General features: G+C 41.0%; 1 protein-coding gene and 1 long non-coding RNA gene across 5 annotated transcripts; one reads left to right on the top strand and one right to left on the bottom strand.

The window, feature by feature from the left end:
- Positions 1 to 41,324: 41,324 nt before the first annotated feature.
- On the bottom strand, positions 41,325 to 88,787 carry BCHE (butyrylcholinesterase). Of its 4 annotated transcripts, XM_021548206.3 has the most exons (5): positions 88,622 to 88,787; positions 81,141 to 81,203; positions 64,446 to 65,967; positions 48,203 to 48,369; positions 41,325 to 41,637 (listed from the first exon to the last, which is right to left on the bottom strand). In XM_021548206.3, the coding sequence occupies exons 3-5, from the start codon at positions 65,960 to 65,962 to the stop codon at positions 41,516 to 41,518; spliced, it is 1,806 nt and encodes a 601-aa protein (XP_021403881.1). In that variant the 5' UTR covers positions 65,963 to 65,967; positions 81,141 to 81,203; positions 88,622 to 88,787; the 3' UTR covers positions 41,325 to 41,515. The 4 variants fall into 4 exon arrangements, with proteins under 4 accessions (XP_021403881.1, XP_085444184.1, XP_021403882.1 ...); XM_085588058.1 differs by lacking the exons at positions 81,141 to 81,203; positions 88,622 to 88,787 and adding an exon at positions 68,731 to 69,112; XM_021548207.3 differs by lacking the exons at positions 81,141 to 81,203; positions 88,622 to 88,787 and adding an exon at positions 68,925 to 69,111.
- A 7,334-nt stretch (positions 88,788 to 96,121) lies between these two features.
- LOC110480359 (uncharacterized) lies at positions 96,122 to 100,322 on the top strand. Its single transcript, XR_002467098.3, has 3 exons — positions 96,122 to 96,404; positions 97,127 to 97,407; positions 99,772 to 100,322. It is a non-coding gene; the product is annotated as an uncharacterized LOC110480359 (long non-coding RNA).
- The last annotated feature ends 43,857 nt before the right edge of the window (positions 100,323 to 144,179 follow it).

Here is a 144,179-nt window from a genome sequence, read left to right as displayed (position 1 = left end):
GCTGTTATTTCCGCAAGGTAGCCCTTTGAGTCAGGTATTTCAGCGCCAGTGATTCGATTCCTTGAGCAATGTTTACATAAATAAAATATGCCAGAGCAATCCAATTTGGGGCTTACGTGATTGCCTTCCCTCCCTTTGATCCCCAAACACTTGAAATGTGATTCCTCTCCTCAGCACTGATCTTGTCAAACAGAAACATCTCCGAGCTGCAGTCAGCCCAGACCCGTCGGTTTTAACAACCTTCACTCCCAAAAATAAAACCAAATGAAATAAAAAAAGAAATTAATAACCTTATTCCTAGAAAAGTGATGAGTGGAACAATTTTTTGCACCTTTAAATTATTGATTGCCCTTAAGCATCTCATTTCAAGCCTTTTCAAAGGGGAAGCAAACAAGAACTTAATTTACAAATATAAAAATCAGTTTAATGAAAAAAGTCCATAAGACAAATTGATTATGATTCTGGTATGGTTTTGATGAAGAATATTTTAAAATTATTTTGGAAAATAATATTTGAGTTACATTCCTGAACTCGTTATTGGCTGAACTTCCCAACGTACACACAGAGATGAAAACTAAGAAAAGAAAGCTGATTAGAGAACGACAGAGATTTTCTAAAAGGGAGATTTACTGAAATGGATCCTGACTTGCTAAGGCTGCAGAATGTATTTATATAAGTGATTCACCATACGGATGTGGGAAAATGTTCAAATATTTGTGTATCAAGTTTCAGATTCCCATAAATGTTTGCTACAGAAAGTAACACTGACTATAAAATCTCACTTTGCTATAGAAAGCAACGCCGCCTATAAAATATCTCTTGGCTTCAAAATGTACATTTAATTCAGGAAACCCAAAATGACAGTGTGAACCCAATACAGCAGCATTTTTTTTTTGCTACCTGGGTAGTAAATATGCATCAAGAATTCCTGACAAAACCCTTCCTGCCCAGCCCATGTTTCCATACCAATTCCTGCATCCAATGTTTTTCACATGTTGTAATTATAGATCCTCTTAGGACCTGGCCCAAAAGGCAGCACCAGCAGGAGAAGTTTGTGAGAGGCTGAGTCTGCCACAAGAAATCCTCATGGTTTTGCTGAAAATTCCCCATCCCAGCCTTCCTGGTTTGCAGGGAAGAGGAATCCTATGGTGGTTGTGGTGCAGGATCAGTTGCTGGTTGGTACAGCTCAGGCTAAGGAAGGTGGAGGAGCTCCTAATTAAAAGATAGATTTTAAAAACTTTGATTTGAATATCTATTAAAAATTGTCTTGCAGCCAAAATCTCTCTGGATAATTGGGATAATGTAGAGCTACCACTCTTCTCCCTCAGGATGAAAAATGAGCTGCCTAACCAGAGCCCAGGTAAAACAGAGCTTGAATGAAGCCAAGACTGGCAGAGCATCACCAAAACTGCACTTACACCCCTGGAATCATGGATTGGTTTGGGTTGGAAAGGAACCTTAAAGATCACCTTGTTCCAACCCCTTTCCGTGGGCAAGGAACCTTCCCCTGTCCCACGTTGCCCCAAGCCCCACCCAGCCAGGCACTGATGATGAGCAGATCTCAGTAACAGCAAAACCCTGTGTATTTAAATAAAGTTATTGTTAGATTTGCTCTTTGTTCTGTTCTTACTCTGCAGTATAACAGATTGTTTTTCTCAGCATCATGGAGTCAAATAATAAGGAAGAAATTTAATGTTTCGATATGTTGTTGCAGTTTGGAAAACAAGAACTTGAGGAGGAAATGCAGTGTGACACAGCCATTGCTGCAAACGTTGTGTGTTAATTTTGATAATTGAAAATTGCGAGACAGCATAATTATCTGACATAGTTCATTAGAAAAAAATACTGATATTGCCGTGTAAACTTAAAAAGCACTTAAATTTGGGAATACCTTCTTTGCTGAGAGGTCAGGGCAGGGTATTACCAGCTGAAAATCGTGTCATTATCCCCAGGGCTGCAGTTCAGCTGGGGTAAAATATGACACACTGCCACTTACCAGGCACCAAAAAAACCATAAAAATCCCTTTGAATCATGTAATCACGGGTACCTCTGGGACAGCTTCTTTGTCCTAAAGAAGAAGTGAGGATATTTTGGAAAACACATCCACTTTATGTCTTCATCCAAGGAAACAACCACAAATCAATTGGATTAGAGCCGTGCCTGGGTGATCCAGGAGTTAAGGTTGTGCATGTCAGCATTTCTATTAGGCTGATAAGTAACCTGCTGTGAAAAACCTCAGCAGCAGCCTGCATGGGCTCTGCAAATAAGTTGTCTTATTATTTCCTCCAAATTTTAAATCATTGGTCGTTTGGAACTCGTGTCAGCTTCATTTTGCCGCTGTGAGCCTGCCAGCTTCAAGAACATCCTTGGTTTCAGATATTTATACCTGAAATAGCAGGTGTGGATTGAATTTATCTGCACAGGCTGGGAAAATGAATGCTCAGCTGGTCCCTGTTGGTGGTGATGGAGGAGCTAAGGCTCCCAGCAATTTTGTGGAATGTAAGCGCTAAAAATTTATTAATAAAAAATAATCCAGCAAGTTTAGTCATCCTGGGTTTCTTTAATGAAAATATCTTTAAATATATAAGCACATGGAGTAAATATTCGACTGAAAATGATTCACAGATGCATTTTTAAAGCTTTTGTGACAGGTTTTAATATAAAGTTTAAACAAAATTACCAGAATAAAGCTTGTGGATATTGAATCCCTGACTTTGTTATTCTTTTTAGAATATATGATCTGTTCAGCAACAGAGATAAAAAAAGTATTGCAAAATAGACAAGATCTTAAATAGGCCAAATTAACCTTGAAGGGAGAAAAAGGCAAAGCTACCCAAGCTACAAGGGGAAGGAGAGGACTCAGTAAGTCACAGGCTGTTGTTTCATTGCAAACACTGAGTGCAAACCCATCAGATATGAGGAAAAAAAGGGGGAACATTCCACACAAAATATTTTTCCAGTCACTCCCATGGAAATGAGGTCACTCTGGGGGTTCATTTTCTTTGATGCATCAGAGTCCCAGAGGGGCTGAGGTCAGAGGCACCTCTAGAGATCATCCAATCCCTGCTGGAGCAAGGGCTGGGCTTTGAAACCTCCAAGGATGGAAATTCCATCACTTTTCTGGGCAAGCTGACCCTGGCCTTTACACCCTTCTCTTGGGCTGAAGCACAGCTTCATGTTTCACCTTGTGCCATTGCTGGGCCAAGAGAACCAAGGTTCTCCTCACCCCTGGGAAGAACCTTTGGACCATCCCATCTCACTCAGCCTGTTGATCCCATCCCTGAGCCATCCTCATGGCTGGAGGATGCTCCCGTGTCTCCTTGCCTTTCTCACACTGGGGAGATCAGCACTGAACCTTTGATGGACTTTGTGAGATTCCACTTGGTTCCTCCAGCATTCCCAGTCCTGCTGGATGGCAGCCACTCCTCCCAGTCCTGTGTCACCTGCAGACCTGCTGAGGTTGCAGTTTGCCCCCTCCAAAATCACTAACGACGAGGTTAAACAATGTCTTCACCAAGGGAAGAACCTGCTGTACCCTCAGATATAATAAATTAGATTTCTACATGAGATAAGTGTTCATTAAATGAAAGTGATGCACCACCTTTCTCCATTTTCCCCCTCACCGGCTCTACAGAATAGGACACAAGTGCACCTTCAGAAACAAAATTAATATATTCAAATAAGGGTTTTGCATTTTGAAAACAAGCTCTAAATATCCTTTCAAACACATTCAATCTCTTTTTAAGCTATTAGGAAGGAACATTGTATTTGTTAGCCAGCTAACCGAGCAAAAGAGAATTTACATACAAATTTTTAACAGTGCTTTTGGAAATTAAATCTGGGTTGTGCTGACCTCTGTGCCTCTGCTAAGCCCAGGGACCTGCTCTACTTTTCACCCTTAGCACCCAGAAAAAAGGTGCTTTTGGCAAAGTGTCTTTGGGAGCACTTCTCAAAACTGTGCGAAGAAGTTGAAAAATCAAATTTTAATTGTTTGGCTTGCGGTTCACCCCGCAGAATATTGATAATAATGTTTTATCTAAGATAGTTATAATTGGTTTCTTTCAGGAAGCCACATTATAATCACATTAAGACACTTCAGGGTGTCTGCCCTAACAATGGCAGGTCCTGCTGGGTCTTATTACTTAAATGTGCTCACAGTGCTCTCCCTGCTGCTGCCTCATTTATCTTTTCTGGGCAGAGATTGATCCCAACTTTGTCCAAGTTGTATTTATTTTGCTAAGCAGAGCATTGATCGATGCCATATGAGCTGAGACAACCAAACTCATTTTTCTAATGAGAGGTTTTCCAGAAAGCCTTGTGAAATTTATTTATTTGGACGATACCTTAGAGTTAATTACTCCATGCAGAGAGCAAGATAATGACCAAAGGATCAAACAAGGATAATTGTTTCTCCCATTTGGCAAGACTCTGCAGGAAAATTTGGATATTCCTGGGAGGTTAATGGGAGTCCAGGCTCATGGACTGCTCATCCCACGAAGCCAGACACGTCCAATTGGGCTGGTCTCACACTGTTGTAAGACACATTGATTAACTGGGAAAAAAAAATATTTGGGAATACAGCACTAAAAGACATGGATAGAGACCAGCTACTTCTTTCTGTGGCAGCCCTATGGTGAGTAGATGGGAATGTGCTGATGTGAAAAGGGGAATGAAACACTTCTCACTGAAATATAGACACACTCCACTGTCAAAGTGCATGGAAAAGCAACCAGCAGCCTCCAAAGTGCTCCAGCCAGGTTTTGGACACCATTTTATTACTGAAATTATATTAATTTCACCAGTTTACTTAAGGTTATTTCGAGGCAGAAAACATCACAAAGTGTGTAGAATTTTAAAGTTGCTTTAAAAGTTGATTTTAAAGGAATTCCTCAGTCAACCAAGGCCACTCTGGGTCCCCTTCTCCATCCCACCATTCCTGAGTGGGAATTCTCCTGGAGCACAGCCCAAGGCCTGCAGCAGTACCCCAGGGGTACTCACCTGAATTCCCAGGTGTCCAATAAAGGGTGAACTTATCTTTATTATCAGTGCCAGCACTAAATATCCAGCTTCTGGCTTTTACAAAAATGGCAGGAATTCAATCTCTCTGTGATCTCCATCTCTTTGTTAAATTTCATTATAAATATTTCATGGCCTAAAAGCCCATTAGTACAGATATCTGGGGAGGTAAACAGACACAAGTGTGCAATCTTTATATACATATTTATAGTTGATATCTGTAGCTCATGCATCTCTAAAAATAAATTTCACCTCGGCCACATTACCAATCTTTTCCTACTTCTTCAGGAACATTAGAAAGTAAAATCCTCACTAGCAGCAAGTGCAATTAAAGCTAATTTTGTCTCAGAGTCATTCTCCAAATGACAAAGCACAAAGCCTGCATTTTGCACAGGTAAAGCACCAGCAGTTTGGAAATGACGTGTTCAGGTAATGGGTGAATTCCCTCCTGGTTTGTTCCCTCAGCATGGCCTAAATGATTTCTGTACCTCCCTTGTACCCCAAGCCAGCAGCATATGCATCAAACACGTAATAGTGTGTAGAAACCTTTAAAAAAATATACAGCAAGGGGTAGAAATTACTTCTCGATGTTCCACCAGGGTGGTACCACCCTTCTGGGGTTGTAATCCAATCCAAACTGCAGGGCTTCCAAAGCTGAAAAGGGGGGAAAACATCCTAGTGGGGGATAAAAATTATTGCAAAACATCCTGATGTGGGATCAACAGAATGGCTCTGAGGATCTTCTACAGAGAAATTAAAATGGAAACCACACATTAATGCTGTTAATGGTGCTTTATCTGAGAGATTTCTTCATATTGCAGGATCCAAGGGCTCGAGTTCCACATTAATATTTGGTTTATGGTTCCCTCTGCCCCAGAACGAGCCCTAATTTCATTATCAATTCCAGACATCCTTGTCTGAAATGTATTTTCGGTGTTTACAATGCTTTTCAAAACAGAACTAATGAACTGTGTGTTTTAAAGGATTCTGGGGGTTTGAGGGCAGGCCTGGTATTAGAGATAGAAAGGAAATGGCAGCAATAAAGTCCAAATGATGCCTGGTGTACAAATAAAAGTTGCAAGCAGCAAGTGCTGTAACTTTGCATAATCGTGACTCATCTGAGTTCTCTTGAGCAGGGAGGGGAAGCCATGAAATGCTGCTTCATGAGGCAAAGGAAGAAGTTCTGTCTGAGAAAGGAAAAAGTTTTCCATGCTGGAATCATGTCTGCCACCAACCCCTCAGATATCTAAACTCATCCAGAAATTATACCCTCAAATTCAACATGCGCATTTAAAAATAAAGAAAAATTACAGATATTCACATTTTCTAATTTTCTTTGCCCTAGGTATTCTATTTTAGCCTGATTTCCTCCATCTCTGATTATTTTCTGTGTTTATTCTCCCTCCTTGTTTGGCTGAGCTGGCTCCTGCAGCCTCAGCTCTTTGCCTGCTGCTCCTTTGCCCAGACACGTTGCTCAGATTTGATCACAGCTAAGAGCAGAGATCCCACTTACATTTCTGCTTCTGATCACTCTCAGGTCTCTCTCCACCTCAGCTTTTCACATCTCCACAGTCTGGATATCTGTGGAGATATTTGTGATAACTCCATGTGTCTCTCTGCTATTTCGTGCTTGGAATTATTTTTGTTTTCTCATAATGCAAGAACCTATTCTTCCCTCATCCTCTCTAAAACACCAAAATATCTTCTTTTATGTTGGATTAAGACTTTCCCTTCTGTGAGGTTTGGAGAATTTTCTACAAATTAATTTCCCACACTTTTACACAATTTATTTAACTGCTAGTTCTTATACCCCTTACATCCTTTCTTACCCCCTGCATCCTTTTTTATAATTATATTTTTTAACTACTGAAATATTCTGCACATCTTCCTCAAAACATTTTTTTTTTTTTTTTTGCATTTAACATAGACAACAATATTTGGGCAGATGAGACTTTTATGGGAGCAGAATGATGTGCAGCACCCAGATGCAGGCTGTAAATGCGCATCAGCGAGGAACACACACATTAAAACCAAGCAAATTAGAGAAATTTACAGATATTCTGGGAAAATCCTGACCTTGAACTGTCTGTGGCTGGTGAGTGTTGTAACAAGGCTGTAAAGCTCCAGCATGTGCTGGATCACAGCATGTTCTGTTATCAGCACCTTTGGAGATGACAGGAAGAAAAATTTTTTTTTTTTTCCGGGATCAGTTCAGTCAGCCTAAACCAGACACTTAAAATAGGTTAAGGAATTGTAAGTTGCAGCACTTAGTAGTCATTAATTTCAGTGATCAGCTCAAATGCAGATGTCTGCACTGTCAGTGGGGGAAGTTTGGTGAGACAGAGCCTTAGTGGGATTTCCCTCCTAGGAGCTTTTCCCTCTTTTTCAGCTCATCCACTAATAAACATTTGTCCTTGGCTTTATGGAAGAAATCCTTACCAAGACACATAAAAATTGCTATTTCTGCACCAAATCAGGTAAGAGATGGCAAGGGCAGGGGGATCCCTCATAGAATTTTCAGGAAAACCCTCAGTGCACAGCCCCCTTTTGATCTCCCAGGTTTTACCCCAGCTCTTACACCTGGACAGAAGGTTATGTAAAACCTTGTCCAACCACCCTGTGCTGCATCTTCAAAGCAGGTTCGTCCTTTTCCTGGTGGAAATCTGTGTCACACTTTGTTTTAGCGTGTGGCAGGCTGACTTTTAGCTTCCCTAGCAACTGTGAACACGCTCAGAATTAAGTTCTGGAGCATGGTGGGTCTATTTTGCCAGTAATGGATGAGCTGTTTCCAGAGGAAATCATTCTCCAGGTCCACATGTTCTCCCTGCTTGCTTAGCTCCATAACTTCTCCCCGGTGGGCAAAGCTTTCAAAGGTCACAGTCTGTGTGTAGATAACCTAAAATTGCTCCAAGATCTCCCTGCTGCTTCTCTGACACCTCTGCAGTGGGGCATTCTCCTGCAGGTGAGGCCAGGCCTCATTGTCCCTATCATTCTTCTAAGAAAGGCAATTTAGCGATGCTTTCCCATCTGGAGTTCTCTTTCCCAGCTAAAATGCAAACTCAAGTCTGAGACAGGATCATTTTATCAGATTAGGGAGAGTTCCAGGAGCACTTGTGGGATTTTTCTCCTCAGGAAGGATTTTTAAGATTTAATGTGAGGAATGGCTCCTCTTGTGTTGCTGGGGTGGAGAACCTGCAGTTTTTAAATTAATTCATTTTGTTTATGTAGGGATCCAGAATGGAAGTCTAGAAGATGACACAGAGACTCCAAAGGGACAACCAGGAAAAGCTGTGTGGGAAGGGCCAATTATCAACATCCAGTCCAGGAATGCTGTTAGAGAGAGCAAGTTGTGAGTCCATACACAGATCCACCACAGAGCATTGATTTGCAGAATTTTAAAGCTGCTCTTTCTGTATATTCCTCAATCCTCTTGCTTCAAAAGAGGTTATGATTAAATATGTCTCAATGTTCCCAATCCAACCAGGTCCTAGCCACAAAAATAGAGGAAGACTGTGGAGCAAAACTCTGTGAGCCTGCACCAGGCACACAGAGGTGAGAGGAGAAACAAAAGGAGAGAAATCAGGATCTGGCTCTGTCCAGGTCCTGAATAAATTGGGATCCAGACACGCTCCAGGGTAATTAATTGCCCTCTACAGCTCTATTAGTTGCTGTTGGCTTTAAGCATTTCCCTCTTAAAATTCTTTCCCAAGGCCTGTTTTGGCATGTTTTTTAATGCTTTCTTTTTCCTTTGGAAAGTCCTGGCATTCAGTTTTTGTAGGGAACCCTGCATTGAATAAAACACCCAGGAGACAAAAAGGAGGAGTTGGTGGCAAAACACCCTTTTGTTTTGAGAGATCTTGCCCTGAATTTAGCAGGGCTTCTGTCCCATTTTTCAGAGGTGAGAGGGACTGGCCTAGGTTTCATGGGAGTCTGGGGACAGCATTTTTCCTGCATTGCCTTTAGCTAGGAAAACCCTCCTTGGATATCACCCTGAGCTCAAAAGCCAAAATCCTCATCACCACTAATTTATAAACTAAAATAAACAAATAGAAGCAAACAGCTTAAAGAAAGAGTTTTAGCTTGTATGTGTGTATGTCTTCATACAGTGTTGCAATTTCTATCATTTTTAAACAGTTTGAGTGTCTTCAGAGGGAATTTCTGGACTTGGGATATTTTATATGATGCTTGGGTAATTTCTTCTGCCAAACTTTCAGGAATATGATTTTATAGAGATATTTCATGTATTAAAATTCTCAAAAGGGAGAGTAAATAACTTGCTGTAAAAAAAAAAAAAAAAAAAGCCTAGGAAAAAAAAATAAACAGGGGAGAAATAACAGCAAAATGAAGATGTCCAGTGTGATAAATATCATTCAGAATTACCCATCTTGTTCTCCATGCACACATCACTTCAAGTGCATTTTGACTGTGATGTTTTATTGCAGATGTTTGCTTGTGATCATTGCCAGTCTCCTGGTACACTCCAGTGCCTGAGCATTTGTTTTTCCTGAGCTGATGCTGAATTAGGTCATTTACTGTCCCCAGTTCAGAAGCCAGTGCCTCACAGCGCTGAAGGGGAGAGCACAGCCCCGAGACAGAAGTCTGGCACAACTCTGCTTGTGGGGGCTTTGTCCAAAATCGACTTGTCTGAATTATTGCAGATTAAAGGAGCTTTCAGGGGGGCTGGTTGCTGTGTTTATTGAGGAATACATTTGATAACACTGTGAATATAAAAACAGGCACTTTAGCTTAGTTGACCTGTCCTGGTTTAATTATTTTGCTGTGTAGCCAGGTGTCCTCAGCAATCAGAGTATGTTGCCCTGATTTTTAAGTGTTAAGTTTTCTTTTATACTTCTTTTGAAAGTTTTAAAGTTATCATAAAACTTCTTAACCTTCTGATAATATTTACATATTTGAAAGTCAGAATTCCCACACTATTTCATGGATAAATAGAATAGTTTACATATTTCTCTGCGGGTGGAGAGAAATGATTGATTGATTGATTGATTGATTGATTGATTCAGTGTGGTTGGAGAGATGGTAATCCCATCCTCCAATCCACAGTCACCTTTGGAATTCTATAAATACCAGATGTTTGAATAAAACTGGGTCTTTTCTCTTTTGAACTTCCCAAGCTTTTGTGTACTCATTTTGTGTCCAACAGTTACAAGAGTCAGGTACCAGGTTCTCAATGGCCTCTCCTGGCACCAAAGTTGCCCCCAGGTCCCAGTGACCTCCACACCTCCACCCATGAATGTGCAGAGCCTGGGATGCTCTGCCTGCTCTTCCCAAATGCATCCCCAGGACACAGGATGAGCCAGGTTGCCTCAGCTCCTGAAAGTTGCCTGAAAATCAGTATAGGTGTGTCTTGGTTTGCAAAGCCAGGTGTCTGCTAAGGAAGACAGGAAATGGAAAATGCAAACTCTCTCCTTCCTCTGAATTATTATAATTTTGAAATTAAGGAGCTCTCAGGCAAATATATATGGGAATAGGAATAACAGTTCTGTACTAGGAAAATTAAAATACAAATGCAGTAGTACAAAACAACCCAGTCAGAACCAGAGCAGCCCTGTCCCCTGTGGGTCAGGGAGTGGCTCAGCCCCATCCCAGGGGGGCTCAGCCCTCCTGCAGTGCCAGCTGTGCTTCTGCTGGAGCAGGATCTGCACAAGGGGGGAGTTTTCCTTGGAGCTCCAGGGCTGGGGGAGATGGGCCTGGGCTCCTCTGGGAATGCAGGGGGAAGGAAGCTGCTCCTCTGGGAATGCAGGGGGAAGGAAGCTGCTCCTCTGGGAATGCAGTGGGAAGATGGCAGGATGAAATAAAACTTCATTTCTTCACTGGAAGACTGGCTAAGCTTTGGAAGAGTTTCCTCATGGCAGAGGTGGAGTCACCATCCCTGGGAGTGTTAAAAGAAGAGTAAGTCACAGATCACAGAAATTTCGAGTTTAAAAGGACCCACCAGGATCATCAAATCCACCTCTTAAGTGAATGGCTCATTGAGTTGAGTATTTTGGTGATATGGCTTAGTGGGCAAGGGGGGATTAAGGCAAAGGTTGAATTGAAGGAGTCTTGGAGGCCTTTTCCAACCTTAATGATTTGATGGTTTGGTGGTTGATGCTTTTGCTCCAGTTTGGGGCATGCCTGGGCTGGAGGAGAGCTGGAAGTGATGGGAGGGAAGGACAGGGCTGGATTTTTGGAGTGCTGTCTTCATGGAGCTCTGCATCCTGCTGGCTGCATGAGAGACAGCCTCAGCCAGCAGGTCCTGGCTGAACGCACCCAAAATCCCCCCCAAAACTGGGGCAAAACATCAGGAATCCCATCCTGCCCCAGGACTCACACACAGCTCCAGGAAAATGTAATCATGGAATGGTTTGGGTTGGAAAGGACCTCAAAACTCATCTTCTTCCACCCCCTGCCATGGACAGGGACACCTTCCACAGAGCAGGACTTCAGCTTCTCCCTTGCCACCTTCAAATGGTTGTTATTTGGGGAATGTTGTTGTTGGTTGCAAGAATTTTTGGCACAACATTTCTATTTGCAAAGTACAGGTGGCCTTTAAGGGAATGAGACCCAGGAGATTCGAAGATTCCCTTATTCCTGCTCAATTGGAAGTTGATGTTGTTTTGCATGAGGTCCTGGTGGTACCCCAGCATTCTTAATCTACCAACTGCAGGTCCTTTAAAACAGAGGGACTTAAGTCTCGTCATTTAATTTAGTCCAGGTTTGAAAGTTCTTGCAGGATATCCTTTTAATTCATATTTAATTCCTTAATGCATTTTTAATTACATTATTAGAGTGCTTGTGTTGAAATTCACCTGGAGTGCTGCACAGAGATAATTAGTTAAAGTCGAAGGAGAAAGTCTATTGTGTTGAGGATTACTGGAATTCAAAATATTCTGAGTCTTTAACTTCAAGATTGCACACTAATATGGTCCTAATGCAAATCTGCAAACACAATATTAACCTGGCAAGTGTGAATGGGAAAGAACAAAAAGCCAAGCAAACACCTACTTTCCCTGAGAATCACAGAATGCTCATTATTAGGCCCGAAGCAGTAATGACACTCCATCTGAATCTTGATTAAAAAATTAATTGCTGGCTCACGATAAAAATAAAAATAAGAAGAAAAAGATAAAGAAAACAAGACAAGAGGTTTTTACAGAGCTGGAATTAATTGAAACACAACGAATCCCCAAATCCTGCAGTGTAGAACTTATTGTAACAGCCTGAGCAGTCATTTCCCACTCCAGCTCCAGAGCACGGGTCAATAAACCCTGGCAACAGCAACAATTCCAGACACATTCCTATTTCAAACACTCAGAGATAATTTGTTTTTATTTACACTTGACATTAAAAGCAATAATGTTACATTTATGCTGTGGACCTGCAAATGTTAATTTTACTGATTTATGTCTCTGAATTTTAGGGGGTCTCTCACTGAACAGTGCAAGACAAGTTTGGTTTCTTCTGGTTCACCCAAGACAAAATTGCTGCTTGGAAAAGCTCAGTTTGTTTTTAATTCTTTGCTCCCCTGATGGCCATGCCTCTTAATTGGTATTAGCTCAGAGTTCAGAACCTCACTGCTCACCAGAGAGGAGTGAAGTACAAATCAAGCTCCAGAATGGACTTCGGAGAAAGGTTTGGAGATTATTTTGCTCAAAGCTGATATTGGGCCCAGTTAGGAACTTTAATACCATTTTGCTTCCCTGGGAAAACAATGGATTTCACTGCAGCCTGGAAGGAAGACATGCTGCTCAGTTCCTGGTGAGTTGTATACATGATAAATTTAAGCAGATGTTTGTTAAAAACTCCCTGACTCACTGATCTCTCAAAAAAAGAAAAAGAAAAGAAAAAGAAAAAAGAAAAGGAATAAAATCATGTTGGCTGTGTTTTACATGAGTCCTCAAATGCTGCAGGGGAGGAAATGGGAGCAAAACAATACCTGGAATGGAAGACATGAAAATCTAAAAATCCCAAGTGCCTTGTTATTTATTTATACCCTATGGCACTTCTGGGAAAAAAAAAAAAAAAAAAAAAGGTAAAATTAGGTAAAATAGTAGATAAAAGAGCAGAAGAAAAGATTTTTTTTGAATAGAGGATTTTGAAATTTGGAATTCTCACAACAGTTTAGAAAATTGAATTTTTCTAAACAGACATAAACACTAAGATTTAAGGATTAAGCAGAGATATTTATTCAGAATTATAGTTCAGGCATGTTTTTGGTCCCTTCATCTTCAGTGAAGCTTCAGGATAGACCTCAGTTTTGGTGAGGTTTGTATGAGGTAACTCAGCAAGAGAGGGCCTCAGAATTGAAGACAAATTTCTAATTTTCCACTGGAAATCCACTTTGTTCATACATTTGAGATTAACCACTGCCCTGCTGTATATATTCCTTGAACGTGGATTTCTTCTCTATGGTTTTGCCATCCATCCTGATAAAACAGGATAATCCCCCTCTGGTAGCGTGCACTGTCCAAGGACAAAGATCTAACCTGGCAAAAAGGGAAATTCCCTTCTCTGCAGAGGATGTGACTATCTGTACCCCACAAAAGGACCTGGAAACTGAATCTTCCTTTGGACACCACGATATCAAGGAATCCTTGGGGACTGCTCGTATTCCAAATTCAGTATTTGTTTTATCTGACAGTCAAAGAAAGGCCAAAGGTCCACTTAGAGACAACCAGCATTCTATGATTAAAGCCCATCTGTTCCTAAGTTAAATACTAAAATATTCTATGGGTAGCACAAAATTTCCTTTGTCTTTTGACCACATCACCCACAGGACTCTTAATCCGACATAATTTAAATCAAGTGAAGAATTTGTTCAGCCCATGGCTGCAACGTGGATCTCACAGAAGGACAATTAAAAGGTACCTTCAAGGTTCTTCCTGTGTGAGGAGCTTGATGGATCCTCATTTCCCAGGCTTTCTGCTGGACTGCTCTGATGGACTTGCACAAGGAAAATTAAATCCTGTTTTCTTTTTCTTGAGGTAGCTTGCTTCAGCTGTGCAGCAAAATGTCATTTACAAGGACATTATGAATTTGCAGAGCAGAGAAAAACCCCTTTTGGGGGGATGCAGGAGCACACCAGGGATGGGGGGAATCTCCAATTCCTGGAGGCCCCATTAGTTTATAATGGCCTTGTCTTCCTGAAGGGAAGGGATAGATGGTGCTCCTGTGGCAGCTGAGGACTTTCAGGGACATTTTTCCATCTGTACATGAAAACTGTGCAAAACCCAGCAAAGCCAGGCTGTGTTTGTCACTGCTACAGTAAAAACTAGCAGGAAATTTGGATTGCTGGCATGGGCCTGATTCGGAACTTTTAATGCCTTTACAAGACCTGCCCATGCAGACAGCTGGAAAAGGGGGTTGTTTTTCCTTGACCTATGTTCTTTTTGAGCGTTCTGGGTTTGGTTTTTATATTTGTGGCAAGCTGAAATGTCAGAATTTCAGGTCTCCAGCAGACAGGTCATCAATAAACCACAACTATCTAACGCGCTCATAGCTGTGCTTGTAAAAACTTCTAACCCCAACAACTCACACTTGTTGCATGTCTGAAGTATTTTAATCCTTTGGGAACAAGGGAAAATCATCTCTGCAAAAGTGTGATGAGATCTGGAGTCTCTCACCATCCTGCCTCAAAAGATCTGTGCAAATGAAGGTTCTGAGGCCATTTCTGCATGATCATCCCACTCCTTTCATTTTGCACACCAGGATTTAATTTTCAGAATATCTCCCATCACTTGGGGTGACTAGATTTTGCTTTGTTGGGTCGTTCTTCACCTTTTCCTGGCTCTGACCTTCCTGGAGCACTGTTCTGACCTCATGGAGAGCCGTGTGGATCAGCTTTGGAGCATTCCTGAGCCTCTGCTCCCAGCTTTAAACAAAAGCTCAAACTTCCAGCTCAGAAGTTTGTATCTTTGGGTGCTGGCCAAAAACAATGCTGTCAAGCTGACATAAACCATCTGCTATTGCATTTACCATTTTTTTGGCTCTCTGTATCTCCCTGGTTTGGAGGCAAGTCCTTCAGCACAGTCCTTGAATGCTAAGTCTTGGATGGAAGGGGCAATATCGTCACAAACCATCATTTTAACTGAGCTCAGGGAAAGTAAAACAGCAGAACACCTCCACAGCCACCTGTGAGATCCTGGGCCTGTTACACACAGAGGTGGCTGCACAGCCTTGGTTCCCACAGACTTGGAAGGAAAATGGTTTTTGTGATGGCAACAAAGACACAAGCACAGATTCAGAGCTTTATCTTTTTCCCTATGGAAATTTATATCAATGCTTCCTTAACCAGATAAAAATATTACCAATATTTAGCCATTTGGTTGAAAGCTGGGTCTCAGCCAAAGGGTTGAGAGGGTTTTTTTATGGAATATTAACATTCTGGAGGGTTTCTTCAGAATATTAACTTTTCCATCAAAGAGAACATGGGAAGTACTTTCATCACACTATTTTGACATGTGTTTTTTTTCTCTTTTCAGGTGAGGTCAGAAAGGGAAAACCCAAAAAAAAGGCAATGATGATTTGACTGAGAACCTGCTGTAGCTGAAGATGTTCATTACAGGGGGGTTGGACTTGAGGGATGTAAAGGTCCCTTCCAACCCAAGCTATTCCATAAACAAAGCACAATGTGCTCTTGTAAATAGTCCCTCTTCACTACACATTCTTCAAAAAGTCCAGAACAGCTTTCCACGGCACAAAACCACAACCCAAACTCCTCAGCTTTTCATAAGCATGAGGCTGGAATGAAATGGTACTCTAGGAAGTGAAAAACTTTTTTTATTCAGACAAATCACCTGGCTATCAGTTTTTGCCAGAGCTGACAGAAGGGTGAGAACAGCAGAAGCAAGATGATGACTCTGGAAAATCCAAATAATAATCAAAATCCGTGAGAAGTAATAGTGTATTAAGTAATCTACGCCACCAGACTTTGGAGCATGCCACTCTCTAATCTCCACGAAAATAAAACATCAGTATTTATCTGTCAACACTGCTTAATCCATCGTCAGCACCCTCAGAAATAGGCCCACATGAAATAAAGTCTGGCACAAGCACAGAGGCTGCTTTCCATCCCACACTCCTCAAAATGTCATGGGGTGACGTACAATTGTATTTTGCTGCAGAAACCACGGCTGTCCAAGCCCTGAGATTTAAACAGACATATTTATGTGGTATTCCTCATCTGGTCCATCAGCTAATTAATTTTCTTTTTCTTTTATTTTTATTATTTTCTATTTTAGGAGAGTGGAGAATATTGATGTGTTTCTCGTGGTGTTTTTATCCACTACACTTTAAGGAATCTTTTGGCTAAACAGTGCCAGAGAATGGAGGCTTTTGAACTTCCAATCCTCTCCATGTCAGGAGATGATGCATGAAGCACAGAAATTACTTTGAGCCCAAACATTGTCCCTGAGTGTCATAAATGCAAAGCCAGACCTTTTTGGAACCTCTGGCACTTGCCAGCATTGAGCTGGAGATTTAAGATGCCCCCACACATTTCTGACAAACCTGATTAGTAAAAAATGATCAAATCTTTACCTGTCACGCGCAGCACAGAAATCAAATGTGAGCCAACAAACAACAGCTTATCTGGAAAATCTTATTTCTCACAGTTATTAGCAAACAATAAACTCCTAAAACAAACCCCACCTACCTTTTTTATTTTCTTTTTGCTTGCTGTGTGTTGTTAGGATATGCAGGTTTCCTATATTATCTTTATTATACAGTTACTTAGAGACATAATATCATGCCCTATATCCATATCACACAGCCTAGCTTCATATTGCAAGGCCTGGCATAATATAGCAAGGCCCCGCTTCATATACCCAGCATAGTATAGCATGGCTAAGCAAAATATACCATTACCTATTTTCATATTGCATGGCCAAGCTGCATATAGCATGGCACAGCATAATAGAGCATGGCCCAGCATAATATAGCATGGGTCAGCTTCATATAGCATAGCCCAGCTTCATAAAGGAAGGCAAAGCATAACAGAGTATGGCCCAGCTTCATATTGCATGGCCAAACTTCATATATCAAAGACAAGCATAATATAGAATAGCTCAGCATAATACAGCATGGCCCCGCATAATATCACATGGACCAGTTTCATATTGCATAGCCTAGCAAATATAGCATAGCCCAGCATAATGTCTGGCCTAACTTCATATGGCATAGGTCAGCTCCATATCGTATGGCCCAGGATAATATAGCATGGCCAAGCTTCATATCACATGAGCCAGCTTCATATAGCATGGCCCAGCTTCATATTGCATAGGCCAGCTTGATATAACATGGCCCAGCTTCACATCACATGGCTCAGCATAATATAGCATGGCCTAGCTTCATATAGCATGGCCCAGCTTCATATTGCATGGCCCAGCTTAATATAGCATGGCTCAGCTTCATATTGCATGGGCCAGAATAATATAGCATGGCCCAGCTTCTGAGAACATAGAGTGACAGAAGAAGGAGGAATGGCTTCACACAGAGCGAGAGGAGGATGGGATGGGGTTTTTGGAAGAAATTTCTCCCTGGACGGTGGGCAGGCCCTGGCACAGGATGCCCAGAGCAGCTGTGGCTGTCCCTGGATCCCTGGCTGTGCCCAAGGCCAGGCTGGACAGGGCTTGGAGCAGCCTGGGACAGTGGAAGGTGACCCTGCCATGGCAGGAGTGGGACTGGATGGGCTTTAAGGTCCCCTCCAATCCAAATAATTTCATGATTATCCAAAATAAGCATGACTAGGGAGAAGACGGGAAAGGAGCAATTTTAAACATGAGATTTAAAGAAACTACTTAGCAAAGCTTAGAGTTACCTAAATTAAAGTTCAGTGTCTGCTGTTCCCACCTTAGGGCCCTTCTTTCTCCTACATCTCCAGCCCCATCTGTGCCTCCTCTTGAATCTGTGCATTTAATGAAGGACTCATGTTTAAAGCAAACTCATGTTTAAATGGTGGTTCACCACCATTTACTCTCATTAAATCATTAAATCATCATGAAATGACCAGTCAGGGCAGTGCCATGGAACCGGGGCTCCTGCAGAGGGTGTTAAATGGGTGGCAAATGTTCTGTCAAGTGCTGCAGTCACACAAGCTCACTTTGCCTCAGCACTTGTTTTTTAGGAGTGGGGCTGGGGGTGTTTCTGCGATGTTTTATGAAGACAGATGTGCACAGAAACATTTTTTAAATTACCGGTGTTCAGGAAAGCTGCTTGGAGATGAAAAGAGGGATTGTCCAGGGACGAGACGCATGTGTGTACTCAGGCTAATCAGGAAGAAGGATACAACTGCTAGACAAAGGCAGAGATAAAGGCAAACAAGCCCAAATAGTCATTTTATTCCGGATCTTCCTTATAAACAGTTCTAGGTCCATTTTTAAAGTTATTATGAGAAACACTGGATTGCTGGACAGCAAAGACATAACACAGCTGTGCTTTTTCTTGTTGCTAACCATCCTTTAGTGCTAAAAAAACGCTGAATCTTTGTCTGTTCTTTGTTTTCTGAAAGCAGGTAATGGAAATGCTGGACATTTCACCTCAGGAAAACATTTTCCATTCTCTAACCATGTTAGTTTTATCCCCAAACACTTTTCTGTACGCACAGATTGGTAAATCATATCCATTGCTTATGCAAGGCACAATATATCCCCCACATTGCACTCAATATATCAACACTGCAGTGATTATTTGATTAACATTAAAATCAGATTATTAATGAACAATATCAGCAGCTTCTTTATGTTAATAATGACTAATTGCACTTCTATTTTGGAAAACAACCGACCTCCCGCAATGGATGAGAACAACATTTGGTGCTGGCGTGTCTCCTGCAAAGCTTACAAATAATTTGGTAGAGCAGCTAATTATCTGACAAAGCCAATCAGTTATTAATCTCTTAGGAGATTCCATGAGACCATCCTTTTATAGAAGTCAATAATTATTAATTTTTTTTGCTCTTTTCACTGGACAGACTCTCTGATGTCAGCACTCAAATTCTGGGTGTGCTAAATCAGGAGCTCTCCTCAGTCTGCATGATTAAATCCATTGGAGCTGCACCATTTTTATTAAAATCAAACATTTATTGAGTTCTGAAGTTCTTAAAAGGAAGTGTGTGCAGAAATTTGTTTCAAAAATTATATATGTTATATGGAAATGTTTTTTCATAGGAATTTAATACTTAGTACATAATCAAGTGGGTTTCAGCCCAAATACCAGCAGTTTAGTTTGGATTCTGTGATACATAAGGAACTTCGAAATAAGAATTATTAAACACTCATCACAGAATTGGCCCATAATATAGTGGTGAAAACTTCACAAAAACTGCTCCTATTCTCAGAAGAGAGCTTCCATATTAATTTTCCTTCCAAAATAGGTCACTCTTTGTTATTAAATAGCTATTGCTTGCTTGATTTCTTTTTTTAGAGGAAAACTACAAGGCTGACATGAAACTTGGGAGGTATTTTTGACTGGAATGTGCTTTTAAATGAGACCTACTTCTACTCCTTCTAGTTCTTTTTCTGTTTCTTGCACCGGTTCCTCTTGTTGAACTTTCAAATTCAGGAGGAGATTATGCCCTCATTTATTCCCTCTTGCTCTGGGTTGCTTGCAGAAACTTATTTTCCCCACTTTTCATTCCCATCACTTTTTCAAAAGGAGGTGGGATGAAAGGGGTGTATTTATGGAATCCTTTGTTATTTATTATATATTTTATAAAACGTGTGGAATACTGGATCAGATCCATAGGTGCACACCTGCAGGCAAACTGAGGAGCAGGAGAAGGAAAACAAGCCTGGCAAGTGGACAACTGTGAGATTTTACAGTATCTTGAGGGGAGGGGGGTTTTTTATCCAATGAAGATGCAAGAAATTATCAAAACACTGCGTAGAATGCAATGAAACATAAAAACCTCAATGGTTTTACATGAGAATCCATCAAAAAAGGGGTGGATTGAGGTTCTCCAGGCTGGGGGTGCTCTCCAAGGGATCTGCAACAGCTGCTCAACCTCCAGGCCACATGCAGATCCCAAATTTCAGCTCCTCCCATGACCCTGGGCACCGTGACCCACTGCCAACATCGCTTTGTTCCTCTCCCCACCACCTGCACCCCACAGAGGGTGTCCCTGCTCCATCCTGTGGGAGTCCAGGGCTTCCCTCTGGTCCGGGACCCTGGCAGGGGTCAGGAACCCCCTGGACAGAGCCCCCAGGGACACTGGCTGTGATCTCTGCCCATGGAAAAGAGTTTCCAGTCTTACAGCATGAATTACCAGCTCTGAGTGTTTGATATCAGTCATAATTAAGTGTGGCACAGGTGCAAAAGTAAAATTTTAGGATTCTAGATGAGGGGTCCAAAGGGGACAAGATGGAGGAAATTGGGTGTGCCTTGTCCTTTTTCTCCTCCTTCATGCCCTCCATGTCTCACTGTGGTGTTGGCATTTTTCTGTTGGTTCAGGCTGGGGACACACTGTCCAACGTAGGTGACAGATATTGGCACGTTCTTGTAAATGCAGCCCAGGGAGTTTCTGGTATTTAATGTTTGTCACATCCCACTGAGGGCAGAGCCCCACACGCTGCCCTGCAGGACAGAGCTGGGCAGGGCAGCAGAACATGTGAGAGATCAACAGAATAAACAACCTGGAAACCAGCACAGACCAATTATGGCTTCTGCTTTGGCAGGGGGCTGAAAGACAGAGACTTTTACAATCTCAGAATCATCAATAGCACAGATTCCAACACATCCCAGGTGTTTGGAGATGGGGAATTGATTCCCATGGGCAGCTTGTCCCTCTCCTGCACCCCAGAGCCCAAGGACATCCCAGCAAAGGTGGTACCCATGGAAACCATGGCGCTGCCGAGTTTTACAGCCCACATTTCTGATAAAGTGGTGGCAAAGTGTTTCCCATATCTTTTTTCAAAGTAGCAATTATGGGATCTCCTGCGCTTCAGCTTACAATAAAACACCTGATTGTAGAAGTTTTTTGGAAATGTCTACACACGACCCTTGCCACTCGGTGGTTTCAGCCTCATAAACCCTTTTACTGTTCACTTTGCTTTGCATAACTGCAGGACAATTAATTTTCCTTTACATTAACTTGCCTGAGCAGGAACACATGGTCCCCAAGGGATTGATGCATTCCTTGCCCTCCTCATTTGCCTCCCCAAAATGAGCTGAGGGCACTTTGGGTACCCAAAGCAGCTGTAAATCTCCCAGGCTGTTCAGGAGAGGTGGGCTGCAGGTAAGATGCCATCCAAAATTTCTCCTAAATGCACTGGGATTGAGCCATGAGGGAGAATCCTTGCACAGAACTTGTCTTTGAAGAAGGGAAGCTCAGCCACACTCCCTACCCATGTCAGGAGGTTGGAATGAGATGATTTTTAAAGTCCCTTCCAACCCAAACCACTCTGTGATTTTTTTGATATGTTCTTTACCAGAATCCTCCAGGATTTTTATTAATTCCAAGAGTTGCCAGGTGCCCTTTATAAATAGGGGACATACCAAGATATGAACAAGGAGATGTTTTCTTGTCCCTCAGCCATGTGGAGGATGATTGCAGAGCATCCATATGGTTCCTCTTCTGTGCTTGGTACAACTACACCTGGCCCAAAACATTTATTGGATGTAGTATCCCAGGAATTATATGGCCCCTGAGACAGCAGAGCTGGTGTTTCTGCCAGGGTAAGTTATGTTACAGCTAAATAATGTTACAACCCAAAGTTCATTGTGCTACAGGAAGTGTGGGAAAAGGTTTAAAGGGATCTTTGCTTTCCCAAAGGACCTATGCTTCTTCACCTTCCATCTCTGCAGTCTAAAAATGTTATCTCTATTACCTCAACAATCTTTTTTTAAGGCTTTGCTGGTTATTATTATGTGTGCTTGTAGGTTTTGGTGGCTTTTTCCTCTTTGCTGTCTTTTATGTGTGCATGGAAAATGAATAAAAGCAGTGAAACAAAAGATATTTCATTAATAAAAGCTTTTCAGATCTTTATTAACCCCTAGTGCCATTACTAAGGGAGAGGAGAAAATTACTCACAGTCAGAATTCCCAAGCTGATTCTCTGAGTCAGCAAAAAAGGGTAAAAAAAAAAGGGTAAAAAGGTGTTGCAATAAAATAAAATGTCGAGCTGCTGCCTTCACTGCTTCATGATTGTGTTGTTTACATTTGTCTGATGAAAAGAAGCACTGTCTGTAAAAGTAAAACATCAGGATCTGAAGCAGAACTGATGGTGCCTGGCCCACAGTGGAACCATTTCCACCCCACAGTTATTGCACTTATTGCCAACCCACCCTGCTTTCCCCTCATATTTTGTATTTTTGTGACTCACCACACACTAGAGCTTCACACAAATGCTTCATTAAGGAACTTTTGATTAGTCATGAGCGCTCCACAGCCACCAAGAGATTTGCTGAATATTAAAAACTTTTCCTGTCCCACCTTGCCATGAAAAAGTTTGACATATTTAATAGGAGCAAACAGTCACATCTATTCTACAGTCATCATTTTGGAATCTAAAATCCGATCTCACACTAAGAAATACTTGTCTTAATATCCTAATTAATTTCCTTAATTTTCTCTTTCTCATCCTCTTTTTTTATTCAAACATGATATTTGTTTCTTAAACACAGGAACACACAAAGGCACTTGTGATCCCTGCACCGAACTCTATTTCTGGGCAATTCCTGAAGCCTTGTTGAGGCTGTGCAGCCAAACATTCTCATAAACACTTTGCAACTGCAAAATAAATTTTCTCTTCACAGAAGCTCTTTTAGGGTACAGGGGAATTCCTAAAGATATTGCGTTCTTTAAAGGAAGAGAGATCCCAAAGGTTGGATGCTCCATGAGCTAAAGAAATGGTTTTTATGAGCTGGTTAACATGGCAAAGTTAACTGCAGTTAATCAAACACAGGAACGGATGATCTGTTAATCAAACACAGACATCAATGACCTAATATTATTTTGGGGATAATTATTTTGAAGAAAATGAGCTCCAGGTTGTCAAAGATTTGGACTTGGACTTCAATTTGGTTTTAGATGGACTCAGAGTCTTGTGATGATTCCTGTCATGATAGTTGAAGTCTTAAGCAAAGAGCCATAGGAAAAATACTGTGAGGAAAATATTCTGGTGCTCCAAAAGTGAGGATTACATTGAAGTTCTGCAGGATGAAGAGAAGCATTTTTGACAAATTATCCTCAATACTTCAAACAACCGTGCCTTGTAGGCACTGATTAAATTATAGGAAGGAAAGAAACCAAATATTTGATTTCTCATGGTAGCTTTCCTAAAGAGCATTTTAGCCATCTCTGACCCTTTGCACCCAACAAAGGGAAGGACAAAACCGATCTCGTGTTGTGCTTTGGTGGGGTTGCTGAAGTTGAGCACACACGTTGGAGACACCTCATTCCTGCAAAAAACAGGAGCTGATTTCCCACTAACTGGGATCATTTTCTCAGGTTCAGTGGAGACACTCCTTGTTCATATCCTTGAGACAAAGGAAGGCCCACGGTGTTTGCAATAAATTTTGCTTTTTGCCTCAAGATAAAGCAGCCAGGATTACATTTGCAGCAGGAACAGTCATGGCCTCTATCCTATTGATTTTCCATGCTGCTGCAGATCAGGAATATTGTCTGCTCCTGCCCAGCTGGAGGTGTTGGGTGAATTTCCAAGATTTAAATATTTATTGCTCTTTCAGTAATTTCACAAAGTTTCCTCAAGTTGTTTTCAACTTGTCTGATCTCCACCTATGGGGAGGAAAACTTTTAAAGCTGCCAAAAGCCAAAGTATTTTTAGAGAGGGCATCATGTATTGATTATTGCCAAATCTCCATGGACTAAGACAATATGTTATTGTCAGCATCTTTATTGCTGCCACTGCTTTTTCTTTTTTTTCCCCTTAATGGTTACAAGTGAGTCTAATATATTTTAGGTCAAACTCTTCTACCAGCTAGAAGCCACTGAAAACTTTCCATAAGAACCATATCCAGCTTCAAGAGGCAGAAAAATGAATATTTTTGCTGTGTTTCTGTTTCTATCAGCCATTGCAGAGAAGAAGAGATGCTATTTCTGTTTGTTTTGACAAGCAAAGAGAATAATCTCGCTCTTCTCTTGATCTCACTATCCCTTCACAGATTACAGTTATCTCACTTGTAATGTAAAAATCATATAGAAATTGAAATGCGTGAAGGGGAGACAGGAACAGATCCCTCCGGATGCAGGGGAACAGGAGTTTGTCAGGGGAGCTGGGCCCAGAAAACACAGGGATAATTTGTGAACGATGAAGAATCCACCCTTCTGGAAAATGTTACGGAAAGTTCAATTTGATGCAGATCCAAGAGGCAAAGCCCTCCTTGTGCTCCCCTCTCTCTGCAGCTTGGTCAGTATTTACCCTCCCAAAACCAGCCCTGGACAGAGCACAAGGCCAAAAGAGACATCAGGTCTTGGGGCCAGACCATTCATGGTCCTGTGGGGAGGGGCTGAGGGAGCTGGGAAGGGTTTGGAGCCCCAGGAGGGGCTGAGGGAGCTGGAAATGGCTCAGCCTGGAGAAAAGGGGGATCAGGGGGGACCTTGTGGCTCTGCACAGCTCCTGCCAGGAGGGAACAGCCGGGGGGATTTGGGATCTTATCCCAAAGAACAGGGACAGGAGGAGAGGGAGCGACCTCAGGTTGAGCCAGGGAAGGCTCAGGGTGGAATCAGCAGGAATTTCCCAATGGAAAGGGTGAATAAACTTTGGAACATACTGTCCAGGGAGGTTTGGAGTGCCCATCCCTGGAGGTGTCCAAGGAATTCCTGGAGGTGGCACTCAGAGCTCTGGGCTGGGGACAAGGTGGGGATGGGCTACAGGATGGACTCCATCATCTTGGAGGTCTTTTCCACCCTTCATGATTCTTTATTCTGTGACCTTCATGGCTGGCAAAATTTTATTTCTGCATTTATCTTCATGAAACAGCTTTTTATCTCTCTTGCTTTAGATTATTCAAAAAGAGAAAATCATATCAGAGATGCACTCCTTTTTTCATGTCATAATTTGGTATGGACCCTGACATTAAGCAGACCTTTTTTTTTAGATCCTGATAGCACATTTCTGTTCCCAAACAGAGCCAGACAACCAAGGCCACTGCTGATGAGAGGCTTATCTGTGGTGTTTCTGTCAGAGAAAGTGCAGCGTAACACAGGTCAAGTAAGCCAGGGTTTGTGTGAGAAAAAGGAAAAATTAATTGCAAAGCCCAGCTTACAACATCTCCAATAATGAACTCTTTCAGCTCACAGTTCTCTCTGATGTTGAAATTCAGGAGTCTGGGGTGGAACCCACTGCATTCCAGCTGTGTGCACAGCATTGCTGTCCGCAGGAATAAATGGGATTTTTATTCCTTGCACTCCTCCCTCTGGGTCAGATCGGGGGATGCCAGTGGGGATGGTGTGACAGATCAAACAGGAGCATCAGCACGCCCAGATTTCCTGCTGCAGTTTGGACGTGCCATTCCTGTGTCCCGGTGTCCCTTGTCAAACATCCTGGGACAGAGGGAAAGCACTGAGGGGGTCACTGGAGAGGAGCAGGAATGCTGCAGCTGCTTCCCAGGGCCACATGGAGGGAGCAGGAACCACTCCAGAAATGAGGTGTGAGGAGACGTGAGCTCCACTTGAAAGGACTTAGAGAAAACTCAAACTGCTCGAGTTACTGGATCAGCAGTGATGGAGAGGAGAGCAGCTCCTCTGCTCCATGCCAAGGCAAATCCTTGGAAAACGGGGTGGGAATTACCCAGGTACACACATTGCCAGCACTGGAAAATATTTCTTCTCCTCTTCTCTGGTGTTTCCTATTGCTTAAGTAAGGGGAAGCATGGAATGAGAGCTGGAGCTGCAGAAGCTCCAAGGATTTTAAAGCCCTTTAGCTGATCTGCTCTGGTAGCACCTCCCCAACACCTCTGCTGTGTCCAAACCCGATGCTCTCATCCTGCTCATCCCTGCAAGTAACCCAGATTATTTCAACCAACTTCTGGGCAAAATCTAAACTGTTCCATGTGTTTTCCACACCCAGAGAGCAATGACAGAGCCAATACCATGGATCACATTGAGAGTGCCCTCACTAAACTCAGCCTAATGCACAGCACAGGCCAGCAGGAGTATCCTGAATTTGCTCAGCAGAGTTCTCCTTTCCGCATTTGTTTCACACAAACTTTGTACAAATAACATTATTTTCTTTCTTTTTCTTTTTTTTTCTGCCTTTGCTTATTATTCCCATCAGCTTTGTTTTAGTGCTGTTTTGCCATTTCTCACAAGTTTCTCTGTGCTGTAATTATGCCAGTCTGCTTTCCAGATATACTTTTTTCTTGGTACTGAAATAGAAAGGTTGGGGCTGCATGAGGAAAGGGGGAATAATTTTCACAGAATTATTTCGGCGACTTTGGGGACAGCACACGATGTTTTTACAGCTTTCCATAGATTTTCCTTCTCCCTCCTCTTGCACATGTTTGGAAATCACTCAGGCAACACGACATCCTGAATATCCCAGCCCAGGAAAAGCAACTGCTGTGCCTGCAGGAGTGGATATTTTACATGAGACAAGTGGTTATTGTCAACGAGACTGGGAATAACTTGCCTGAACATTTGCAAGCTGGCTCCAGCTCTGTATATGCAACACGAGCAGTGATGGAGTATTTACAATATTTCTCGAGCAGCACAGCTCCCTGCAGACGTCAGCAGGTTTTATCAGGCTCACAGGGAATGTTCCCACTGTTTATTGCACTGGGGAAGTTCTGCCTCCAACAGCTCAGGCCAGATTAGGCCTATCAAAAGCCCTGATTCTTGAATTTTATATTTTAATGCTTTTTGACTGGCAGGTCTGAAGGGGTTTTTTTGGCAGATTTTTATCAGAAGCAAAGAGGCAAAATACTTTCCAGAGACTGCTCAAACATCCATAATTTGATATTATTTTGGGGCTGAAATGTGCAAACAACGTGATTAGGCAACATAAGAAATGCCATATAAGATAAAACCCCCAAGAACATGTTCCTAATATTCTGAGCAGACTTTGGGGCTGGTTATATTTAAAGCTATGAACTCCAGCTCTCTTAAGATAAGCAAGAGAAATCCACTGCAGCTGTCTGCACCAAGGTGGAGATGCAGGGATATCGCCTTTAAAATCTCTTTTCATCAGTATGGGAGGCCAGCTCTCCTGCCTCAGCTCGGAACTCTCCCTCCAGCAAGGTTAGAGAGTGCCATTACCATTTCATAATAAGGCACAGGATGAGCACAGCATTCCTGATATGTGCAGGACTCTTTGGAACGAGGAGGTGCCTCCAATTAAATAAAGGCAAATTGCACGGCCCTGTTAAAATACTGAATCGGAACTTTGTGCAGCAAAGGGCTCCAAGCCCAGCCCTTCCCAGCAAAGCACTTATTTCTGGGGGTAGCTCTCAGCTGATTTTAAGAGGGCTTTGCTGCTTAGATGCTTGTTGAAACTAAACCCAGGAGAAGAGTTTAGCAAAGGCCACCCAGTTCTCCTGGCAGAGGCATCAGCGCTCACATTCGCAGAGAAGAGATTCTGCTCCCTGCCAGCACAGCTCCTCTGCCTCTCCCTGAGCCCTCAGCTCACTTGCTGGCCAAGGGACAGGTCTGTCACTGTGCCAGCGGGGAGGAGATGTTTCTGCCAGAGAAGTTCTGTGGTACGTGATCAGGAATGGCATTTCTGCCATTCCCTTCCATTTCCCGCTCACCCCCGTCCCAGGATAACTCTGTCATCACTCCTCGGAGCACAGTGGGGACAGAAACCAGATCTCTGACTCCATTTCCTTCCAGGCACCTGCTTGAAGCAGGATTAGAAGGATAACAAGCCCAACCTTCCCCTGCCAGGTCTGCAAGAGGAGCTTGCAGGCCAAATATTCTGTCCCACACAGGATCCAGGATTGCAGTGATCTTGCTGATGGCAATTTACTCACACACATGAGATAAAATAATGAATAAATGAATAAACAAACCCCCATATTTTGAAGTCCTAGCCCAGCAGGTGACCTCCACAGGCTCCCCAGCTGGCACACTGGGCTTGGCAGTGTCACACATCCCTGTTTGTGAGATGGGAGCAGTTTGGATAGTCCCACCGTGGGGTTTGTTGCCATCCACCACTCCTGACACGAATCCTCAGGAGGAGGATGGAGCTGCTGAGGTACCTCTGGTCTGTGAGACCCTTCTGCAGCATTCTAATATATTATTGATATCATAGAATGACTTGGGGCGGGAGGGGCTTTAAGCTCATCTCATTCCACCCCTGCCATGGGCACCCTCCTCTAGACCAGGTTGCTCCAAGCTCCTTCCAACCTGGCCTTGGACACTTCCAGGGATGGGGCATGAAGAATTTGGTGTTCCCCTAAAGCTGTTCCAAAATAAATGAAAATAATTAGTATTAAAAGCACCTCTCAAGAGTGTTAAATCCAGATTTTCCACCCCAGATGAGGCCTGGAGACAGTTGATGGCAAAAGATTTTGGTCTCTGAGTTCTCAATTGGAATAGCTGGCTGAGCTGGTGGCTGTGTTATAACGCTGTGTGGAATCACAGGCATAATAAATCCAGGGAAAGAGCTCCTGAAATCGAGAGGGAGATTCGCACTTCATTGAATTCCGTGTCAGCTTCCATTAAACTCAAAGGGACAGGAGAGTCTTCACGGGGTTACTGAGCATCTGTAAACACTTCCAAGCATGCCCCAAGTTACAGGTTTATTTTTCAGTTCAAAAAAATTGGCCAGGCGAAGAAACGTTTATTTCTTATTACAGAAATAGGAGAGCAAAGAAGAACGAGCCAAGAGGCTTCATAAGTGAGCAAAGGCATCAAAAAAATTGATCTAAATATTACATACTACACAGTTTAGGAATCCCATTAGATGAGGGGAGCCTTATCTAATATGACTTATTTTATTATTGTTTACTGCTCTTGGCAGTGCATTTTCATTCTAGGGTGGCCTCAGAGGCATTCGATATCCTCACATTTCATGTCTGATGTGCTTCACGTTGAGGCTCTGGATTAATGGACACGTCCACAGAGCCTCAGGATGGGTCAGGTTGAAGGAACCTCCACAGATCACTTGGTCCATCCCTTCTGCTCAAACAGGACCACCCAGAGCCAGTTGCCAAGGTCAGCTTGGATGGGACTTTAGGAAACTGTGTCTACTGAGGGACACCCTGCCCAGGGCAGTGGGGTTGGAAGGAGATGATCTTTAAGGTGCCTTCCAACCCAAATTATTCCATAATTCTATGACTGTGTCCAGACACCTTTTGAATAATTACAGGAATGGAGACTCCAGAACCTCCCTGGGCAGCTGGTTTGGCCATCCTCACAGTGAATGTGTGTTTGGTCACCCTCCCGGTAAATTTGTGGTTCCTGATGTTCCTGGGTTTCAGGTTTTGCCCACTGACTCCTGTCCTGGAGCACCACTGGAACGAGGCAGGCTCTGCCACCTTTGCACCCTCCCTTCAGTGATTTACAAACTGATCACACCTCAGCCTTCCCCCCTCCAGGGTGAGCAGCCCCAGCTCTGTTTGGAGACTGCTTCCTCCTCATCAAAAGGCAAACTGGCAGCTCCTCTCCAGGCAGGGGCAGCAGGATCACTGGGGTTTGTGTTAATTAATCACAACTGAAATGAGGGGAAAAAAAAACCCTGCTTGTAATGAGGTTAAAGAGCTCTTGTTCAAATAGAGCTTCTTGCTTAAATATCACAGGGAGAAAAGAGGAGAGGAAAGATAGGTAAATATTTCAGGTTTAAAGGCTGTGCCTCTCCCAGCAAAAATAGCAGAGGCCACTAGCACAAAAGTGAAGCTCTAAATCTTCCTGGGGAATGTTATGGTCAACAAAGCACTGCAATTCCTGAGCATGTGTGACTTACTCATACATTCAACTTCAGCTATAAATAAATGCTTAATTGTTCTGGACTCTGTGTGTGCCTGAGTCCAAGCACAACCCATGGATCCACTGCTGGAAGGGTTGGGGCTGGCTCAGCTGGTAAATTAGAGTTCACTTTAAAGCCCACAAACCCCAACTGCAAGGCTGGCAGGCTTCAGTCACCTTTATATGAGGTTTTTAGTGCAAAATATTGAAACAGTTGGGAGCAGAAGAATCTTAGAAAATTAAATCAGAGGATGATTGAAAATAAAACCATAAAGTTTTCTTAAATTTTGGAGTTTCATTGCTATTGGGAGCTCAAAGGACAAACACAAGAGCTGGGGAAAGGAAAAGCTCTTCTAGGCTGAAGCTTTAAGAGTTATAAACTATCTGGAGTGGTAGAAAAGGCAGAATGAAGAAAGAATGAAAAAATTATTGCAGCTGAATTCTGTGTATGGGAACATCCTGGCTGGCAACCTCTATGGAAAATCACCTTGTCTTTTTTTCATCATAAAGCAAAATGATAGAGAAGAATTGATTTTTCAAAATTCCATAAAGCTGAGTAGCAGTCCAGGCAACACAGAAAGAAAAAGCAAGAGACAGAAAGGAAAGGGTCAAAAATACATGAGTAACTGAAGCCTACATGATGCAATTTGCCACAGGGATTCAAAAGAAAAATAGAGAGATTACTTAGTGGTTAGTGAGGGATATTAACAAATGGCAAAAGAAAATTACCTAAGTGTTTTTCTTATGTGAATTTGGATTGAAGCTGGAGACTACAAAGTGCCACAATCAGCTGAACTCTGGATTCTGATGTCGAAAATTTGTATGTATGTATGTAAAATGTAATTCCTATTGTGTAGCTTGCTGGATTTTAATAATCTAAATATTCATCAGGATAACCATTACAAACACACACATGAAAGAAAGGATGTTTGATTCAATGAAATGGTTCTTCCCTCTGGAGATTTTCTTGATAAATGAGTTTTTCCTTTTCCTATTGCACGTTTCAGGTTAGTCACCGAAACAGGTCTGGAGTTGAGGGGGTCTTTAATGGGGTTGTTGGGATGGTGCATCCCAGGCTGGAATGGTGTGTCCCAGGCTGGGATGGTGCATCCCAGGTTGAAATGGTGCATGCCATGTTGGAATGGTGCATGCCAGGCTGGGATGGTGCATGCCATGTTGGAATGGTGCATCCCAGGTTGGAATGGTGCATGCCATGTCGGAATGGTGCATGCCAGGTTGGGATGGTGCATCCCAGATTGGAATGATGCATGCCAGGTTGGGATGGTGCATGCCACATTGGGATGGTGCATCCCAGGTTGGAATGGTGCATCCCAGATTGGAATGGTGCATGCCATGTTGGGATGGTGCATGCCAGGTTGGGATGGTGCATGCCATGTCGGAATGGTGCATGCCAGGTTGGGATGGTGCATCCCAGATTGGAATGATGCATGCCAGGTTGGGATGGTGCATGCCACATTGGGATGGTGCATCCCAGGTTGGAATGGTGCATCCCAGATTGGAATGGTGCATGCCATGTTGGGATGGTGCATGCCAGGTTGGGATGGTGCATGCCACATTGGGATGATGCATCCCAGATTGGAATGGTGCATCCCAAATTGGAATGGTGCATGCCATGTTGAGATGGTGCATGCCACGTTGGGATGATGCATCCCAGGTTGGAATATCTGACAGGACCGGCGAAGGAAGCAGCAAAAAGTTTTCCTGCATCAAGGAGGTGGAAGGGGAGGAAAACGGCGGCGTCAGCAGCTCAGGGGTGGTGCCTGGCAGGTCTGAGCTGTGCCATCCATCAGGGCTGAGCTCCTCCCGTGGCTCTGCATCACTGCAGGTCTCAGGAGCACCGAGGTACCTGGCTGGGGGACCATAAAGTGAAGCCAAGCAGAGCAGACCTGATCCCCAAACAGCACCTGAGAAGTTCCATAACTCAAACAGAAACGCCCTCGGAGCAGCTCACGTATTTATTGCCAACCACAACTCATTTCTTTGTGTTTTATTTTACAAATTCTCCATTACTTGCTTCAGCTGCGCTGAAATGGCCTCCTGTATTTCAAAGTATTTCAGGCTGATCCTGTACTTGGCTTTTCTGTGTGGAGAAATCTTCAGACAATTGAACAATCAGATTACTGAGGAGCTGTTAAGTGCCTCGTGATGCAAAGAAGTGTGAGCTATTTAAGAACTAATGTGAAAAATGGCAAATTATATGCTACCAGCTAGGTCTGAAACGGAAAAAAAGGAGGAATAAGTCAATATGATTAGACAGGACTATATTCAATAAGCACAATTTTGGTTTGAAATTGTGCAAGAAGAATTTTATTCCTTAGCAGATTTTTCCTCTGGATTATTGAAGATACCTCTGCTCTGCAAGACACATTTTACTTTTCCAATCCTCATATTTATAAAAATAATCTGATTGAAAAGAACTGGATGCACAGAAATGAGAATTTCTTGTTTTATATGATGTAGATATTAAAATGGATTCTCTATATTAAAAACTGCAAAGATTATTTATACAAGAAGTGCCCAATCAATCATTTTCCAAGCAGAAAAGCTGTCAAAAAGAAAAATCTTGCATTAATGATCATTCTTTGGCAGCTCTGTACAGGTTTCTCTGGAATGAGAAGTGGTTGAGTTCATTTGAGTGGACACAGCACAAAGCCATTACTTTAGGCAGCTGGTAACTTTGGCCAAAGGACTAAGTGAGCATTTCCAGAGAAAAACCGAATAAAATTGACTGCAATGCCTGCGTTTTGCTGCATTTTATTGATGAGGATTTACCAAATGCTCAGTTCTGAACTAAATCTGTGTTTAAAAATGCAAATATTAGCAGAAGAATTCCCCCATCACCCACAGAGGCACTGGAGGTTTAAATGAGAGTGTCCTTCTTTTGCACAAACACAGGAGAAACCCAACAGTGTCAGAGACTTCTTGGTAGAATAAGAGATTGTTTGGAATTCTTACAGTATGTCCTGGTCACAATAAATTAATTAAATCCAGCTTTCAAACACCAAAGTTCTGTTCCAACTGCCAAACTTTTGTTCCTCAGTCCCAAAAATGCCCCCCTTCCATAGCACCATCATTTCCAGATTGTACATGTAAAAAACTCGTGTTTATCTTCCTAAAATTATTCCACTCTAGAACTTATTTAGGTCTGAATGTGGCTTAGAAGGGAGTAGGAATCTGGCAATGCAGAATATTCAGTAATTTGTGGGTCATGTGCTCATAAAATGAGAAAAGCTTTATATCAGAAAATACTTTTTATAATATTTGCAAAAAATATAGCAGAAACTGTGTTTTTAATAGCATCTCCAGCATGGAAATACAATCAATGTTTAATATTGGGGAAAAAAAATCCAAGTGTTTATGGTATTAAAGATGGAGTCAAAAGAATTTACCAGCCTGCCCGCTTCCATCGAAATTTAAGTCAATGACAAACTATTAAGATGTTTTCATAAAGCCCAAAGGACTGCAAGGAAAATGCAAAAATACTTTTAATTACAGCATTTTGTACCATTATCTATATATTTACAGAAGTAACTATACCCTAGAGAAAGATGGCAAGTGTTTGTATGAAGGAAGGTGAAGAAGGTCACAAAAATTGCACATTCTGTGGAAAATGGGGAACGTGGGCACTGTAATTAATGGATCAAATTGCTAGGGAATTGTAGAGAGGATCAGAGGGTAAAAAGATAATTAGCAGATCAAAGGGTAAGAAGGCAAGTGTTGAAATAAAGTGGTGGTAATAGAAACAGCTCAAGAGGAATTATTGACCAATAATTGTATTGCTTTGGGCAATGTCTGCTTTGATAGAGCTGTTATTAAGGAGGTTTTTAATGCACTAATCTGTTTTTATAAAAGTGGAATTGCGAGTGTCAAATGCCACGAATTCACTGCAGAGCTCTGACTCTAACCTGCTTTTTAGGAGTTTGTAACCAATGCCAGTGGGAAAGAAAAGGAATTTGGGCTGCAGGGGTTGGACATGTGTCAAGAACTCCTCCTTTAAATGGAGAAATAACAGAATGGGATTTTCAGGGATTTTGGCATTTTTCTTGAATCAACAGAAATTTCAAGGTCTATTCTGAAATAAGGCAGTGGGGGAAATGTTGGGCTAAAGCTTCCACTGCTCTGAGTTGTTTTCTCTTCCCTGCAGGCTGAGCTTTGTCCGAGATCCCTCTTTGGACTAACAAGTCCCAGGCTTGGGAGCTCCTGCAGAGATCTGTTGTCAAGACCCCTCTCTAGAAAGGAATTTTTGGATGTGCTAGTCTTCATATTTAGAATAATACCTACTCTGAGTGTGGATAAGGATGGGAAATGCCACAGTGGATCAGATTTATGGGACAATGACAAAAATCTGTGCAGAGCCTTGGTGAACAGAGGATCCTCAGGTGGGCTGCAGACACTGCCAGTTTTTCCAAGGATTGGCAGAGGAGAATTTTGGTTTCTGCTTCCATTTTTTCAGGGCCCATTTACTCACAAATAAGAGCAGCATGGGATATGTAAAGGAAATGGCATTTGTCGTTAGCACCTGGTGGATTTTCCTCTGCAAAGAGGAGAAGATAAACACAATTTGTTCACATCTTTACTCTCCCATTTAGCTCATCATTAAGAGAAATGTGTGGAAAAAATGTTCTGAAGTGTGGCTTTTTTTTTTTTTTTTTTTTTTTGTTAAATAGTAAATACCTCCCAGTTTTTTAAGTGATAGGGAAGATTGAAAATAAATATCACTCAAAGGAGCTCTTGTGCTTCCACTGAAGGCAATGACAAAATTTTAATTAGCTGAAAGTCACCCAATGATCAAGAAGTGGGAGTGCTGTGTCATTCCCAGAGATAGAGGGATCTAGAAGTTGCATGGAATGGAGGCAGTAGTGAGTGTTTGTGCATGAAATTGTGAGTTTGGTTTGTAATAATCATTTTTTCAACCAGAATTCTGCAGTGAGAGCTCCAGGGTCAAGATCTTCTTAAGAGATGGGGAAAATTCTAACTGTGCTCATCACTGTAGCACTGAAAATGAGACATGAAATGGGATGAAGCTCTGGATAAAAATATGCTGAAAAGTAAAATAGGAGCTGTTTAATTTTTTTCTGCAGTTATAGCTCTTAATTAAAAAAATAAAATAATTTAAATAGATTTGCTTTAGGTAATGAGAAATGAGGCATGGTTAAGGTTATTTAATGACTGATGTAACTTCTGCTAACAGTACCTATAAAATTTATATCTCTGTAATTAGTGAGTGAGAAAAGTTTAATATTTCAGAAGCATCCCTTTGGATGTGTAATTTCAGCTGGTTCTCACAGTACTGAATAAGGTCCTTTGAATTACTTTCTAAACAATTCTGGGTAAATGATCAGTCACGTCTTTTGCTGCTTTTTCTGGGTTAAAACCTTAATTTTCCCACATGTGAGATGATAAAATCAGACCAGTATTAAAATGCAGTTGAAATATAACTATTTTGGAGGAAAAGGTACTGCACAGGCTGTGCTGGAGAGAGGCTGATGAGGTGATTAAAAATCCTGCAAGGAGGAATTTCATCGGGAAGATTGAGAGCTGTGGTGAGAACTCCTCTCTGCCTACACACTTTTACCACTTTTCACTCTGGGGACTTATAAATAGTTTATAAATTAAAATAATTAACCCCAGCACTCCCAGTTTACACCTTTCACATGTGGTTCTATTAGTAGTGGATAAAACATTCATTCCTGCAACCAGGGCATATTTTAAAATGGAATTGAGTTGGAAATATCAGCAGCTGTGTTCTTTTCCAGGCAAATATATGGATTTGGAAGGAATAATGGATAATTTGCAATACAATGATGATTTAGTGCAATAATAATTTCCTGGCTAGCTCCAGATCCCTGAAAAGAATGCCAGGGTTTTTAAAGAGTGATACATGTAATGACCAAATTCAGTAAATCCCAAAAAGCAGTGCCCACAGCCTCTGGGAATGTCCTCAAGCTGTCAGGGAGGGAGCTTTTATCACTGTTCACTTTGTGGAGAAGTTCCTGTGCAGGAATTAAACATCATTTTTTCTTCTGCCTCTCCCCAAACCCACCCAAACCATCACATGGCTGAAGCCCCCCCAGCCCTGCACTTAGAGCATGCCTGGAAACCTTTGTTAATCTCACCTGCAATCCAATTAAAAGCCTCTCAAAGCCTTGCACCTGCACTAATTGTAGATTCACATCACTGCTTTGCAGTCATTAAGTCCACGAGTTAAAGTTTGGATGAGTGCAGCTAATCTGGTTTATCAACAAAGTGCTGCAAGGTTCCCGTGCTAAACCAGGATAATCAGCAGGGGTCAGGCAGGAATTATCTTGTCTCACCAAGCATTTCAAAATGGCTAATTATGTTTGTTCATAAAAGTTGGACCTAAAACAACTGAAATCTGAGAGAAAAGCTGTGGAACTTTTAACTGCGAGTAACTCATTTGGCTGAGGTGTTGATTTATATCAGAAAGTTCCGTGAGGGTTTTATTCTGCAAAAACCAAGATACTGGGGTTGTGTTTTCAAAGTGCAGCAGATGAAACTGCATCTCCATGCTGCTGAACCTGTCTTTCCATGGATATCCGTGTGCATGGATGAAAGAAACGCACAATGTGGTCCTCCCACCTCACAGAGTCCAGCTCTTAAATATTAACCCTGTTGCCAAATTTCTCTTGTAGATCCCAAAGCTGCAGTATCCAGTCTAAAATTCTATATTTTTCCAGAGATTTTTTTAGAAGAAGTTTCGTTGTGCTCATTCACAGCAATGGAAAACCCACCTAGAGCTGTAGATGAGGATAAATCAAAACAGAGCATGGAGAAAGAGAGAAATAAGTAATTCAGCCAGGAACCTTTTTTTTTTTCTCCTAAAGGATTCTTGTTCCCAATTCACCCAGGGTAAATCAGCACACCTGTGGCATGTGGAACAGATGGAGCAGGCATGGCAAACACCTCCAGCTGCACAGATCTGCTGCACAGGTGCTGGGTTCAGGCTCTGCCTGGCCAAGGGCACCGAGGCTTTGGCAAATGCCCAGAATTCCAGGGGCTGGAAGAGAAAAGGCAGGGAGAAAGGAGTCAGCTGGCAGCAGCATCTTCCAGAGCAGCCCCCAGGCCTGAGCCAAACCTGCCCGGCTCATCCCTCACCCCGTGCTCGGAATCACTGTCCAATTCCTAAACTTATCTGGCAGCTCATGGGGAGGAATTTTTGGCTGGATTTACTGGAACAGAGACCCTGGCATACTCAGTGCCTCAGTGGATGGTGCTAAACCCTTCCGTGGCTGAGCGCTCTGGGGCAGATGCTCCTGTGTGAGGTCTTCTTTTAATTCTTTTCTCTTTATTTGCTTGGGTTCTTTTCACTCCTTATTTTTTATCAGTCCCATTTTCTGCTACACTTGCTCCCCACCTTGGTTGTGGGTTTTTTCCATTTCTCTTCGTTTTCCTTGTTTCTTTCCTTGTTTCTTTCCTTGTTTCTTTCCTTGTTTCCAGTTTTTTGTTTTTCTTTTTTTTAATCCCCTTCTTGGTGTTTGGGTTTTTTGGTTTTTTGTTTTGTTTTTTTTTTTTTTGTGGGGAGGGTGGATGTTTTTGTTCATTTTATTGTGTTTTTTGGGATTGTTTTTCATTGCTTGGTTTGGTGTTGGTTACGTTCAGTTTTTTAATATTTATTTTTCCTATTTTTTTTTCCCCTCATCCTTATTTATTTTCCTCTCCTTGTTTTTTGGGGGGGGATGTTTCTTTTCTCACTTGTGCAATTCTCCCCCTCCAGCTGAGGAGGGCAGGGGCAGTGACAGGATGCTCTCCACTCTCTGGACACGCTGCAGGTGTTACTCAAGCACGGTGACGTTTGTTATCCCTCTAAATAGCTCTGCTGATGGTGCAGAATTGGTGCTGAGCCAGGAGAAATGATAAAACATAATCAAGCCCCAAAAGACAACGTTGTGATGTTGATAGAGACAAATTTATATCCCTCCTCTGCCCATATTATGTTCAGATTAATCCATTTGGTATCTGTGTGTTATAGAAGCCAAAACACTTGGTAATGATCTACTGGGACAGGAACATCAGAAGGGCTTATAAACTCATTTTCTCTCCAAAATTCGAATAATAATTTTTATTAATATTAAATAAAAATAATAATAAATAACTATTATAATTATATAATTATAATATTATATGTTCGATATTACATATATAATTTATATTATGTATATTATATATATTATATAAGATATTATATATAATTTATATTATGTATGTTATATATATTATATAAGATATATAATTTATGTTATATATTATAATTATGATATAATTATAACAATTCTAATAAATAAATAAAATAATAATTATTATTATTATTTTCAATTAATATTTTTTCTGTTAAAAAAAAAAAACTAAAAAAGCTTCCCTTCCTTTTGTTGAAAAGGCACCTTTCCAGCTCTGAGCTGCTGGGGATGAGCTGTCTCCTCGTGAAGATTTAACTGGGTACATAAATCCATGTGTTTATAGAGCAGAAATCTCTGCTGTATAAACAGACAGAGCCTCTACTGACCACAGAAATCCAAACCCCAGCAGAAATTTGCCTTTTTTAGTGTGAGAATATCAGAGTGACTGCCAAGGTTTGGATGGCAAGGCCTGAACTTCCATTCCAAAAATCCAGGCTATGAGGGGTAAAAAGCTGTGAGGGGGTACAAGTTATCAGGGTAATATCTGCACTGGGAGGAAGCCTGGATATTTTGGGAAGATCTAGGTTGTTTTAGGGATAATTTTGGACTCTGTTGAAAGTCAGAAATCTTCAGCATTGTTTGGTCCAGTTTTGCAGACCAGGCCTGGATCGGGCACCGTGATCATCCCAACTCCTTTTGAGTTTGATGCTCCAGCAGGAGAACAGATGGGATTTCACACAAGTAATACTTAACTTTCCTGAAAGCTTATCTAAAAAAATTTCTTCAGACAAAACATTTAAAATGTGGAAAAAAAAAAAAAAAAAAGTGGGTTTGGTTGCTGGGAAATGTCTGACTTAGTCCTCCAATGCCAATATCTAAAATAAGTGTGAAATATCTGTCATTAAACCTGGGAGGTTATAAACCCAATGACAACTGGTTTAATGCCAAAGTTTTTGTTGGCACTGCAGTTCAACTTGTTCTGATCTTTCATCAACTCTGTGACTAAATTCAGAAATCTTGCTTTGGTTATCAAGAATGGTAAGAAGGAATCAACACATTTTCTCAGGTTTCACAGACCAACCTGTGTTTCTTGGCTCTCAGGAGTGAAAATAAAACATCGTTAACAACACTCCATCTTCAGGAAGGTCTGGGTGAGATATCCCTCTAATATATAATCATAATTATCAGCAATCACAGTCTTTTTTCACTCTTCATTACCTTAACCATCCAAGTACTTCAGTTTTTTCTTTTTTTTTTTTTTTTTCAGATATGAGCCATGAATGACTAAATGATGTACTGATTTTATTTGAGTGATAAATGGGGATATTACTTCCCAGCAGATGAATAAATACAAAGCTAGCAAGTCACACCAAGAAAATCAGTAAAACCTTCAAAAAGTGGTTCAACCTTCGTTTTACACAAACAAAACACACTTTTGCAACCAAATATTTTATAAACTCCTTCAGCACCTTTCTAAAGGTTGTTTTACATTTTATTTGGCTCAGATATTCTTCCCCCATTGATTAGGCCGATCAGACAGATGGATAAGGAAATATTGCTGCAGAGAGGATGGCTAAAGAAATAAATGCTGCTTTGATGGTGCTGACAAGGCTCACTGTGGCACAGCAGCACCCAAAATACCTGTGAAGAAGCACAGAAATAAAATGGGGAGTGCCAGAGTTGCTCAGGGATGGACAAAAATTTTGCCCTTCTTTGTTTATTTTCAGTATCCCATTGTTAGCCTAAAGAATATTTGATAAATACTATGCTAATCTACATAATGCTTAATTACCTGTGGTATAAGCATCATGTAGTGCTACACAAAAAGGGATTTTGGAGCCCAGATAATTTCAAGTTTTCATGTTCAAAACTGATCAGATTTTTTTTTCTTTTTTTCTGTGCAGGTTTGACTGCAGCCTTTGAAAATCCTGTGCTAAAACGTGGTTTTCCATAAAGTAGTCAGTGAAATAATTGTGTTCTTTTAGAAAAAACTGGAAAGATGATAGGTCATCCTCTGTTGCAGAATTTGGCCTTCCTGTATAAATTAATTCTTACAGTGGAGGGAGCCTGTGTGGTCAAACTGATTGCCAGGAAGAGAACACTCTCAGTTCATTATCTGGAGTTCTTCAGCTCAATCCAAGGAGGCATTTTGCAATCACTAGCACAGAAAATAGATGCACTGAGATGCTATTGCATTTACAGAAAGCTTCAGGATAATTTATTTACGAGATGGCTTGTTGCTCTTACATACTACTTACATTCATCAAACTCTTGGCATTTATTCTTCCCAGTTGGGCCAGTGAAAAGCAACCAATTACGGTGGTGTTCAGGCAGAAAAATTCCAGCCCCATCCAGAAGCAGGGAAGGAGGAAGAATTATCCATGGGTTTCTTTAGAGGTTTTTAAGAGGTTCAGCTCAAGCAGGTGGAAAGGAGTGTGGGAGATGCCAGCTCACAGGGCAGGGACCTCACCTGTCTGTGACAGAGCCCTTTGGGTCCTTCCCAAAATGTCCCTCTGCAAGGATCCTCTCCCCAGCCTTCCATCATGGAGATTTCTGGCCAGGCCCCACTCTCCTGGCAGTTTTTGGGGCTGGGAATCTCCTGACACAGAGACTGAGGCACTTCTGCAGGTGTAAAAACCTGCCCCTCGTGTCCCAGTAAATGTGGGCTGTCCCTCAACCAGGAGGCAACTGAGTGGACAAAAAAAAAAATCATAATTGGAGCTTGCCTCCAAAAGAGGGGCTTTTCCCAGGGTGCCTGAGCTGGAAAGGTATAAATTCATTATTTGTGACTGCATAATTCTTTACTCCTTGAAAAATGAGGATTGTGGGAAAGGCATTGGGTTTTCCAGCTTATTTCACTGCAGCACTTGGTTTAGGCTTTCAGTACACAGCTCAAATCCTCTCCTGCCTTGGCTTTGTCCACATATTTGGCCAGCAAAAAAGCTCCGATTCACACTTTTATGGCAGTCTTACAAATGTTTGGTCTAACAAGCAAGTATTGCCTGGTGTGTCCAGCAAAGTTATTGTGCCTTCATGTTTATGTCGATGAAATGATGTCTGAAACAAGGCTTGAGTGTGGTTGCAGTTAAAGATTAAATCTGATTGTGTTCTGCATGGCAATGCTGTAAAACTGCTATTTCTGTTTAAAAAAAATCCATTTTCCTCTAACAGATTACATTGTTTCTTTGAAGGGTGAGTTTAAGCAGCGAGTATTTATAAGAATATGTACCTCATTAATCTCCAGCCTTTAATCTCTACAGTCCTACTTAACCCAGAGAAGCTTCAAAGGCTGTGGGGGCCTTATATTTTTTTATTGTGAGAGGAGGTAAAACATAAATGAAAGATCTGAAATCAGAGTGGTATCTGTAACATTTCCATTTAATCTGCATAATATATTTACTGCTCGACAGGTTGGGAAGCTACCTGGATATTTGCCTGATGAACAGTTCTAGGGACAAACTGGAAAGAGTAAACATATTAATTAGAGACTGCACAGCTCCTTCTTGCTGGTGTAATCATTAAATTGATTTTTCCAGTCTGACATGTAATTGTTCCAGCGACGGAATCCTGCTTTCCACTCTCGTTCTGCTTCATCAATATTTCCTGTAAAACATGAAATGGGTTACATTAATCTAAATTTGAATCTCTTTGTATGCTAATTGAAAAATAATTTTGATTATCAATGTCATCTGCTCCGAATACATTATGGGATGGTCTTTTGCTTCTTTTCTTAAACCTGGAATGATGGAAAATTCAGTGATTGGCATTTTATCTTTACATCAGAAAGGAAGGAGTGCAAAGATATCATTCCAGCAGGGTAATAAATATACTTTGGATTTTTTAAAATACATTTTGGATAGTTCTTCTGTCCATCAAAATCATACATTTAAAGTAACATTATTATTTTTTTTTTTTAATCCTCAAAATATTCCTTTGGTTAAATATACCCTGCATTGAAACCCACATACCCTGAAGACTAAATAATGCAAAATGAGAGAGATGCTTGTAAAGATAAGGTGAAATCACAGCTTTGTTTAAAGGAACAACAGGATTTCCATTGTTTTAATGGATTTCAATGGATGTCCAGGATCTTGACCTCACATGGAATAAATCCCCAAGTTTGAAGAATAAAGGACAGTAGGACACTGTCAAATGTGCACTATGTCAACATTAAACCATCTTCCCTTTTCTTTTTCATCCCCACCTTTAAAGAATTTTCCAAGTAATCCTGAGTCCCAAGGAAATATTTATTGCCAAAATTGTTATAAGCATGGGAGCAGAGGGTGAGGATGAGAAGAGTCATAAAAATACAGCATTTCTCAGGGTTCCCAGAGTATTTTATGGACTGGGATCCCCTCCTGCAGCCCCAAAAGGTGATGAAGACTATGAGAAAGGCTGTGGCCTTGCAGGGACATCCCAAACACCACCAAAAGCTGGATAAAACCTGCAGGCTGTATCAGGCACTGGTGCTCATCATTTTGTTTCAGCTGTAGATTTCAGGATAAAGTTCAGAAACCATTGATGATCTGTGAGTGCTTTGTTCATTCTGGACCAGCTCTGGTGGAGTCTCACACTGGCATGGCTCACTTCCAGAAACACTTGGTGATGGAGTTCCTGAGGTAACAGCTCCGCGGGTTCTTTATGCTCCTTTGGCTTTTATGTTCTTCTGCTCTTCTTCTTCCCTCCATAAATACACCCCTTCCTCCTTTTTTATGACCTGCCAGTGCTGCAAGTGTAACTGGTGATGTGAAAATGAAATACTTCTGTGTTTTACACATCGCTAGAGAGAATATTCGGGAGAGAGAGTTCACTGATTCCGAGATTTAGCTTGGAGAAGCATCCAGTAATTTGGGCGCTTATCTGCAGTTTAGCTCAACGTTTCCAAACCTTTCTGGTCTGGAAATCCAGATGGCAATTTAATGAGACTTTGAAATGAGATTTACTTCTTGGTTCCAGTGAGACCAGAAATAAAACCAAGATACAGTTTTTTTCTCCGGGAAGTCCCGTACTTTTAAATGCAGTCAAAAAGAAAAGTGTGAAAAACAAATATGGGGAAAACAGTCAATAAATTAACCACATCCTTCTCCCTCAGCTCAAAGTTGTAAATAATCTTGGTTATAACAGAGATCAAAGGAAAGTTCAGATACTTTAAAATTTTCTTTCTGCAGGCCACAAGTGCTATTAACTCAGAGATGATTTGGAAGTGCTGGTAACAATAAAATCTCATTTTCATTGCTAACTATGCAGATAGAACTCAGAAACACAGGGACAAAACATGCACAACATTCTGCTTTCCTGACTCTAAGAACTCTCCTTTTCACATATTTAATTTAAACATGTAGTCAGGGTCTCAGGCAAAGCCAAATTCTTCACATTAAGTCAAATGGATTGGTAATTTACTGCATGAAGCAGTAGCAGTATTATTTGGAGAAAACTGCCTGAACTGTGTTTCTCATCTTATTCTTGATTTTGGGTGTCTAGTTTTATTTATTCAGGCAAAACATCCACTTATGAATTAAAAAGGAAACTCAAAAACCTCTCTTCTTTAATTATTCAGGTGTAGAGGTGTTTCAAGTCTGCCCAAAGACACCGAATTATCTCTACCATAGACACATCTTGAATTAAAAGTCACTGTTCTGGAGTATAAATTATGGGGCTTTTCAGTCCTTTTTAAAGATTATGGTGAACAAGTGAGCTAGCTAGAGAAAGAAGACATCAACAAATTCAGAGGAGCCACCATTATGGATCTAAAAGACAAAACGGGGATGGAAATCACTGAAATAAGAACTTGGATTCCCATTTGTTTGCTTTTCTTCCCCCCAGTGATAAGATCCAAATTGAAGTCACAAGTCAATGCATCCCATTATCACCAACATCATCAATCTCTGGGAGGCAACCACCCATGACTTAGATGAGCTGACAGCTGGGAGGCAGAAAAGAAAAAGATCTGAGAGTCCAAGCTGACCAATAATTACAGCTCAGAGGTGCCTGCAGAGCCAGCTAACAGTGAAAACAGGGAATTTTCTATAAGCCACATGGACAATCCCAAACTTTACCTTAATTCCCATTAGCCTCATGCAAAGCCCAGTGAAGCTGACAAGGAGAAAAGGGGAGATTCTGTAGGCAATGAATCAGTGCTCTGAAAGGTTACAGTTTAACAGGTCAAAATTTTAAAAAGGGTTTTTTGGGGTTTTTTTTTGATTCTTCAGCAATGCTGGAATTTTCTCTCATTCCATCTCTCTCTTACTTTAATGGTGTTGCAGCAAAGTTAAATTATCACCATCCCATCCTTTGAGCTGCTGGATGTGCCAATAAAGTGCTAATCTTAATGTTAACACACAAAAATACCTTTAGGATTGGGATAAAGGCCATATAGTTGTTCATGAATAAGGGTTGACAAGTTAAGAATTAATTTTTCTGTCTTCAACACCTCATGATTGCAAGTTTCATGACTGCAGGTTTTTGCAAACTTTCAAGTTTTTGATTTTAATAGCATGATAAATGCCACAGATTTATGCTGTAGATTCTCATGCTGAGAGTTTCTTCACAAATGTCCAGAAAGGAGAAAACAAATAATACCTATATTGAATATTCTTTAGTCACACTCTCTGGATATCAAAGCTTTGTTAGACACAGCAGTATATTAATTTTCACATGTGTTTTTAAGGACTACAAAATCCTTTTTTTTATTGTTTTAGTTCTTCCAGAAGTCAGCAGAGCTCTCTGGGAGATGAATCATTCCAAGGGCTGTTATCTTTCCAGAAGTTTAGGTACAGAAACCTCTTGCTCATAGGTGCAATGAGCAAAGTCTTTGTTGGGAGGTGTGGTAGTATTGGTGAGGTTACCTAGGATTAACTCACATTTCTTCATGTATCCAGCTCTGTGGAAATTAAATATAATTCTGATGGTGAATCTTCTATTTAGTCTTTTTTTTTAATTTTCTTACCACTCTGAGTATTTATCTCTGTAGAATCCAGATATTGCTTGGAGGATCACAGCAAACACAATAATTTTTGTTGCTCATTAGTCAAGAGGTTGAACATTTCTCTGCCTCCACATTAAAAAATCTTTTTCCGGTGGTTTAAAAAAAGTAATGTATTTTTATGACCAAGCTTGATTTCTTCATAGATGAGACATGATCCAGTAATATCAAATAAAATAGAAAAAATATGTATTAGGTAGACTAGAATAGTAATGGAAGAGTAAATGGAAAGTTTGGCTGCCTGCAGCGTTCTACAATCAGGAGGAAACAGGCTCATAAAAATAGGAAGGGCTTTAGATGCATTAAAGGTTGTGTTGAGGAGGTAAAGCCTAACACAGATTCTTTTATAATTAGCATATGATTGCTCTAAAAGCTACTTAAAAGTCACTTACTGTTTCCTGTCCCTGCAGTGTGACTCTCCCAGCAGCAGCCAGCAGAAACCCTTCTGGTTTCGGGATGAAATGGGAAATGCGGAGCGGCTGGGCAGGGAGCAGGCTGTGCTCAGGGCTTTGGAAATGGGGTTAAAATCCCTGTGGGAATTGTGTCTGCTCAGAACTGAGAGCCCAGGTCCACTGGTGCAGTGTTTGTCATCAAACCCCAGGTTCTGACTTGTGTCTTTAGTGATGGATTTATGAATTGAAGCCCGAGGAGAAAACCTTGAGAAACCTTCCAAAATCATACCAATTACTCTACAGGTATCAAGGTCATATTTTATATATGGCTGTTACTCTTGTATTAACTGTGAGAGGCTTATTTTTTCCTTATTATTTTCCTACTGCACAACCATAATAATTTAAAAAAAAATATTATATGATTGCTTGAGGAAAAAATGAATTTTCTAACAGTAAAGATATATATTTCACATATATTTTACTGCCTCAGGGAACTTGTCTTACCCAGCCTGTGATGGGAACAGGCTGGTTCAGGTCCAGGACACATTTGGAACTGGCCTTTAAAGGCCTTAAAATCCCCCAGTGGGTGGCAAGGCTTGGGCTAGGAGTGGGTCAGGAATTAGGCAAGGGGTTACCAAGCACATCCATGGCAAATCCTGATCACTTGATGCTGGAAAATCATAATTTATGCAAAATAAGTTGTTTTGATTATCCTGTTTGGGTTCCACCTGATAGAATTCTACTTTGCTTATCTGAACCCTACCTGAACTTTTAACAATGAGAACATAAAACTTCCTTACTTGTTCCCTGTCATCTTATATCACCTCATGTTAAAGCAACCTTATTTTCCTGAGAATATTTCAATGAAAGGAGTAATAGAAAGAACAGACCCTCAGAACAAGAGGAAATCTCTGCATTAATGCTGTGCACTGTCCTTTGGGCACAAAAGGCAAGAGAAAATGCAAAATAATATTTCAGCGATGAGAATTATTGCAATATAAGCTATTACATCACATTTGTACACAGGATTTCAAAGGGTTTTCTGTCAGAATTGGATAATATTGTACAGGGAACATAATGGAAACACTCTGCTTTTATTATTGCAATGTTTCAAGGACTGACAGATGATACAAGACAAGGCAGTGCCACTTGTTGACAACATTCTTGCCTCAGTTCTATATTTGGATCCAGACGCGACGATTCTTCTCTTTTTGCTAAGAATACGCTCGTGAATTTCTTTTAATTAAATTATGTAAATTTGTGTTGCAAATTACCAAAAGTGGCGCAGTGATGAATGCATGTCTGCTGGCGGGTCCTGAGCGTTGCTCCATCATCCCTCACCCCACAGCACCAGGCAGAGCTCTCCTCTCCTCTCCCCCAGGGTGTGCAGAACTCTGGGCATCTGCTCCCTCCTGCTCCACGCTGACTTCGTTAAGCTCAGCCCATCTCTAGGATCCACATTTTTCCCTAGGGTTCCCCAGCCAGGTTAGAGGAATATGTAAAAGAGTTCAGTTCTCCTGGCTCAGCACAAAGTCGTCGGAATCTTTGAAACCTCCCTGAAATCCACCCATAATTGGGAAAGCTGTGATTTTAAAATCACACAGTAGGCTTCATAAATTATTCATTTTACCTACTGATTTCGTGTCTCTTGATTTAATTGAAAAACATCTGTTGAATTGAGAGGGGATAAAAGTTGATCCATAATACAGTCACAGACTCAAATGAGGAGGGAATAAATTATTTCAGAAGGAATCATCTGTGCACCATGACAGTTTACATATTTTTAAGGCTTACGTGATTTTTTAAGATGAGCATTCAAACTGAGTCTTAGAGAAAGATTTTAAATTACTAATTAGCATCTTAAAAGTGTATCTCATTTTTGAAACGAGACTTTCCCTCAGTCAAGCTGCAGAATGTGATTCCAGAGCTGCAAAATCACTTTATAAAATCAATTCCTTTTGAAACTCAGAGCATAGAAGTTTCATCTATTGCTGAGCTTTGGTAAAACAGGGCCATCGGTCTTCAAAAAATTTGGGTCTTCTCTGTTCAACTGATCCTTAAATTTCAAACAATTATACTTTTCTTGGCAGTGAAATCTCATAAATCCATTGTCTACATGGCCAGGCAGAAATCAGTTCTGTTTTCTACAGGCAAATCCTGCAGCCTCTGGGCTGTAAGCAATGACACTCCAGAAATAAAACACACGGCTCTCACGTGAGCTGGAAACCAGAATCCCCTCTTGGCAGTGCAGGGCACTTCATATCCTTGGGGGATCAGTTGCATAAAATAGAATCCCATAAATGATAGATAATATAATCCAAACATAACATCCTGTAACGTCCCACAGTTTATGCAGAACATCTAAAGCTTCCAGAGCTCCCAGAGAGCAAAGTCTCCTTTAGCACTGATTTTCCTGCTCACTCCAGCACCCAGGAACCCTGGTGGCACCAAAACTCTTTCAAAGGGTACCCAAGAACAGAGGTTTCAGCACTCAGTGTCTCACATTGTGGCTGCATCTGAATTTTGGGACAGAAAAACTCCGTATCACAAAGTCCTGGCCCTTGGTGTGTCAAAATAGGGTGGTGAGCCCAAAGCCAGAGGCACAGGGCACGTTCTGGGGTCCATCCTCAACAAAGAGTGGACAGTTCTATCCAACACCAATTCAGTTTCACCCAACTGAACATTTCAGTTACGAACAGGAGTAGAAAGAGCTGAACTGAATTATCACATTATCATCCAGCAAATGATCCTTCGTGAAAGTTTTCTATAAAAGCATCCAAAAAAGAATTTTTACCTGTCATTTCCATGACTTTGGGGAAAAAGTGTTTCCAGAATCGACACTGCTGAGCTCGTAGTTTTGTCAGTACCTCGGAAGTGTTGGTGTTCAGTGTCAAATATTTTTGGTTGGTGCTAGTGAAGACTGGCCATCTTGTTCCATTAGTCAGGGTCCCATTTGGAGCTCTAAATGAGAAAAGAAATACTTCATTTCAAATGAGAAACCACCTCAGCACACAATAAAGCATGATTTGGGTTTATTTAAGTTGTTCAGATAAATTTAATTTACTCTCATTTAAAGGAAAAAAAAAATCCCCAGAGGTGTTCTGGGTTCATCAAAGGGAAAAACTTAATAAATTATCATATTCAAACAACCTTTTGAATCTGGATATTCTCACAGAAGCTGTGAATTGTTAGGGATGATTGTAGAACTAACCAGCCTGCTAGTCTGAGGGGTTGAGTGGTTTGTGTTTTAGTTTGAAAGCCTTTGACCCCTTTAGATGGACAAACAGAATGGAATAAATGACTGGGATAAACATTGCAAGTAAAGGTAAAAATAATGTCTAAACTGGGATGAGATCTGTACTGGGAGGGAGAGCAATTATTCCTCACTAAGAAGGAGCTGTCATCCTGGAGGCATGTTGAGTCCTGCTTGTGGAAGGGGCCAAAAGGGAAAATCTAAAATCTTGTGGAAACTGGGAAGAAGTACAGAGGGCTTGACCCTTTATAAAACCAGCTCTGCATGAGAAAGGAGCACAGCTGTTGGTATTAAAAGAGTTGTGATAAATATTTATAATACAACAGAATTCAAGAGGCTCTAAGCACAGGCATCCAGATTTCACCTCCAGAAATGACAGTATCTGTATGAGGGGGAAAAATGGTTTAAATGTGTAGGAGAACAACAAAATGGGCAGTGTTACATTAGGGAAAAAACAAAACAGAACATGAATTTTAGAATAAGTAGATTTGTATTTCAAATAGTCACAGATCTCCATTAGCTCTGAAGAGGTTAAGAAAAAACAAGAATAAATAAATTAAACATTTTATTTCAGTGCAAGCACAAGGAGCCATTTTCTTTGCTAGAAGCTGATATTAAGGAATGTGGGATTTAGGGCAGAGCAACAATAATTGATTCTTGGTGGGATAAATTAACTCTGAGCTGAGTTCATTTGGTTCTCTCTACTTCACTTTTCACCAGGACTCCTCTTGGAAGACAGAAGGCAAAGAGGAGTCCAGGGAGTGGTGCCCATTTGGGTTCTGATTCCCAAGAGAGGGAACAAGGCAAAAGGTGTGGGTGGGAGCACTCAGAGCACAAGATGCTAAAGCAATATTGATATTTCTCAGTTAATTTGGAATTAATCAAGTTTTCAGCCTATCTTTTTGTGTTCTGGGGTCTTTGACACTGGCTGCTTCAAGAATCAGCATTGGAATAAAAGTTTCAGGCTATCATTTCCTGACCTGCTCCCTTCTTCACTGATTTTTCCAGACTAATTCAGCTCTGATTAACCCATGGCACCTTTTTTAAGTGCACATTTATTTGTGGCTCCTGAGAATGACGACTTAAGCAGAGCTGACTTGCACTTCAGTTCAAGATCAGGATGCTAATGGTGCTGTCAGTATTCATTTAACAGCTTTTACGCTATGAAATAAATCATGACATCCCACATTATAATTTACAGGTGTGTGGGAGGATTACACAATGCCTTGATGGCTACAGATGTATTTTACTAAAAAATGATTGAAAGAACTGTCAGGTGAACACAGCACTTTGAAGCCCGTGAACCTGCTGATTAGGACAATCTCTGCATTTCTAGGAAGTTTACTGTTCAAAGAAATGCCCAGTAATTTCCTTCTTGGCTTTAATATTGAAAATTTCCCAAGTTAAAAAGCAGCTCCCAGTCGGAGCAAAAAGGGAGATCACAGGAGTATAATTTGGAACAAGTTATGATTATAACCTTGTTGTTCCCTCACAATTACTGTTCATTCCTTCTTACTAATAACTTCATGATGAGAATTGCAGTGCCCAGAATAGGCTGCAAAATTCCCTGTTCTTTGCACCAAATTCAGTCTAACAATATTCATACAGAAGAGTGGAGGTGTGGTGGGAATATCTTCAGTGAGCAGACAGGAATCCAATACCCCGCACAAACTTGTCGCTGCCCATTTAGGTTTGGATGGACAATCTTTGGTGATCGATTACAGAAACTTGTTTGTACTAAAAAAAAAAGTTACATTTGCATGGAAAGTTCCATTCTATCATCTTTTATTAGTTCCTTAAACCTCTGCTCTTTCATCTTCTGGTATTGCTTAATCACCTCTGCTTCAGTAATTCCAATTTTGCCACTTCAGTGCTTGGACTGGGGCCTGATGGTGTGTTTTTGGGCTGTGCATCTTCAGGCCAGGCCTCTATTTTGTGGTTTTATTTTGTAAAATTACCTTTCTTGGACAACATTTATTCAGATATGGTCTTAATTTTATTTGGAGAAAATCGTCAAATAGTATGGCTTGGAAAGGAAGTTGGAAGATCCAACCTCCTGAAATGAGCAGGGACATCTTCATCTAGACCAGGAATATGAGCTTCACTGAAGATCTTAGAAAGAATCTTTTTCCTTTTCTGCTCCTTTTACCATTTGCAGGAGCAAATCATAAGGCAATGAAGAAATACAATTCTTTGAATTGATCTCAGAAAAGAAATTGGAGACAGAAAAACAAAACAAAACAAAACACAAAACTCAAACCACCTGTGTTTAAACTCTAGTGTAAACAGAATTTGTCTCATTCCTGCAGCTATGTTTTCTCTTTGCATATGCCCTGAAATTACAGACTGGATTCTCTCTACTCTGGTAGTGGCACAGCAGCTCATTTATAGTAAAATATTTTGTTAAGATATGTTTTTAAGTGGAAGCTTCTTGGTTGTACTTGTTGTTACTTAGATCAGGTTCTTCTCCCTTTTGGTTTTTCCATCCACAATTGCCAATACCTTTTTGTGTTTAAGATTAATTTATAGCAAGTGTACTAAATTTGATACAGGCATGAAGAGGGTTTTGGAAGAGCTTATTCACCAATCATTTCTCTGTATTTAATATTCCTCTTCAGTAACTTCAGAAAGTTAATTTCATTCCAATGGAAAATGCAACATGAACAGAGCTCTGTTAATCATAAGAAACATACATACATTACCATTCTCATTAATATGATCAATATAGCCTGAGAAACAATACCAGCTCAGTGAATTTTTATTAATATTCACACAGCATTTCCTTTACAAATGGTTTATCCTGCAGACACACAAAAAAATATAATTCATCATCTGACTGGTTTTGGTAAACATTCAGGATATAAAGTACCTGGAAAACATTTCCCCTTATTTTTGGGAGCAAGTTCTGAATAGCAGAGTGAAAACTCATGGAGTGAATTCCATCGTTACCACAGAGGTTACTCTTTTGTAGTGTTAAGTTGTATTTTGAAGAAGTCTAGAATGAGAAATAGTCTTTTCTAACCCTCCTGGAAACATGTTTAGGGTTCTTTAGAATTTACTTTTGTAAAACAAGTGTACTACATTGTAGGTTAGACTGTCCCAAGCTTTCACCACGCTCTTGTTTGTGACTTAGGTTGTGGGTTTCTGCAGAGGACAAGAAAAGCAGTCCCACATCTCAGTGCCCACTAAGATGAATGAAAATTAATTATAATTCTGCTGCTTTCCCTGTGCAGGAGGAATTAAAATCCAAGGGAAACCTGTTCCTCCCAGTGTGAGTGGATTGCCTTCACCCTGGTTGGAACTGCTGATACTCATTTCCAATTTGGCCCCTTTTCTTTCAAAAGCTGGTTTAAAGGCAGGAAAGAGGGAACGTGAATCCCTTTTGGAATGTGAATCCATTTTATTGGCATTTGTGATTCCTGGTGGGCAGCACTGGCAATCAGCTGGTTTCCATGGGATGGTATTTTATGAAGTGTTACCATGGGCACGAGAAAATCCAGGAGGGGGAATGGCCCTGGAGGGAATACAGCAGCAAAAATAACCCCAACTCTTGCAGGTTTCCTGCAGCTGCAGTACAAAACCTCTGGGAATGATGGCAACAGCCAGTTCAGCATCAAACAAGAAGGACAACATCAAGGTTTCACCCCAAGGGTGGCTCTGGGAGTAAGGGCTGCTTCTGCACATCTGATGCTTGGATGATCTTCAAGGTCTAAACCAAACAGATGAATAATTTTTTTTTTCTCTTCCCTCAAATTTTGGAAGAAAACATTTTGTTGCTTTTTCTCTTTCCCACTTGGGCAGGAGGACACTCCTAATTAGCAGGAATGTTGATGAGGGTCTCCAGGCTCCCCTGTGCTGCCCCAGCCCCGCTCCAGAGGGGCAGGAGGTGTTTGTGGATTAGCCAGGCCAGCATATCCAGATGTCTCACGCGATTCCTGAAGGCCAGGATGGATGATGTTTACACCCATGCTCATTTTCCCACTGCAGCACACTGGCTGCCAGGTAAATCTCAATTTGGGGTGCTGGTGTGGTCCCCGGGGGGATGATGGGGTAGTGACAGCAGAAGGTTTTGTAAGGCTTTGCTTGGATGGCACCATGGATGTGAGAAAATAGTGATGGGTTTCTGAAAATGTAAGTCATTAGACATTTCTTATATACTTGATTTAAATTACCACGTAATTGAAATTTTAAGAAAAGTCATATAATTGTCCTTAATAGGGTGCAAAAATCCTGATTTTGTGGCATTTGAGCCTCACTGAGATTCTCACTGTAGGAAAGAAAAGGCTCCTCTGATGAGCACTGTGAGTCTGTGCAGACTCGAATCCTTCAAACTCCCTTTTTAATCAGCTGGTTCTGGGAAGTTCATTATGCCCTGCTGTGCTCAGTTCTCACTCCTAAATCACACACACGAGTCCATAATCCAGTGACTGCAGTGTCCCTGAGCCAGAGGGAAACTGCTTTGCAAGTCCTAGCCTGGGTAAATATTATTCCTTCTGCTGATCCCTGAAGAAAGCAGCAGGATCCAGCTGGCAAAGTCCTTAACTGAGAGAAACTGGAGAAGAACCTTTGCAGCCAGGCTTTCTTACACCTTCACAGGCTAAATAAAGCTCAGGATATTCCTCCCAGATTCCAGCCTGGACACAGCAGCTGTCTGTTTAAATGCCTTTAACTATAAATTATCGTGGGATGTGCTATTATATATCAGTATCAGGAAATGAAGGAACAAGCTGTTATTCCTTTTTTTTTCTCAGGTTTTTTTTTCCAGTTATTTTTTTTTTATTTGTGCTATTTGTTATGTTGTCTTGTGTTCTGCTTCAAAGAACCTCGTGGAGCACCCACTGAGTTGAAACAATTCCTGCTCGTGCATGTCCTAAATTCTTGCTGTACTCGAGGCAGGCCTCAAGATATTGGTCATAAATAATGAAGTATTTGAGACATTTCGATGCAGGATGTTCTGCCTCAGCTCTTTGCTGAGCGTTTAGGAGCTGGGTGCTTCCAACCCTTGGCTCCTGGACAGGAACTTGCTCTGGTGGCAGGAGAAATAACAAGTTTGAGTCAGAGCTAATGAGCCCTTCAACCCCTGCCTGCATTTCTGCCCTCTGGGCCGTGCTGCACGTGGGTTCTCCTTCACTCTGAAATGTTCCAGCCACGCCTGGGGCTGCTTCAGGAACCCCAAACTCCACGCAGAGCATGGGATGGGATGGGATTTTATCAATGAGGTCTGGAGCCGTCCCACTGTTCTGTGTAAGAGTCACAGTGAGGATTTCACACCTTCTCCAGAACTCAGGTTCTGTGTGAATATTCACATTTCATATTTACATGGCTTTTGGATAGACATGAGAGAGGCAACACTGCAGCTTAGTCCTTCTTTAAGGACCTTTTTCCCCAATGTTCCTGTAAAGTGTTTTATGAAATCCTTCTGCCCTTTTGTGTGGTATCAATTTCAGCTTTCAAGGGCCACTTTCTAAAGCTGTTATTTCTTAACAGTCTTGGCTGCAGGAAGACATCAAATGGAACTATAGCTTTTATTCTTAACTCGTTGAAGAGGGATATTTGGAAATGGAGGAAGGTCCTGAACCCCACTGAGACCTTGAATGAGGAAGCACCTTCCCTAACAAGTAAGTAAAAGAATGAGTAGACAGGAAGGCACATGGCACTTGCCCTTTTGATCTCCCTCTGAGGTTTTTTCATCTCCTCTGCAACCCCTCTTCTTCCTCATGACCTGGAAAAGCACCAATTTACACAATATCTTAACCAGAATTACTCCCTGGAGCAAACCAGGGCTTCATAAGAAACAAAAAAAGAGGGCGTGAAAGAACAGAATAATATTTTTATAGCCATAAAACTATTCATACTGTGTTTTAAATTCCCAGTGTCTTTGGGAAAATTTGTCAGCCCAACTGGTTCTGAGAGAGAGTAAATACTGTGCTCATGGATATTATTGCTGGTTCCATTCCTTCCTTTCTCTGCCATTAATAAAGTTCATCCCAGGCACTCAAAAATTGTTGGATAAATGTGTTCAATGCTTTTCTTATCTCTAGAGACTAAATTTGCAATTGAGACTTGATACTATGCCAGGATATGATATTTGGGATTTGTTTTCAATGGAAATTGCCCTAATCATGATTTATTTTCAGGATGGATGCTCCACAGAGCCCTGCACCAACCAAAACCCTCTGGATTCATCGTGTCCTGATGAATTTCATCACAGTGGCATTTTTCTTTATATTTTCTACTACTGTTTTATTTCTGTGAGTGGGAGGAAGTGCATGAGTCACAAACTTTCACGACCATGTAATCTAGGCCAAATTGAGCAGTCCTAAAAATGAAAGTATTGGGTAGTTTTCAGAAGGGAGAATTTGTGTTACTGCTTCATCAGAAACAACCACTGCAGCTTCATGCTGGGAAATGTAAACAAGAAGACAGAGTATTCTCAACCCTCTCCCCAAATTTATTATTATTATTATTATTATTATTATTATTATTATTATTATTATTTCTTCTTATGGTATAAATTCATTATGGGTTTGACATTTACAAGTGGAAGTTACATATTACTTCCTTTGATAAGGAAATTTGATTTTTTTCCCATTCTTGTAACTTCTTTTGAGTATCTGTTTTGAACTGCAGCAAGAGGGAGATCTCCAAATACCAACACATGTACTGGGAGCCATGGAAGTGTTGCTCTTAGGAAGAAGCAATATGAACAGAAAGTAGGAACCTGTTTAAAGTTCTTATCTTTCAAATCTGAGAGGGTTTTGTGGAAATTATTGTATGCAGACTACTTTATTGCTAGGAAAAACAGCTGTTAAACGTCTGAACATTTCCAGTTGTACAGAAAATCCACTTGGAGGTTGCACCATGAATAAGATCCATGAGAGGCAGATATTTAAAAGTTCATTAAAATGAAAAAAATTGTTAGAATTAAAAAAAAAAAAAATCAGTTTTTAAACAGCTGTTCCTGTAGGAAGAAGTATACATTTGAGAGAGTGCTCTTTTGGGTTTGTATTTTATGAAATTAAGAAATTCTCTTATGTGCCTGCAAGGAAAGGTAGAGGACACAGAAGTGTCTGGGGAAGCAGAGAACGTCAGCTTTCAATTTTATATTCTTACAGAATTGTGTAACATCACCAACTGCAAGCACAAAATGCCCAATTTCTACCAACACAGCTTCAGATTCTTGGGGACAGGATCTCCCAAATCCCAACACTGAATTTCTAACTACATTTCCCCACCACTGCCTTCCCCTGCAGCTGATTGAAAACAGAATTAAACACCGCATTGAGCTCCCTTCAAAAATGTGGTGTTAGGTAACCTCTGCTGCTCCTCATTTCCTCTCCTCTCGCCTTTGCCACTTCCCTGGAACAGCCAATCTCTGGCGTTGGGGAGTAAATTAAAATGTGCACTGAAAGGTTTCCATTCCTCCCGTGGAACTTCTCAGCATCCCTTCAGATTAGTGTTCCAGAACCACCTGGAAAAATGGGGTTTGCAGACCTTTCAAACTTCCATTTCTGCCTTCTGGTGATGAAACAAGGACTAGGCTGCAGGAAAGCAGCATGGAAGAAGAGTGGCCCTTAAAAAGAGGATTAACTGTGGGTGAACATTAATTAGACTTCCCCAGTGCCTTTTGGAACCGTGTGTTTACATGCCTGAAAAATGTATTCTCTCTGAAGTGCCTGGTTTTATATGTGAACCTGCCTCAAACACAACTCATTATATAAGTCCACGTGTGCCCTTCCTTCATTTCTCTGTTCTCAGATTTGTTATCCCTCTGCAAGAGTCTCAGACATTTTCTACTTTCATATTTCAATCTCTTTTCTGTTTTTTTCTCCTTTGTGCATTTCTCAGTCACCTGATGTTACAGCAGTTACATTTCCCTCTCTTGCTTTTCTGTTTTCCTTCCTTCCCACCAAACACTAAATTATTTCTATCCAGTCTTCTCACTCCCTCTCCCAAATTTGAGATGGCAATCACACCGTGGTTTTATTTCACTCTTGAAACATTTCTTTCTTGTCATGCCTCTCCATTCCCCAGAATGTGTCTGTGTGGACACTTTGCCAGGCCCTTGGAACAGCAGGGAACCCTGTCCAGCTCTTCAGCCTATTCATGAGGAAAAGTAGAGCCACATCCAAGATTTGGATCCATAGAATCACTGAATTAGGTTGGAAAAACCCTCCAGGATCTTTAAGTCCAACTGCTGACCCAGCACTACCAAGGCCATTGATGTCCCATGTCCCCTGGTGCCACATCCCTATGGATTTTAAATCCCTCAAGGGACAGGGATGGTACCACAGGCCTGGGCAGATTTTACCAAGGCAGGACATCCCTTTCCATGAGAAATTCTTCCTAATATCCAACCTAAACCTCCCTCAGCACACCCTGAGGCTGTTCCCTCTCCTCCTGTCCCTGTTCCCTGGGAGCAGAGCCTGACCCCCCGGCTGTCCCCTCCTGGCAGGAGCTGTGCAGAGCCAGAAATTCCCCCGAGCCTCTTTTTCTGAGCCCCTTCCCAGCTCCTCAGCCTCTCCTGGTGCTCCAACCCCTTCCCCAGCTCCATTTCTTCCTCCAGCCCCTCAGATCTCCCTCTCCTCCACGGCTCAGGAGTTCTCCTTGCTCAGCCCCAGGCCCGTGAATCACCACTGATGGTTTTGATCCCACAACCTTAAACAATTGAATTGGAGCTTCCCCTGCTCCACAAAGCCTTGCCAATGTTCTCTCCCAGGCAATCCTCTGCATTTCTCTGGGAATGCAGGGCTTCCCTCTGGCTGCCCTGGCTGCCCTGGGACCCTGGCAGGGGTCAGGAACCCCCTGGACAGAGCCCCCAGACACACTGGCTGTGATCTCTGCCCATGGAAAAGAGTTTTAAATCCTACAGGATGAATTACCAGCTCTGAGTGTTTGATATCGGTAATAATTAAATGCGGCATGGGTGCAAAAGTAAAATTTTAGGATTCTAGATGAGGGGTCCAAAGGGGACAAGATGGAGGAAATTGGGTGTGCCTTGTCCTTTTTCTCCTTCTTCATGCCCTTCATGTCTCACTGTGGTGTTGGCATTTTTCTGTTGGTTCAGGCTGGGGACACACTGTCCAACGTAGGTGACAGATATTGGCACGTTCTTGTAAATCCAGCCCAGGGAGTTTCTGGTATTTAATGTTTGTCACATCCCACTGAGGGCAGAGCCCCACACGCTGCCCTGCAGGACAGAGCTGGGCAGGGCAGCAGAACATGTGAGAGATAAACAGAATAAACAACCTGGAAACAGCACAGACCAATTATGGCTTCTGCTTTGGCAGTGGGGCAGAAAGACAGAGACTTTCTACAATCTGTGAATCATCAATACCTCAGATTCCGACACATTTCTGCTCTAGGTTTTAGTTTTGTTCTCATTCAAAGGCTCCTACAATATTTGGACATTTCCTTAATAGATGTTCTCATCTCCTGTTTGAAAATAATGGTTTGACTCATCTCTTGGAGGGAGTAAACTCCGCATGGACACAATTGAGTTTGCTGCACATATGGAAAGGAAGGAGACATCTTCTTGTAATTTGCAATGTTTGTAATAAAATTAAACCAATCTCAACAATTTGTATCCCAGACTTGTTTTCAAAGGCATCTGAATAAAAAACTCCTGTTTTCAGTTTAGAAATTCAGTGACAGCTTGTCAGCTTGCAAGCCAGAGAGGGAGAGATGCCTGGCAAGGTGAGTGTCTGGTTACTGATATTTTCCATGATCCACTGTTTCCTATTAGTTTGCTAAAAAGGTGTTTCCATTACTGTTTCTGAATATAACAATGGCTGTAAATTCTGGGAAAGATGATGAGTCACTTTTTAGAACTCAAAACTGGAAAAATAGGAGTAACTTTTCTTCAAAATGAAACTTTTTTTTTATTTCAAGACTATAATTTCTGCAGTTTCTTTGCATGGCTCAGAAATTTGTCATATGAAAGACAGTGAATGAGAGAATAAATGTGTCCTTTTGGGTCAAAATGAAAGCTTTAATTTTCCCTAACATGGGGAAGAAAGACTTTCCACATACATTTTTGTATTTTTGGGAACCTCTCTCCCACTCTGTTCACTCTGTTCATACTCCTTTTTTTTTTAATCCAGAAATATTTTCTCCTGGATTTTTGACCTGACCAGGAAAAATCACTTGTTAAGGTGAAAAAATAATTTTTCTGGAAGGGCGTGAGATCCCAGGAGCCTCAGGGAAAGGCTCCTCTTGGTCCCCCTGAGCTCTGCCTCTGGAGAGTTTGAAGACCCTGTGAGGATCAAAGTGGCTCCAACCCAAAAAATTTCCTCTATCCCTGTGAACACGAGTGAACGTCTGGCAGAAATACAGCCCACAGTAAATTTCTTCCCTTGAAATGGCTCAGAGGGACATAAAACTTCCAACTTCCTGAAGTATAAGGAAATTAAAAGTGGTTGGAGTTTTTTATTTTTATTTTTTCCCAGTATATTCAGTCCTTCCCATACCCAGAGTATATAGGTCCCCAGTTCAAGTGCTGCCTGGACTCTATATGAGGCTGTTGGTTTTGTTCTCACTGCTCTGAAACTACTCTCTATAAACAGGTTGTGATAAGTTGGTAACAAAAGCACTGAAATTTATTATGTGTCTACCAGAGGAACATCAGGGAAAGGCAATAATAACCAGACAAAATGCTTCACAGCTTTAGTGGGACAATCAAAGCCTCACAAATTCCCCTAAAACATAGGAGGGAATATTTCAAAGGCTTCACTTTATAGAAAAAGCTGCAAAGATTTGTTTCAGCAGTTGTAAAACTGGCAGGGAGACAAGTTTTGCCCGTTTCCTTTTATCAGAAACATTTTTCACAAAGCCTTAAAAAATATTATCTTTGTGTGCTCCGTTATATTCTTGCTTGAGTTTTCAGCTCTGATTTGTCTGGCTCTTGTCACTTTGCATCTCCCATCACTAAAGAACACAGTTACCAAATCTAATGGATAAAGGAACAGAAAAGTCACCCAAAGAGTTGGGATCCCATCTAGTTTTTCTAGGAATAAATAAAATTTCTCCTTCCCAGCGCTGGCAGAGCATCCTGGAGCTTGGGATCTGTAGGACCTGTTAGTGTCTCCTGCCTGCTTTCAAAAGCTTCCTGAAGAGTAACAAAAGTGAGGCAGGAAAAGGAACTCTGAAAGATTAAAAATGCTCAAAAAGAGAGATTTCTATTTTTTCATGAGTGTGGCTTAAAGTCAAGTATGCTGAAAAAAATTTAGGAGAAGGCCACTGAAAATGAACAATATTGTTAAAATAAATGTTATTTCCACACAAACACAGTCATACCAGAGCTGATCCAGCACTTTTTATGACACCACACTATGGTTTCCTGCTGAATCCAATCTGCCCATCTCTCTTTGTCTAACTGTGGTAATATCTGGTTTTTTATGCAATGATTTTGAGGATATGAATTGATATTCAACTGCCAATACTCTAAAATGCAAGATAAACTAAGGAAATCCCAGGCCAAGGTGAAGGGAGGAATTCAACCTTGAAGTGCAAATCAAGAATTCGATTTTGGAATCTGTTCTAACCCAAATATTTTATTAGGCTTGATTTATTCAGACAGCAGGAGTAGTAAGTCTCCTTCTTCCCTTGCTGGTAGAACAAGGATTTTTCAGGGTATGATGAAAATGTTGTCCTTTCAAGGCTCAAATGTATGAAAAATAAAAGTATTTTGTGGAATATCTTAATAGCTTAAAAAGGAATGGCTGGGATACTTGGTTAAACCTACTTGATACCCAAACTCAGCCATGAAAATGACTTTTTGAGCAGGATCTTCACAGACTATGTCAATATATGGCAGATTCCTAAAAATGACCCTGTTCCCTGGGATCCAGAAGAGAAATTGGAGTCTAACAGCAGCACCAGCTCCAAGGCTCACAGGAGAAATGTGTGTTCCTGCCTCCCACTGAATCCTCTACATCTCCATTCCCTGTATATATTCAAAAATAGAAATGCCTGTAATTTTCCAGGAAAAAAAAAAAAAAATAAGGTCACTAATCACTGATGTTTATTTTTAGCCAGGATGTGAAATAGGAAGTGCCCAGAGATTTGGAAAATTGCATCCTCTCCTTCTGGGGATGGTGGTGGGCTGGGAATGCCCTGGGCTGGCTGACAGTGTCATTTTAGTTACTGATAAAGGCAGAAATCAAGGATTTCACACTCTTGGGATGCTTTGAAGGAGTCACTTTCTGCCCCTAACACCTTTTCTTTTGTTCTTACATGACATCAAGGATTTCTCACAAGGTTTCTTTGCTTTCATCTCTCCAGTTCTCTCTTCCCTCCCTCTGTGGGGGAAGAGGGCAGCAGTTTTGTGAGGTTTAGCTGCTGGCTGGGGTTAAACTAAGTGCATATTTTTAATTTTCCTATCATTATTTTTATTCATTGCATGATAATAAAACCCAGAGATCACTAAGGTCAAGGTTTGGGCTTGAAGGCCCCTCATGAGAGGCAGCTCTGGCACTTCTCAGTCCCTCCCAGCCAGAAAACACCAGGAAAAACAAGATTTCTTCCAGTTTTGTTGACTCTACTTCATCTCCTTTCCTCTGCAGGCTGCTCTCCCTTGTGCTTTTGTACTTCAGCACATTAGAATATTAGGTCAAACACCCTCACTAAAAAATGTGTTGTACAATATTTCTCATTTTTGCTTGATTTTTCTCTTCATCTGCTGGAGACATCAATGGTAATTTTCCCCTCAGAGGTTTGCCCTTTGATCATGCCAGAGTTTCCTACAAACATTATGTCAAAACGGGGCTTCCCCAGCTCCTTATAAATGTTTGCTGTGCTCAAATGTGCTGGGCTAAAAAAAGAGGATTGCTTATTAATTTTAGAAATATTAAGAATTTTTATTACTTCCCCACTGCTTGCACGCTCTGAATAATGGGATGCAAAACCTTAGGTGTCTCTGGTCTGGATAATTTGTAAAGAGTCACACAGAGAGTTAATCCTGATCTGATCTTTCACTAACACAGAAATTGCTGGGTTGTGTTGTTTTTCCCAATAGTGATGGTTTGGATCCTCGTGGTGGGAGCAGAGGGAGGGATTATTTGCTGTTTGCTGTGGAAACCACTTGAAATTCAATCTGTGGGGTAATCTAATTATAGTGTGAATGATGATCAGAGTAGGTGACAGCACTGTCTTCCACAAACTTAAACCTGAATGTACCTTATGCTGTCTAATTTTAGGAGCTGCAGTGACAGGAACAGTGTTTTGCAGAGCAGGTTATTGAGATTTATATATAAACACGTATACATAAAAGTTATATACATGAAAATTAAATATATACATGAAAATTAAATACATACATAATCCAGTGGAAACCAACAGTTCAACTAAATGTAAATATCGCTCTGCAAAATCAAATATAGACCTGAATTTCTCTTTTTCCACTAAGAAATAGTTGTGTTTAATGGCAAGATGTGCTGTCTTTGGTGGAAGATCCTGCTGCAGGCTCTTTTAGGGCAGGATGGAACAAGGAACTTTCACTCAGTTTGCTCTCCACCAACACCAGCCCCAAAGGAAAGGTGTCACAGCAGAACTCCATGGTGCAGGAATTGCTCCCAAGCCTTTCCCAATGCCTGACTTCATCCTGGGAATCTACCAGCTGCATTTTTGGCAGTGATAAATCAACCTCCCTGCTCAATTCCAGACTGAACCCCACTGAAAGCTTTGCTCTGCACCACAGCCCTCCCCACCAAACTCACCCCCGTGAGTTCAGCCTCTGAGTGGAGAGGGAGGCAGGACGAGCTCGTGGATTAAATTTTAGATTAAATTTTACAATAATTAAAGCTGTATGAAAGCATTATGCAGTGATGAGTACAGCTATTGGTACAGCTATTTTCTGAGTTTTTATGTGCTCATCTCTTCTGATAAGAGAAATATTTATTACAAGCTCCAGCATAAAAAGGGGATGGGAGTTGTTAAGGTAATTAATCCTCCTACAAATCAAGGCAATAAATCAATCACACTCATTGATAAGTAAATATGTTAAAAAAGGGATGCACATAAAAATAAGCAGTGGATTCACCACGGAGGGTGAGGTGCAGGGACAACACAGGGTTGGAGGTTGGCAGCCTCCAATTTTGGGGTGTCCTGGAGCTGGAGAGAGCCCAGGCAGGGAGGGAATGTGGATTTGGGATGAATGGTGGAGCCTTTGACACATGGCAGCCCCAAGATAACACCACAAAGCACAAAACAAAACTTGCCTTGGATGGATAAATATGGGATGTCAGGTTGAACTGAGAGGGAGAGGTGACAGCTGGAATTACAACTCTTGAGGGGGATGACAGTGTCTAATTCTGGCAGGGAAAGTTCCAACAAGGTGTGGATAAATCACAGGTTTAAAGGTGAAGAGTTATTATTTGAGAAAAAGCACATTAATGCAAGTCTTAAGGTTATGTGATCTGTTTAACAAACAGTTTAAAAAAAAGGATAAAGGATTATTTTAATAGATCCTTAATAATCAATAAATGGAACAAAAATCATAAAATGAATCTTACAAATTGTCAAACAAAATGTAAAACCTGGAAAATGCAGAGTTAGAATAGGCAAATTCAGTCTGAAAACACTAACTTTTATATTGCAATATTTTAAGTGGAATTAAGATTTAAAACAACCTAACAATGTTTGTTCTGGATTTTTAATCAGTGGAAACATTTTTAATCAGTGGGAACATTTCTGTCCTACCTGTGTTTTGTGTTATGTACAAGGTTGGGTGGACTAAATGAGCACAGTGGTCCCTTCTGGTTTCTAATCTATTAAAAAAATTAATTAGATCTTGTTCCAATGTTGATTTCAGCCTGTACAAATCTATATATCCTTGACAAATCAAACAAAGGCTCCATCTTAGAAACAAAATTAATGCAGGATTTTAACACTAAAGTTAAAGAAATGTTTCTAAAGTGTGATTTGACTGGTTGCGTGTTCTCCAAGGAACAGATTTCTGTATGCATAATTTTCTCAGGAGAGAGCACAAACCAAACTTCTGGAAAAAGATACCACCCCTTCCCACCAGGCTTGGGACTAATCCTATATGATTGTTGTGGCAGGGGCTGTTTTTGTAACTGCTCTGAAATGTTTTCATTTCCAACTGAGCATCTCATTGAGAGCCCCAGCCCTGCTGAGAGGAGCAAGGGCTGCCTCCCTCCTCCTGACTCCAGCTGGAGAGGGGTTGGATTTAATCCTTTCCAACACCCAAATGAAACATTCCTATTTGCTCCTTGTGCAGGCTGGGCCATATTTCACTTCAAGACGAGTGGACTGGAACTGGAGAGGGATTTGTCATGGGCTTGCACTCAGAGCACACAGGGAGGAGAGGCTTTCTGAAATCCCAATCTCTTCATCATGTGAACGTGACACACCTCCCTGTTATACACCTGAATGTTCTGAGCAAATTACATCCTCAAGGAAATTGGGCTTTTTTTCCTCCTACTTCTACTGCTGGAAGTCTTTTCTAGCGTTTGAAATATTTTGTTTCTGACCCTAGAAACCATTACCTGCTTTTGGAACAAGAACTGCCCTGGCAAAGAAATGTTTTGTACTTGCTTTTATGTGTGGATAAACATTGTTCCCTTAAGCTTGTCCAATACAGGGAGCAACACATCAGTTTATTTTATTGAAACAGTGCTTTTGTCAGAACTAAAATAAGAATTCTGGAAAACTGAACAATTAATGTGTTTCCATCATTCCAGCCAGGCTCCAAAGCAGTCAAGCTTTTTCCCCTGGAAAAACAACATCCAACCAACCAACCAACCAAACTTCCAGAGTAACTCACCCAGTTTTGGCAAAAGTTGCCCAGTGTCTCATGATAGAGCGGCTCAGGAGCTCCTCAGCTTTGGTGTAATTCACTCTCCTCTCCAGGGGCAGCCCGAACACAAACTCGATCTCGTAGCCGTGCAGGACCCCCATCCACTCCGGCCAGGGCAGCTTGGAGGAGCGATGCTCAAAGAAATAAAAGAACACGTGGTGGCCCAGCTGGGCGAAGCTGGTGCCAAACTCCACGGCGGGACAGATGATGTTGTAGTCCCCGATAACGTCATCGATGGCATCCCGGTAGTGCTCCCGCTTTCCCAGGTTTTCCCAATCCGTGTAGTGGAAGATGATCGACTCAATCGCAAGTTTGCTCGCTCTTGGGAAGGCCAGAGTTAAAGCTGCTTCAAACTGGGTTTTATTGATCAAGCCATCGCTATCCTTGTCGAGGCCAGGGACTCCGTATGCCAGAAATGATAACCCTTCATCTTTATTGACGCCCACCAAGACCTGGGTCTCTTTGAAAAGACCATTCTCCATCAGTACTTCTGGCATGTCCACCAGAAAATCGCCGTCCACGCTCGGACAAAAATATATTTGTAAAAGAGAACCATATGGAACGGCAAAAATTTCATTTTCCACTATTTCCTTCGGGTCCTTGTTTTGGAGGCAGAAAATGAGCTCTGACTCGTTGCTGGTGGGACACTGGAGCTGTTTGGCCAAAGCCACTGCTCTGTTCCTGGCCTCAGAAGATGTAATTGCAGCCCAGGGGGCATTTGCAGACCCACTCTGCAGGATGGCCCTGGTGAATAAAGGGTGGCTTTCAGGAGAAAGGAGGTGATAGGTGACAGAGGCCGAGCCAGCGCTCTCTCCAAACAGAGTCACGCTTTTGGGATTGCCTCCAAAGGCTGCTATGTTCTCCTGGACCCACTGCAGTGCCAACCTTTGGTCAAATAAACCTGCATTTCCAGGAGCTTTCTGGTTTCCTGGCAAGGACAGGAACCCCAGTGCACCAGTCCTGTAGTTCATGGAAACCACGACCACTCTTTCCACCCTGGCCAGAAACTTCCCATCATAGACAGGCAGGGAACTGGACCCAGACTCGAAGCCACCACCATAAATCCACACCATGACAGTGGCATTCTTGGGCTTGGGAGAAGGAATCCACACATTCAGGTATAAACAGTCTTCACTTAGGTTGGTTTTTGGGTTCCACATCTCTGAGCCAGCAAAACCTGGGTAAGTTGTGTCTATGGGCTGGTAACAGGAGTTGGCGTGTTTGGTGGCATCCCAAACCTCTGCCCATTTCTCCCGAGGTTCTGGTTTTTGGAATCTCAGCCTCCCGACGGGGGGCTGCCCATAAGGGATTCCCAGGAAGGCTGTGACTGTCCCCCCCAGCACCTGCAGGCTGGTCCCTCTGAGTTTGCCCTTCTTGGTTGCAATGATGTTCTCTTCAGGCACCACCTTCCTGGTGAACACGGACAGGAGAAGAAAGCCCATCAATAATTCAGTGACGAGACTTAAACCATTTGTCCAAATCATGATGCCTGGAACACAGGACGAAAAATAAATTCAGAATTAGTGCTGCAATATATTAGTACCAAAATAGTCTGTTAAATAGTTCTTGTTGGTTATTTGTGTTGCAAAGATGGTGTTCAGCACTTAGTATTTGGTCAGTGCTTCAAAAAAATTCTCTTGCTAAAAACTGTAGAACTGAAGAAGACAAACCAGGAGAGATGAAGTAGGCTCTGACCACTGCAGATGATTTACCCACCAACCAAAACCTAAATGATTAATTTCTTCTAAGAGCTTGTTTTTCTAGAGCATCTTAACCAAGTTTACAACCAGCACAGTAATATGAAACAGTCATACTTCTGCTATTTAAAATTAATATTAAAATGCTAAAACATCAAGGATTTTTGAATATATGAAGATAGTGCCTAATAATTTGGGTATGGTCTGGTCTTTCCCTCCTGAGAACTTTTCCAGGTAATAATCAGTATTACCTTAAAGCTAAGTATATAAATGCTGATTATGTATCACATTTAAACACCCTAATAATCTTATTTACCCCAACCTTTTCAAATAAAACATCAGCACCATCCTTGAAACAAAAATTCACAAAAAAACTCTTTGCATAAATCTTTTTCTGTGGTTTACATATCTGAAAATGCTCAACAAAGCTCCTTTCTATTTATTTTTTGTCTATTTCCCTGTCATACATCCCACGCTTTGTCCTGTCCCTTTAAACAAGCTATTCTTTGTTAATGAGGAGCACTCGTGTCCTTAAAAGGAATGAGGATAATTTCTCTGGAAAATACAGCTGTGGCCTAATTTGAGCTCCTCCTGCTTGTTTGCCTGTTCTTGGAAAGAAAAAGAAGCAGAGGGGAGGAAGGGAAGATTTTGTGCAAAGGGGTTCCTGACTTTGAGACAGCATCAAAGGAGCAGGGAGGAATCTTCAGGGACAATATTTTTAGCACTCATCTAAACAGACAGAAAATAGATACATTTGAGAAGAGAAAAACATTTATAGTTGTTTTGTTAAAATAAAATAGATGGGGTGGCAAATGGGGGAGATAGACGTCAGAGTTGGTCTTACGCTCCACCAAGAATTCAGCTTGACTAACAGAAACCTGCAACTGTCACATTTTTTATTAAATATTAGAGATGTGATTTGTCAGCTCCCGGGGTCCAGCAGGTCCCAAGGAGTGTGGGTCAGGACAACTCGCCCCGGCATGGGCAGGAGGCTCAGTCACACATTCTCTGGCTTTTGGCTCCCCTCTCTCTGTGCCAGGCGTAGAATCAGGGAATAGCCTGAGTTTGAAAGGCCACACAGGGATCATCCAGTGCAGCTCCTCTCCCAGCAATCCCACGCTGGGCATCCCTGGGAATGTTTTCCAAACCTCCTGGAGCTGTGGCAGCCTCGGGGCTGTGCCCATTCCCTGGGGAGCCTGGACAGTGCCCAGCCCTTCTGGGGGAAGAACCTTGTCTGATATCCACCCCAAACCTCCACAGAGACCAAAACAAGAGCCTGTATTCACCCCAGTTTGCTAAAATATTCAAGTCTAAATCCCACTGTTTTTGAGAGAACTGGGCACATCTTACCCGGTTTGCTGAGTGTTTCCAGCCTGCTAAACTAACACAGACTTGGGATTATTTTTTTAACACAGCACATTTCATTTTAAAACTCTCTCAAGAAGATTTAAGAGAGGCCATGGAAGGAGAGGTGTGAAGAATGATCTGGTTTGCTCTGTAAATCTGTGCTTAAAAAATCATTAGTGCTGAGCATCCCAGGGCTCCTCTCAGCCCCTCTGCAAATCCAACCCCAAAATCCTGAAAAGCCACTAGAGCTGGGAGAAGGATAATGATGGAGAAGGGATGGAGGAGGGATCCAGTTGGGTTTTGGAGCACCCAGCAACAGTATGAGATGTAAGAAGTTATTTAAGTCTGTTGTGACACTCTTACTTCACTGAATTTAATTATGACCAAACCACAACAAACTGGAAATAATAAGGTATTTAAAATATTGTCATTATGAAGAGAAAATGATGCTAAGAAAAGCAAGAGACTTTTCCTCAAGATTAATCCACGTAAATGCTAATTAAAATTAATTCTCCTCCTGCACGTTCCTATTAATTAAAAAGAGATGGGATAAACAATGTAGCATTGCAAAATATAGAGGCAATAGTTTTAGATCATAATAGCAGCGAGAAAAAAAAAAACACCAAAAAATTCAGTTGTGTTCCTTTTAAATTAGCTCTGTCATTTCAAAGAACAAGCTGGATCAAGCTTGAAAAACACAGAAGTTTTGTGGTACTGAATGAGAGGTCTCATCTACTCTCAGGTCACTCTGCTAATATTAACAAAAGTAGCAAGTGACAGAGGATTATTACTACTCCTTGAATGCCTGGCAAATATTACATTTCATAAGGATTTTAATACTTCTTTAAACCAAACTCAGCAATGTAAAGCAAACGGAGCAAAACAAACATTACTTGATGATTACAACGGGAGTAAAAGGGTCAGAAGATTGCTTTAGCTCATCCACAGCAACCCAGCAGAGTTACATCATGCAGTGTATTTGCACATCCTAAAAACCTTCTGCTGTAGTAGTTTCCCCCAGCAAAAGTTAAACAGACTCTACTTTTGCATTCTTATTCAGCGAGGGAACACTATTTATTTCAAAGCCTCTTCCCTCTCCCTTGCAAATCTTTACCCAGCCAAAAATCTATACACCGGACTACATAATCGCTATTTAAATAGGAAAGATGGTTGAATTAATAAGTGATTTCTAGCTCAGCTTAATTTACTTAGCCCAGGATCCCTTGAATAATGCCAAGGTCTGCTACACACGCTGTTCCATTTGCAGAGCAGAGGCAGCTTCCCCCGGAGAGCAACAAATGGGCAGAGCAGAGCGTTCCCAGAGATCCCAATCCCCGCGCAAATCAAGCTGAACTGCAAATTATCCTGGCAGGCAGAGACGTGCAAAGAGAGAATCACTTACCCTGCTCCTATTACAAGAAACTACAAAGTTTTTAAGAGTGGGGATCTCGGGATCCCTGGGGGAAATGCAGCGGTGCAGCTGCTGCTTTAAGCCCGTAAATTGGCCAGTGCTGACATTATAATCAACTCTTTCTGACATGGAGCTCGCGAGAGTTGGCAGCAGCCACTTGATCTGCCTCCCATCCCACATCTGCTCCCAGAGCAGCCCTGGAAATGCTCCAGGGACAACCCCAGGCTGGGCAAAACCAGGCACAGGGCTGGGGGAACACAGCAGGGATTTGTTCCGAGCGTGGGGCATCTGCTTTACAAGAATAAATAGAATTGTAAATTCTCTCTCACCTGAATTTTTTTTTTTTTTTCTGTACTCAAACCTCAGATTTTCATTGTAAGTAAGTATTTATTATAGGTTTTAACAGCTGTGGCAGATAAAACAGGAATGTGCCCTGCCTGGACATGTCAAGCACCAGCTGCATCACTTGGCTCCTGCCCATCCAGGCTGTGGCACAGATCTGCATCGTCCCCTTCTGATTTTAGGGTCAAAAATGTGACCCATGTGGTGTCACATGCTGCTTGCTCTCTTTTCTTAAGCCTCAAACAGGAAATCACCCGTGGTGCTGAGCACACCTGACACCCTCCTTTTTCCTGAGCTTCCTGAGCATTGTTCCCACCAGAATTCCATGCTGCAGGTGCAAAGCCAGGCTGAAACACGGCCGGGGGACGTGTGCTACAACACAGAATTAAAATGCAAAAATTCTACAGGGTACAGGTGAAAACAGAAGGGTGGAAAAAAGAAAAAATTCCATATGCCACCCGTACCAACTTTCTTGTCAAACCCCCTTTCCTGAGCCACCCCATGGAACCAGAAATCCACCCCTCGGAGCTGGGACTGCTGTCCCCCAGCAGCATCTGCTCTCTAGCTTTGCTCTGGAAAAACAAAAAAAAAAAAAGAAAAAAAAAGCACAATTTTTCCACAGTTTAAGCCTTTTTTTCCTGCTGTCCACATTTGCTTCCCCTCTTTAGAGCCAAACCCAATTACCTTCCCTGTTTAATAATCAAACTACAGCTCTGTTTCAATTACACAAAAGCAATATTTGGCACCGCATAGAACAGGAATAAAGCAGAAATAAAAAGTTAAGGATGAAGTTTATAGACCTTAATATGGAGATTACAAGTGGGGTTTTTAAAGCCAGACTGGGAATTAGTGTTTTAACAGAGGAAAGTTCAAGAAAGCAGGATTATTTAACTTCTCCTGGTAATTTTACCACGTCCTTCATAATCGGAACTTCCACAGGTATTTTGCATTGATATTTTCACTGGAGAATATATGTCCCACTCTAAACCTAAACCACCATGGCAGGGGTTGGAACTGGCTGATTTTTAGGATCTCTTCAACCCAAGCTTTTTGAGGAGTCCATAATTCTATGAAAAATCCCTACAATTTCAGCACAGAACTGTCCAATACAGTGAAATTGCAGAATTCCTAACCAAGATCATTAACTCAGCAGTTTAATAGAAATATTTAATAATAAAATAGTAATATAATATTGTAATAATAATAAATTAATAATAAAATATATTAATAATAAGTAAACATTTAATAATAAAAAATTAACAACAGAATATTCTAAGTAATAAAATTCATTCAGAATTATTTCTGGTGACACCTCTTGCTGATCAAAACCTTTCAAGTGCAGGAAACACTCAATTGTGCTACTCATACTGAGGGAGTTGTCAATGTTTCAGCATTTTCTGCCTTTCTCTGCTGCCTCCTCAGCCCATTTGGGGACGTGGCCAGGTGACACACACTTCCTTCATTTCTGTTACGTCAGAGGGATGAATCATAAACCCTAAATCTCATCAGAGGCCACTTTAAAGCAAATTTCAGATGCTTATGACCATGCTTGTGCTCTCAACCTCTTTGCCTTGAGAAGCAGAGAACAGCAGGAGACTCAAAGATTAAAAAAGCTGCTCCAGGCTCCATCTGATTTCAAACCTTGTCTGTTTTTTCCTTCATTTGCTGTCAGGGCTGTGCCTTCCCCTCCCTGCTCCTCTTCGGAGAGCCCAGGGCACCCGCAGCAGCCTCCTGCTCCCAGGCACTGCTTTACCAGATGCAAAATGTGGAATTTTCTGACAAGGTGACCCTGGGATATGTGAATCCACCGTCTCAGGCTGTTCCCAAGGCACCAGGAAACTCCAGGTTCAGCCTTGGGGTTGCCTGGATGTCTTCAGGTAACTGTCAGACCTCTCCACTATTGTCCTTCATCCTAATTTAGGCTATTGTGCTGTACTTTTAAAGAAAACTAAGTCAAATTCTACATTTTTCTCCCTTTAATTAAAAAAATTAACATATAAATTAAAGTTTCACAACTGTGTGCTGTGAGAGGAAACCGTTCTTTTTAGTTATTACATAGCTTGCTAAAAATACCTGGGCTAAAATTAGAGATTAAATACATTTATTGCCCTCAGTAATTGTGTGGAGAGTCATCATTTTCTCAGTGATCCTATGGGAGAGTGGAAGAAAAGGAGGTGCAAACCAGTGGGAATAATATAATATATATTATATGTATTTTATATATTATATATATTCATATATTTATACATTTCTATATTTCTATATGTCTATATTTATATATTTATATTTAAAATAGATATAATAGATATATTTCTCCCACCTACATATATATATTTATACATAAATGTATAAATATATATTAAATATATAAACATAAATATATAAAATTTATACAAATACATAAATATCTATAAAGATATAAATATTATATATATATGTATAAATACATATATTCCATATACATACATATATGTGTTTATACTCATGGATTTTGCCTTTTTTTTTTTTCCAATATCCATCAATCTAATGAGGTTAAGTAAGGTAATATAATTTTTTTTATTCAGGGCAAGGTTCTTAAAAATCACCACAAAATATGAAAGTTTCTTTTTGTTATCTCACGTGTACATGTGAAATTATTGTCACATTGACACGGGGACTTTGATCAAAGAAATGTCCAAGTGTCTGAAGAAATTAAAGCAAAGTTCAGCTCTGAGGAAAATTGATATTTGTTAGTCTAAGAAGCTTAGAGAATAGGTATAATATATAAATATATATGGAAATACATAAAAATATTTACTGTAAAAATATAGTATTTTTTATTATTTAGTTCACAATTAACTGCCCCTCAGGATGCTACCTAAGTATTATTAGTATTCTAAGTCACACACATTCCATATTAGCACAGAATCACAGAATCACAGAATGGGTTGGGTTGGAAGGGACTAAAAAACAAAGGGACCAAAAAAGGGACTAAAGCCCACCCAGTGTCACTCTGCCACGGCAGAGACACCTCCCACTGTCCCAGTGCTCCAGCCCCAGTGTCCAACCTGGCCTTGGGCACTGCCAGGGATCCAGGGACAGCCAGAGCTTCCCTGTGCCAGGGCTCAGAACCCTCACCTGGAACAATTCCTCCCCAATATCCCACCCAAACCTCCTCTCTCTCACTGTGAAGCCATCCCCTCTTGTCCTATCACTCTTGTAAATTCTCTCTTTCCATCGATCTGCAGGACTTAGCAGAGCTGAGAAATCTTTGAGAGAGAAAAATATTTGGAGAAAGACATATCTCAGGCGTTTCTGGTGGAAAACATGAGCCTCTCTCCCAAGGTGTTCTCTGACCTTGCACACGAAGATCCCTTCCACCAGTTTTGGTCCTGCCCTTCCAAGGCATCCACAGCTCGAAAACAGCACCAGGATAACTGGGCTGAAAATCTTTCCAGGTTTCACCTCAAAGTAAAGGATGTCACACACCAAGAGTGGGCATGTCTGAGGAAATATTTACATGTTCGTGGTATGTAAAAGTAAGAAACATCCTGATTTTTTTTTTTTAATGTCTGAGAGGGAAATCAATAAGACAATTATATCCAAACGATATTTGATGTCATTTCTGTGAAGACGTGGGGATGCTGCTTTAAACCCCGGCCTTGGTAAACTCCCCTGGGAGGGCTCAGCTCTCTCTCTGATCCCTGGCTGGATTTCCACACCGAGCATCTGCGTGACCTTGGCTCGAACCTCTGAGCAAACCACCCCGTGGTGAGGGAAAGCGGTGAGGGAAACAAGTAAACTCAGCTCTAGAGGCTCCAAAAGGTCACACTGCAGACACGGGGAAGATTGCTGAGAAGGGGACAGTTAGCAGCTCAAGGACTCGCAGGGAAACACATCAAAGCTGCGAGCTGTGAAATTTTCAGGTTAAATAAAAGCCCACAGAAGGTGGGAGCTCAGCAGCAGCAGTGAGGAATTACTGATGCTCAGCTCTGGGGCAGGCAGAGACGTTATTCTACTGTGAATATCAGGAAATAAATCATTGCCTTGTCCTTTGAGCTCATCCTGCTTGCAGAGCATCTTTTCATGTCCACAGTGACCCTGAAGGGTTACACCTCTCAACCATTTCTGTGTTTCTTTTTTCTAAATCTCACCTCGTGTAACCATGCCCACATGTATATCCATGGATTCAAGCCAGTGTTGATGAGGTGTTGATACAGATAATTGTAGCTGATGGTCAAACCCATCTGTAATTCTAGTATTATTCTGCTTATTCCAAAAATCCTCACCCCCGAGGGGTTCCAGGGCCAGCAGAAGTGCCCAACAATACAACTGAAGGGTAATTTGATAATATCAGGAAAGGTGTTTCAGATACACACCATGAAAATGGGTACCAATTTATTAAGTATACAGAAGACACTAACACTCATGTAAGCCATTAAACATGATTATATTTTCCCCTTATTGATTCAATTATGATCTGCTGTACCTTTCTCCTTATTACTCTAATTATAGATCAGTATAATTTCCTCTTTATTAGCACAATTATGGTCTGTACTTGTATAAATATCTTGGAGAAATCAGAGCCATTGAGAAAATACAGGCAGTGAACATTATTATTATTATTATTATTGTTGTTGTTGTTGTTTTGAGTGTTAGCATATTCTTATTTCCTTGTGGAATTACATAATTCCATATTTTGCCTTTTTAGTGATCAGGTTCAATGAAGAAAATAAAAAAAATATTAATGTGTGCTCAACATGACTTGCATGCCATTATTGCAGCCTGGTGTTTAGCTTGTAAGAAAAAAACAAGTTAAATTTTAAGTTAGGTTTTTTCTGCATGACTTTTTTCCTTTTCTGTTTCCTGTTTCTTTTCTATAGATAGTAAAGCTCTAATTGTTTAAAATAATAATATTTGAATTCCCATAGTCACCTAACAACAGCAGCTTGAAATTCACCATATTATGCCCTCCCATACCAAAATTCTGCAAATAACTAAGAGGTTTGGGGGATCAATGAGCTCATTTGAATCTCTTAAATAGAATTTGTATCTGACAAGTGGGAATTCTTCCCAGTCCTCCCAATTCTCACTATTTTAGGCTTTGTCTAACATGATCCTCTGCCTTTGAGTTTCTGCACCCACAAGAGAGATGACATCTCTGATGGAAATGCCATAAGGATGTTCAAAGGTTCAGCCTAAGCCACTGCAGTTTTCAGATTCCAATTTCATCCAGCACGGTGAAAATAGGAATGAAAAAATTGATCCTGACACCAGGACCTGCTGGGACCTGTGGGTGGGAAGTTACAGAGGGAACAAATCCAGCGTGTCCCAGTCTGCAATCCCATAAAAGGGTCATGGCTCCTGAATATGTCACAGCCATGGATTTTAGTGGGAATAATTGGGTGTTTGTCATGAGATAAAGCCTCAGGTCCACTGGTGACCCGCTGTAGGTCTGAAGTTTGTGGAGAGGACGTTTGAGAGGTCACTGCAGCTCCCATACAGCCAGGCTGCACCTTCCCAAAACTTCTCCAGCAGGAGGAAAACAGCAGGGATGGAAGGATTTAAAGATGCATGGATGTGGCACTTGGAGATGGTTTAGTGGTGGGCTTGGCAATTCTGGGTTTGTGGTTGGACTTGATTTTCCAGGGCTTTTCCAACCTAAATGATTCTGTGATGTGTTGGTCAACATCAGCACACACTTTATTTTTCCTCATAATTACAAAAAAAATATTCCAGAGCCATCTTCCCTTTGTTTTCTATAATTTCCTAGCAGATTTGATATTTTTGGCTTTTTTGTTTCATGAAAGAAATATCACTTTGGCTGTAACAGATGAGCCTGGAAGAGGCTGTGATTATTTTGTTACCACTGTGGCTCCACATGCTGACCTCTTCCAAAGGGTCATGCCCAGATTCCATTGGGAAACAGGCCTGGGAAAGCTTTTCCCCGGCACAGAAACAAACTCCTCAGGCTGGGTGGCTTTTCAGCAGAAGGCCACTTTGTCCTGTGGATGTGCAAATGTTGTGCAAGCAGGAAAACCTCATTATAAACATCTGTGCAAATTGCTCGGGAAGACGCCGCGATGGGCGAGGAGCGGATAATCCATCACAGGACCATCTGCTTGAAAAAACAGCCCTGGCAGAACAGGTGGCTTCCTGCTAAAAGACAGGAGACTCCCTCAGGTGTTGCTGTATGTTTATACATTAAGTACATAACACTAAGTGAAAGGTAAGATGATGTGCAAAATACGATGCTCAGTATGGATTTTGAGGACACAGATCAAAAATTGTGAGGCCACGTTGATTCCAAAGCTTGTCCATGTAGAACTATTAGGAAATATTTTATTATAGAGGAGTTAGAATTACCTTTAATAACAGTACATTCTGCTCATGGTCATCCTGCCCTATGCAGGTCCCTGATGGTTCATGCACCCCATAAACTTCTCTTTCCTTCCTCCCACTTTTGTTTGCACAATGGGAACCGTACTAGCCTAACTCACCAACTTTTCCAATCTCTCTCCCTCTATCATGTCAGAGCATTTCAGCTCCAAAATGATTCTGCAGCGTACTTTCCCTTAGCAGGAGTTGCAAGAGGTCGAAACAGGAAAGGAAAACTTTAGTGCAGTGCTGGAGAACCTGGCAGAGTTCATGGATCTTGGCTGGGGAGAGGAGTTTTAGTGGCTGCAGGAATGTTCTGATTCTCTGCTCTTTCTCTTCCTTTTGCCTGGAGGCAGGTTCAGTACAAAATGCATGAAGAGAGTCCAGGGTCTGAAAGATTTTCTGTTTAAGTTGTCAGACCAAGGAGCCTGGGAAATTGAAATATGTGCCTAAGATCATAAGAAAAGACTGGATTGCATTCAGACACCCAGAAATTGGAGACATGGCCATCCTTTTTGGTTTGTTTTAAATACCCCACTGTTATAGCTGCAGTTTTATAATTTTGTCTCAATATATCACCAAAAATAAAGAGCTTTTGATGGTAATCTTGACTAAAAGCATCATTTCCATCCATTCCCCACAGTAAACAGAAGTCGGCCCTTGGGATTCAGAGGCTGCATTTTCTAGAAGTCACTACAGGCAATAACCAAAAGATGTTATTTGGAATATTCCTGGGCTCCCTAGCTGGCAGCCACCCCTGGGGAAGGAAAACCACTTGGAATCAGTCAACCCAGGAGCTGACAGTGCTTCTTGTTGGAGCCACCAGCACAGCTGTGAACCCTGTGTGCCCAATAATCACCCCCAATGAGAGATGCAGTGAGGGCTCTGTCTGGAAATGGATTTGGAAAGCACAGATGGAACCTCATGGCACAAACCCCTGTGCCTTCATTTTTGCCAAAGCAACAACTTGCTCACGCTGGAGGAAGCCCACAGGTGGGCGGGTGGGTGCTGCTGAGTTTCACATGGATTGCTTTCCCTCAGCTTCCATAAAACAAAATCACAGCATCATTAAAGCTGGCAAAGACTCTCAGTCTATTTCCCTGGAGGAATAAAGCACGATGGCGAGGACTCGCTCAGTGAAAGCGTTCAAGTGATTTTAATTTTCATGTTCACACAAAAGAAAATAATAAAAAAAAAGGGCAAATACCATCATCAGCTGCAGAAAACATTGGAGGTTTTGAATGTCACACAAAGAATTGGAAGTGCCTGTGGGGTTGTTTCTCTGATTGAGCCCATTTGTACCTGTATCACAAATGAGCTGCCCTCCCCACTGAAAGGCCATTTACCAGTGGTTAGGATTTAACCATTGAAAAGGGAAGAGCAATTTATTCACCTTCCTATGCTGCCTTTCCTCTCCTCCTCCTCCTTTTATTCCACACCCCCCTCCCCAAATTTTAGTCACAATTAATGTTGCCAAAATATCTGCAGTGATGTCCTTTCATGCAGAGTATAAATTAATTCCTCTAGTAAATGTTAACAGCAGCTATAAAACAGCAAAATAAAATAACACCAAGAAAAGCAATCAATAAAAATCTGTACAAAAATTAAGTATTGGTGCATGAGATAGGAAAGGGCCTGAATCTGAGTGTTCTATAGAGAAATCTGGAAGCTATTCCAGAGAAGATGAGCAAGGAGTAAAATTTATCAAATGTTGCTGGGATAATTAAATCAGAACAGAGAGGAAACAAGGTGTCTGACCAAAGGGAATGTAAGTGAATGGATCCAGCTCTTTCCATGCTTCCCAAATCATTGTCCCTCTAGGCTTAGGTGATCCCAGACTGTCACCATGCAAATTATTTCAGCTGATGCTGAGACAGGCATCACCATGATGGGTGCCTGGGCATAGGGGATTTAGTTTTTGCTGACATCTGGTGCACGAGAAATGGGGATTCAGTCTTTGGGATCAGCACAGAGATTCTCCAAAGTGGGAGAAAAAAAAAAAAAAGTTAAAAATATATAAATAAATAAATGAAAGAAAGCAGGAGGCCTGCAGCGCTAACACCACCAGAACATTTTGCTTGAAAAGCTGTGCTGGGTCACTCCATGGCTGGATTCATGCTAGGATGATCAGCTACGAGCAGCCTCAGTGGAAAAAACCTTTCCAACTATGACAAGGGGAATCTGGTGGGAGCAGAAAGGTGGGACCCACCCAGGGAAAACCACAAAGCAACTTTTGTCAGCCCACACAGGGCATGCCCACAGGAATGTCAGGCAGTAGGAGCTGACAGAGCTGTGTGGAAATGTTTATGGGAAGCACTGAGGAACTGAGAGGTGCTTGCCTGGGACAGAGCCAGCCAGAAATGGGGTCTGGAGTTTTTGGCAGGAGCTGGAATGTCAGTGTGTAAACAAGAGGTGGGATGAGGGCAGGCATTGAGTCCAAAGGCGCAGGAAGGGCTCTGGCACCACCAGGATGAAATAAACCCATCCTAACCCAGTTATTAGCATTGTGTCCCTTTGACACGATGCCTGGAGTGTTTCTCCACGGGGCAGCTGCTGGATTGCACAGCATGGAGCTATTAATGGCTTTTAATGTGATCCGCTTGATCCTGACAATACCTGCCATTAGGCAGGCCTTAATCACAGCATCACACATATTGATATGCTTAAATCATTAAGCAAAGACTCAAAATGCTCTTCGTTCAAAGAAAAATGATGAAACTTCTAATTAGAGCATCCACAGATCCAGTGCACGCTGGAAGAAATCCGAATTTTTATTCTCCACGTGTCCACCTATTTTTGGGTTCATGTCTGAGAGTTACAACCAGCTTTTCAAAAATATAACCAAAAAATATTGCCATTCAATTCCTTGGCAGACTGCTTGCATCACTTTAATTTAGGAAGCAAACTGTGTTACAGCAACCACAGACATGTAAATGAGGCAAAAAATGGTGCTTGTTTTGTTGCTTTCCAAATTTAAGCTGACCTAAATAATTTAATACAAAATTTACAGCAGTGAGAACACAATTTGGTGGACAAATTTGGGAACACAGTGAATTTGTACGACAGAATTTGTACTCCTCTGGGTAAAGGGATGATTCACCATCTGTGTGTACTGAAAGCAGCTTTCACTTTGGGGGCACACATAGTGCAGACCCTCTCTATTATCCTTCAATTTAGCCTGGAAAAAGGAGAATTTTCCTTCATCCCAGCAGGAAAACTGGGATTGTTTTCCAAGTGGGTGTTTGACACTCATTTGTCAACATTTTGCTCTCTACAGGTACCTGAAAGGGGATCACACACAGTTGGGTTTTGTTTTTCAGGTGACAAGTGACAGGATCAGAGGGAACAGCCTGCAGTGGCCCAGGGGAGGTTTGACTGGATAACAGGAAAGATTTCCTCACTGAAAGGGTGAAAGGCAATGGAACCATCCCTGAAAATGTTCAAACACTGGGTGGGTGTGGCATTTGGGAGCAAAAATATTAACGTGAACAACTTATGAATAATTAAAGAAATATAGGCCTCTTAATTTTTCAGTTAGTGTGGTAACAGTGCAAATAATATACTTTTTTCTTGTTATTAGTTAGAAATTTTTCATTGACTGGAATAGATTACTTTAGTTTTTAAAGTGATGACAGCTGGCAGATTCTCAGTTGAAAAACTTTGCAACTGCAATTTGCTTATAACATTACCAAATTAATGTGCATTTGTACACCTTAATAGATGTAGAATGTTAGATCAAGTAAATTATTTGAGTTTTCTAGGTTGATCTAGTAGCATTGCAAGGAGTAATGATAGCAGTATCATGAATAAACTTAGTAACATACATTCTAGGATATTTTTAATACACAGTAGCCCATACTTGAGGCAGAAATGTAATACTTTATTAGTAAGTGTAATAGAATCAGCTATCAGAGACTTGTTCATTTTGATTTTAGCAAACATAAACAGCAATAATGAATATTGTATTATGAATTCCAGGGCATATTTAAGAAACAGCTGTGTATATTTGTAACCCTTGTGTGACACCCTTTCTATAGCTTTACCCTTAGCACGTTATTAGTTTATTAGTCTGTGGACCATGAGAACCTTTGAATAGCTGAAGCAGCAGAGGGCAGGGTGGCTGTGAAGCTTTGTTGAGGTTTCAGGGGTCAGAACTTGGCGTTGCTTTGGTTGGCACTGCTTTGGCTGGAGCTGTTAGATTTTTTTTGCTTGCCTCTTCACTGCCCATACTCAGGGAGTTGCTGGCTTCCCTCAGGGCTTGTTGAGAGGGTGGCCTGCTCCTGCTCTGAGAGGCAGCTGTGCCACGTGGCCAATACCATTTTTTTGGGCAGGAGTGTTTATTAATGTTCCTATAACACTCCTGTTTGCTCTTTACCACCTGCGGAGCTTTCGCCACGCTCTGGCAAACTTACCCTTGGTGTCTGGAGATGCTGCAAGGCCCTGGGGGACTGTGGCGGTGCCAGGATGGGCCATGGAGGTTGGAGTGGTTCTGCTTCCGGGCTCAACATCTGCAGCTCTTGGTGATGACACTCCGAGACCCACCAGTGGAGGTTGGTTGGCTTGGGGTGGGGCCACACCCACTGCAGGCGTGGCTGTGTTCTCAGATATTGGTTTGAGGCATGGTCATGCCCACTGCAGTCATGGCTGTGTTCTCAGAGGTTGCCTTGGGGTGGGTCCATGCCCACTGCAGTCATGGCTGTGTTCTCAGAGGTTGGTTTTGGACATGGCCATGCCCACTGGAGTCATGGCTGTGTTCTCAGAGGTTGCCTTGGCATGGGTCCATGCCCACTGGAGGCGTGGCTGTGTTCTCAGAGGTTGGTTTGGGGCACAGCCATGCCCATTGAAGTCATGGCTGTGTGCTCAAAGGTTGGCTTGGGACAAGGCCACGCTCACTGGAGTCATGGCTGTGTTCTCAGAGGTTGGTTTGGGGCATGGCTTCCATCTCAGGGGTTTGGTTTCTGTCCATGGTTATGGTTAGCTGAGGCACAGCTCAGCATCCTTCCCATGGCTGCTCCAGAGGGATTCAGGAACTGCATTATCTCCCTGGGCCTCAGTGGGATACAGGGAAAGGTTGTGAACATGGGAACAGTAGTAGGAACTCAAGGAAAAGAAGAAAAAAAATTTCTTCCTTCCTTCCTTCCTTCCTTCCTTCCTTCCTTCCTTCCTTCCTTCCTTCCTTCCTTCCTTCCTTCCTTCCTTCCTTCCTTCCTTCCTTCCTTCCTTCCTTCCTTCCTTCCTTCCTTCCTTCCTTCCTTCCTTCCTTCCTTCCCCCCCTTATTCTACACTTTTCCAAAGCTCTTTGTACAATTTTTCAGAAATATCCTCACTGCTGTTGAGTATTTTGTGCTATTCATGTAACAATGTGTTTCTTCTATAATAAACCAAAGCAGAATAATATTTTCACAAATTTCAGCAGAATTCATATACATTGGTTCACAATAATGTAAGATAAAAGAGAGAGCTTAAGAGAAAGCTTAATAGCGGTTTAAATGCATGAATCACACACACCTCCAGTGGACTCCAGTGCTTCCTTGAGAGTGATTGTGAGTCATTCCTCAGCCATGGACTGGGCTAAAGGACAAAGAGGAAGCAATGAGACACCTCAGCATTCACAGAATCACAGAATAGTGAGGTTGGAAGAGACCTCAAAGATCATCAAGTCCAACCATCAAGTCCCATGTGGAGACAATCCTGTAGGAATATTCTCTGCATAAAAACAATGAACCTTTTGCCCCAAAGCACTTCAGTCCTCCAGTGGCTTTGAAAATCCCTTTGCTCTCAGCTCCAAAGCCACATAGGTGAAATTAAAGGTTCTTTATATCAAGTTAAGTAGGACTGAGCTTAACTCAGGGACTCCCAGTGACTGGAAGTGTTCAAGGCCAGTCTGGATGAGGTTTGGAGCAACCCAGGGTGGTGAAAGGTGTCCCTGCCCATGGTAAGAGTGGAATTGGATGAAATTAAAGGTGCCTTCAAACCCAAACCATTCTGTAACTCTATTATTCCATGAAAAAGCCTTGCCCAGTGTCAGGAGCAGCTCCAGCACTGGACTGGAAACCCCACTCTAGTCACATTCAGTGGCTTTTGTCCCATCCCACATGATCAGAAAATGAACTGAACATGCAGTTTGCAAGATAATTTGTTCAGCACCCACATCTGCATTGCTGGCAATCACACAGCTGAGCTTCACATCCAAGCAAAACAGAAAATGTAATTAATTTTATTTGAAAATTCTTTCTGAGCAATTTGCCACCCGTTTCATTTCACTGTCACCTCAGAAGTTACACTCTGACCAACGCCACTTACCCTGAAGCCACACAAGAAAGAGAATAAATATTATTATTGGTGTCTGAATATTCAATCTATGTAAATGCATTATATACCTTGCTTGGTTTTGTCATAATAGAAAAAGCAAGACAAACTTCCAATTTTTTCTGCTCACACTTTCCTTTTGTCCTTTTTTCCCCCCGATTTTGCATAGTACATATTGAAAGATTTTTTTTCTCAGTTATACCCCTCTAGTTATTATCTTGAAAGCAAAATTCAGACATATCCAGTGCCTCCAGAATCAGGGATGTTGGGAAGGACCTGTTACTTCATCGTTTTGTGCATATGCCCTTGCAGTCTGCTGCTTTCTATTTACTCTGAAAACCTCGGGTAAAAGGGAACCTTACAAAGGAATTAATGAAATCAGGCTTCAGTTCTGTGCAGGCAACGAGCTGGGTTCTGGGGAAGGGAAATTCCTGTGCAGATCCTGATGCATTGGAATAAGCAGAAACCACCAGGTTGTGCTGTTGCCCTTAAGCAATGCACATCACCACAGAGCTCTGCTCAGCTCCTGGCTGCAGTTTTTCTGGGAAGACCCTGAAATCCTGGAAAACCACTTCCCTCAGACTCATTTTCACTTGTGATTATACAGCTCTGTATTTTTCCCCAGATTTTGGCTCACTTTGAAAGCCACCAGCAGTGCTTGCTGGCCTTGAAATTCGGGTAGGAAAAAGAATAAAAATAAACAGTAAAATAAAAAGTATTAAAATAGTCAGAATAAAACAATAAAAACAAAATAATTAAAAATAAATCAGCCATCAGCATAACACTGCACATCTCACCCAAAAGCTAACATGTTTTTATAGTTTATACCCAACCTATTTATTTTTCTTGCAAACTTCTAAACAAAAGAAATTTTTCAGGTTTCCCTTTGCATGTTTTCTAAGTACACCACAGCAAAACTGAGCAGATTTGTTCCCACAGGACTGAGCACCTCAGGCAGTGGAGTGACCCAGAGTTACTTTCCCACTCTGTCTGATTAAAGAGATGTGTTAATTGCACAGGAGTTGTTACAGTTTTCATTATATAAAGAATATTCAAGAACGGCCACGCACAATCTAAACAAAGGTAAATCAACAAATCATTAAATCCCAGGATGGTTTGTGTTGGAAGGGACCTTAAAAATCACCCAGTGCCACCCCTGCCATGGCAGGGACACCTCCCACTGTCCCAGGTGCTCCCAGCCCCAGTGTCCAGCCTGGCCTTGGGCACTGCCAGGGATCCAGGGACAGCCACAGCTGCTCTGGGAATTCCATCCCAAAATCCCCACCCTTCCAGGGAGGAATTACTTCCCAATATTCCATCTAAACTTCCCTTCTCTTGCTTTAAAATCATTCCCCCTTTTCCTGTCACTCCATGTCCTTACAAAAATTGCCTCCCCACCCTTATTTTAGTCCCTCCTTCAGAAAGGGCCAAATAAATTCTCCCCAAAGCCTTCTCTTTTCCAGGCTGAAAAATCCCAACTCTTCCAGCCTTTCCTTCATCCCTCTGATCATCCTAGTGCCTCCTTTGGGCTCTCTCCAAATGTTGGGGAAGTTTGCAGAAATAGAAGAGCAGGCCAAGCACAGGATTACACAAGTAAAACTTTCTAGCCAACAAAAACCTGCATCTCAGTAAGAGGTGATGTTTTTGTCTCCTATTTCCACCCAGAGGTTTTCCTTCCTTGAGTTGATCTGAGCACTTTTTGCAAACATTCGGAGTCCAGAACACCTGGTGCCAGATCCATGTTGAAAATGCCATGAGCTGTGGAAAACTTCCTTGTGGTTTGCTTTCCAACCCACCACCAGCCAGCCTCACATGTGATAAAAGAAAAAGCAAACCTGGCAAAGTTTCAGGGCTGAATCCTGATTCTTTCCCTCAGAAATGCAGGTAATTGGATAAAAGCAGTTTTAGGGGTTTGTTGAGACCATTCCACCACACAACACAAACCAGGACCCCAAATCTTTAGATTTAGAGCAAATAACTGACAGTCACATTTAGAGATGATTTGGTTGAATTTACATCTCTAAGAAACTGATTGCTTATTCTCCTCTTAACATTCCCAAAGATTTTTAGGAGCCTTCCCCAGCTACCCTTGAACTTTTCCCCGGCGCTGAGGAGTTTTTCCACGTTGTGTGCTTTCCTCCTCAGCCAATGCAACACCCACCATCTCCTACTTTCCCTCAAAGCACTCCAAGGCAAAAAGCTTTCAGCTCAGCTGGAAAAGAAGAAGGAGGAAGAATCCTTTTCTTTCATGCACCTCGGTGGGAGTACAGCAGATCAGGAGTTGTTAGAACACAAGGAACACAATTCAGGTTATTCAGCTCCCAGGTGGGAGCCGGGGCTGTCCTGTTGTAGAGCACAACTTCAGTAGCAGATTAAGTGCTGCACAGTGGTTTTCTCTCCTAAAATAGTCTCCCAAAGGATACAACCAGATTTTTTAGCTACTGAAAATCACAGCAGCCCTTCAGAGCCTGCTCCTGTCCATCTATTTCACCAATCTGTCCTTCCACAAAAAGGGTAATTACACGTTGGGTGATCTCAGATTTCCTCCTGTCTAAATTATCGACAAGCAGCTGCTGCTATGTTGAGTTCAGAGTCTCAGATGGGCAGATAAATGTGAATATTTAACTCCATAATATCTACAAAGTGAGGTAAGAGGGGCAAATCCTCACCCTCCCTTTGGACCCGTTCAAAATCTTGCCCCACAGATCTGTTGAGTGCCATCAGGAAGGTCCACAGAATAAAAGTAATCTGAAGGAGATAATCTAGTGCTGGTTTCAGAAGGCCAATCCATCCCCAAAACCTATTAGGGAAATTTGAAAACTGCAGGGTAAAAGGTAATTTTCTGCCATGGATTAAAATGCATTGGTGAGATAGGGAAAACAAAGGAGAAGAAGAAAAATCTAATTCTTGACATACAGAGAGGTTAATGTGGAGTGCCCCAAGATTTGCTGCTGGGATGGATTTTTTTGTCCCTTTAAATCCCTGGCATAATGCAAGAATTCCTGGTTTACTCAGCAAATATTCTGCACTTCTCTTCTGCAATAAATCCTTGTGCTTGCTTTAGCTCAGGCTCCTGAGCTGCTGTGCCCCAAACTGTAGCAGCACCCACAAGAGAGGGCACACCAGGAGGGAGCTCAATCTCCACGTGCTTCCACTTCACCAGAAATATCCCTAGGGGGGAATCTGTATTACTTGTGATTTATCATAAATAAGAACAAAGACATTTTTTCTTTCAAGCATCCTGCCAGTCTGAAGCTCTGCAAGGTAGATAAAACATATTTTTCCCCTGTATATATATTTTTAAAAAACCTAGGAGCCATGCTGGTGCTATGGGAAATGTTGCTGTTATGGGTGAATGAATGGAATTGAAAATATTCTTTAAATCCAAAGTAAACTTTGTCTTGAAGGTTTAAGTGATACCACGAATGTGTGCAGATGTTCAGCATGAAAATAAGCCAGCAAATGGAGCCAACTGGAAAAAACAGTGGAGGAGCTTTCATTCAGATAAAGATTTATGAGCCTACCAATAGAGATACTAATGGATTCAGAGGTGGGTGTTTAGCTGTTAAAAACAAAAAAATAAACTACTCACTAAAAGTGTCTGCTTATTCTTCAAAATCACCCCAATGTTTCATGGCAAAAAAGACGAAGCCCAAATAAATGTTTGGTGTTATTGCACATCCTCTTTATTTTGAATTGTTTCAGTCCTGAGACAGAAAATATGGAACGCGTTCTGAAGGAGCGGACAGGAATGTCTTCAGGGCAGCAAGAGTCTGAAAAGCATAAAAGCAGTTTTACACAAGGTTCTGCTCCTTTTTGGCCATTTCGGCTGTGCCATGTCCCAGAAGGTGATGGCAGCCATGGGCACCGTGGTCAGAGAAACCTGACTCAAACATCCCAGGCAAAAAATCAGATAAAAATCTTGAATATGATGAATGCTCACTATTCAGAACATAAATTCATTAATGGTCAATCCAGCCAAAAAGTTATCTTGGAGGTGTTATTTCATAGGCACCACGGCAGCAGGAACTGGCAGGAAAAAAACCTGAATATTTTATTTCCACTGTCAGGTGATGCAGCCATGATCTCAGAAAATCAAAATTGATATGCGGAACTCTGGAATATTTTTATTTGCATTAGAAATAATGCTGCCTGGTGGAGGACACCTAAACCACCTCATTTTTCTAAAAACATGTTTGGGAGCTTTCCAGCTTCCACAGTACTTTTACCCTTTTGAGAATAATGGAGAGCTGAAGTCAATAATTGTATTTTATTTCAGATTTTGTGTTGCACATGCAAAGAATTCACCTTTTAATCAAGATTAGCAGTTGGGAAGTTTTGATGATCCCTTCTGGAAGAGCATTTAGCAGTCACTCATGATTGGAAACTTTACTGCCCTTTCTAGATAAACCTACACAAATCTCTTTTGATTATAAATTTTACAATATCTTCCCTTTCTTGATGTTACATTTTTATGAAGGGAACACATTCCTAAGCCACTTTCAACCTATTTTCAGCTTTTTGGAGGTAAGAAAAAAGATTACTTTCCCCCATCATCCAGGTAAACTTTATCCACCCTGTCCTTATTTGAAAGCATCACCCTTGATGTGGAAGGAGCAAAACTATTACTTTTTTTTTTCATTTTATGTCTTTGAAGTCAGTCTGGTAGAGCACAGGTCATCAGAAATGATAGTGCCACCAAGACATAAAAAAGTAAATAGTTTGTGTAAAATACACACACACACAGTGGAAACTTCTCCAGATACAAATTCTCTTCAAAAAGCTGCTTTATGTAATTCCATATTGACTGAGAGGATTTGCAGGGTAAAATACATCCAAATTAAAATCAGCCACTTTAAAAACATGGAAAGAAAATTGCTGTGTAACAGCCAGAGAAACCCGAGTGCAGGAAAGGGAAGAGAAGCCTTTCTGAGGGTTTTACAGCTGGGAAAGCCTGGGAACTTTATTTTTCAGAATTCTTAGCAATGCAATGATTTGCTGCTATTGCTCAGTGAAACAAGAGTGCTGCTTATGGAAAAGCGTTTATGCAGAGATTGGGAGGATGAGGAGCTCTGGGGCAGCCTGGCTTCTCCAGCATCCAAAAACCTGAGCACAAATCTATAACATGGGATTAATCCCAGGAGGAAGAATGCAAAGATTTAACCAAGCAGCACTGCAGGATCACAGGTGTTTCAGCTGCAGCAGGGAATGATTAATTTAATTAATTGTGCAGCTCTGGCTTCTGCAGGTGCCCTTGGGGTCAGGGTGGGGAGAAAAGAGAAGGGAGAAGGGGAAAGCTGAGCAGTTTGTGTGTCCTGAGGAAGGTGGAGAAGAAGAAAGAGCCACTCCTCAGGGCTATCAGGAGGTTACATTAATAATTGGAATTTTTAACTGCAAAAGCTCTGGGGTGTTGATGCCTTTTATCGGGACTACTACTAAAAACAGAGGCCAGACAGAGTGAAGGGAATAAAAAGCAGTTTTATTTATTGAAGGGCCTTCAGACACATTCAGGGCAGACCAAGCCCCCAGGGGGTACACCCAAAATGGACCATGGGTTTCACACTTTTATAAAGTTGGTCCATTTGCATATTGGGGGTTAATCTTCCCCAAATTTATTAATAAATTAATATAATAATAATAATAAATATCTATAATAATAAATTATAAAAATATTTCAGTTTCACCTCGATGTCCTGCTAACACTTTAAAGAGAAAAGAATATATGCAGTTTCATTATTTTCTTGCTTTGCACCACCCAATGCTAATTGTCCCTCCAATATTCCTGTGCAGTTTTAAGGTTGACATTGATTTTTTTTTTTTTTTTTTTTTTTTACCACACTAGATTTAGGTGATGTCTCTTCCTCCCCTGCAGCTCTGCTTGTTCCTACACTGTTCCCCTTTGCACAGGTGTGACTCTACATGAGCTGGGTGCAAAGCATCCCCTGGCATTTCCCTGTACCTGTTCATTTTGTACCTCTCAGCATGCCCCAGTGTTACACAGAGGAGTTTGCATATCCTTTCTGTGCTTGTCTAAGGTGAAATTTCTCAGTATTTAAACATGGCTGTGAGGTATTGCAATCTATTTAAATGTTTATCCATTCTTCATTTCCTTTACAAACTACTCCAGCGAGTGTCACCCCTCCCCATGGCAGAGGTGATCCTTAAGGTCACAAAGATTTCTAGGATTATTTATTTTGCTTTTAGAAATGACCAACACCACAACATTTTCCCCCATCAGCATATCCTTTTTGGGGTTCCCACAGTGGAGGAACCCCCCCAGAAATTTTCCTGCTTTAATCCCAAACCCAGGGCCAGTCCTGTGCAGCAGCTGCTGCAGGTTCTGGGTACAATTCCACGTTTTTCCAGGTTCCTGGGGCTGGCTGCAGCTCTGAACATCCTCCAGCTGCTCTGCTCTGCTTCCCGTGGCACCAGGGAGGGGACAGGACAGAGCTCAGGACTAAAGGACACCAAGGACCCCCTCCAGCTGTGCTGCTCTCATCCTGCACCCACTGAAAAGTCAGAGCTGAGCTGTGGAGGTGGCACCAAATTAACCCAGAAATGGAGGGGGGACAGCAGGGTTTGTTTATTCACCATAACCTGCCTGTCTGATCACATCAGCACTTCCGCCTCTCCCACTTTCAGTTCTCTTGGATCTGAAAATGAAGCAGAAAAGCACCAACCTTGAGAGCTGGTTTTCCTGTCTGGCTGCTTCTTTCTTTGAATAAACCAGTTTTCCTGGGCCAAGAGCTGACTACCAAAGTAGCCACATTATTTCTGCCCAAATTTGCTGGTTAGCCTGTCAGATAAGTGGGAAGTTCAGGAGCCAGCAGGACCACATGACTGCAAGGATATGCTCTTTTTTATCTGTAAATAATGCTCTGCAGTAATGACACTTTGGCAAACAAGTGAATGAGCCACACACACATTTCTGCTTCCTGTGTTTGCACATCTGTGCTTTTCCCACTTTGCTGAGACCTTTCCCTGTTGTTGCATATTTTTTATAGTTACTGATAGGACCAGGGTTTTGTATGTACTTTGAAATCCTTTCCAAGGTCCTAAAAAAGTACATGATGTTGATTATAAAACCATTTGGAGTTTTAATTCATGGGGTCAGCTTGTCATTTGAGTGGAATTTACATTCCACATTGCTTTTATGAGAAATAAAGAGCATTAACATCTAGAATAACTCAGTTATTCAGTTGTCATGTCTGGTGTTGCTTGGCTGCTCCAGTGTGGGACATCACCTCAGGGAGAAAGGGCTGGTTCTGCACAGGGAGATGCTGGACCATTGAACTGCTTCCTTTTCCACTTCTTATTTTCTGACAAAAAACAAAACAGTTTTGGCTTTGGTTTTTTTGTTTGGTTTTTTGTTTGTTTTTTTTTAAATACTATTTTCTGCGAGCAAATTAATTGAATATAAAACCTCTGGAAAGAAAATGTCTGGAAAATAATTCCAGTTGAAGAAACTCCGCTGTTCAGATCTCATCAGATCTGCAGTGTTGTCACTCTTATGTTGCCACCTGGTTGTATTGCCAGTCCTGTGTGTATTTACCATCTGAATTTCAAAACCTTGAGTCTGAACCATTTATTTAGTCCTGAATTTTGGGCACCCAGATCAACCCAAGGAAGTTCAGCAGGACAGAACCCTTGGCTGGCTCCAGCTGCTCCCACCCAAGGATCTTGTTATTATCATGCTCTTGATCCCATGAAATGGAACATTAAATGTCTTAAAAGGTGACCGTGACCAAAGCTGAAGAGGAGGGTGACCCTCAGGAAATGTTCAAAGCCAGGCTGGAGGAGATAAAAGAGCTAAAGGGACCCCAGAGGAGTCTCCCCTGTGGAAATCCAGTGTCTGAGCAGGCTCTGGGAGGAAAGCTGGGCAGGGAAATGGGTTTGAACATGAAAAACCCATCAGGAAACCTGACAGGAGTCTCTCAGTTGTGATTTCTGTTTCTACAGCATATCAGAAAATGTGACTTGGATTATGTAGTTTTTCAGTAAATATTATTGCACCTAAGAAATACTTCACTAATGCCAACAGTGCATTATTTCATATGAGTAACTAGTGGCATTTTTATTTTGATTATTAGCGTGTGAAAAATGTTCCCTGAGACCATAATATTTCATCTCTGGATATCCGACTTTTTCTGTGCACATTAAGACAGCTCTGCCTTTCAGTATTGTGATTTGGAAATATAATCTACACACACTTCACAAGAATTTACTGTCTCTCTTGATCCTTGACCTGTTTATATAGTAATTATTAACCAGCTTAATTCTGAGAACTCTGCTCGTGTTATGTTTTTACACAAGATATCTTGGCATGATAAAATGATGCCTCATGCAAGTCAAGGTTGTTTTTGCTCAACCAGAACAGCCACATTAATTCTAAATTCAGTGTAAACAAGAAGCAGAATAAATGTTTTCCAAGTAGAGGAGCAAACCTGGCAAGGAATGAAACACATTCATGCTTTTAAGGTTCACAATACAAGTGTGTAGAAATACAGAATCTTGGTTTTCAGGAATGTCAGGGCATTTTACAGTCCATGGTTTATATATTGTTTCCCCTTTAATTTTGAGCTAATTCTTTACTTAGTCAGCCTTAATCTTTAATCTGTTTCTTTCCAGATATTTATAATTTGTGCGCATATCCAAGACTGAATTTAATTTGAGTCTGAATTGGGACTGATCCTGAATGACTTTTCAGACAAGTGCAAATCAGAGCAGTGACTGAATTTATTGAGCAGAACCCAGCACAGAAACACCCCAAGGAGCTTTGACTCCCAGAATTGTGGGGCTCCATTGATGCCAGTGCTGCTCTCAGAGTTTGTGCAAGGATCAGAAGAGTTACTGCTTTTAATAACTTATTACAAGATTTTTTACATCAGTGCTTCCTCGACTTCAAGGAAGTCATCCCCTAAACCACACCACATAACCCAAATACACTCAGCTTCACCACTTTCTCTCTATAAAATATCTTTCCCAGGCATCCCACCTTTCTTCTCCAGAATATTTCCTATTTTCAGGATCAGCCTGAAAGCTAGGCTGCAGAATTAAACAGATTATTCCAATCAAGGGCTCAGCAATGCCCTGTGGGCAGCTGCCACCTCTTCCCTGCTTTTGCCCCTTCCTGTCCTGCTTTTCCTTCAGGTGTTGTGTCCTTGCCTTTCCTGCAGCATTCTCCTGACACTGAATATCAGCTCCTCATCTCTGATTTCTGCACTGCAGGACATGTTGATTTCTTTTTTCCCAGGCATAAATTTATGGTGTTGCAGATGTACAAAACACGTTTTGCTGTAATAAAATCTATTGATTTACACTAAGACATGGAAAGCCTTCTCTAACATTTCCTTAATCCACAATTCATTGTGCATTAGTATCAAATCAGGCAGAAAGGGCCAAGAAGTATTTTTAATGTTTTCTACCATAGACTGTAGCAGTGTCTAAACTCTAAAAACTCATTTATTGTTGCCTAAACTCATTATTGATCATTAAAACTGGTGCTAAAGTGAGTGAAGTCCTGTAATTTACCACACACTGAAATATCCCAGGGTATGGATCTTCCCCTGGTGTAAATAGTCATGCTCAAATCAAAATGAATAAACTTGGGATCATTTACACCAAGCAAGAACTGGCATTTCCCATGTTTACAAATACCTAGCTGTATTTAAAATTGCCTTTTTCATGCTGAAATGGAAAAAAAATAAAAGTCTTCCTGATTTATCATCTGAAATTTGTCTTTGCTTCCTACGTTTGGTGGAGAGCGGGGAACCAAAATGCAGGAGGTGGAAAAAGGCAGGAATTTCTGAATAGAAATAGCTCCCTTCCCTATCATGGACTCTGTGATAGAATAAAAGTCAGATTTTTGTATTTTTTCTCTTTGATTAATATTTTTAGTCAAACTCTTAGCTCTGTGAATGAGTGGGCACATGCAAACAAACAAATTCCCCACTGGTTTTTAGCGTAGTCTGTAGTTTTAGAATCTACAGATCTAAGAAAATAATGAAGCCAGAGAAGAAAAACTCCAGAAAAGAAGTCTTATATCACTTCTAGACAGTATTTCTAGCAGAAAATAAAGAGTATTCTGAGACAAATTGGGGTAAAAAATGTCCTCTGCTAATAAATCTTTGGGTTGCTGTTATGAATATCCCCATTTCCCACCCAGTAAAGCATTTTATTTTTGCCGGAGCAGAACGAAGCAGTTTGAAGCTACTGGCTTGAGAAAAGGCTGTGATTTGAGAAAAGCCTGTGATCTCAGTCAGACAGGGGTGGGAGCAGATTGCACAATCAGAAGATATGAGGAGTGTTTATTCCTTATTAAGAACAATTTATCCTCTGATATTTCTGCATCTCCTGGTGTGGGCTTGAAACCACATGGAGCTTGCACAGGGAGAGGTTGGGAGAAGATCCGAATATTTTCAAGGCAGATGCATTTCCTGGTGTCCTGGGGAATTGAAAAGGTTCCACTCTGCATTTCAATAGCTGGCATTCAATCTGAGTTTCAGAAATCCCAGACCACAGGACGTCCATCTCCTCTATTATTCAACAGTTTAATATGCAGCATTTCCTGATATTTACATCAAATGTCTTTCGTTACTCATAATATATTCCCTTCACCTGTTAAACTCTTTCTGCCACGTAACAGAGTGAATAATTATTGTCCTTTATACAGGCTTAGGTCCTCAGACATTTGAAAGCTGTAATTGTGTCCCTGCTTATTCCTTATTTGGCCAAATTATAACTGCTTAATTCCCTTCGTTTTTCTTCCCACTTCAGTTCTCACAAAACCCTTTCATTTTTTATTCTGCCTCCTCTCTGATTTGCTGCCAATGTAACATCTTTCTGGGAGAGCATCTCTTATGGCTGCGTGCAGTGGCCAGGACAAGGTTGCAGATAATCCCAGCTTTGGGGCTGCCAGCCACCTCCAACCCCTTTGAAGCCCATGGCTGCACTTCCATTGGATGCAGAGGGCACTGGATCCTCAACTTGCATTTTATTTTTTACAATTCCTATAGTGTTCTTCTGCTCTCTTATCCATTGCCACTCTTCCATTCCTTAAAAGATAAACTCTTGTTCATCTTTTGAGTTACTCTGGCTTGTGCTGGTTTTGTTTTTGCAGTAAAACAATTTTCTTCCTTTGATGAATCTATTTTGCCCATCTTTTATCCATGTTTTCTGTCAATCTTTTTTTATTTCACTCCCCTTATTTAGAACCATCTATGGATGGGCATAAACTGCGTATTTAATTGTGATCTTGACTGTACCTTTTTTCTAAGCCATTAATGAAGATATAAAGTAAAGTCAAACTATCAGGTTGTGTTACCCCACTGGACATTTCCACCCATCTTGCTGTTTATCAACATTTTTTTCATTTGTGCTTTAGCCATTTTTCAACCCACACACCACTCTGCAGCCAAGCTGACTTGAATTAATTTTTCAATTAAGATTTCATGAGACAGTGTCAAATGCTTAACTAAAATCCAAGTATCTGTCAACTCCCATATTGAGATTTTTTTTCTGGTTTTATATTATTTGACTTTTTTTCCCTTGCTCCCTCTGTTTAAAGCTAATTCTTCATACAAAGACATCAACAACTCTTCAATGTCTTCATCACTTTGAAATTGAGCTTGTCAAGGGTAGCCTGGAAGTGTCTGGTGCCCAAAGCCCACCCAGCTCTGGGTTTGCAGAATGTGAAAAGATTTTGCTCTCCTTCACTCTGCAGTGACTGGGGTAAGCTGCACCAGGCTTTTCTGCCTAAATCCTCTCTCAGATTCCCAGTTCTCTCCACTATTTTTATTCACACAGCCAGAAAACATCTCCTGTCCATCCCTTATCACACAAAAAGCAGCAGATGAAGCTGTAATTCCACTCACTGATTTTTATTCCAAAGAGAGAAATCTTTCCCCACATCCAGCATCCCCTGGTGTCTGTGGTGTGCCCAAATTACCAAACTCAGACTCCTGAAATCCGGGGGTGCAAAGATATGAGTTTATACATTTATACATCTGAATTTATACATCTCATTGCTGGACATTAATCCTCTGTTTCTGTTGTTTTCAGAGGGAGTAATCATGTAGTGAAGTGTTGCTTCTTGTTAATTAAAGTAGTCCAGCCTGGCTATTGCAGAGCTACTCTGTGTAGTATTTAGATATTATTTAGTATCTAGTGAATTCCTTTCACTCATTGAAAATATAAAAATAATTATTCTTGTCTTTATTAACTCACTGTATCCTCAGCCTTTACTAAGGAACGTTTATGTGGGTAAATAAACAGCAACTTTCTATGAAATTTCTTTCATATCCAAATAAATTTCCAGCTACCAGGATGAATTTCTAATTAATTCATAATAACCAGTTAAAAGATGCTACATCATTAATTCTGGAAGGGTATTACCAGAAAAGCATTTTGTAATGTATTCAAATTCCTGACAAGAGAAAGAAACCAATAAGCAAGTTTTGAAGAATAAAAATACTTTCTCCTTCCATGAAAAAAATACAGGAGGACCATCAATACCCAATTTTTTAGTAGCCAGACACTTTGATTAATTACTAAAGGATTATGTATTTCCTCTTAAAAAACCAGATTTGAATCTATGAAAGATTTAAAGAGGCTTTTGAATAATGAAGAAACTCATTGAAATTAAAGAAAGCCAATGGCTTCTATTTTATTGCAAACATATTTTAAGGCTTGACAAGAGTTGCAGTGTTCCCCTAATTTTTGCTGTAAAAGGGAAGTAAAACAACTGTTTATTGTGGCAATACTTCATAATGCCCTACTTCTGTAAATTGTCTTTAAGCTCTAGGGTAAGGAGGGAACATTCATGTTTTTAAATTGGATACAAAAGCTTTTTCTATGCAGTGGCTGCTGGAGCATAAATTGCCATACAGAGACTCCCAGATTTTTCTGAACACACTGATGCTCAGCAAGGTGGCAAGGTTTTTCTGCCTTGCTTTACCTGCAATCCTGCAATGCTTGTAGCTGGTGCTTCTTTGAAATGCTTTTAATGTTTGGGATGCAAAACACAGACTTTGAAAATGTTGTCGGAAATTGTCCTTGAAACAGCCCCAAAACCCTCAGAGCCAGCCCAAAGTTTTGCAGAGTTGTAGTACGGCTAATTTATGAAATAGATTGGCTGGCCAGGCTGAGGACACAACGTTCCACACGCGATAATGGGGAGAAAATGACACTTTAAATTAAATTTTCATGGCAGGGCAGCAGCGGGTCAGGGGTGGTGTCACCGAGGTGAGTCCCACAGGGACTGCCAGCAGGGCAGGGAGGTCACTGCTGCCCTGGCCAGGGCACACCTCCAGTGCGTGTCCAGCTCTGCCCTCACTTTGGGAAGGACCTTGAGACGTGTCCAGAGGGGACAACGAGGCTGGAGAGGGGCTGGGAACACAAACCCTGTGAGGAACTGTCGCTACAGGACACGTGAAAGCACGATGTGTGCTGCTGCTATTGCAAAGGTGAAAAAGAGGAAGTTTATTTTCTGACTCCAGCATTTCTACTTTTCCAAAGGTGACAGTGGATTGGAGGGTGAATGAGCCACCTCTCCAATGGCATTGGACAAACTACCAGTACATCAAATTTCTCCGCCTCCATGGAGGAATGGTAAATAGGTTGTTTACAGAAAGTTGTGTGAGAAAGTTCTCTACAAGAATGTAAACTCAGAAGGCTTTAGGAAATCCTAAGAATCAGGGCAACAAGGAACAACGGAGGGAGCTGGGGGGGCTCAGCCTGGAGAAAAGGAGACTCAGGGGTGACATTGTCACTCTCCAGAGCTCCTGAAGAGTGCCTGTGGCCTGGTGGGGCTGGGCTCTTTCTCCAGGAACTGACAGAACCAGAGCACACAGCCTCAAGCTGCACCAAGGGAAATTTAGGTTGGATATTAGGAAAAAGTTTCTCATGGAAAGAGCGATAAAGTTCCAGAATAGAGTGATGAAGTTCTGGAGTGGCTGCCCAGGGAGGTGGTGCAGTCGCCATCCCTGGGTGTGTTTAACAAAGCCTGGATGTGGCTCTGGGTGCCAGGGTTGAGTTGAGGGGTTGGGGCTGGGTTGGACTCGATGATCCTGAAGGTCTCTTCCAACCCAGTGACTCATTCTGTGAATTCTGTGATTCTGTGAATTCGGTGAGGTGCTGCTCCCTCCAGGTGCCACCAGGAGGGACTGAGGCTGTCTGTGCGTCCTCCTCCAGGGCCAGGTGACAAGAGGTGGCACAGGGATGAGTTTCCAGGCGGGTTTGGGGCTGTGGGGTGCAGGGGAAGCAGCTGAGCGCCCTGCAGGTGCTGGAGGCTGCTGGGGCTGCAGCTGGCACCTGCAACGATGGCAGGGCTGCTGGGGAAGGGAGCTGGGCCACGGGGAGCCCCGGGTGAGCATGTGCCAGAACGTGATGCTGAGCAATTAGCCACCGAATTAGCAATTAACCACAGAATTAACAATTAGCCACTGAATCGAGAAGCTGCTGCAGGTACCAACCAGCTCTGGAAACTCCTTCCTCCCTTGTGCTTCCACTACACTTCCTTCCTTCCTCATCACAGGAGAGAATTTTAACTTTTCCATTGGAAGGAAAACCATATTTTAAGTGCTAAGGATCAGATTGTACAGACCTATTGCTTTATTTACATATTTAAGGTCCTACTGTTTTATTGATATATTTGTTTGTTTATTTTAAAGTCCTACTGTCTTAATTATTAATTTTAAGGTCCTATAGTTTCCTTTAATTATTTATTTATTTATTTAAAGGTCATACTGTTTTATTTATTTATTTAAAGACCCTATTATTTATTGATTTTAAGGTCCTATTCTTTTATTTATTTGTTTATTTAATTTAAAGGTCCTACTGTGTCATTTTTTATTTATATATTTATTTATTTGTTTATTTTAAGGTCCTACTGTTTCATTAATTAATTTGTTTGTTTAAAGGTCCTACTGTTTCATTTATTTACATATTTTTATTTGTTTATTTTAAGGTCCTCCTGTTTCATTTATTTATTTATATATTTATTTGTTAGTTTATTTTAAGGCCCTGTTGGTTTATTTATTTATTTATTTATTTATTTATAGGTCTTACTGTTTATTTTTTTTTATTTTAAGATCCTACTGTTTAATTAATTAATTTTTTTAAGGTCCTACTGTTTTATTTATTTATTTATTTATTTATTTATTCATTCATTCACTTATTTTTTTCAGAGCAGAAGGAGCAGCACAACTCCCATTTTTTGAGAAGTTTTGGCTGGGATTAGAGCTGCTTGCAAGAAGAATTTTTGCATTCCCAGAGGGGAGGAAGGCCAATTGTCAACTGCAAGATTAGCAATGCAGTCAGCTGGTGTTTTAAATAACAGGAGAGATTCTGGAACGTGAAAACAAATTAATCCTTGCCATGGATGAGAAAGCGTTACCTGAAATTTTTGTTGTGTATTTAGAGCTTAGCAACAGATGCTGCACCTGGAAAAAAGGGAATTTACAGAGAGGTACAGAGCTGGCTCAGCACCCCCAAACTGCTCCACAACTCACAATAATTGCAATTAACTTCCAACAGAAGGAATGTGCACACGCACCAACAAGCAAAGGGAAACAAGTTTTCCTTGTTTCTGAAATTAATGTTCATGTTTCTGAAATTAAGGTTCTTATATTCATATATTGAGGTTTAATTGACATTGGATTTGACAAGAACAGGTTTGAAAATAACATAGCATGTTCTTATTTGGGTTTAATGCCTGGGTGTGAGATTTTTTTTATTTTTAATTTATTATTTCAAACTGATTCATGAAACCTTGAATTTGTTATAATAGGAAAAGCAGCAGGTTTTTTTTATTGCTGTTTTTCTGCTTGAAGAAATAAAACTGAAAGACATTTTTATCAATGTTTTTACTTCAGAAGAGACAGCAAAAATCACCCTTTTTTGGGGACAGTTTTTAAATCCTATTTTTAAATAAATCCTGTTTTTCTTCATAGGAAACTTGGTTGTCCCTGACATTAACACCATTCAAAAATTATTTCCCACAAAACTGAAAGTCTTCAGATATAACAGCCATATACTGTTGATAATTGGATTATGTCTTGGACTCTCTTTTAGGAAAGAGAGAGGTAAAACCCTTTTTATGAACTGGGCCTACAATGGATTAACCTCAAGGCTGAGCTTAAAGAGGATGGAGCTGTGGCAGGTGAAGCTTTTATCATCCTCACAAAAGATAAGGACACCCAGGGGAGAAAGGGTGAGGAGGTGAGATAGCCACAAATCAGGCTCTAAATACCTTTAAAAAATTGTATTTCTTACAGTAAGGAGAGAAACAGATCTCATCAAGTGATTTTTCTCTATATTTAAATACCTTATTATGTTTTTTTCCCAAATAACTTTCCTAAGGCTGACAGAGATATATTTTACTGAAACACTTTAGAAAGTCCATTTATTTCTAAAGACATCCCAAAAAAAAAAAAAAAAAAAAAGAATTATGGGCAGCTGGGCAGCATGCTCCATTTATTAATCTTTCCCAAAAGAGTCAGGGTACAACTGCAAGCGTTGGTACCTTAGGCTAAGAAAGTTTGGTCCAAAATATTCCAGAAACGGTGTCCTGAGCAGGTTTTGGTTGGGATTTTTTTGGTGTTATGAAATTATTTCCCCTCGATATTGGGTGCATTGTAGAAAAATGTTCCTACAGAATAAACTGCATTTCCCACTCATCTGTAAAATAATAACAGGTTGGACAATATCAGAGCAATCCTTTATTTTTGGTGGGTCTTTCCCTGATAAATGTCTTCATATCTCTGTGCTGATCAGGAATCAAATCTGTGCTCTTATCTCATCTGGGCTGCTTTGGGTGGATAGAACGGATGGAAAGCAAAGCAGGAAAAATCCTGGCCAGGCAATGCTCTATCAACCCCCACACAGCACAGGACAGGCATTTTCTTCAAAGCTTGTTGGGAAGAAGTTTTATTTATTTCTGTGTTTTATTCAAGTAAAAATTTTGTGGGAGTCCAGGGCTTCCCTCTGGCTGCCCTGGCTGCCCTGGGACCCTGGCAGGGGTCAGGAACCCCTGGACAGAGCCCCCAGAGACACTGGCTGTGATCTCTGTCCATGGAAAAGAGTTTTCAATCTTACAGGATCAATTACCAGCTCTGAGGGTTTGATATCAGTAATAATTAAGTGTGGCATGGGTGCAAAAGTAAAATTTTAGGATTCTAGATGAGGGGTCCACAGGGGACAAGCTGGAGGAAATTGGGTGTGCCTTGTCCTTTTTCTCCTTCTTCATGCCCTCCATGTCTCACTGTGGTGTTGGCATTTTTCTGTTGGTTCAGGCTGGGGACACACTGTCCAACGTAGGTGACAGATATTGGCACGTTCTTGTAAATGCAGCCCAGGGAGTTTCTGGTATTGAATGTTTGTCACATCCCACTGAGGGCAGAGCCCCACACGCTGCCCTGCAGGACAGAGCTGGGCAGGGCAGCAGAACATGTGAGAGATCAACAGAATAAACAACCTGGAAACCAGCACAGACCAATTCTGGCTTCTGCTTTGGCAGGGGGCTGACAGACAGAGACTTTCTACAATCCCAGAATCATCAATACCTCAGATTCCAACAAAATCCACAAGAGATTAGGTGAATAGTACAAATCTAGGAATTTCAATTGAAAAAAAAGGGCTCTTATCTATTTGTCCCCATCACAATAAGAATTCCCAGAGAATCAGGCAATTTATTAAAGCTCATATTTGAGCTATCAAATGATGCTTTCCAAATTCTTCCTTGTGAGGTGTCCCAGGAAACCACAGCAAAGTCAGAGTTGTCATTCTCACCAGACTTCAGCTGGAGGTAAGGTATTTTCTGCTCTCTCTGCAGGGTGGGAAGCAAATCCTGAAGTGGGTTTGTCCTCTGTTGTCCAAGGAAGAGGAATTCTGCATTTCCTGACAGCAGAAGGCACAAAGGTGATGCTCAGAGGTGTTTGATCACCACCTGTGAGTGCAGAGATTTCATCTCTGTGAAATCTGTCTCCTCTCTTCCTGTGCTCCAGGCAGCTCCAAAACATCTCTGCTCTTTTATTTTGCGCTTTCTAAATAATACCTAAGAAGGAGATAGCTGATAAGGAGGTAATTTTATGTTTTGCTTTAAGTGTGCATCATTTTCCCTTTCTGTTGTGACATTGATTTATGTATTATGCCAGAAATAGAAAATGTGTATGGAAAGAGCAGCAGCATCCCACACAGAACCACTCAATTCAGCCTGGAAAGTCACTCACAGGATTTAAAATCACATCACAGGGCTTTTTGCTCTTAGACTTCACCTTTCATTACAAAATAAGTTTCTATTTTTTCCACTGTCCTGCCACCTTCAGTTGATCCAATTCTCCCTGCTCTGTAATACAGTCATTAAATATTGACTCTAATCCTTGATTTTTAGTGTATTAATCGTCGTTGTTTGAAGATTTTTTTAAAAGCAGGTGGTTATTCCTGAGCAGATGACGAAAAACCCCTTTAATGACATGAGCTAATTCTGGGTGCTGCCCTTGAGGTGCCCTGGCTGTGGCACATCTGTTCAAGCATCCACAGCACAAGTTTGGGATTGTCCCTCCAGCAAAAAAGAAACAACTTTGAGAGGCTTTTTTTGTCAACATAAAATCCACATTCTTCTTCCCACACACAGAGAACAATTTCCTAACCCAGGGATCTTTGGCTGAGCTGCCCAAACACAGCCAGCCTGGGGGCTGGACACACAAGGAACAACAAATTGGATGTTTCTGTCTCTCAGCAAAATCTCCTGATGAGCAGCCACAAGGCCCCCACTGGAAAAGGCTCTGAGCACAACAAGGGCATGGAATGAGGGGCTCCAAACCCTCCTTTACAAGTTAATTAAGTGCCAGGGGAAAAAAAAAAAATAATCCCTCCCTTTATATATTTTATAACCAGATCCCTGCTTCCCATGGAGTGCTGCAGCTCCCAGCCTAGCAGGAGGAGCAAAGTGTGCTCTGACAAGAGGCTGGGAGGGGAGAAACCTGACAGTAAGGTAGAAAAACCATAAAGAAAGGCTTCATAAAATCAGTCCTGCTCTCCTGGAATCATTGGCTGGTCTTGTCAAGGCAGCTTCTACAAGTTCCCATGTGGAAGCAATCCTGGTGTCAGCAGTTTGTTAACAAACCAATCTATTCCTGGGGAAAAAAAACCCAGCACCTGTATAAACTGCTTTTACACTGTTAGAAAAATGAAAACGATCCCTCACAAACAACTTTTCAGCACGTGCACTCCGGGGTTTGACTGACCAACGAAAACAGAATAACAACTCGTTACTGACCAATAATTAATCGGCAAGAAAGCTGCTGAGCAACTGGAGTCACCCATGAGGTCTGTAAAACTGGATAAAAAGGAGTTATGTGGATAAAGAGTGGGCTTTTTCCACCATGAAAATGAAGAAAATGGAATCTGCATGATTTATTCCCATAGGGAAGGATGTTTTGCTGGCAATTTAACTTTAGGAAGTCCAATTGTGAAGCTGTTACCTTGCTGCCCGTGATGTGGATTGGCAGATAGATCACAGATATTTGTTAAACAAACACTAAAACTCAGAAATATCTGTTCCTTGCCTGCTTCTTGTAGGTATTGTAGGGGGTAGAAGTCTGATACTTCTCCAGTTGCCTCTAATTAGCCTTTCCTGTAGTTTTGGGAAGCTTTGTTTTACCTGGTGTCGCTACAGATATTTTTTTATTATGTTTTTTTGGTAAATATCTTTCATTAGAGCAGAGTGGGGCTCCTTCCCTTCTCCCTCTCCATTCTGCCTGTACTTCCAGCGCCCCTCCTGTGACCAGCCACAAATTCCCACTTCTTTCCATTTCCTCCTGCTCCTCTTGTTTTTTGTCACTCTGATTTCACTGTTGTAGTTCTTGATTCCTTCCAGGTTCACCGGTCCTCCCTTCTGTTCCATCAGGGACTTTCCATGCTTTTCACAGGAGCAGGAGGGCCAGGGAGAGCCCCTTGTTTTGCTTTTTGCCTCTTGCTGCAGTGGGACTGGTGGGCAATATCTGTTTACGGACTTTGGACAAGGGCATGGAATGACAGGAAAAGGGGAGACTGATGGAGGGCAGGGTTGGGTGGGATATTAAAGAGAAATTGTTCCCTGTGAGGGTGTAAGGCCCTGGCACAGGTGCCCAGAGCAGCTGTGGCTGCCCCTGGATTCCTGGAAGTGTCCCAGGCCAGGTTGGACATTGGGAATTGGAGCAGCACAGTGGGAGGTGTCCCTGCCATGGCAGGGGTGGCACTGGATGGGCTTTAAGTTTCCTTCCATCCCAAATTATTCTGTGGCTCTGTGACCATGAGTAATTATTAAATAAAATATGAGAGAGGGAACAGCCCAGAAATGGCAATAAACTACCAGATGCGTTGTCACCTTGTCTGGATTCCTGACAAACACCTCTGTGCACACTGGGGTTTGAAAATCTTGTCACAGAGCCAAAATTATATCTGGGAGCCATTTTGTGAGGGTTTCCCTAGGTTAAAAAGAGTTGTAGTACATTAAAAGTTCCCATGTTGTGCTAGGAAAAGCTAAACTTAAAGGGTCCTGGATGTAGCAATTAGCACTGTTCCTGACTAACGTTATGTTAATGTACATGAATAATTCCATTCCCTGCGCTGCACAGCTCCTGGGCAGGGACAGCTCAGCACAACACTTCAGGAATAGCTCAGCAGAAATCGGTTTTGAGAACTACCAACTCATGTGCTGCAGGTATTTTTTTACCTCTGTATTTATATCTGCATCTTTATCTATGTTTACAGCTCGTTCCACCACGTAGAAATAGCGTTTCTCCATGAAACACTGAAAGAGCTTCCCTTCAGCTCACAAATGTCTGAGGTATTTCAGAAAGCAGATGTTTCTAAAATACTCCCAAGTTTCAGCCTTGTGGAGAAAATATCCCTTAATAATTTGGGTTGCAACAATAAAATCAGGTGAAAGTGAACCCTTCTCATAAAAAACTCCAGACAACCACAAGTACAACCCATAAGAGGAAATGCTGAAATGCTTTTGAACCCTGTCTGCTGTTTTTTAGTACATGTCATCCTGGCTATTTCTCCTGTACTTAGTGCTATAATTAATAAAAATCCTTCTCTAAAGGTAACAAGGTGTCAGCCCCGCTTCCAGTTGAGACTGTCTGTTGATTAAAAACTACTTCACAACGACATTAAGCTGAAAGAACAACTCAAAAAAAAAAAAAAAAAAAAAAAAGAAAAGAAAATCATAAGCCTGAGCCACGCACTTCCAGTCCCCATAGACTTAAATTTAATTAAATGAGAAAACTGCAGGACTCTTTTTGTTCACACTGAAGATTCCCAGAGCCGTCCCAGGAGCAGTGCTCAGTTATTGCAAGGCATGGGCTCAGCTTGGAATATTGTTTGATCATTAAGGCTGCCACTCATTCCTTGTTAGATCTGGCAGCCCAAATGCCAGGGTGCCAGCATGGCAGCAAAAGGTCTTGGCACTGAAATTGTCCTGAGGATGCAGGGCTGGGATCACATCAGTTCACCTGCTGGAACCCTGGATGCTGAGAATTCCAGAATTTCTGTGCTGCCAGGCACTGACCCCCAGGAGAACTCTGCACTGACCTGAGGCCCTGGAGAAGTTTCCAAAATGGAATGATGGAACTGGGATTGTGGGGGTGGAGTTTGGATAGAAGTGTGCGATGTCACAGGGTGAAAACTCAGAGTTTAAGGGTTTAGAATACAGGAATAGATATAAGGCAAGATGGAGGTTTTAGGGTGGAAGCTAGTCCATCTTCTTCACTTTCTTCTTCACCTTCTTCTCCACCTTCTTCTCCTCCTCCTCTTTCTCCATGGGTTTGGGTGGTTTTGTGTAATTGGATAAAAAAGTCCACATTTCATGCACAGGTGGTTGATTATTGGGTTTAAAACAAAAATAATTTAGGTTTCTTTTCTCAATGGGACAGTTGATCCTTAAAAGGCCTTGTAGAGAGAGAGATGGGGCTCCATGTTTAGTTTGTTGAAGCGCTGCAGAACTCAGGGTTTGTGAGACTGTGACATGGATAAGAACTAACAAACATCTGAGTCCAAACAAGAAATCCCATCTCAAGATTTAATCCTGCCCTTGGCAGAAAAGCAGCAAAGAATTGACATTCACCCATCTCCTAACAGTCAGCCAATTGTTTGGGATGTGAAACCCAACACGGGGTGCTGCTGTTTCGGGAGGTGTTGACCACCTCTGCCTGGATTCATCCCAGCCCTTCATCTGTAACACCAAATCCGTGGGCTTGTGAAATTATGGATATGGAAATGATGCTGATATCTCCCTTTAAAACTTCCATGGCATGTCCTGGATCCATGGGAATTAACACCCCACTCCCCCCTGGGCTGGTGTCCTTGCTCTCCAAACATGGAAAATGCTGCCCCTATTCCAAATAAATCTGATCTTTCCCCCACAAAGTATAAGAAAGAACCTGGCATCACTTCCTAACCTCTACAAATAATTTACTGTCCTTTGAAGTATGGAATTATTCATCTGACATTCCCTCTTGTCTATCTACCAGCACCCTCAAGAAAAATAGAACATCTTTAAGCCCAGTTTCCTTTTTTTTTAATTTTAGTTTTAATATTTGTAGGTTTTCCCTTCTCAAAGACAAATTAGGAAATAAATGAGCCTGCAGACCAAGCTGAGAATATTCTATGTGATTGCAGTAATACACAAAGATGAACATGAAAATGTCATCAGCATCATTGCCACACACTTTCTTGACAATATTTTTTTTCCAGAAAAATTGGTTTATAGTGTTGGAGAGAGGAAGGAAAATAGGCTGAAGAGATGAGAAGAGAAAAAAAGAAAGGGGAGAGCTAGACAAACAGACCACCCTTGTGCCTCTTCCTTGCTCCAAAAAAAGGTCATTCTTGTCTTTGTAACTGCTGAATTTTTTAACTGGCCTGGTCTATCTGTGAGAAACTGTCCTTTTGAGCAAATACTGTGACTTTTGCAGATGAAAGGCCAAACCATGTGCTCATGAATTTTAATGTAAACAAAACCAGCTTTTTTTTATTATTATTATTTTTTTCCCCTGTTTTTATGATCTTCCTTGGCTTTGTTGTGTGGGGCGAAGGGCAGAGGAGCAGAATGGCCAAAGGGTGAAGCTGCAGCTTGCTGGAACATGTGTTTTCATCTCCTGCTGAATCTTATCCTCCATGCTCTAAAGAGATCACATTTACAACAAAGAGACCTGAGAGACTCAGAGCAAACCAGCACCTGGAGCAGAGCTTTTCCGAGCCACCACTAATAGAAAAGGAATGGGAAATAAGATTAGCCCCGCTGCTCTTCACAGCTTTCTCTGAATCTGCTGAAGTTTGTGCTTCTGCTGCAGCAGTGATCATTAATAACACTCATTTTCAGACCATTTTTAACTTAGTTCCAGGGGAGTAGTTAAACAGATGGGGCTGTTTGCTCCCTGGGGAAGAGGCAGAGGGAGGCAGAGCTCTGGTGAGTCGTGGTGGTGCCAGCTCCACCCCAATTAACCTCAGCCAACATCCAGGCCATGGTGACCTGGCAGAGCAGCTCAGAGGGGACTCGTGCCCAGCAGCAGCTGCAGAATTCACAGAATTCACAGAATTCACAGAATGCACAGAATGCACAGAATTCACAGAATGCACAGAATTCACAGGATCACTGGGTTGGAAGAAACCTTCAAGATCATCGAGTCCAACCCAGACCCAACAGCTCAACTCAACTCTGTCACCCAGTGCCACATCCAGGCTTTGTTAAACACACCCAGGGATGGGGACTCCACCGGGGCAGCCATTCCAGAACTTTATCACTTCTTCAGTAAAAAAATTTCTCCAAATACCCAACCTGTATTTCCCTTGGTGCAGCTTGAGGCTGTGTCCTCTGGTTCTGTCAGCTCCTGGAGACAGAGCCCAGCCCCAGCTGAGCACAGCCACCTTTCAGGAGCTGTGGGGAGTGCTGAGGTCACCCCTGAGTCTCCTTTTCTCCAGGCTGAGCCCCCCCAGCTCCCTCAGGGGTTCCTCACAGGGTTTGTGTTCCCAGCCCCTCTCCAGCCTCGTTGTCCCCTCTGGACACGTCTCAAGGTCCTTCCCAAAGTGAGGGGCCAGAGCTGGACACACACTGGAGGTGTGCCCTGGCCACAGTGACCTCCCTGCTCTGCTGGCCACAGAAGAACCTCAGTTTCCCCTCTTTCCTGCCCTGTGGGTCCCTTGGACACAGAACGTGTTCCCAGCATGGGTTTTTCGAAGCAGAGCTGATTTCACAGGGTGACTCCCCTGCCCACATTTTCACTTCTGAAGCTCCTCTGCTCACTAAGGATGCTGACACACCAAAAGTGCCATCTGTCACTTCAGGAGGTGACACCTGCCCCACACATGGTTGTGTGCAGCTCCTGTGCTAACGCCAGGGACATCCAGGATTTAATCCCCCCCACCCACCTCTCCCAAACCTCCTCACTCCTCTCCTGCTTAGATATTCCTGTTCGTGCATCTACAGAGCTACAGCAGCATCAGAGAGGTGCTCTGGGAATTAAAAATGCAGCTTCTATGAATATTTTTGGAAAAGAGCACAACGCCTATTACTTCACGACTTCGCTTTGAAATCTGCCAGACAAGAAGTACCTTCAATTTATTTTATCGCTGCATCTGAAGGGTACATACATACATACATATATATAATCCAAAATCAAGACTCTGGATGAATAATTACATTTTAAAGTGTATTTGCTCTGAAATAAAAGGAGTTGTGCAACTGGTTTTGACACCTGCCGAATAAAGGTACAGAAACTCTGAAATTGTAGAAACCACTAGAATTTCTTGCAATACATTGGAATAATTTTAGCAGTATGCAAAATTGTGCTCAAGTCACCAAAATGCAGCTGAATTAATATTTTATTCATTTGAGATTAAAATGCTCATTCCAGTCTGAAATTCTTCATCAGTTCATAAAATCACAGTATGGTTTGGGTTGGAAGTGACTTTAAAGATCACCCAGTGCCATGGTCAGGGACAACTTCCACAATCCCAGGGTGGTCCAAGCCCCATCCAGCCTGGCCTTGGGATCTTTCAGGGACCCAGAGGCAGCCACAGCTTCTCTGGGCACCCTGTGCCAGTTCTTTTTGTCCCTGATGCCCTCTGACGTGCTGGAATAAACCTTGGCTGGAATTTACCCCACAAAAGGCGCTTCTTGGCTGAGCTGGCCATGGTGAGTGTGCTGTGTGCTTTTGCTTGAATGCCTCCCCAAGTGGCTTTTCCACAGGAGATGCTTATTGGGAAGAGGGGGCATGTTCCACCATCTAAACCCCACGCTGCTGCACTCAGGAGTTCATGGGGTGCCTCCCTGCAGGATGGAGCTCCAGCTCTGCCAGGAAGGGGCTCCAGCCCTGCAGGATGGGGTTTCAGCCCTGCCAGGATTGATCTCCAACCCTGCCAGGATTGATCAGCTCTGCTAGGATAGGGCTCCAGCCCTGCCAGGATGGATCTACAACCCTGCCTGGATTGATCAGCTCTGCTAGGATAGGGCTCCAGCCCTGCCAGGATTGATCTACAACCCTGCCAGGATTGATCAGCTCTGCTAGGATGGGGCTCCAGCCCTGCCAGGATAGGTCTCCACCACTGCCAGGGTTGATCTCCAGCCCTGCCAGGATGGATCTCCAACCCTACCAGGATTGATCAGCCCTGCCAGGATGAAACTCCAACCCTGCCAGGATGGGGCTCCAGCTATGCCAGGGTTCATCTCCAGCTCTGCCAAGATGGATCTCCAGCTCTGCCAGGAAGGGGCTCCAGCCCTGCAGGATGGGGTTTCAGCTCTGCCAGGATGGATCTCCAGCTCTGCCAGGATGGATCTCCAGCCCTGCAGGACGACCCCAGGCTCTCGGCACAGCCAAAAGCAGCAGCTCTGTGGGATGGCTCCTCTGCTGAAGGAGCACTCGAGAGCACAGAGCTCTCCTGGCTGCCACAGCCCAGCACCAGCACAGCAGCACCACTCACAAGGGCTCTTCTTCAACCACCTCTTGAAATTTCTGTGCTGTGTCTTAATAGATGAAAGTTAAATTTATTCACGCGTTCTTGCGGCTGCTGTTCGTCATCTTCACTTCAGCACAGCATCATATTATCTATTTTTGTTACCAATCAAGTACAGGCAAAATTAATCTTGTCTCTCCATTCTGCACTGGTTTCTGTACAAGTTCAGCCAGGTTTGCTCATAGGGAAATGTCAGGAACACTCAAAGGAATTGGTAAATTCCAAAATGTCCAGGCCTTAAGGAGACAGGGGGTGAGGATGCACAGGAGCCCTGATGCAGCTGGGATGCAGCAGCTGCATCCTGCAGCTACCACTGAGGAATCCACTTGTTTATCTGATTGATACAAAATTGATCCAGTGACACAATTCATTGAGGCATGTTCCATTCAGAATTGATTAAATGGCACAAATCATCGAGAAATAATCAATTCAAAATTGATCCAGTGACACAATTCATTGAGGGATGATCCATTCAGAATTGGCTCAATGGCACAAATCACTGAAAGATGATGCATCCAAAACTAATTCATTGATACAAATAATTGAGAAATAATCAATTCAGAATTGATTCAATTATAAAAGTCACTGAGGAATTATTCACTTCCTGTGGCTGCTCAGGTGTGAGAGTTCAGCCTGGGAGGAACAGAATTTTGGGGCATTATTTTAGAGCTTGTTAAGCATTTTAAGTTTCACATTTTAAGTATCAGTTATATTCATTTTTTTCCTATAAAGGTTGAAAAGAGGGACTATCAACCCTCACCCATCCCCTTGCATGGAGGAAACAGTTTTGGTTCTGTGAGGCTGATAAGGTTAAAGCTGTGTGTGCTGTCTCTTGTACTGCACTCTTACATTCTGTTCACCACAAAGGTTACACAGAATATAAACAAGTTTAATGAGAAAAAGACATTGTAAAACAAAGCAATGCAGAGCACCTGCTTTTAAATTACTTTTGCTCCTCGTTTCTGACACAAATAATGGCCAAGGCACGATGCTCTCACACAAATCATTTCCATTTCAATGAATCAGCTCTTACCAGCAGGGCAATATTTACATCTTCGCTTGTTCTACCAGCCCCTAGATTGCAAATATCACCTCGAAGCAGCAGCTAAGCAGAAAATCTTTTGGGAAGCTACAAAATGAAAAAGATTTTCTTGGCCAAGAGAGAGAAAGCTGGAGGGATGAACTCTAACATCTCTCATTTAGTGTGGAAGGACGGCAGCGAGATTGTGCTGAATGGGCAAAAATTACTTCCATTCACTTCAGCCACCCAAACTATTTTGGTTCCAATTAAGCAGAGAAGAGAAAATGCAGAAAATTGGACAAAAAAACATTGACAAAAAGTACTGATTAGCTCAACTCAAAAGGCCAGGATGAAACAGCCCAGCTCCTCAAGGGCAGAAGAGAAAGCTGAACCTATATTTGGAAATGACAAGAACTACAGACTGAAAGAAGAGGGTGGCTATATTTACTTTAGTTTTCACAGTTCTATCTTAAAATATTTGGAGGGCAAGGCATGGGAAAGATGGGCAGCAAGAGTTTCCATTTTACTGGTCAGTGATTTTAAGTCCTTTATAGGGGAAAGAAACCCAGCCAAAAACTTAAAAATAAAATAATTGTGGCCTTTGATCTCTCATTTTCCCTATTGAGAAACCATATCATCATTTTATAAAACAGAACAACTGTTCTTTCACCCTTTCATTAGATCAGTTTATTCTCTGTGCTGAGAGGGTGATGGAACCACAAGTGGAAAAGTGGTGGGAATTAGGAAATTGGTCTGTGTTACAAATTGCTTGGAGTCTGTTGCTGAAGCAGTCTGGAGTCAACCACCAGGGTACAAAAAGGAGGGAATTCCCAGCTGGATTGATCAATCTGTCTGAAGCACTCAGACTGTGTGAGATTCCCTCATTTAAAAATGCACATTTTGTTAAGAATCAACTATTGTTGTTTGATATTTCAATAGGTTCCTTATCCAGTAATACCACATTTCTAGCCTCTGCTATATAAATTCAATTTAATGCAAATATTCTGCTTGAAAATTCATGTGAGGGGCTAAAAGAAGACAGCCATTGATAATGCAGGCCCCTCTGTGTTAGTGTGGAGTTTTTGGGAATATGGGATACTGCTCAGCCTCAGGGTGCTGTTGTGTCACAGCGTGGGCCGTGAATAAAATCCAGGCACAAAAATCAGAGTTATGAGCAGATCAGAGACTGCCAGAACAGCAACTTCCTCCTCCTTCCTGGCACTGTTCATCCATTGAGCAAAGTGTTCTTTATGGAGAAACCTGTCATTATTTTCAGTTTTACTCTTCCTTGAGCAAATCTTTGTCTTAATTTTATACTCATGGATAAAATTAGACCTTCCTGAGTACCAAAATCGGGCCAGATTTACTGGAAAATGCCTATTGCGCACAGAACTTCTGATGATGGTGAGGGCATTTCTCTACTGAGTTTGCTGGAGTCCAGTGAGAGAAGTATTTAATAGGACTAGTTAGGATACTGTTCAGTTTTCTTATTAACATCTCAAAAAAGTAGTTTCACATTAAGTTTTCAGTCAAAAAATACTAAATGCTTCAACCAATTTTGTTAATCAGTTCTTGATTACTTAATTGCTAATTCTGTGCTCCCCAAAGCAAATGTTTCACAGCTTTGGAGCTTCGAAGCAGAAGGTGTAGCCTGATTTTCTGAAGTATTTACAAAGAAATTTAAGTTTATTCTTGTTCCATTCCTATTTCATAGAAATTTCATTTCCACACATTGTCTTTTTGAATTTGTTTGATGCCATAATGTTAATTTCTGCAGCGTTTTTGGTTGATGTGATGCAAAGATTTTTGATGCCTTTGCCTTGTAAGTTTTTGCTGTTGCCTGCACTGAAAGTGGAAATCTGAGCTGGTGGCTGTGGCAGGAGTAGCACTTTTATCAGTTTCTTTAACCTTCCAAAGGAATAGGTGCACTCTGTTTGCTCCATTCCACCTCCCTGAGCACTTTCCATGGAGGTGAGGTACAGCAGGTGATCAATCACCAAACCCCCCAGACTTTCCTCTCAGATCATCCTTCAAAAGCTGGATTTGGACCAAAACTCTGACAGTTTGACACCTGTTTGGTCACTTAAGCAAACAAAATTAGTGGCCTGCATCAAGCTACTGGTGGAAGTAGGCACCTGCATCCAAATATTTGGATTAAATTAGCACCTTGAGCTGGAAATGTGGGCAGAGCTGTCAGGACTGAATGTCAGGGAGATTTGTCTCGGGAACCACGCTGGTGCTCACACAGGTCCTGCCTTCACGGATAACTTCCCAACTCTTTCCAGGATGTGGGCAGCACATCTTCCCATTTAATTTCCATCTCTCCTTGCTAGAGGGAAGCGTGACAATGAGCACAGCCCTCACGCTGGACCTGGCACCCCAATATCAGCTCCTTGCTGTCCAAGTCATTTAGTTGGGTTTTTTTTTTGCCTAAATCCCGTGTGCTAAGGCTGAGGACAACATCAGCATCCCAGTGCTCTGACACTATCTGTGAATTTTCTCATTTCGGTGTCTTTTGCACCTCAGCCATGCCCCGAGATCCCCAGAGGGGTGTGGAGCAGGAGCTCATTCCACAGCGAGCTCCTGGGATGGAATGACCCCACCAAGCCCTCCCCAGCATCAAACCATTCCTTTCCATGCCATTTGCAGCAGTGCACACCCAATTTTCTTTAATTAAACGCTGATTGCAGGCTGATGTAATGGTGCTGCTGCTGCCAGGCTCCTGGCGGGGCTCCAGTTCTGGGGCTGGAGTGAGTTTATTCTGTGGTTTATTCACTCAGGGCTGTGTTAGTGCCTCATAAAACAGGCAGATAGCACTATTATCTCTTAATTATGCTCCAAGCTCCCTCAGACTTCAGTGTCTGCCATCCCACGTCAGCCCCAGCGACTTTCCCTGAACCCCAGAATGAGTAGGAAATACAAATTGGTCTGCTGGAACGCAGAGGAATAAATCCCAGGGAGCAGTTTTGCCAGTGCTGGGAGATTTATCAATGTATTATACTCAAATGTGATAAATTGCTGCTTTGGAACAAGCCAACGAATGCATTCCTAATAGAATTAATTTTAACAGATAATTCTGACTCATCACCTGTAATACCTCACAGAAAAAAATCCCAGCAACAGCGCTGGGCTACTTATCTAGGGAATGAGGATTCACTGAGAAAAAAAAAAAAAGAAAAGATAAAGAGAGAAAGAAATGCTGAAACTTAAACTGCATTATCATTAACTCTAACTGTTGGGATCTTCAATAGGTATTTTTGGAGGTAATTTTGATAATAAAAATATGTAAATGGCACACGTTACTGTAATTTATTCCAGGAAATCAAATTCCCTTTTTTCCCCCTGTTTGATGACCAACAGACTCTTTTTCTGTGTTGAGGCACTTGTTAAAATAGAGAAATATTGGTAAAAAAGAAGCAAATAAAAAAAACTAAAGCAAAACAATATCAATGCCTCCTAAATCCTGATTATTTTACGTAAATTTAAGACATAATGACACACCAATTAGTGTAAAACATAAAATTACTTATTCTATACCTTGGTTTTATAGTAGCTGTTACTCACTAAAGATAATAATTTATTTCTCCTATTTTAAATTCATGCTGACTGAATCAATGTCTAAAATGACGTTTGAGCCAGGTTTGTACTGAAATGGAAGCCTTTTACAATATAATGATATTAAGCAATCCATATCTGCCTCCGGATTGGCAAAATTGGTAGGAACCCTGAATGTTTCATTTCCCTTGAAACAGGCTGGGGAATGGGAAGATTTTGTTTAAATCATTAAACAAAGATAAACATTTCTGTTTCAAAGTTGCACACGAAGGGTCTTGTCCAATTATCTCATTTTCATGGCTTTATTGGATCCATCAGGACTTTCAGGACCCTCCTGTTTTGGTGTGGCACTCAGGGGAAGGAATAAAATAAATGGTGGGAAGGAATAAAATAAATGAAGGAATAAAATAAATTAAATACTTCCCAAGCAGTAAATTTGGGCCCAAGGAAGAGAATGGAACATGGAACACAGCTTGGTACACAAGGGATGCACCAAAATTCCCTCACTGGTGGCATCAGCAGGGAAAAAAAACCATCTGTAACCTGCCAGGAAATCCAGGAAAATGTGAAGATAGAAATAAAAAGATACAAGTTTAAAATAAAAATAAAATTACAACATTTTTATAAAAATTAAAATTAAAATAAAATAAATAAATAAATAAAAATAAATAAAATAAAAAACATATACAGATACAAATACAAATACAACATTTTTATAAAATAAAAATAAGAAAAAAAGAAAAAAGAAAAAAGAAAAAAGAAAAAAATAAACCATAAACATAAACATAAAATAAAAACAAACTACAGAGACAGAGACAAATGCAAATACAACATTTTTATAAAATAAAACATAAAATGAAACATAAAACATAGAACATAAAACATAAAAAACCATAAAATAAAAATAAAAATAAAAATAAAAATAAAAATAAAAATAAAAATAAAATAATAAAAATAAAAATAAAAATAAAAATAAAAATAAAAATAAAAATAAAAATAAAAATAAAAATATAAAAATAAAAATAAAAATGCTGAGCCACGAACTCCAGTAAAGGAGTAAAGTTCAGCTGCTGCATATTCACAGCCCTGTCCCTGGATCAGAGCCTTGCCTGCATTCCGAATGCTCATGCTCATTTGCATATTCATAAACCACACCCAGCACTTCAGCATCCCTTATTTACTACACAGCCTAAATTCACGTGGCCTCTGACTTCCCTCCCTGCAAATCCAGCTTTATTACAGACCCATCAGCTGCTGCACTGCTGAGGATTTTACCCTCAGTTATTCCTCATTTTGCAGTTCCTGCAGCACCGTGCAGCACGCAGCCAAATTTCTCTCCAGGTACACATTACCTAATTTTAGATGCCTGTAAGCATAAATGATTAGAGCCTAGCATGAGCTAATTCTGATATTAGGATTTAGGCAGGGAAAACAGCTCAAAATATGTTGGTTTTTGTTCTAAACAGTTCTGGTTCTTTGAGTCTCTCTGAAGAATTCTGAAGGTGAGGTCTTGGGCTTCAGACAAGCCAATGGAAAGAGCAAACTTGGCAAAAATTATGAAATATCTCCTAAATTAATCTCTCCACAACAGCATCCATTTAATTGGGAATTAAACTGCCCACAGCTCACTGCCAGGGTATTATTTTTCCTCTCCCTTTTACCCTTACCCTTTATTTACACTAAATATACAGACACCAATGCATGAAAAGCCAATTTTATCCTTTATTTAAAGTAATCAAGAGATATAAAAATAATTGTGAATGACAAAAGTTATTCTCTGGTGCATTCCTGACAATTGAGCTCTCACTGCACACCACTCCCAGGAGCTAATTTTGAAAAGAGAAGCTGCAGAAATGAGCATTGTTCTATTCTGTGAACATTAACCTGCAAGTCTGTATCTATGTCTAACAAAGGATTTTAAATAAATATGATTATTTTTCAGCACTGGGATGAACATGTCGCCCTTCCTAGCTGAATTAATGTCCTAGAAAAACTCTGATTTGATTATTAGTTCTCACAATGGAAAAATTCAAGGTGTTTGTTGCCATCTACTACAAGAGGATTTTCTCTTCTGAATCTGAGAATTGATTTGAAAGGAAAAATTTAGGCTGCAAATGAAGATATCCAGTAGCAAAAAAAGGAAATCTGCATTCCAGGCTGCAGATAAGCCTGGCAGAAGTGGTGGTGTCCTGGAGAGAGACATTCATTTCCTTTTAGAGGGACACACGTTTCTGATGAGAAAATTCAGCAATTACTTTTAGCCAAAAGTCACAGAAGGGGGAAAAAACAAAAAAAAAAATAGCTCAATAAGAAAATATGTAGGTAAACACTGAGCTGGAGGAACTTAATCCCAATAGGATAATTTCTGAAGTATTCCAGGCTGATTAAGCTGAATACTCCACATCTTCTGCTGAAGAGAAGACATGAAAGAGGTAGGTGGGAGATACATCCACACGCAGAGAGATCTGAGCACATCTTCCCTTCAAATGACAGGGAAAATACAGATCCATCCCATTGTGCTGGCCACAAAAAGTTTTGTCACTGGTATAAAAGGGAATGTTAAATTGCACTTTTTTCCAGATTGAATATGTAATCTTCAATTCTCATCATCAAAATAACTCCCTGATGTTAATCCTTCGCAGACAGCAGCTAAGTCCTTAACCTGTGAGCTTCTGTTATTTATTTCACAGTTCTGATGCCTTGTGCAGGCTGAGCTGGAGCAGAGGCTGGGCAGAGTCCCAGAACAAAGCAGGGATTTATTCAAGGATCTCCTCCATGGATCCACCTTGGGCAGCACCAGAGCCCAGCCAGGGCTGCACCCAAATGACCCAAAATGGTCCCAAAATGCACGAGCGCTCCCGGGGCTCTCCCTGGGATCAGTTCTGCTCCATTGGCACCTTGGAGTTCATTGTCCCATTCCAGCTCCAGCCCATCAGTCCCACCCTGCTTGTTTTTCTCTCTCCAGCCCACGCTGTTTGTGCTCCTGGGCTGAGGTTTGGATCATTTGTCCTTGGTGCCCAGCTGGAGCAGGAATTGTTTTGTCTCTGCTCTGTGAGGAGAGCTCACCATCCCATAATGTGAAACCCAGACCCACACACTAAAGCAGCACAGAGCCTGAAAAAATAGAAAAGCTAAACCCTGAGACATCATTTCTGTATCAGATTTAATCTTCAATTCCTCCAGGTAAAAACCATTTGTTTATTAAAAGCATTGGGAACCCTTTGCTGTAGAGATTTGAAGGGATTAATGGTTTTCCTTTCATCTGTAATTGGAATACTTATGTGCCTTATGGTTCAGCTGGAAAATATTTAATTTAATTTGGTCTGTAAGGACCAAAATCCATGCTTAATGATAGTATTGTTTGGTACTAATTGTTCAGCTCTTATACCTAGGAATTATTTATCATTTTGATGTTATCCTGGCAGGATACTTTATTCATGAGTTAGTGTTATGTTGTCAGGCAGCAAATGACAGTGTACATTAATAATAAATGTAATAATGCTTAAATCATGATTTTAGCACCTGGATCACATAAAATCTGTATCACAAAAGTGTTACAATGCATGCCAGGAAAATATTCTATCTCCCAAAACCAGCACTTAAAAGCAAACTTCACTGAAGGAAAGCAGTTTTTGATCTAAGGCTCGTCTATAATATTCACATTATGCTCTGTTTACATAACGACCTCACTCGTGCACTGAGCACAAACATCAGCAGCCTCTTGTCCTACACATATTTCTGTAATTCCAGAGTTTTCCATGCCCAGTGTCAGGTCTTTCAGCTGCTGTTTGTGTTCTTTGAGCAAAGCCTGCTCCAAACGAAGACAGTTGGGTGAGCCATATCTACAAAAGCAAATTTAAGCCCAACTGCTGCTCCAAATGTGAGCTGAAGGAAGTGGAGCTCCTTTCATTGGCAAGGACCTGGCATTTTGTATTCTGGCAAGGCATCAAAAGATTTCTTTGCTGTGAATCATCTGCAACCTGCAAGAGAAATGTCTCAGAAATATGTGAAGCTCCCAAATATTCACGTCTCACTCTCATTTAAATAAAACTTCCAACAGAGGAGAAGTCATCTCTCAGGGAGTAAAGAATATTCAAAGTAAATATATCTCTGGGTATTGCTTTGGAAAGGTACAACCAGACAAACAACCACTTAAAATTTGTTGCAAAAGTTAACCTTTTATTTAGGATTATGGACTTAGACCTGCTGCCATTCCTCACATGAATAACTTCTTAAATAAGAAGCACAACAGCATTTCAGAGGGTTTTCACTAAGTAAAAAAAGCAGTTGGGCTGAAACCTCGCTGTAAGAAACATGTTCTTTTAAATTAAAAAGTGTTTGTGTGGGGGAAGAATGGCCAATAAATTCCAGTTAAAGGCAATTCTGTTAAACCCTTAAATGTTGGCCCTAATAAAGACTTCAGTGAAAATAAATAGTACCAAACACTTCACAGGAGGGATCGAGTGCAAGGTATATTTCCAGATAACAAGACAATCCATACCAAGATTTGTTTGAGGAAAAATGTGATTATTTTTCCTGATCTTTCCAGAAGTCCATTGAAGAATGGGTAAGAGACTTGGATTCGAGTGGATTTGCCAGACATCCAAGAGGATTATCTTGGGCTCAATATGCAGATTTTCCTGGATTTTGAGCAAATAATTACTCTTGTACAAAAAAAAAAAAAAAAAAAAAAAATTGAGTATTATATCAGATTTCAGCCTTGACTACAGATTTCGTAGGAGTTTAGAAAGGCAAAGGACAGAAATTTTTGTTTTGATTTGAGTTTGATTTGAAAACTCACCCTGTCCATTGAAGCTTTGTAGAGAGGTGGGGGTACTTTTTCCTTAAACAAAAGACTTGTTTAAGAGGAATTTTATTCTATAGAATGTAGAACTGATTTTGGTAACTCTTGGGGTCAGCCTGTTGGGACCCCAAGGGTGTAAAAGTCCTCATTTCCCAGCCTGTGCAGCCAAAGAAGGAGTCTGAATGTGTAGGATCAGCTTCTCAAGGTTATTTTCCCTTATCTAGAACATTCTCTCTCTGACCTGCTGAGCTCTGTCTAGAAGGGAAGCCATGGCATTCTTCTGCGAGCCTTGGGTGGAGTTTACATTATATACTCAAAATTACATGTACTATGTTTAGAAAATTGTGTCAATATCCATCATCTCTGTTGGACAGTGTATTTCTACCTTAAACCAACAGAAAAGTGTCACCATCACAGTAAGACATGGAGGACAAGGAGGAGAAGAAGATCAGGACATACCCAAATTCCTCCATCTTGACCCCCTGAATTACATTCTAAAAACCCCCAAATTTCTACTTTTTTTACCCTGTGTTAATTCATTTACCACACTACTCAAACCCTTGTGGTTTGTAATTCCTCACACAGAGTTGGCAGTTTTTTCCACAGGCTAAAATGGAAGCCAGAGGTGTTTGTGACTTGGTGCCAGGGTCTGGGGACAGCCAGGGCAGCCAGAGGGATTCCTGGATTCCCACAGGTAACCCCAGGTGAGATCAGTGCCTGGGGGTGACCGAGGATGAGGGGACTCAGTCCTTGCTGGGAATTTGCTCACCCTACATTAGAAAAGGAGGGAGGGAGGCCTGAACAGCTGGAAACCAAAGATGAACCGGGGAAAAGTCAAGGAAATGTCATCTCCGCTGGCTTTTCATGTGGGGTTGGAGGATTTGTGGTTCTATAGTCAATAAATCGCAGGAGAGCAATGTATGGGATATGGAAATAAAATTTTACATTTCAATTCCTTCTTTTCACCTTTTGCTTACCTATTCTCTTAGAACAGACTGAAGCAATAACTGTAGCCATTCCAGAGAACATGAAATCCATGGAATCCAGGAAATATACCTAATTTTTTTCAAGGAGAGAGGGCATATCCTTTCACAGAGGAGGATTTGGTGTTAGGAAATCCTTTGCTGTAGAATTATTTGGATTTAAAAACCAGGAGGGCAGCCCATATCTCATATAATATCTCTGTGAATTTTAATTAAAAATTTCTTAGTGCTGAAGAATAATTTAATGCCACTGAAGTGGACTTGGCTAGAACAGCTGCATGTCTCAAAACTTGCTAAACCTCTTACACTTTATTCTGATTTTCCAGTTTCCCCAAAAAAGGCTTGGTTTGTCTGCTACTGATAAGCTGGAATTGATTCTGGGTTCATGTGAAACAATGCAAAGTCAAAGGGAAGGTTTTGGTCAGTGGTGTAGGAGCAATCAAAATATGGCAAAAATAAGATCCAAGGTCTGATTTTGAGATGTTTAAAGAGAAAATAATTAACTCAAACCCTCAAACCATCATCTGCTTAGCTTACTAAAGAAGAAGTGAAAATAGCAAGAATGTTTTCCACTCTGTTTTTTCAGGGCTGGTTTAGGTTAAAAACCCATTTATAAACAACCATGAGAGTTATTCTGTCTTTTTTGTCTGAAATTTAGATTTCCCAGTGTTCTCCCCAGTCCATGGCAGTCAAGAAATTTTTAGGCCTGAAAATTTTTATTTTAAGGCTGAATTTCCCTTATTTTTACTCAATGGGGAAAAAAAAAATTAAGAAATTTTAATCTGGATTAGGTTATGTCAGATTCCTTCCCAAACTTCTTTTTTGGAGATTCCAAGAACACAACTCACAATTGTTAAAGCCAGCTTCTCATTTGCATTCACAATTAACTACAGACACAAATATTCAGGTGCCTGCCTGCTTTTAACAATCAGGCCCAGCAAAAAGATAAACTAACCCCTGCTTTCCTCTATTCATGTTTAATACAGGCAAAAAAAAAAAAGGGTATAAACAGAATATGGTATGAAACCCATGTGTATATATGCAATTCAGGTTCTGCTGCCTTTTAATGGTCAGTAACAGGTTTTTTGGGGATTATTTTTTATTTTTTTGTAATTAATGGGACCAGCTGCTAAAGAGAGTGCTAATACTGGTAGGGGAGTAGGATTCAAGAAGGCAACCCTGTGTGAATAATAACCTAAGTACCCATTTAACTTTAAGCACTTCTTTATGGGCCTGGAGTTAATGGCTTTACACATTTGGTCAAAGTTAAGCATATGTTTAATGCTTCCCTGAATTAGAAATTAAATCTTTGGACTTCAGTTCTGCTTACACTCTGGATTATTCTGTTGGTGAGTTCATTTGGGGAAGGCAGAGAAAATAGCAGTCATTCAAAATGATATCTTTTTTGTAATTAAATGTTGCCTGTACAGTATATTCAGTGCATCAGCAATTAACATTTTTCTTCTTAATGTGTATTTGACTGTAAAACAGCCATTAAATGGAAGTAACTGTACCATTGTTTCATTAAGATTTCCTCTTTCTCCAATCCAAATAAAACTGCTCGAAGTTAACAGAATAAAATAACACTGTCTCCAGATTTCTATTGAATATCTCCATGTTCATGGTTTAGGCTTAGATTTTGCTTTGTGTAACCTGGCAATTCATCATAATCAGCTCTCATAAATTGTCATTTATTAGAACTGCAGAAAAACACTGATTTCCCCCATATACAGATTTATTTATCACTTAAACTCCCTCATCTGCACTGTACTTACTGGGAATTAAGGAGATCAATGTCCTTTTCAACATTTAAAGGCCATTCCACTCTCTCACAGCCTTCTTTAGAGGCAACTATGCCAATTTTCAATATAGGCGTATTTCCAAGCATCTCCTGCTTTATATCTGCAGTAGTTCTTAGATCCCAAATCCCTTCCTAAAGCCAGGTTTAGACTCAAAAAATAAACCAGAAAGTCATATGTTGTTAGACAGAAATTTTAGATCTCTAAGAAATTGTACAGGGTCATCACAAGCCTTCAATAATTTGTAGGGCATTTTCTGCTTTAAAACAGGGGAAGTCGGGATTCTGTCCACAAAAATCAGAATTTATCTCCACAAGAATCTCACAAGTCAAATCTAAATATTAGCTGGAAATCCAGCTCCAGTTATCCTTCCCAGACCCTTCCACGTTTACTTCATCCTTCTGTTCCTATAACCACATTTGTGTTATCTCATATTAATATTAGACATGTATTGTTATTCTAATAACTAATTATCAGCCTCACAATGCTAATTATGGCAATTCAGTTTGTAATCCCATCTGTTCACTTTACACAGTTGTTTATTTTCTTTCCCGCTTTCAAAATACTCTTGGTTTGTAATTAATCACGCATTTTGACTTTTTTAATTGGAGATTTGCAGGTTTACTTCAAAATTAGGTATCAGGAGGGATAAACAAGGGCTGACATGGCCCTGCAAAAATAAAATATTTTTGGGGTTTTGGTGAACAAATAATTGAAAAAAAAATGTGGCTGTAAATGAGTGAGGAACAGCTGAGTAAATTGTAAAAATAAAAATAGATCCTTTGCTATTATAAGATATTCCTGGAGAAGACTGAGCAAATATTTCTGCTCTTTTTGCTCAGTCCTAAAGTGGTCTTTGCATCAACTGTACGTTGGATTTTTATTTCAGAAAAAATTGGTATTGTGCTTATTCCTACTTGGTCCTTTTCTTTGGAGAATGGACCTGGTGGGACAGAGGAATTCTGTAGGAAATTAAAATGTGGTGAAGGTCCTAAAATGCTGTAATGTGCTCATACAAGCACATATTTATTGTATTGTCTATATTGTTTATGCTGTAGACCAAAATTCTGCACAGTGTGACTTTGATCCATGCAGATCAGGATGGTTTTGTGATAGGAATTTTCTTCTTAGTTTTGTAGGCCAGCTGGATGTGAGACTCTGAGGACAACATGGATATAAACAATAATTTAAATTATTTTAATTGACAATTTGAGCCCAGGATTCCCCTACTCTTTTTGCTGCCTTTTGATGAATGTTGAGGGAGGGAAGAACAAGGGGAAGAACTTTCCAGAAAGCTAAAGGAGAATTGTTGAATCTTTACTTCTTTTTTGCCAAGGTTGGGATTAAATAGTGAGATTGGATTTCTTGTTGAGACTCAGATGTTTGTTAGTTCTTATCCAAACTAAAAATGGAGCCCCATCTCTCTCTCTACAAAGCATTTTAAGGATAAACTGTCCAATTAAGAAATGACACCTAAATTATTTTTACTTTTAACCCAATAACCAACCAACCGTGGTCCACAATGGGGACTTTTTATCCAAAACCACCCAAACCCATGGAGAAGGAGAAGGAGAAGGAGAAGGAGAAGGAGAAGGAGAAGGAGAAGGAGAAGGAGAAGGAGAAGGAGAAGGAGAAGGAGAAGGAGAAGGAGAAGGAGAAGGAGAAGGAGAAGGAGAAGGAGAAGGAGAAGGAGAAGGAGAAGGAGAAGGAGAAGGAGAAGGAGAAGGAGAAGGAGAAGGAGAAGGAGAAGGAGAAGGAGGAGGAGGAGGAGGAGGAGGAGGAGGAGGAGGAGGAGGAGGAGGAGAAGGAGAAGGAGAAGGAGAAGGAGAAGGAGAAGGAGAAGGAGAAGGAGAAGGAGAAGGAGAAGGAGAAGGAGAAGGAGAAGGAGAAGGAGAAGGAGAAGGAGAAGGAGAAGGAGAAGGAGAAGGAGAAGGAGAAGGAGAAGGAGAAGGAGAAGGAGAAGGAGAAGGAGAAGGAGAAAGAAGGAGAAAGAGGAGAAGGACTAGCCTCCACTCCAAAACCTCCATCTTGCTTCATATCTATTCCTGTATTCTAAACCCACAAACTCTGAGTTTTCACCCTGTGCTACCACACACTTCTATCCAAACTCCACCCCCACAATCCCAGTTCCATCATTCCATTTTGGAAGCTTCTCCACGGCCTCAGGTCAATGCAGAGTTCTGCTGGGGGTCAGAGCCCGGCAGCACAGGAAGTCTGGAATTCTCAGCATCCAGGGTTCCAACAGAGCACAGGAGTAAAAAAGGAGCAGGAAAGATGGAAGATCAGATATTGGGAAGGAATTCCTGGCTGTGAGGGTGGGGAGGCTCTGGCACAGGGTGCCCAGAGAACCCTGGAAGTGCCCAGGGACAGGTTGGACAGGGCTTGGAGCAGGGGGGACAGCGGGACGTGACCCTGCCATGGCAGGGGTGGCACTGGGTGACTTTAATGTCCCTTCCAACCCAAACCACTCTGATTTTATGAAGAACTCTCCAAGCCCTGAGGGAGTTGAAGATTTTTCTCATTTTCATAGGAGTTTACCACCATGGCCCCAGACCTCCCTGAAGAGAATTCAGGCTTTGGTTCAGCTTTATGTGATGCTCACACATAAACACTTTCCTGTGCCATTAGTCTTGACATAAACTGTTGAATAACTGTAATTTTCATGTGTATGATGCTTTCATGACGACGATAATTCATCTTAATAGCTAAAATGTCAGATTTTCACATACATAAAGAGCCCAGCCAAGAAAAATCATTATTATTTCACTATATTGATATATTTTGCTTCTTCAGGTAATATGAAGGATGAAGTGTAATTTCTTAGGAATGGAGAGTGAAAAAGAGAAGCTAAAATAGGATAAATTTAAACCCTGAGAAAATGTGATGAGACACCTTCACCTGAGTCACCTTTCCAGCCCTTAGTCAACTTGGAACCAAAAGAATGACATAAAATCTGTTGTTAATTTCTATAACTTTTCCTCCCTTTCCCTGGGAAATCTTTAAATCTGAAAATATCTACTTTGCTGGTCTATTTCTTGTGTTTAATTTGGCTATGTAGAAGGCTAAAACAATCAGCTCTCAAATGGAAAAAAGTTCCCATTGATCTCCCGGAGTAATTATGTTATTCTATTTTGGATGTGTTTTAGTAACTTAATGAATTGAAGGTAACAAAAACATTTATTCTCTAATGGTTTTATACATTTATCTTAGATATTATTTCTCAAACTCTAAGGTGGTCTAGCAATCTTGTCCTGATCTTTTGGCTCTTTATCAGATTTACCCACTTCTCAATAAGTGTAAATTTATGCCCTCTCAAGCCTAATCTAATTTTCATTAAAAAACAAAAAGAAAAGTAATAGGATTTGGGGGCTGGTTTGGACTTTTTTTCTATCAGTGCTCTTCCAATTTGCTACATTTTCTACACTTTTTATAAACTAATTTTCTTCACACTCTGCTCTCTAAGGTGTGCAGCTATTGCTGTGAAGATCAAAAATTCCATCCCAATAAAGGTTAATAAAGCTTCAGTCTGGATTTTCATTCTGTTGGATTTGAAATGTGTCAGTGTTTGGCTGATTTAATGCAATCCACCATTGGTAATAAAGGAGAAGAGTGATTTTTTTTTTTTTTTCTCTAAATGCAGCAGCCCTGGTGTTTGAGTTTTGTGAGGTTGTTTTTATCTCTGAATCTGCACTGCTGACCATGATGCAAGAGAGTAATTACTTAAGACAAGGAAAAACTAGATCCTTCTCACTCTTTTTTTTTTTTAATTAATTAAAACCCCCAAGATATAAACCCTTCCTTCAGCCAGTGCTATGATCAGAAAAGTTTCTTGAGCCTGAGAATTGGATTTAGAGCTTAATCTACATCCCTGTGTTTCAGCATGGGATCAAAGCAATAGGTTTGCTATTTGCTACAGATCCTTTATCCGTGGTGCAATGTGAAACATCAAACAAATCTCATTTGTTTGCAGCTAACACATGCACAGAGAGGCCAAGCCACTGTAATTACACACATGTAATCCAAACTGAATTAATTTGGAGTTTTCTCTTCACAACTGAAGCATACTCACACCTTCGATATTCAGTAAAGCCCAGTCCTGGGTGCAGTGTTGGCTGTGAGACATTACCCACCTTTAGGACAGATATTTGTATTTTAAGGGTGTTTTTCAGTACCAAACCCCCAGCCCAAGTGGCTGCAGGGGTTCTGAAGGCAGAACCATTTATTTCTTTCCCTAGAAACAGCTTTGCCAAGCCTGGCCTATTGTTTGGATCTGTCCCTCCAAGTGTCTGTGTGGCTAATCAGGATTTCTGTGTGTTAACACAGAAAGCTTAGAGCTGAGAAATTCTGACTCTCATCACCAGGGGATTATGCAGAGATTTACTCAGGTAACTCGAAACAAATATTACTCTGAGAGGTTTAAAACAAGCCATGCATTTCAATTTTCCAGCTTGCCCTGCATAACTAAACACCCTCCCTGCCCGTGTGCTGCCATGGGCAAAGGACTTGGTTAAAGTGTAAATTTTTTTTTTTTTCATCTTTTCAAATATGCATGGAAAAGGCATTTGTGAGACATTACAAATAAAATTGTAACAAATTTTAGCAAAATTTCATCTAAAAGGGAGGGAATCAATATTGGAAATACTCCCCACATCAGCTTGGCTGTGGGCATTGCTGAGTGATGGGCTGGCAGTGGGAAGAGCAAGGGGAAAAGTGATAAATTGATATTTAAAAATCTGATACTGATAAACTGAGGTTTCCATGAGGATTACTGGGTGGGAAGAGCCCCAGTGTGGGACATAGGAGTGACTGGTGAGCAGCAGAACCACCTGGACACATTGTCACCCAAAAATGGGGAATTCTGGCTTCCAAGAAAATGGGGAGGGGAGGAAATCATAAGAACCCTTCTGTCCATGTTCTGTGTGGTGACCTTCAACTCTGAGGCCTCAGAGGCAGAGGTCAGTGAATACTGAATTCCCTGTGAGAGGGGATCAGCTCCTGGCACAATTTCTAACACAGGAACCCAGTTCAGAAATCATGGCTCATTTAATTTTAAAAAGAGGGACTCGTTTAATTATTTATGCTGTATAAATAATGAGATTTCACCAGTCTAAGAACACACTGAAACATTATGATATTAAATCTTTGCAAAGAGGCAGGAGGTGAAGGGAGAGGTTCTTGTGTGTTAGAAAGAGTGAGGATTAGCAAAGTGTGAATTAGTAAAGGTCTGCTGCATTCAATCCAGAATTTAAGGGGAATTATTTACTACAAGTATTAATTGCTTTTGGCTTACTAAAATTACCTCTATGAGTTAGTAAATAATAGAAAGTGTGCTTGATGAAAAAAATGCTAATTTTTTTGACTAAGAATGTTATTTGTAAGTCATTTAAAAAATTCAATTTCCTATTATCTCTTAATAAACAGGAGGAAATATTCAATGTCTCATGTTCAAACCTTAAAGAATTTCAAGCAGATGATTTTTTTTTTGTTTTGTTTTTATCATTATTGTTTTCTGCACCTGTGTTCAGATTTGTTTGAAATTAAACTCATGCAAGATGAAGGGTGTGGGAGAGAAGAAATACTCTTGATCCTGGAATCTTGAGTTGGGAAGTCAGCACTTGGTTGGCTTTGCTGGCTGCACTGAATTAAACCAGAGAGAGCTCTCCTGAAGTGAAGTGGGGTCTGCTGAACTGGAAATTGGGCTGGAGTCTGACAGCCAGGAGGGAAGGTGTGTCTGAGGGCATTTCTAGTGATGCTTTGTGCAGGCTGCTGAGCAGAGGCTGGGCAGAGTCCCAGAACAAAGCAGGGATTTATTCAAGGATCTCCTCCATGGATCCACCCTGGGCAGCACCAGAGCCCAGCCAGGGCTGCACCCAAATGACCCAAAATGGTCCCAAAATGCACGAGCGCTCCCGGGGCTCTCCCTGGGATCAGTTCTGCTCCATTGGCACCTTGGAGTTCATTGTCCCATTCCAGCTCCAGCCCATCAGTCCCACCCTGCTTGTTTTTCTCTCTCCAGCCCACGCTGTTTGTGCTCCTGGGCTGAGGTTTGGATCATTTGTCCTTGGTGCCCAGCTGGAGCAGGAATTGTTTTGTCTCCCTGCTCTGTGGAAGAGAGTTCACCATCCCATGATGTGAAGTTCAGACCCACACACTAAAGCAGCACAGAATGTGAAATATAGAAAAGCAAAAAGAATCATTTGGAGAAGCACTGCCAAAGTCCCTCCCAGTTCCCAAGGAGCTCTAAATTCATGTGTGATGTGATGCTGTGAGGGGGAAAATGTGGGGGAAACAGGAATGGGCTCCTTTGCCTCCCAGAAAACACAAATCTGGCAGCAGAGCCAGGCAGCCATTACAATTATTAAACCAAAACTCCTTCAGCAGAGTCACTGAGCCAGCACTCACTCCTATTTCCACAGGTCCTGCCCCACCTTTTGTTCCCCTGATCCTTTATTAGTTGCATTTAATTACAGGCTAATCACCTCTGGAGTTTATGTACCTGACAGATCTGAAGGAACATCCATCAGCAGCACAGAGATTCAGACACTCCACACGTCAGCTCACACCCATTTTTCATTCTGACATGGTTTATAGCAAATGGCATTACAGGACTGCTTTTAAGCTGCTGGTGACAGCGTGACATTGTTCAATTAAAATTTTAGACATGTCTCCTAATTGTGTATTTCAGCACTTCATATTCCTAGGGCCAGGCTGGTTCTCACCTTCTCCCGTGGTTTAAAAGGAAGGAAAATCCCTGTCCTTTCCTCCAAATGTGTGGAAGATTGTGTTGAATTTATTTTGCAAATGTGACAGAACTGCACTTGGGACTCACAGGTTGTCACAGGGCAAAGCTTCCTTGTGAGTCTGACGGATGGGGTAATTCACTCATTGCTGGAAAATCACAGAAATTTCTTAAGATTTCCCCACAAAATTCTGGTTTGGGCAAGTTAAAATGGATAAGAGCACATTTCAACCTGTTTTAATAATGTTCTTGGCTGCTCTGTCAAAATACTTAAAGATCATCTCAGTTTTGAGTCCCTTTTATTCTTCCCCCAAATAGATGTCATTTCTAAATATTGATAAATGGATAGATAAGTAAAACAGATGCAGAGTCCAAAATCTGATTGAATTACCTTGCTGAACAGAGGTAGCTGACCTTTTACAATATATAAACACAAAGAAAATGTTTTTCTTTTTTTGCTAAAAGTGTGTTTGTGTTTTTTGTGTCTATGTTTGGACTTGCAGTTGGATTTCTTTTTGTTTCTTTAAGTAAAAGCTCAGATTTCCACAGAGTCTTTTTTGGAATGCACCAGAACAAAACATTTCAGAGTCTTGGAGGAGGAAATCTTTTATTGCTGAACCTTCATGGAACAACTGCCTTTGAATGACAGTGACTGGAAAACCACACAAACACTTTAATGACACAAAGTCCATTTCCTGGATGTCCTTGAAGGGTCTTTAACTTTGAAACCCTTTTTCTAGGCTGGTCAGGCACACTCAGGTGCTATTCTGGGGAGAAGGATGAAAATGCTGATTTTCCCTTTGAATTTTTAGCTGGATAAATGCAATCAGTAGGACTCTTGCTTAGAACTGAAACAGGTTGTACTTCCTTGAATAAGAAATATAAATCCAGATGTACGTAAGCAATGTCATCCCATTATAATTATAAATGTGTATTTTTCCACAGCCCCACTATGGAGAAGTTTTTCAAGCAAACGGAAAAATTCTATTTGGATTTTTTCTATAAGCCAGAACTCCATTTAATCCTTAAGGCAGCAGGTGTGGGCAGGATGCTTCACTGGGGAATAGGCTTTGAATCTTACATCTCAGTTTAGGACAACTTCATCTGTAAGCAGAAGCATGAATTCCCTCTCTGCAGCTGATCTGTAATGCTCAGCAATTTGATTTTCCTCACACTTCCACCAGGGACAGAGACTTTGCAGTGCCTTCCCAGCCCTTGCAGTGGCACTTTACAACACCAGGCTGTTTTTCCATGTGGAGTGAAAATGCATTTTCATGACACACTATTTATTTTATGGGAGGAAAAAAAAAAAAACAACAAACCCACCTGCTCAGCACCTTTGTGAGAAAGCTGAATTAATTCTGCAGGGGAAGCACTGGGTGAGTTTAGATCATGGGGCAGCTTCAAGGCACCCTGAGAGTTCTGGACGTGAATTCAGAGGTGCAGCAAAGCTGACACCAAAGGGATCAAATCCCTCCCTCACCTGATGGATCCACAGAAAAATTCACAAAAGCACTGAGAAGATCCCTGGCACTGCTGCCATGTCCTCACCAGGTAATTCAATCAGATTTTGGATTCAAACCCAATCAAGAATAATTAAGGCTGGAAAAGACCTTTAAGATCAAGTCCACCACCACCATCATGTTCACCACTAAACCAGGTCCTCACATTTTTAAGCATCTCCAGGGCTGGGATCTCCAGAGCTTCCCTGGACACTCTACTCCAATGCTTTGCAACCCTTTCCATGAACAAATTTCCCCTAATATTTAATGTAAACCTCCCCTGGCAGAACTTGAGGCCATTTTCTCCTTGTTTGGCATGCAAATCAAAAGACAAGGATTTAAATCCTGGTGGGATCTTTGATTGAATGAAACAGCAAGAAGCTCCTCTTGAAAAAAATAATTAAATATTAAAAACTTGCAGCCAAATACCTGTTTGCAAAAACACTGCAAAGTGATATCAATGTATGGGCAAACAACATCTTTTTAAAAAGTAACATTTTAAGTGAATAACTATTTAATTACATTTCTGACGATTTAACAGTATTTCTGGTACTAATGGAGGGAGTAAGGACACACTATAAATCTTTGCACACCTGTTAGAATACAGCTGGATATTTATTTTCAACCTTTCTCATATTTTCCTTTAACCTTTCTCTCTCTGTTCTTCCATTTGCCATCTCCTCCTAATTGTACTGACAACTTTTCCTTGCACCAGATAAATTGTATTTAATCTACTCCAACATTACAAACTCCATATCTCCTTTTTTTTTTTCCTTTGTGATGTTCCATTACCCTGAATTATTTCTCATCTGCTTCAAATTGTTTTATTTTCAGAGCTTTTGTTCTCTCTGACTCATATATGCCAAGATAAGGTTTGAGATACATCTGGGGATTTTTTCCTTTTGCTGGCTGCTTTTTTTTACTGTGGTCAAAAGAAATCTTCCTGTGGTGGAAAGGATCTGACTCATGTTCCTGCTCCTTAGTAGATAATAATAATAATAATAATAATAATAATAATAATAATATTGCCTGTGGCCAAGGGTTTCAAGACAGGCAAATTGCACCCCCAGCTCCCATCAGCTTTCCTTGGATCCTTCCTGACCTTTGAAGAAACTTGAGCATGAATTAATTTTTATTTTCTTGCTTTGAGAGTATTACTCTTACTACCCAGCTCAGGCACCAAGCAGGAAGAAGTGGAAAGCAAATATTTATTTAAAGCAAGGTGAGTGAGCAGGAGAGCAACAGGGCAGGGAAGGTTTCCTCCGAGGGGGAACTGAGCAACAGAAAAGATTAAACACAGCAGCAGAACTTCAGAGCAGTAGGAATTATTACAGGAGGGGACCTAGAAAGGGAAGAAGTCACCTTTATGGAAATTTGGTGGGGAAATATAACAAAATTATCTCTGCAGAACTCCACAAGAAGCTTAAAATATTTTGGGGAGGGGAATTTAAAGGTTTGCAGTCTCAACAGCAGCATTTGTTGACTTAATTTGTTGTAAATTTATTTCATTCCTTGAATTTTCTAAGATAACACCAGGCATTTTCAGGAAAGATCAGGTTTAGATCTGCAGTGTTGAGCAAAAAATGTTGGTTGTGCTTAGACTGGATGGTTTGAAAGGACCCTGGAAAGTAATAAAATAAAATAAAATAAAATAAAATAAAATAAAATAAAATAAAATAATAAAATAAAATAAAATAAAATAAATAATAAAACAAAACAAAATAAAATAATAAAATAAATTAACAGGATAAAATAAAATAAAATATAAAAATAAAACAATTAAAAATAATTAAAAACAATTTTTAAAATAAAATAAAATAAAATAAAATAAAATAAAATAAAATAAAATAATAAAATAAATTATCCAATTGTGATAATACCACATGCATATTTTTAAAAATAATTTTATTTGTAAAAAATAATAATAAAGAGATTGATACCTGCTTTGGCCAGACAAAACTCGAGACAACTCTACCAAGCAGGTTAAGGGAATTGAAACAAAAGTGAGAAACCTGCACTGTCTTCATGTTGATCATGTTCCTCAAAGCAAGAGAGAGGAGGAAATAAATAAGGTGACAGCTTGGGGGGAAGTGTCTGTGTAGAGATGTCATTGTCATTGGGACAGAAATGAGGAGGGCTGGCATGCAGGAGAAGAATCAGCAAAAGAAAAGAGCTCCCAGCAGCTGCAGGCAGTGCGACACCTCACACAGCAGAGGGACTGAGGATCTGAAAACCCCCACTGGCAACAAAAAAGGTGAGGATTTATTTTAAAAAAAAAAAAAAAAAGTAAAAGTTTTAATTGCATTAAAGGAATAAATTTTGAATTTGGCCTGGTTACGATTTTGGGTTTGCCGTTACTTTCAGAATGTGTCTCAGGGAGAACCAAAGGACAGCTCCAGGTGGCTTAGGGCATTGCAGGTGACAAATTGCAGCATCAGCTCTGAGCTCAGCCTTGTGTGGAGCCTCCAGAGCCTTTTCCAGACACAAAATCCTGCTCCCGACTCTCAGAATTCACGTTTGCCTCTGAGGCTGCAGAGGGATGGAGGAGTTCAGGCCTGGGATCGGTTTTCCTGCTGCTCTTGAAGCCTTTGCTTCTGCTCGTGTGTTTTTTGGATTATACTGGGCAGTCAGAGCTTGAAAAAGCCATTTTGTGAATGAGCAGAGTGGAGCAAAAATTATGGAAAACCCCCCCAGAGTTTGATAGATTCAGGTGTGAGTTCTGGCAAGTGACTGGTCTAAATATTCATAGGAAAAATGAGTATTTGATTACTTTTAAATTGAATCCTTAATCTCTGTGGACCTCTTATGTTCAGACAGAAAGGGGTTTAGGAAGTATAAAATTACATATTCTTTTAAGCACTTACAACTGTTTAGAGAAAACATTTTCACTTACGCATGGGAGGGGGAAAAAAAAAAGTTTAGAAATAGGTACTGGCTCAATTTATAGCAAATAGAGTGAACTTTGGAGACTGCAATTCATTTTATTCATGGAGGACTCGTTGAGATTTATATTGGAGCTCATAAAAGCCAGAACCAGTGTTCCAGCTTTCCCAGCAGCCGGGGAGAAGCGGAGACTTCTCGGGTTGGGATTTACTTTAAGTGCCTAAAGTCTCACAAAGGAAATTAAGTGCAGTGGAGCAGGCAGTGCTGCTTTGGTCACCACTTTTGCACTCGTATTTCAGCTGCATTTGCCTCCTGGCCAGCTTCCCCCGGCAAATTGAAAAGTTTACGGCCACAAAGTTCCTTGGAAAAGTTGCGTTTGTGCTCACCGATGGCAGAGATGGAAATTCAAGTCTCCAACCCCTTGTTCCCACAAACCAAACAGTTGGATGTGAAATGCCACCACCAAAAGCTCGGTGAATATGTTGTGAATAACTGTTGTTACACCAGGATAAATATTTGGCCTTTATTTTATCAAAAATCTACCACGATAAGAGGAATCATCTCCTCTATGTCTCTATTCCTGTCTATGGAATTAAGGGTATTTCCAGAATTCCAGGGAAAAATCCCTTGTATTTTTATCATTTTGCATTTCTTAGGGAGCCAATATATGTCATATATCCTCACAAGTTGCTATTTGGGCTGGATTTTAGAGGAGGGAAGAAAGAAAACGCAGAAAATTTTCACATTTCTTTTTCTGGTCTTTATTTTCCAGCCACCCAAAGCAAACTCCTGGGCTAAGGACATATTTTCCTGGAGGCTTTTCTCTGTGAAAAGAAAAATGGGAAGTGCAATCCATGGGAAAGGGATGTTTGGAAGCAGAAAATTCCAGTAATCAGTTCAGGTCAAGCCCCAGTGTCCCACCAGGGCTCTGGACAGCACAAGTGGTCTTGGCAAAAGGTCTCTCTTGGCTGCCCAATTTCCCAGGCAAACATATGGGAACCGCATGGACCTCGTAAATATTTGTTTCCAACATCAGTTAATGACAGGCTGCAGAGGAGCTCATGGAAGTTTAATTTGGTGGGAGGCTATTCTGAGCTCCCCAGAGAGCACAGACACGAGGAGCAGGAGGAAATGGAGTCCAGCGAGGAGAACTTTGCTCCTCAGGGAGGAAACAAACAAACAAATGAACAAACAGAGCCCCAAACCAGCAGAAAAAATCCCTCCCAAAACCCAAATAAAATCCCAGATGTGGAGAATGAGTGGTAGATATTAGGCAAGGTTTATAATTTATGGGGATCAGCACATGCAGTACAAACCTTTGCTTTGATGATATTACCAGAGCACAAATAGACTCTAATCCATTATGTCTTAAACTTATAAAGTTTATTAGCCCCAAACTGTGATCTTGATTCATGCCAAGCTCTCTTCTGAATTTATGGCACTTGTGCAATCATTACTCAGCCTGTGTGGAATCATATATTTCTATGAATTAAACTGAGAAGCAGTTTGCTAATTAGCATTACCAGTGTTAATGAAATGAAAGATCACATGAGTTGCAGGGAAGTGAGAGAATTAATATCATCAGGCGTTTGAGTCAGACACTGCTGAAACATCCTCCTCCCATTTTCTGAAATTCCCACTCCCCCGAGCCTCCAGAGTTTAGCCGGATCATAAAACTGGAGCAGCATTTCATGGAGTCCCTTTTAGTTAATATCACTGCATTAAAAAAGATCTTTCCTGCAAAGGAAAGAAAATGATTGTCCTCTCTCCTAAGCCAACTTTGTAAAATGTTCTTCAATAAAATCCAAGAAATTAATATTCAATGATTTACAGTAAATCTCTTGAGCACAGGAGGTTTGCTCGAGACAGGAAAAGCAAACACTTACAGGGTATATTATTATGATGGCTTATGCTAATTAAATTGAAGCAGAAATCCTTAATTTATGCTTTACCATCAAGTGCAAAGGGGAAAATTCTTTCTTGGTTCAAGCTTTATCTTGTTAAGGAGATTTACCTCCTTATTTCCTAGAATAAAGAGCTGTTTTTGAGACTCCACTGAGAAAGCAGAGGCTTGCAGAGCTTTTCTCCATGTTGCCATGACACTTTGCATCTCAACCTACAGTTCAATACAATAGCTGCAATTAGGTTAATTAGAACATTATCTCAAAGTACACAGCTATTGTACAAAAGAAGAAACAATCTCACTGAATATGCTGCTTAGTCACCAATAAATGATTTTTTTTTAAATTACATTTTTCTAATTATAACAAATAATTTATTTCTACCATGGACACTTAACATTTAAATATTGTAACTCAAAAAATAAACCATCCAACATCAGTTTAGGACATGCTGAATTTTTCTGACCTTTCAGCTATTTTCCTTCCATAAAATAATAAGAGAAAAAGAACTAGTATAAGAAGGGATTATATTATTTTGGCTCATTAGTTATTTCCAAATTCAAAGGTCTTAATGAGCACCCCATGTAGATGTGGTGCTTAGGAGCAGGGTGTAGTGGTGGACCTGCAGTGCTGGGTTAATGGGTGGACTTGTTGATCTCAGAGGTCTTCTCCAACCTTAGGGAGTCTCTGACTCAAATAAACAAAGCTTTTAGTCTGCACATACAAAAAATGACAGCCAGGTGTAGACTAAAAAATAGAATAAATTAGGAATAAAAATTATTAACCTGGTGAGATGTGGCATGAGGCCATCAGGAGCCAGCTTCTCTTTGTATTGGTGTTATGTCAGCTAAGAAAAGAAAATATTTAAGAGGAAAAAAAAATATTTGATTCATTTTCTAAAATTCAGCTCAAGCACAGAAGGAAAAGGTACCAGGAGTGCGTGGATGAAATGCAGCTCTGTGAGAATCCATGGGAATTTGTCTTTGGTGTCGAGAGAGGCAGATCCAGGTCAATTGTTGACTTTAAGCCATTCAGGTTCTGAGATAAATGTTCAGCTCCCTGACACAGCTTTGCCCGGCTCTTCAGGTGACACCAGAGGCACTCAGGCCCAGTGTGTGACAAACAGGACCCTGTGCCCCAGGGTGTGACCAGCCAAGGCTCCAGGCAGCAGAAAATCCCTCCTCTGCAGCCTCCAAACCACACTGGGGTTCAGTTCCCATTCGTGGAGAGCTGCACACGCTGGACAAGCCTGCTGTGGGCAGTGACTTCCCAAAATTCATCTCCTGAATGTCACCCCTGCCACTGGAAATATCAGATGCCAACATCCTCCTAATTTATTTCCACCTCTTTGACAGGCTGGGGCTTTCTGAGGGCAGAACTCTAAATCTGAGCATTTATTTCTGCTGTTCTGTGTCCCACATTTGTTCCCATTCCCCACCCCATTTATCAATCATTTTCACTAATCACTGCTGCCCATATTTATCTTCCATAATCACCAACTCTCTGCTTGCCACGTCCTGAAGAGAAGAGAGTTGCTGTCAGATTTTATGCAAACTAGGAACACCTCTGGGGTGAGATCTTCTCACCAAAAATCAATTAACACAAAACCAGCACGAGGATGGAATACCAATCCCTGGGAAATCACTGCAAAACTCCCTTAATTTCAAGAAAATGTTGTTTGCACTGATAAGAAAAGTTACCAACCAGATGCTCAGCTGAGCACATGAGGGTAACTCACCCAAGAGCCAATTTTGGTACTTTTAACTTCCAGGATGTTTCCTCAAAATCAAGGAATGCAGTTCACATTTTAAAGGAGTTTGCTTTGATATTTAGACCTGTTCAAACCTCTCAAGTCCATTCTTTTTCTTATTTCTTCATTGCTATGCAAATGATGATGTTTCTTTATAACCCAGTTCTTTGTTCCTGTGAGACAATTACAAATTTGCTGACCTAGTACTTCAGGTAAATCTGACACAAGTTAGAAACAAATTCAAAGATAAATACAAATGCATGCAAATTTCACCTAACAAAAAATTCTCATTTCAGACAGAAAAACTTCACTACTAAATTCCAGCTGGAGCCCCAAAAAACTATTGTACACTGTGAAGAGCCTTGAGGACTAACAGAGCAAATTATTTTAGACTGAAGAGTGAAGCATTTTTATTGAAATGAGGGTTTTCATTTTTTCATTTAAAGAAGGAAGAAAATAAAATAAAATAAATATTTTTTAGATTTATCTCAGATACATGCAGTTAAAGGAAATCTTCAGTGTCCTTGTAATTCATGGCTGTGCCGTGCAGCTCCTCCTAGAAAAAAAAAACATTATTCCAATTCCTCCTTTTCTGTGTCTGCTTCTTCATTTCTCCTTTTCCTCTGTTGCCCAGTTCAATAGAGCTTGTCCCATATATTTAGGATATGTGTGCAAGTGTATCCTACACAATACAGCACACAGTGTTATTTGAGTGAATCACAGATGAAAAATTAAAATCTCCTTCCTGCACTTAGTCAAACAACAGAGTCATAATCAATGGGGAGAGGCTGGGAAGCTGCAATGGGAAGCACTTCCCATCTCAACCTGCAGCATTTTCTCCTCTCAGCAACTTTCACCTCCCCACCCCGAGAGCCACCATCATCACAGCCACCTCAAGTTTGGACTCAAAGTAGCATTTGGTCTTACGGCTGAAACTCTTTAAAATAAATAAACAAATAAAAAATCTTACATTGTGCTTGCCCAGGCAGGGAACTGGCAGGAGAGACAAGGATATGATGGTAAAATGTGTGGCTGTAGGGAGATACACAACAATCAAAGAGCAAAATGTTGACTTTCCAATGTTGTTGTTTCGTTCTCTTGTTTTCCCTACGTTTCAACAAAATCCACCTCCTCTTCTGTCGTAGTTGAGATGAAGACAATACAAAGCAACACACTCCATTTTCAGAAGGTTTCACAGGCTTTATTATAGCCTGCATGCTTTTTATTCATTCTGACAAAACTCATAAGTTTGCACTTTACTCATTGGTCATGAGAGACAAACAAAGTACTTATTGGAATAGGCAGCTGGAAGTTTTTCTTATTTATCCTTCTTTCTTTCTTGGTTTCTATATCAATAAACTTGATAAAAAATTATTTCAGGGGTAAAGATGGATCCTCCTGTCAAACTTCTTCTGGCTCACAGAAGTCACTGCAAAACCTCTTCCCCACTCTTCTTCCAGAAGCTGCTGCTGCCACCCCAGTTTGCCATCGCTGGGATGGGAAGAGGCTCCATGGAAATCTCTCACCTTTCCCTATTTCTGCTCACTCTCATTTTCTCAGCCGTCCTAGCAGAGGTGAGAAGAACATCCTCACCTCATCCAACACCTTGTCTCCCTCTCCTCTCCCTGGGCTCGTTCTCACTTTTTTGTTTCTCTCCAGCCAAGCCCTGAAGGAGCTGACATCCCTCAGCCCACAGCAGGAATATCTGCTGCCACTTGTGATCTGGAAACCATCGGGAATTATCTCGTCTGCTCATATTGAAGATTCTCCCTGGGGAAATCATCCACTTGTCCCGTGCCTGGCGCAAATGCAAACCTGTCCTCGGGGGCCTTTTGGCAAGAATGGAGAAGGGAAATTCCACCTGCGCATCCCTGAGAGTTGGTGACATCCTTGCAAGGTGTGAAAGGATTTTTGAGATTTGTTTTTTCAACCTTCAACTGATTTTTCCTGCAATGCCTGCTCACCCTGGAACAGGAGTTCACCCTGAAGGTTTTTTGCTGATAATAATCCTGCTCCTCCTCAGAGCTGCCTCCTCCCCCAGTGATGCTTCCCTCATCCTGCTGCTCTTTGGGGAATTAATGAGGAGAGAAGGATGGAATGGTTCCCAGGGCAGGGCAGGTACTAAGGGCAGGGACAGACAAAAAGACCCCACCAACCCCAAATCACCAACAGCAGCAGAAATCTGGGTATGGAAATGGAAATCTGGCAAAGGATCTCTCCATCCCAATCCTTGGTTTTGTAGCATTTTAGATACCAAACCTCAGCCTAGCAAAATACAGTGAATTTCAAAGCCATTTATAGCAAATACTTCATTAAGAAACAGGAATATTTAACCCCACCAAGGTGATAATATGGCTTTTTACCAGAATATCCAAAACAATTTCCATCTTCTTCTGGGAAACAATTTCCTCTGTGTTTTAGAATCATTAGTTGATATCACATTCAAAATTAGTATTTCTGTCCATCCTTTCTCCAAAAATCTGTGTTTCCCACAAAACTGTAGAGGAAGTTACAGGTTCCTGTAGTCATCTTCAACACCTTTGAACAAATGTCAACATTCTTGGGCAGGTTTTTTGATCCCTGGTTACTGAGCCCCATCTATTTGTCTTAAAAACTTTGTTTTATATTTATGAAATCTTGTTTATATGTATCAAACCAATATAATGCCATATATTGACACTTACAGGAGCACTTCATATTTTTCCTTGAGTACTCTTTAATTCACTGATGCAATGCAGCAATTATTGATTTTTTTTTTTCTCCCTTCCCTAAATTTAGTAGCAGCAAATGTTATTTCATTAATGTATCCACCTAGGGTTTTCTTCACAATAAATTCTGCATTAATGGCTGCAGCCAGGATATTTTTATTTATGCCAGGGTTCCACCCAGAGGCAATAAAAACCACCAGGTTCTTCCAAGGATTGCCTGGGTTTTGTTCTCTCTTAGGTTTGCTCATCCCCAGTCCAAGCTCACTTAGAGGTTAAAATGAAGTTCAGTCTAGAGGGAGGCATAAAAATGGTGAAAACTGGAATTAAAGAGGGAGAAATCCAAGCAAGGGAGCAAATTCTCACCATCAGATCTCTCACCTGTTCCTTGGGAGTTTTATGTGAGAACTGATTTATGGGACAGCTCAATCATGGACAGAAAGAAACTTGTCCTTAAAATGTGTCTGGGGCAGCAACGTGCAGCAGGAATTAATACTGAGTGCTCAGTTCTTGCCTTTAAAGGTTTATATTGAGAAAAAGAAAGTATCAAAACCCACTCAGAACACAAACAAGAGGAGCAAACCTTGAAACATTTGGCAAAACCATTAAAAAAAAACCCTAAATAACCACTCATTAAAAGTTACCTCTGCCCTGTGAACACAGTTTGTTGCATGTGTTGCACTGGGAAAAGGGAAATTAGTTAATCTTTGTGTGTGTTAGAGTAAAAATAGGTATTTTCTGAGGTATTTTGCTCCTTGTGGGAAGAACAGAAATACTTACAGGGTAAATTTAGGGGAAAAGCTTTAATGCCACTCCAATGGGCAGCGCAGGTTCCAAAAGCAAAGCCAAGACACAGAGGGTTAAATCAAAACAAATTAATCCATAATTTAGGGGGTTTTCACCCAGGAATATTTTATATCATTGAAAACAGGGAATTGAGATTACATTATTCCTTATATAAATGTATACTTGATCTGTATTAAATTATAAATTTTAACATAGTATATATGTTTATAATATTTAATTGGTAAATATTTCAATATTTACAAATGTATTTTATATAATTATATAAAATTGTGTAGATATATACATATATATAAATACATAAATGTATAAATGTATAAATAGATATATAATATAAATTTTAAGCTACATCTCACCAGAGATTTTAAGGAATTTGGGTGCCAGTGAGGAATACCTGGGCATGCAGATGGACACAAGCACTTGAGTGTTGCCAGCTGGTACAGAAACGGGGAGAAGAAATCCCTAAATTGAGATTTATTTCTTTTTTCCTCTGGTGAGAGAGCAGGGTGGGTTTCATTACCCAGGGAAGGAGCCTCGATGGCTTCACTGAGCTCAGCAGGACGGGGCAGTGGCTGATAGCAAAGGAAACCTCTGCTGGCTTTAAGTACTTTAATTTTTATCCCATTAACAATTCCAAAGACAAAAGACATGTAATAGCTTTTTTATGATGATTATGTCTATTTGTTTGGTCTTTTACCAGATCATTAAAGCTACTGAGGTTGCTGGAGAGACTTTTTTTTTTTTAATTGTTTAACTGTTCTTATTTGGTTACTGGAGTTTAATGATGATATTTTTAAAAAGCTTTTCTTCTGAATATCAACTGTCCCTTCCTCTGGAAATAGTTTCAGTGACAGTTTTTTCTTTATTAAAAAGAAGAAAAATAATTCCAGAGAAAATAGAAAATATTTATCTAGAAAATATTATCTAGAAAATGTCACAAAGCAAAATATGGGTTTTTTTTTTTCTCCCACAATATTACAGAGAACTGAGGAAGGCAAGCAGAAAAAAAAAAAACAAACAAACATTTTAGCAGTGAAGTCTGGCACAAATTCAAGCATAAATGTCCTTCATGCATTGGGAATGCAGGATCAGGGATGAAATTAAGAATATTTTTTTTCTGCCCTAAAATTCACCTTGCTTGGCATGGGATTGGTGTTGTAAAGCCACGGGATGGGTGGGTGGAGAACGGGGAGGGATGGAATGATACAGACACATAAAAATGTGAACTCTGAACTCAAGTTTACAACCCCACCTCCAACAGAACACAGCCCAAGGGCTGCTTCAAAGAAATCAACCTCTGAGACACCTCCTAAAGCAAAATTTTCACATTTTGAGGGATCAAAATATGACAGAAAAATCCCAATTTATTGAGACACGAACTCCTTCAAACACACAGTTTGAGGTTTTTGCAGTTGTTTGCTGAGTGTGAGCAGTTTTCTGCAGCTCACTGAGTCCATTTGCCACCTGCACTGGGGTTCTCAGAAATTTCATTATAATCCCATGCACATCCCCCTGCAGTTTTGGCACCAACTCCTCCACTATCACTTCGATGTTATTTATTGGACCTGTTTAACCTTTGTATTTCCTAATAGGTTTTTAAAGTGGTGTTCCAAGCACTGCTGGCTGTGCTCTGAATGCTGGGTGTTTAGATTTAGATAATTTACATAATTCTTCAAACTGAGCTTCCACGAGCCATTAAATATCATCTGTCTGCACGTGCCTCTCTTGTTTTCCAAAGTCTCAATCACATCTACATGCAATTTGATTTTCAGGTAGCAGAAGCTCCTGTAATTTATTTCCTTCCATATGAAACTTACATTTACATTTTTAATACCGCAGATTTTGCAGAAATTAATTTAAAATGTTACGTGGTTTAGGGCACTGTTGTTTAAAAAGGAACATGTGTTTTGGGGTATTTTTTGGTGAGGTAATTTATAGAGAAATAATGTATATAACCAGTTATTTCTTCACTGAGGTGACTTTTCAGGGTCTCTGTTGTCAGAATCACAGGACTCTGCTTTGGTTGGACACAACTCCGGATTAAACACTGGAAATTTGTCCTCTGCTCAAACACAAACCATGCCATGAAAGGCAGTCCCACACAAAATGTTCACCTGAAAATCTGCAGTTGATTTTTTTCTGCACTGCCTACATAAAAAACCCTACCAAGTATCAGTCAATAAAAGCAGCAAGTGGGTGTTTTTTTCTCGTTCTTTTAATAAAAACAGCAGCACTTGAGAACCAGAAGAATAAGAATATTTATCCCTACTGTGATTAAAAAAAAAAAAAAATCAGCTGCACAGAATTAATTGTCCTTAGAAAATAAAAAGAAACGGAAATTTTGATTAAATTATCTTAATAACAATAAATTATTATTATTAATAATAATATTACTATTATTACTATTATTATTACTATTATTACTATTATTATTATTACATTGCAATTTGAGTTTAGGGGCAGATGACTGCAGCACCCTGCTGACACTGCTCCTCTTTTGGTGCCACCAAGGGAAATTCCTGGGTGATCCAGGATTCCTGGAGTTTGGGGTGGTTTAAACCAGCAGGGTCCAAGGAAATTTGTTCTCCAGGAGCTCCTTAATCCAGGTCCTCTGGGGAAGTTTACACACAGCTCCACCCGACACTCTCCCTACAGTCTGATTTAAAATCCCCAATTCTTCCCAAAGAAACAGAAAATAAAATAATGTCTGCTACTGCTTTAACAGATCTGCTGCAAACCCAAGGTTTTCCAACTGAGTTTCCCAATTGCTTTTGTAGAAAATTCAAATATTTGGGAGGAATGTGAAAAGCACAGAAATTAAATGTAACTCAGAGTTTACCCAATACTTTAATGCAATAAAATTAAAAAAAAAAACCAAAAAACAAAAAACAACCTCACAAACCACAAATAACCCAGAACAAACAAACCGAAAACTTCTAAAAACCACCATACAACGAAACATAAAACACCCCCCAAAAAACAAACAAAAAAAAATCCACCAATAAAAAAATCCAAAAATAAGTTCTGCTGCATGGAATCTTTAAACTTCCACCAATACATTTTTGTTCATTTCATTTTTACTTTTTTTTTTTCAGAATTTGGCTAAAACCACATATCCTGAATACCCCAGAGAACTGCCTGGAACGTGATGTAGCAGTCTGTATCCGGGCATTAACTGCAAACTTTTTAAATTAACTCTCCCTACAGAAATTCCATTAGGTTAGAAATAATTATTGACAAAAAAAAACCCCTGAAGATCAAGACCCAGGATGCTGGAAATCATTTCAATCTGGGGATTGCAGAATTGATTGCAGAATTTCCAAGAGATGCTCACATCCTCCCACTGACCCAGCAAACCACCCGTGGAACAGGGTCCAGGGCTGCTTTCAGCTCAAAATGCTGTGAAGGGGGGGCAATTAGGAATTAATTTAAACAGAATAGAAGGGAATAAACAACCAAGGTGAGCTTCAACCTTCAGCATTTCCACTTGGACACCAAAAAATGAAAACCTCATCTTATACCTGAGTAAAGCAAACCAGCCCACCCCATCTGCCCCTCCTGGGAATTATATATATATAAATATGTTTCATCTAGCTATATAAATATATGTTTCATCTAGATATATAAAAGCGTGTTTCATCTAGATATATAAATATATGTTTCATCTATATATATAAAGATATGTTTCATCTGATGCAACTGCTGGATCTCCTTTGGCCTGGCAGGCACCAGGTCTGAGAGGCTGGAACAGCAAAATTTTGATTTCTGTAGGAAAGGCCATCAATGCTGAGAGAAGTGATGAGGAAAAGCTGCTTGAACTGCACAGGGAGGGAGGAGATTTGGCACAGACACAAAATTTGGGTTCCACCAGATGTGCCACCACTGCCAGGCCAGAATCTGACCCCTTTTAGCTGCTCTGTAAGAACAAACATCTGGATTTCCCCTGCCTTTCTCCAAACTCTGACGACTGACACTATGTTTTAGGTTTTTCACGGGTAAGAACAAGAAGTGCAGTGCCCCAGAAATGGCTGAGCTCAGGGTGTTTGCCCTCAGTGCTTTTCTGACAGCAAAGGGCCACGGAACACGACGGTGCTGACAAAGGGATTGCTAATGATGAGTGGAAAAAGAAATGACATTGTTGGTTCTGCAGGATCTTCCCTGGAAAACCGCCTGGGCCGGTGCTGCCACAAATTTCACATCTTCAATGCTCACCCTTGTTTGTTGTTATAAAGCAAATATTTGTCAAATCCCTGGGCTCTGAAGTTTCCCAGGGCTCGGGGCAGAGATTTCTCTGCTGCCTCGCTGGTGTCAGAGGCTGCAGGAATTGAGAGCAGAAAAGGGGAAATCTATTGTAAATGCAGGGGAACCCAATGGGAAGAAATGACCATGTCTGACTCAATTCAGAAGGCTGAATTATTTCTTTATTATAACTATGCTAAAATACATTAATATACTATATAAAAGGAGGATACTAAAACTACACACTACTTTCTCTGACTCTAACACAACTCGTGCCCCTCTCTGAGAGTCCAGCCCCAGGTGGGTTGGATTGGCCACCAGGCTCAAACAATCCTCACCAGAATCCAACCAAGCATCACCCCAGGGAAACAATTCTCCAAACACATTCCACATAGGAAAAACAAGGAGCAGAAATAAAAATTGATTTCGCTTTCATTTCTCTCTGTGCACCTCTGTGAAAATCCTGATAGGGAGACAAATGTTCTTGCAACAGAGGTCAAGCCTAGGAGAAAAGGAGAAGGACCTGAAGGGTTTAAATCTCACCTGAGGTGAGGACTGGCCCAGCAGCTCCGTGGGCATCACCTGGGGCAGTCAGAGCAGGACGGGGGATCTGGAGGCACTGCCCTGGCTGGGGCAGGGCAGCTCCCTTGGGACGTCAATCAAAAGGGGATTGAAGGTGCAGATTTTTGTCTGATTTTATAAATCTCAGAATGGTTTGGGTTGAATGGGTGCAGAGATCACCAACATCCCCACCAAGGGCAGGGATATTTTTATTTTTTTCTCTTTGGGCATTTCCATCTGGACACAGACCAGCAAACATCCCAACGTGCCTTCACCTCCCATCTCTCTGCAGCTCTCCAAAAACCCAATTTCTCAATAAATCAGCACCATCACAAATGACTCCCATGTCACCAAAGGGTCACTTACAACTCTAAAATATCAAACCACATTTTTTTTATTCTTTTCTTATGGCTGAGATTCAGAGGCAAAGCAAAGAAATTCAAAGCCAAATCAAAAATCTGGAAACTTTCTTACCACTCTTTTTCTTATTCAAAATATCCAATTGGTTTTGAGATATGTTTTTAATTAACTTCAGCAAGTTCTGCCCTGGGCATTGATGTGCCTTGAAATACCTTTGAAAGTCAGAGTTGTTTCTATTTACTAATTAGTTTCCATTTACATAAAAGCACTTTGTCATTTTCAGAGTTTCCTCACTTGTTTTCTTACAGTGAAGACAGGGGTTTGGAGCCAGAGTGTACCAACAAATTTAAAAAACAAAGAAAAGATCAAGGAGAGAGAAGATGCAAAAAAAGTTAAAAAAATAAATTAAAAAATCATCTGTCAAAGTTTTCAAAAATGTAGATTTACACTACCTTGAAAGCAAAACTTTTAAATTTATAATTACACAAAGGAGAATTAAAAAGTAAATGAATTACCAAGATGTCTCTGATCGTGTTTGCCAGTATTTCCTGCTTTATTCCAATTAGCCATAACTTTATAATTTAACTTTTTTCTCTGCATCGCTCATTCCAAGACAATGTCAGCATTGAGTCCATAAGCA

Source organism: Lonchura striata, chromosome 9, assembly GCF_050655825.1.
Source record: "Lonchura striata isolate lonStrDom1 chromosome 9, ASM5065582v1, whole genome shotgun sequence".
Taxonomy (NCBI): domain Eukaryota; kingdom Metazoa; phylum Chordata; class Aves; order Passeriformes; family Estrildidae; genus Lonchura; species Lonchura striata.
This window is presented reverse-complemented; position numbering and strand designations above follow the sequence as displayed.

Bases quoted from the DNA above. Each gene is read 5' to 3' on its own strand.
- BCHE (XM_085588057.1), bottom strand. The intron at 48,370-64,445 runs GTGAGTTACTCT...TTTCTCATTTAG, and splicing joins GCAACTTTTGCCAAAACTGG to AGCTCCAAATGGGACCCTGA. The intron at 41,638-48,202 runs GTAAAAATTCTT...CATGTTTTACAG, and splicing joins CAAAGTCATGGAAATGACAG to GAAATATTGATGAAGCAGAA.